At 41.0% G+C, this 111,118-nt stretch overlaps 6 protein-coding genes across 14 annotated transcripts; 3 read left to right on the forward strand and 3 right to left on the reverse strand.

Annotated features, from left to right (window-relative positions):
• Positions 1–13,798: 13,798 nt before the first annotated feature.
• On the reverse strand, positions 13,799–27,255 carry LOC124275304 (squalene monooxygenase-like). 2 transcript variants are annotated; one of them, XM_046710791.1, is made up of 8 exons: positions 26,724–27,255; positions 24,362–24,587; positions 22,252–22,432; positions 19,931–20,027; positions 19,190–19,475; positions 18,265–18,600; positions 15,334–15,421; positions 13,799–14,411 (listed from the first exon to the last, which is right to left on the reverse strand). In XM_046710791.1, the coding sequence occupies exons 1-8, from the start codon at positions 26,853–26,855 to the stop codon at positions 14,222–14,224; spliced, it is 1,536 nt and encodes a 511-aa protein (XP_046566747.1). In that variant the 5' UTR covers positions 26,856–27,255; the 3' UTR covers positions 13,799–14,221. The 2 variants fall into 2 exon arrangements, with proteins under 2 accessions (XP_046566747.1, XP_046566748.1); XM_046710792.1 differs by lacking the exon at positions 13,799–14,411 and adding an exon at positions 14,423–14,914 and having other exon boundaries at positions 15,285–15,421.
• A 158-nt stretch (positions 27,256–27,413) lies between these two features.
• On the forward strand, positions 27,414–56,627 carry LOC124275303 (uridine-cytidine kinase-like 1). Of its 2 annotated transcripts, none has more exons than XM_046710789.1 (14): positions 27,414–27,543; positions 29,835–30,079; positions 37,927–38,033; positions 38,283–38,453; positions 38,660–38,731; positions 40,179–40,368; positions 41,261–41,322; positions 42,051–42,169; positions 42,590–42,683; positions 43,167–43,229; positions 43,698–43,820; positions 44,400–44,565; positions 51,742–51,840; positions 52,210–56,627. In XM_046710789.1, exons 1-14 carry the CDS (start codon positions 27,467–27,469, stop codon positions 52,269–52,271), a joined length of 1,650 nt encoding a protein of 549 aa, XP_046566745.1. In that variant the 5' UTR covers positions 27,414–27,466; the 3' UTR covers positions 52,272–56,627. The 2 variants fall into 2 exon arrangements, with proteins under 2 accessions (XP_046566745.1, XP_046566746.1); XM_046710790.1 differs by having other exon boundaries at positions 27,474–27,543; positions 29,829–30,079.
• Positions 56,628–57,956: 1,329 nt separating this feature from the next.
• Positions 57,957–73,424, reverse strand: LOC124275305 (xylose isomerase-like). Its single transcript, XM_046710794.1, has 15 exons — positions 73,213–73,424; positions 68,489–68,565; positions 67,970–68,042; positions 67,406–67,547; positions 66,348–66,485; positions 65,653–65,762; positions 65,055–65,150; positions 64,622–64,705; positions 63,936–63,991; positions 63,267–63,337; positions 61,636–61,741; positions 60,200–60,302; positions 59,405–59,484; positions 58,907–58,981; positions 57,957–58,726 (listed from the first exon to the last, which is right to left on the reverse strand). The coding sequence occupies exons 1-15, from the start codon at positions 73,301–73,303 to the stop codon at positions 58,643–58,645; spliced, it is 1,386 nt and encodes a 461-aa protein (XP_046566750.1). The 5' UTR covers positions 73,304–73,424; the 3' UTR covers positions 57,957–58,642.
• A 3,018-nt stretch (positions 73,425–76,442) lies between these two features.
• LOC124275306 lies at positions 76,443–85,178 on the reverse strand. Of its 6 annotated transcripts, none has more exons than XM_046710799.1 (5): positions 84,771–85,177; positions 83,190–83,255; positions 82,539–82,719; positions 81,778–81,878; positions 76,443–79,682 (listed from the first exon to the last, which is right to left on the reverse strand). In XM_046710799.1, exons 1-5 carry the CDS (start codon positions 85,053–85,055, stop codon positions 79,677–79,679), a joined length of 639 nt encoding a protein of 212 aa, XP_046566755.1. In that variant the 5' UTR covers positions 85,056–85,177; the 3' UTR covers positions 76,443–79,676. The 6 variants fall into 6 exon arrangements, with proteins under 6 accessions (XP_046566755.1, XP_046566753.1, XP_046566751.1 ...); XM_046710797.1 differs by having other exon boundaries at positions 84,771–85,176; XM_046710795.1 differs by having other exon boundaries at positions 84,771–85,175.
• Positions 85,179–85,355: 177 nt separating this feature from the next.
• LOC124275307 lies at positions 85,356–91,473 on the forward strand. Of its 2 annotated transcripts, XM_046710801.1 has the most exons (3): positions 85,356–85,675; positions 87,453–87,552; positions 88,280–91,473. In XM_046710801.1, exons 1-3 carry the CDS (start codon positions 85,495–85,497, stop codon positions 89,862–89,864), a joined length of 1,866 nt encoding a protein of 621 aa, XP_046566757.1. In that variant the 5' UTR covers positions 85,356–85,494; the 3' UTR covers positions 89,865–91,473. The 2 variants fall into 2 exon arrangements, with proteins under 2 accessions (XP_046566757.1, XP_046566758.1); XM_046710802.1 differs by lacking the exon at positions 85,356–85,675 and having other exon boundaries at positions 87,474–87,552; positions 88,522–91,473.
• Positions 91,474–94,908: 3,435 nt separating this feature from the next.
• On the forward strand, positions 94,909–107,282 carry LOC124275309 (leucine-rich repeat-containing protein 40-like). The gene is given in 16 exon segments (XM_046710803.1): positions 94,909–95,184; positions 96,096–96,220; positions 96,223–96,279; positions 96,952–97,025; positions 97,542–97,671; positions 98,010–98,133; positions 98,901–99,043; positions 99,448–99,620; positions 100,595–100,659; positions 100,662–100,684; positions 101,351–101,520; positions 102,075–102,182; positions 102,445–102,555; positions 102,925–103,002; positions 103,243–103,428; positions 106,093–107,282. Coding segments are annotated over 16 exon segments (1,794 nt in total). The 5' UTR covers positions 94,909–95,063; the 3' UTR covers positions 106,199–107,282.
• Positions 107,283–111,118: the final 3,836 nt, after the last annotated feature.

Consider the following 111,118-nt stretch of genomic DNA (forward strand, 5'->3'; position numbering starts at 1 on the left):
GGTCAAAAGTCAAACAAATCGGTGAAATAACTAACGGCAAGGTTGCCTTTGTCGATAATTCAATGTAGACGATACCTTCTCCATAGTAAATAAAATATCATATGCGTAAATACAAGTATCGTCAACGCAGATGACAGTATTTCCTGCGTAGATGAAAGTACCTTAATACCACGTAGATGTAAGTATAGTAAAGTCTACGTAAAGTCTTTGAATGGCACTAAAACGTCATGCACCTGAAGGGGGTAATTTATGGATGTCAACTGCTTTGATATGAGGAACACGACATATCGTTATATCGTTACTCCTTCCCCAGGGCATGACGAAGGAGTAAGGTAATACCTCATTTACGTACAGGAGAATTTTAATCAGAGTGGCAATAATATGATTCCATAGATAGATCTTATAGATCTTATTCATGCACAAATATCACCACGAGTTGTGCCAACGAGTGTTGATATATTGGATACTTGTATGAATGACGTCATAGCATTGTCAGGGCATTGTACAAAATCTAATGCCATTGAATATGATAAACTGCAATGCCATTCGTTAAAGAGTAGTTTTCCTAAATAGAATAAAGGAGTAAGACAATACCTCATCTTCGTACATGATATCAGTTTATTTAGACTGTGTCAATAATACGCTTCCATGGACCAACACCAGTGTAAAATGTATGCCGGTGCCGGTGGGTAATTGCATGAATACATAATGCCATGGAATAAGTGAAGTTAGTTAAATAGAATACTCAGGACTAAGCACTCAAGGTTCCAACAACTTACTGATATACATTGTGTTGATTGAATTATTATTATTATGACTTATATTTCTACTAATGAAACTTTTAGTATTGAGCATATTACTTTTATGGTTGTATTGGGGTCGTATTTCTTCTTGGGCACTGTAATCTTGTAAGGTGTGGGGGAGACCTGAGCCTCAGTGCCGTGTCCAGAGGGGAACATGTCCCCACAGGACATGATAGGGGCTCCTCCTGGGTAGCAGGACGCTGGGGGACAGGCGAGGAATGTCCACAGGAAGACGCCGGACACGACAGTACTGACCAGGCCACGAGACCGACTCTGAAGAAGTAAGCAAACAACGATGTGTGATGGAACTGGTGTGTTGAAACAAGATCTGGAGAACAATGGTTAAGTCGGGGAAGTTGGTGGACTGAAAAAAAGTTGGAAATTATAACAAACATTGATTCTTTTATAGCTATTTAGATATCGAGACCTTTGTGTGATCAACCGATAAGGGAAGAGCCCGTGAGGTCAGCCTTGCTCAGATGAGTTGTGCACACTGGCTGAACATACAGGCGTGATTCTGTTACAACTAGAGCTAACAATACACATATTAGGATTGGAATGAGAAGCTATTTCACGTTGTCTACCGAAAAATAGGAATTATTATTTCTTTGATTCTGCAAAATACATTGACAACTGAAATTGGAGATGTTGTTTTAAAAAGGAGACTAGAGCATATTGACAGACGATTTAGTTCCAAATGTAACTGTGACATATTTAATATCATCTTTTCTACAAGAAAGCATTAACAATGCATATGTTGCAATGTTTTGTGTATGTATATGCAATTCTTCTATCATATCAGTAGTCCACGATATATACGTAGGTATGCATGTATGCACGTGAAAAGGTTGCAGGTGCCCCCTCGCGATTGATGCGTGGTCGTGTATAAAAGAATTCCTATATATACCTGTGTATAGACATGAATAAATGAAATTGTCACATACTACAGCATGCAAACTCCTTTATGCAATATTGATGTATAATGAGCCGCTGTCGTGCTTCTAAATGTCTGCCCATGCTCAATATCTCCTGGTATAGGTTTACCTACATGATAGCACTGTTTGTGATCCAAACATGAACTGAAGGTGTATCAGAGAAGGTACTCTTACATGTAATACTAGACTAACAACTAGTCTCTGAAATGAACATATTTTACTGAAAAAGTTCATAGTAAAAAAAATATAATATAATGAAAAGGAGCCCTGAGACTTTCTTCATTTTCAGAAGCTGAGGAAATTTAGACTTGCCACATTTTCTAGACTTGCGTGGGCTTTCTTGGATATATTTGCTTCAGGGTCTGTACGACAGACTAATGTAATACTGACAGACTTTATGGATAACAACTTCGTTTATTTCGTGAGTGCGACGGTTCGATATACAGATTCTTGTACCGTTGTCAGATAATTTCTTTCATTTCGCAAAATAAAAGAAGTTATCCATAAAGTTTGTCAATATTGAACTTCCCAACTTCCCAACTCAAAGAAGGTATTCGCATAAATGTTACGTGATGTAGATGGAGATATAGATGCCATGCCACGCAATGACACACGTTAACGGTTGACAACGATGTCGCAGTGCCATCGACTATAAATTCCGTTGTTTGTTTACCATTTACGAAAAAATGCACTTTGATTAACGAGCCACACGAGCGTCAGTTCAAGAACAATACTGAAGTAAAGTGAACATTACAAAATAAATGAATAAATATTTGACGTTTCTTTTATCACAGCATCTTAAGTAATCTAGGGCTTGGTGGATGTGTTTGACTTCACCGCCTTGTGGAAATATGCAAGGAAGTGTACATTGTAGGACGACTGGTGATACTATTGCAAGTGGTATCTGTATTATGATACCATCACAACAGTGAGTGAGTGAATGTGATTTTACGCCGCTTTTAGCAATATTCCAGCAATATCACGGCGGGGGACACCATAAATGGGCTTCACACATTGTACTCGTGTGGGGAATCGAACCTGGGTCTTCGGCGTGACGAGTTGACCATTAATCATAAGACTACTCACCGCCCGGCATCGCAAGAGGGTTTTAGCTATGTCAAAATTATTGCAATAGTAAAATGGCCCCGATATTCATCCGTATTATGTTATACACAAGGGACAAAAGGTGTACTGAGGGTATTCCAACAGAAAACAGCCTAGTCCAAGTGAGCACGTTTCGTCATTTGTTTGCCACGTAACTTTTCAGCTCAAATGTCGTAACACCACTACGCACAGTGAAAATATTGGGTTTCTTTTTCTTAACAATACCCCTCTGTTAACTTTAAACTCTGTTGCAATTGTTTTATCGGCAAAAACGCATTTCTGAGCATTGACCCAAAAATTCTGCGGTGAAGTGCCAAAGGATGATGGCATGCGGCTTTATGGCAGCAGCCATTTTGGCAAAGGTGAAAAGTTTCATGAACAGATTTGGCACAAATGCTTCAGTTAAATTGATTAATTTCCTGCTTATTTTCATGAGACGAATGGACATATTTCCAAACTGAGGCTTAACTTCAATCCAAGGAGGACTACGTCATTTGTGCCCTTAATCACGTGACATTTAGTCCACTTCAAAATCACACGTGACTAATCCCGCTGTAAAGCCCCTCTAAGCGGAGAATGTACAGAGAAATGATCGTGGTACCCTATGTCTAACACGTCAAATCTCTCTCGACTTCACGGAACAAACAAAGACTTTCCTTATCGATTGTGCTTTTCGACTTGCTGCGAAAAGGCATCTTCATCTCCAAAGTTAAAAGAAACTAGATGATGTATACTTACATAGAAGAACTTGCCCAGAGTCATTTACATCATATACATCATTTCCTATACGACTGTTTCAATAATCAAAGTTATGACATGAAGATAATGGTCATAGGTCTCCCCGATTTGATATAATTTTAATAATATTCATATGCCTGAAACCTATGTCAAAGCGAAATATTAATAAATGACTGACGTTAAATCTATATATGGTCATAAAAGTAGTAGTTATGTCAGGGACTCTAGTCTGATTAATCTAGTAAAATAATATAGTAACTTTGATCGTATTCTGGTGAATAATTCATCATATTATTCAGTTTTAGGAGCACAATACTCATAATTTGAACGTATACTGACGAATAAGTGGGCTGAATACAGACCGCATAGGCTCCCGAAAGACTGCTTTGTTAATTTGATTACTTCCTGGAATATATTCTACAAGACAAAATCCTGGTGACATATCTAGTTATTCAACGTAACAAATGAATACTTCAAAGAGCATTTAATAAATGTGATATTCTCCTTGACCTCTAAGCCTATTATCTATTTATTAAGAAGGCATCGGGTTGTCATGGTCCGTCTCCACAAGTTTCAGGTCTACAGGAAAACCCCGTTGATCCTCAAGGTACTGTTTCTTATGTAACATATAGTTATGACTAACAAATGTCCGGATTATTGAATCTTGTGTACTCAACAACGGTACTTTGAGTATATTCAGGTGATCGTAACACCAAATCTCCTCCTAGCGGCATTTCCGGGCTGCATCGTTCAGCATTAGGAAGTTTCCATTGTTACAATCATTCACTCATACGTAAAGCTACAGTGTACATTATTTTGATATGTCTAATTTTCTGTGTTGGCAGATTGTTACGATCTCATGTATTTTTGTGTTTTAGTATTTCATCGCGAAAAACATTTCTTAAGCATTTCAAAGACGCAGTGCCCGTTTACAAGGGAAATGGTTACCATTGCATTCAGGCGCAACATGTGCACTTTCCTAATGCAGAGGTAAATGTTGGAATAGAGATATAAAAACGTTATTTAAATACCTAAAACATATAGCCCAGTGTCAGTTTTTATTTCTTGAACCTTACTCGTTAAATACAAAACAAATGTAAATATGCTTTTTAAATAACAATCCCATTGTGCACATTAACAGTTCGTTGTGCCTTACATTCAGGCCCTGTTTGACACTTTACATGAACTTGGGTTTTTAACAGATAGTCCTTATATGCGCTGTGGGTTTCTCAAGACGAAATGGTGCACAGGTTGTAATATAATGCACCAGAGGAAATGGTAGGCACCAAAATAGCACCCTATGTTTATATTCTAAAACTCGTTTGTGTACGTTAACATAACGGTGTCAGCGGCTTACCCATACAGAACTACACTGGTCGGAAACGATGGAATATCTTACAACTGTCCAATAGCAGTAGGTACAGGGTGAGGAGGTGGAATGGTTAAATAGGCTGGGTGGGTAGGGGGACGTCGGGCTCAAGAATATTCTACCTTGGGGGACGTTCATGCACGCACGTGCTCATGTTGCTGCTTGTATCGTGCTAGCCCATCAATTAGTGAATAAGTGAGTTAAAACTTATATGGTAGCCCATGAAGATACCTTGCTACAGTTTTATCATGGATGCCTCACTCTGAACTGACTAGTCCATGTTTTATTCCCTTAAGCAAGGGTAATAACAAGCACCACCTTCTATCGTCTTTCGGTATGTCGCGGCGAAGGGATGGAACCACCGACATTTCACCGACGCTCTATCCACTACACCACTGTAACGATCCCAAAACAACAGGTTTTAATCGGTTCGTAGTTTTCTTTGCGTTAGAAGTGAGTGAGTGAGTTTAGTTGTACGCCGCTTTAGCAATATTCCAGCAATATTACGGCGGGGGACACCAGAAATGGGCTTCACACGTTGTACCCATTTGGGGAATCGAACCCGGATCTTCGGTGTGACGAGCGAACGCCTTAACCACTAGGCTACCCCACCGCCCCTTTTGCGTTAGAAGACAAGACCAAGCACAAGCGACTTTCTGGAAGAACATTGGATATTGCCACCTTTCAGAAGATATCAGTGGTTACAAAATGAGATCAATGACACATACAGGTATTTCAAAATAATACATGGATGTTCTGAATATATGGAATTATTGACGGTGTGGTGTTTACCTGTTTTTCTAAAAATATATATGTACGTATGTAAATTATTTTGAATCTGAAATAGACAATAGAAGATGAATGGGGAGAATTAAGTACTATATTGATAATTAAATTAAATATAGTTTCCTGACCATCATAACGCGTCACGCCAATACCTCATACAGATCTGGATGTAAATAATATTTGAAAAACTTATCATATTACATGATGTTTTCAATGGCAGAATATCTCACAAGTCAGTGTCAAGATATATTATATTTTGCCTTGCAGATACAGGACATTGTAAAATATTTAAGAGTTCATGTCCAATGGAGGTTTAAAAGCACTTCACAAGAGAAAATTGAGTTGCTTACCATTTCAGTCGTTGAAGAAAGGCCCAGTGCATTACAATCCAGTGGTATAAGAGTTTATGATAGTCCTATGTGACTTAGTTCATTGTTCCTGCGAGGTAGACGTCACTGACGCCGAGCTCAGATTGCACACGACACGGCGAGTTGATTGGTCCTTTAACTTAACAATTCCATCAAATATTTGAGATGACAGTTAGCACCGACACGTGTTCGTGTTGACAGTGAACGGTACACTCCCAAATACGTTTCAAACTGCTGCCATTTTAACAGCATTCGATGAACACCGAATCCACCTTTATCACTTGCCCGAGTTCTGCATCAAGACTCGCATGAAACACCTCCCTTCACATTCATATCACAGGGTTCCGAACAGCCCCCGAATTTTCTGATGGATGATCATTTGAAGCATGTTTAGGTTTCGGAATATTGTTAGTGTCTACAAAGGTTAACCGGGCCAAGGGATGGTTGTTTGGTTGTCGTGGGGACAAAGACATTTCTGACCTCAAGAAAAACAAAGGCCATTTTTTGTTTGTTTGTTGGTGAGAATCCAGCAACTCGAGACACGAACGTTGCAAACGTAGAATGGCGGCGACAGCTGAAATGAAATACACACAATCTTTACACCTAAGTCAACTTGCCTGCCCGTAAACCACTCCACTGAAAACATAGTGGAGAAAGGCTGTTGGAGACACACTCGGGCCTAAGACAGGCCAGGGAAACAATTCACTATGTTAAATAATCTAAATACGGAATTATGATACAGCTGCTAAAGATCGTCTTATAGCAATCCCTGGCCAAACTCGGCCAATGGTAGAGGCTTGCGAAAATACTCTTTTTCTACCGAAATCCCTATCAAATTTATGTTGTCGGATATCTTCTTAGAGTTTCAATGTTTGCCTTCTCCTTAGGGGTCAAACGTCATATTTCTCGAGTGTGTGTTTTGAGATTTAATTGTCATTTGTTCACAGGGATCAATAAAATTGTTTTCTTTTTTATCCCTTACATTAACAGATGGACGGTTTGTACTTGGTATGCTTGTATTTCCGAAACAACGTTCCATAGTGGTAACTGTCTATCAAAGGGGTGGGGTGTGTTATGGGGGTCACACCAGTGGAGATGGACACGCTAAACTGTCAGTTCTGGTGTCCCCGCCGTGATATTGCTGGAATATTGCTAAAAGCGGCGTAAAACTAAACTCAGTCAGTCGGTCAGTCAGTTAGTTATCCATGAACATATATACGTGATATTGTCATATCTGTATACAACTAGCTGTGATTTTAGCAGACATTCCCCATGAGTATGGAAAGAGTTTTGTTAATTTTCCTGAATATCACGTGTATTTTAACTTGATACGTTGGAGATCCGGGGTATTTTTGTTGTTGTTGTTTTGTTTTTTTTAGACGCAGACATACTAGTACATGTATTTGATTGGGATTTCTAAAACATGTTGTAACATGCAATTGCTACAGTATCCATTAGTTGAGGACGTGAATGAATGTTGGTTGACGCCGCAAAGTCAATCTTTGTCACGGCGGTCTGTCAATAAATATTTCTGGACCATGTACACCAGTCACTGAACCTATGAGCAACGAACCCGGCCAGCCAGGTCAAGGAGCAAGACCATCCGATCACCAATTCAGATGGGTTTGTGCCAGCATGAACAAATGGAGACCTGTTTTGACCGGAATGCTATAGGACTTAATAAGAAACGCCCACGCTTTATAATTACTACTCTCAATTATTAGGCGTAAATGGCAAAATAGTGGCGAAATCACTGAAAAAACAGTGATGACAACAGGTGTTCGCGGAGATAATGGTAAAATATGTTAATGGATACATTACTTTGGATCAACGACGTTAAACAAAATAAGGGCCTGTTCGATTATTGCGAAACTGGTTTTGATTTCAGAAACTGGTTTCTCCTGTTATAAACGAGTGTCTAGTTTCGGATATATGGTTTCAAAGTGAAACTAGTTTCTAGTTTTATAAACGAGTGGATGGTTTCACCATCCGGTTTCAAAATCGATACAAACAAAATGTCTCAGCTATTATATACTGAGCAGCAAAAGAAACGTCCATTTGGAATTTTCCTTTGCAGAAACGGATAACTGTAAACTCATTTAATGTTTTGATTGTATATTTTTGACAATATCTCCAACTTTACCTGAGCAAAGACATTCCTTCCCAAACTCAGAATGGAACCCAGGAAACGGTCTAAAAAACGCAACCTGATCTCGGAGATGGTACGGTGTTCTCCATGTTTTTCATGCAACTCATGCTGCACGTGCTGTGCACAAGGACCAGCCCTATAAAATGCACCCCTAAACCTGGTTGAAACATGCACATTACAACGTCAGCAGGATGCCCCTTCTCACGATAGCTCAGAGGAACCAGGCGCTAGGAAGACTTGAAGATGGCCACACTGCACAAGCCGTTGCCAATCACTTCCAGGTCAATGTTCGGACCATCTACAGGCTGCAGCAACGTTTCCGGGCCACCAACACCACAAATGATCGCCCCCATACTGGCAGACCAAGGGTAACCAAACGACGACAAGACCACCATGTTGTGCGGCAGCATGTACAGAATCCCTTCATGCAGGCATCCGAAACAACACGCCAGACAGTGGGAACACATGGAAGGCCAGTCAGTACTGATACAGTACGCCGACGTCTTAACAGCGGGAACCTCCATTGCCGTAGAGCTTACCCGGGACCTATCCTCACCCCTCGTCATCGGCGTGAACGTCTACTGTTTGCCCTACAACACCAATACAGGCAATGGAGAACTGTTCTGTGGATGAGAGTCGGTACGCGTATCAACTGCAGATGGCAGAACAAGAATATGGCGACGACGTGGCCAGCGTTACTCAGACCAATGTCTTATGGAAACAGACTCATGGGGAGGTGCAAGCATCATGGTAAGGGGTGGAATAGGCCTGAACAAGTGAGTGGGTCCTGTGGTGTTCCGGAACCTTGGTCCAGGGAGAGGGGGTGGCATCACAGCAGTGCGCTACATCGACCAAGCTCTCAGACCCAACGTCACACTACATTTCGCACGTCACCGGAACAAGATTTTCCAGCATGATAACGCCCGGGCCCATACTGCCAGAGCTACACGGGACTTCCTACAGCAGAACGGTGTCAACATTATGTAGTGGCCAGCCCTTAGTCCTGATTTAAACCCAGTTGAACATCTTTGGGATGAAATTTAGAGGAGACTGAATCATGTCATACCAAGGCCGAACACAGCCGATTTATTGCGCCAGGCCTTTCTCAGTGTGGTCCCAGGTGCCAATGGCCTTCATCAATCAATTGGTGCACTCCATGCATAGACGCTGTGCTGCAGTTATTGCCGCTCGTGGTAGTCACACTAGATACTGAAGTCAAGTGTCTGAATGAACTGCAAACGTTCACGTAATGTCTTGAAAGAGTTATTCATTGATGTGTCAAGATATTGTACACAAAATGTTTTTGATCCGCTTATTATGTCCATTTCTGTAATGATTTGATTACAGTGCCTATCTAATTTTGAATTCGTACTGACGTTTTATTTTGCTGCTGAGTATATATGAGGAACGAATTGAATGACAGCATTGCAGAAGGTAATATTTTTTGGTCATTTTATCAGGGAATTAACAAATAATAAAGAGAAGAGATGCTTTTGGAAGTAAATATTTGCGTATATGTAATTATACTGTTACAAGTAATTATATGTATACAAGTTACATAAAATAGTCATGTTCAATAGACTGGGGTTTTAAATAATATTTTCCTAGTTCTCAGTTGATTTTTATCATTATTTTGGTTACAGAAACTGCTGCTCTATTTTGCCACCAAGATCTTTTCCGCCATGTTTATTGTGAGAGAACGCGAAACCGAAACCGCGAAACCTGCCTCGGAGATGGTTTCGAAGTTTCAGAACCCAGTTTTAGGTTTCGACATAAACGAGAGCATGGTTTTCGAGAAACCAAAACCGGTTTAGCATAATCGAATAGGCCCTAAATGTTGAAATCTGTCCCCGTTTTAGCGTAAAATGATAGTTATGTTTAAATAAACATATACTGACAGAGTGTCTTTGAGCGTCCAACTCCTCAGTAGCGAGTGTGTCCACCTCTTGCAGCGATACATGCTGCCACGACGTCGTGCAGAGTGCACAAGACGTCTGATCACGTGATCTGGGATGCGACGCCATTCTTCCTGTAGAGAGCTTGAGCCAAAGCAACAACGTGCTGTGCGTTCGTTCCGACGTCTGTAGACTCGTACCCGACCATCAGCTTTGTTCAACTGGAAGCGGCTGTCGTCACTGAAGAGTACCCGGCGCCAGTTCCGCGGCTGCCACTGCCGAACTCTACGTGCCCAAAGCCAAGCGACGACGTCGATGTTCACGCGTTAACGTCACGCCCGGAATGGTCTGTAGGCTCTGATACCGAATCGGCGGAGTCGTCTGGATATGGTCCTTCTACTGGAGGGTAAGGCTGGTTGTTGCTGATGACGTCACAGTCAGGAATCTGTTGCGCAAGTGAAGCACCCGTAAATGGCGGTCTTCCTGGTGGTTACGGGTGGTCTCCTTGTCCTAGGCCTGTCTGCAGTCCGACCTGTTGTTCTGAAGCGTGTCATCAGTCTGGTGATGGTTTTCTTGCTGCAACCCATGAGGTGTGTTTCCTGCATATAGTTTGAAAGTGTATTCCTCTCAGATGTATATTTCAGACATTAAAAGCCTTGACTGTACATTTGACTGACTACACACATCGACCGCCTCCGTGGTGTAGTGGTTAGAGCTTCCGCCCGGAGAGCGGAAGGTCGCGGGTTCGATCCCCGACTGCGTCATACCAAAAGACGTTAAAATACGGTACCTGTTGGTCCCTGCCTGGCGCTCGGCATTAATGGATACAACAAGGACTGGTCGGCTCGGAGTCAGTATAATGTTGTGAGTGGGGTATTCATGCTTCACTGCGGCATGGCATCTCAGTGGGCCAACATTATTAAACCAGCTTAAGTCTGGGCTAGTACAAGCAGCCGCACATACACATACACACGCATGCACGTCGTCATATGAGCGAAATATTCTCAAGCACGACGTAAAACCCAATTTCACCTCACCTCAGCTGTATGCTATAGTTCACACACGGGTGATAGGCTCGTTCACCTGGTTGACACATGTCATCGTAAACCAGTTGCGTAGATCGATGCTCATACTGTTGATCACTGGATTGTCTGGTCCAGACTCAATTACGTACAAAGCGCCACCAAATAGGTGGAATACTGCGGAGTGTGGCGTGAAATAAGCAAACAAGCAAACCAACACACGGGTGGTCGGTCAAACATCGTGACCCGTGCTTGTCGTGAAAGGCGACAGTGGGGATCGGGTGGTCTGACTCGGTGACTTGGGCGATGCAAACACACAAAAGCAGTTCGACTGATATTTTAATAAGATATTTTAAGAGTTGTTCCTTCTTCTGTAAAGTATGTTCATTTCAGAGACACATACATGACATCAACCGTATACTACAATTAACATACAGGACTGAGGTCATCCATAACATTATATACAACCGTACACCATGTGTGACCCGTTAAATACTTTTGGCAAATTGCCAGAATGAGAGTATTGAGATCTCACTGATGCTGTTTTTCTTCTTCTTTGTTGTCGGTTTCTATTATGGTAGAAATTTAGTAGGCACACCCTGAAGTATGTAATAAGCATATTACACATAACACATAATATAACACATCGCCGTTGTGTAGACAAGGCTCCCTGCGTGAAGTCCAGGCGGTTTCAAAGTAGCATACATTTGGAGACGGATTCGAGAGGCTTCCTCTGTGTATTACAGGATAACTTAGGGTCAAGATCAAGAATCTTACCGTGAAACTCCGTCAATAACGGACTCTTTCAGTAACGAAACTTCACGTTTCGGAAAATAAATGCTATTATTGACATTAAGCTCTAAACATACAAAATGAAAACGATATTGGTTTTCACTTTTGAACTTTGTCAAGTTTTCAAGTTCTCAGCGCCGTTATATATATCCGCCATTCGAAATGCACTGTTCTCTTCTCCATCATAATCGGTAGTATTTAATCCAATTTCACTATCATCAGCACAGATGATGCTCAAACACATGCACGCACGTCGCAATGTATACTGAGACACTTTGAGTGAGTGAGTATGGCTTAACGCCGCTTTCAGCAATATCACGGCGGGGTACACCAGAAATGGGTTTCACACGTTGTACCCATGTGGAGAATCGAACCCGGGTATTCGTCGTGACGAGCCAACGCTTTAACTACTATGCTACCCCACTGAGAAACTTTGAAATTTAATGGTGGATGTTGACATTTGGTGATGTAACGAGACTGGAATTTTATGTCCAGGCACGTCAGCGTAAATGAACGAGTTACATTTAACACCTTGGGCCCGTTTCCAAAAGCGAACGTAGCGCTACGACTGTCGTCAGTTTATGCTAAAGTATGGGAGTTACCATCACCATAGCGCTATGGTCGCTTGGTGAAACGGGCCCTGATTGGCCATATTCCAGTTTTATCATGGCGTGGGCGTGTTGGATCAAAACCCGTGGTGATGTAGGTCTTACATAGACCTTTACAATTAAGAATGAGTATGGGCAAGGGGCTGACAAAGACAGTAGAGATTCAAACCCACGATTTCATCTTTACCAGAGGGCTAAACGCTGCACAGCTAATTGGGGCCCCTTAGACGACTGCATCACCTATTGATCCCACTACATGGATGAGGACTCTAACTAGGACAACAGTACTGCAATGTTGTAGGTGCTACCACTTACCATTTTCTTGGTTTTTAGGCAGTTCAACCACATATATTTTCCAAAATGTTCATTGTCAATACAAATGACTTCACTTGAACCTTTCGTTAAAATTCTCCCAATACCTTTATATCCACAAGAAATTTTGCCAGGGAGGTTGTGGTATATAAACAAATACTGATAAAATTCAACTGTTTCTTTGAATTTCTACCTAGGAATTGATCATGACAAATACATCATTCAATTTCATTTCTACTTGTATTGTTTCCTCCACCGCAAAAAGTGCGGCAATGTTTCATAAAGATATGCAAATTTTCCTAGTAATGTGTTTATGTCGTACACTATTATTGCTCAAGTGTTCATGATAATCCAATTCTTTAAAAGGGTTTTCACACTGTAACATCACATAACCACCACGATTTAACAAATATATTTCCTGTTGAGGCTATGGTGACTTTCTGATATTATATATACATTCTGATATGTATAGAGATTTAAGCTGTGTGATCTGAGTGGTTTTGAGTAACATGTTGAAGGAAATTTGCAACTGAATGTAAGACATACAAAGACACTAATCTGTTTAGGGTAACAGTCCCATAAAGCATAATTATTAACTGCTCCTAGTTACAACTCAACTGTTTAGCAGAATGGTGATCTAAAATAGTAAAAGAGAAAAAAGAAACAACACATTATAGCTGACATGTTTATTTTGACAGCATTCTCCAAACACATTGGTCATATAAGTATTTACACAATCTCTCTCTCTCTCTCTCACACACACACATGCATGCACACACACTCACACACACACTTATGTAAACTGTTATCAACATTCATAAATTATGATGATGATGATGACTTTATTTAGAATTGAAGGCCATGTGGCCAAGAGTACAACAGGTAATACAACATTGTCATGGTGTGTAGAGTTGAAATATAATTCATAATACAATAAATTATGTAAAACATTGTAACACCAATATCACTCTGCTGCAACATACAAAATTTCTGTGAAACATTCTCACACAATATCACTCTGCAATATACACAAATTATGTATAACATTATTTTAAACCAGCATGTCCAGCATAATAATGATAATCATACATTAATTTAAATATATTAAATTCCAATAGACTAGATGAACACTTCAGTCTATGTCCTACTGGTATTTGGCCTCATTAGTACCAGAAATATACACTGACGGACTGACTGTCATCTTCAATAGAACAATATCCTATTGAAAAATTAATAAAATCCTGAAAAGGTGGCATTTATCCCTAGCAAAATCACTACAATATACATTTCATTTCCTGTAGGTAGAGTTTCATATATTCAACACACCTTTAGACAGTGTATCAAAACAGACACTTCATTTCCCTGTATATTAAAGGAAAGATAACTCCACATGCCTTGTAAAATATCATGGTTGATCTGAAGACAACTCTGTGCATTGCCCACCATGGTTCAGTCTTAAACACAACAAATACGGCAAATAGTGCCACAGCAAAGAAATGTCCAACCAGCAGGAATGGATTTGGAGTGAGCCTGAAAAAGGACAAAACTAGTAAATACTCAGATAACCAAATAAAGTACAGACTTTTTAATTGCACTTAATCAGGTCAAACAATTATGCAATTCATTCTCGGGAAACTGATCTTAAAGAGTGAATACTGCACACTGGCTATCTTATTCTTTGCAAAGAAAAAGAGCAAAGGGTTTCTTTCTCACATTGCAAATCATGTTTCACTTGGTCTTTCCAATGTTATCTGGTAAGTGTCACTTCAACTCCATCATTCTCCATGGTCTTAATCCCCTCAATCATGTGATGCTGGCATGATTGTGTGTTGTTTAACACCATGCTCAGCAATAGTCCAGCTATGACAGAGTAAATAATCATGTCCAGACCAGACAACCGGGTGATTGACATCAGGAGCATTGATCTATGAAACTGGGACATGATAACATGCATCAACCAAACCAGTGCATATGACCACTTACAGGGATTGACCAACAAGCAGGGATTGCTGAACACCAAGTCTAATCCTGATCTTCATCAAGTGATAGACCGCCTCCGTGGTGTAGTGGTTAGAGCGTCCGCCCGGAGAGCGGAAGGTTGTGGGTTCGATCCCGACCGCGTCATACCAAAAGACGTTAAAATATGGTACTTGTTGGTCCCTGCCTGGCGCTCGGCATTAATGGGTACAACAAGGACTGGTCGGCTCGAGTCAGTATAATGTGTCTGAGTGGGGTATTCATGCTTCACTGCGGCATGGTGTCTCAGTGAGCTAGCACTTTAAAACCAGCTTCAGTCTGGGCTAGTACAAGCAGCCGCACATACACATACACACGCATGCACGTCATCATATGAGCGAAATATTCTCAAGCACGACGTTAAACCCAATTTCACCTCACCTTCACCTTCATCAAGTGATACTGGAATGTATTGGTCGGAAGTTGATCTACTTACACTGACAACAGTCCTACAGGTCCGTCCACACACTGTCCTCCCATTTTGAAATACTTAAAGCATGCTCTCTTCAGACTCTGGAGATGTGCTAGAACAAGACGTATAGGTTGTGGTTACCAGAATCACATGCAACAAAATAAACAAAATCAGAAATAATGCATGCAGACTGGAATGAAAAGAACAATAAGTAATAAGCAGCTCACAAGACTTTCTCTTTGACTCTACTAAACTTTATTTACATGTTAGATAATAGTTTTGCCATGTACTGATTACAGTAATAATTTATGGAAACATTATTTTTTTGTGTTTTCCGTGAAAACCTGAAATACAACTGAACTTGACTGTCTCATGTTGCACACAATGAAGTGGACATAGATGAAGAATGTCACTGACTCATGTTGCACACAATAAAGTGGACGTTGGTGAAGAATGTTACTGACTCATGTTGCACACAATGAAGTGGACATAGATGAAGAATGTCACTGACTCATGTTGCACACAATAAAGTGGACGTTGGTGAAGATTGTTACTGACTCATGTTGCACACAATAAAGTGGACGTTGGTGAAGATTGTTACTGACTCATGTTGCACACAATAAAGTGGACGTTGGTGAAGATTGTTACTGACTCATGTTGCACACAATAAAGTGGACGTTGGTGAAGAATGTTACTGACTCATGTTGCACACAATAAAGTGGACGTTGGTGAAGAATGTTACTGACTCATGTTGCACACAATAAAGTGGACGTTGGTGAAGAATGTTACTGACTCATGTTGCATACAATAAAGTGGACGTTGGTGAAGATTGTTACTGACTCATGTTGCACACAATAAAGTGGACGTTGGTGAAGAATGTTACTGACTCATGTTGCATACAATAAAGTGGACGTTGGTGAAGATTGTTACTGACTCATGTTGCACACATTTAAAGGTCACATGCAACCAAAAAATCAAACATAATTAAAACACAATTATCACTTCTTCATGACATATAATATGCATTGCTGATTATGAAAAAACAAATAAACAAAATTATAAGCGTATAATCGCAAATCAAAAGTGCAATATTTTGTGCTTGGGTTTACCTCCCTCGAAACGAAGCAGCCGGGATACCGAACCCAGTCAGAGCGGGTGGGTGTGCACTCAAGTGTAACGGCTGGTTCATTAGCAGATGCCGCTCATTGTGTGTGTATATATAGAAAGTTGGGTTTTGTAAATACATGCTCATTTTTGTGTATAACATTTTGCAATCAACAGACATCATAACATGTCATGTGTTCAAGTATCACACCTGCCTGTCTGTGTAATTACATAATGTGACAGAGACCGAACTTCGGGCCATAAATCAATGCGTTTTGTTTATGGTGTATAGCCTGATTGGTGTTAAGTTCAAATTGCATGTGGTCAGTGATAGCAGTTATGTATTGAATATTGTCATTAGCAGACAGGCAGGCAGACACACAGGTGTCAATAAAACAAGACATTGAGTTTTGTCTGTGACAGCGACATATCTATATCACAGTTAGAAATTGTGTCAACTCTAAATAATGACATTGCTTTTAAGTATCGAACTGAAAAGTGACTTCGGTAAGAAGAGCGTTTGGTGAAATAGACAAATGAAATTATATAAACAGTTTATTTACTGTCATAACATACAAAAGCTTCGCGCCTGTGAGATATCAACAAAACATTATGAAAATAGCTCACACCAAAGCCTTCACGGTATTCACCAGACAGCCGGCTTCAAAGTTCGCGAACCTATTTCACTGCGCCGCGTGCTATGGCGCAGCCCAGCTGTTGAAACCCGTATTCCCCAGAAAAGTCTGGGGAAAATTAGTGAAACGTTTGAACTCCGATTTTGCGCGTTTTTTTTCATCGCGTTATTTTTCAACTTTATAAGTTGAATTTGCATTTTTGACGATTTGTTTCGGTAAGTCCATACCGAAAGGTATCAGAATCTGCAAAGTTGTGTTTTACGTTGCATGTGACCTTTAAAATTTAAAATAGCAAAAGGCACATCAATGGGTAATGATTAACATGTGTGTGAAGTTTGGTGAACCTAGCATGTAAACTTTAAGAGATATGCTCCGGACAAAGTTTCGGGACGGAAGGACGGACGGACAGACGGACGGACAGAATGAACGCTATATATACCCCCATTACTTCATAGAGGGGGTATAATAAATTCCACTAGCAAGCAACTAAGAATCCTTATTTTTAGGCCAAGTGCTTTTTGTAGTAGGTGAGGTGAGGTGAAATTGGGTTTAACGTCGTTCTTGAGAATATTTCGCTCATATGACGACGTGCATGCGTGTGTATGTGTATGTGCAGCTTCTTGTACTAGCCCAGACTAAAACTGGTTTTATAGTGCTAGCCCACTAAGATACCATGCCGCAGTGAAGCATGAATACCCCACTCAGACACATTATACTGACTCTGAGCCGACCAGTCCTTGTTGTACCCATTAATGCCGAGCGCCAGGCAGGGACCAACAAGTACCATATTTTAATGTCTTTTGGTATGACGCGGTCGGGTATCGAACCCGCGACCTTCCGCTCTCCGTGCGGACGCTCTAACCACTACACCACGGAGGCGGTCTTTTTGTAGTAGAATAGTGAGAGTGAGTGAGTGAATATGGCCTTATGCCACGCTTAGCAATATTCCTGCAATATCATGGCGGGGGCACCAGAATCGGCTTCACACATTGTACCCATGTGGGAATTGAACCAGGACCTTCAGTGTAACAAGCGAACGCTTTAACCACTAGGCTACCTCACCGTCTCTGCAGTAAAGTGCAAAAAGCAAAATAATTTTCTGTACTGTAATGAAACATTTCAGGCAAAATCTAGCCATCCCCTGAAGACAGCAATTATATGCAGTGAAAAGAATTTTTTTTGGTCAAGTTTAAACAAATAATGAAAGATAACTTACTGTCTTTAGCTGCAAAGAGTTCATACAGAGCTTGTGCAAGAATATTGACAACAAAGGAATGATTTCCCTTTCTCCTCAAATGGAACAGCCTCGTGGCCTTGATAACGGCTTCATAGTCAGTGAGAGAGGGTAGTGACTTCATCAGGTCCCTCCAAATGATGGCATCACTCAATGCGACACTCATGCCCCCTCCAGTCAGGGGATGACGCATGTTGAGGGCGTCGCCCAGCACAAACACACCAGGCCTCTCCATCGGCTCTGGGGGAAGGTAACTGTTGGGCATGCTTTTCACTTGACCATTTACTACACTGTCTTCAAAGGGTCCTTGCAGGTGCTCTAGAAAATGACATTAGAAAAGTTATTTAACTCACTATATAAATAAACTGTTGTATCAGTCTAATCTTGACTTAGCTGGCACCAAGATTTAGTTCAGGTTAGTTCAGTGGTCCAGAGAGTTGCATGCTTTGATGTCAAGATAAGAACCCAAAAGACTGAATACAATATTTAATCATAGCAGCTCCCTATATTGATGTTGTTCACAGAATTATTGAAAGAGTATATCTTCATGATATAAAATACTACTACTATTATCCTGTAATAGCAATGATGTCAGAATGCCATCATAATTACAACATTCACAAAACAAGTGAGTGAGTGAGTGAATGAGTGAGAACGCCGCTTTTAGCAATAGTCCAACAATATCATGTTTGGGGACACCAGAAATGAGCTTCACACATTGTACCCATGTGGGGAATTGAACCCGGGCACAAAACAGTTAATCATTTCAATCCTCTGTCAAAAATTTTACAACTGTTTCTGAAAAAACAAACAAACAAACCCATTACACTGCTGTGTTGATCTGCAATTTTGTATATTTTAGACTACAAACCTGACCAATATGGCGAACGTGTGAATCAAGTATTACCAGGTAACTGAGGTGCAATATGTTCCAGCATGTATTCCTTCAGGTTTTTGGGCATGCCTCCACGAATATCAACTAGCACTCGTGTGTGATTCGATGAGATCTGGTAAACCAATACTGGACTCGGGTCAGCCAGCACGAGTTCTGCATGGTTAGGTTGAGCCTGAGGACAGTCATTCATTACAGTCCCCACAAAGTGAGAATACACTTTGACAGTTTCAGTAACTAGTTGTTTGCGGAACTTGGAGAAGCATCCATCTACAACTATTGTCAGAGGGGCATATATTTCCTGAAAAGTGAACAAATATTGCACAATAAATACAAGTTGGATAAAGATATGTATTACCTCATTTTTTAAACAATCAAATACAGATTTTAACTGAAAGAAGATTTTGCTTACAATATCTCCTGTTGAATCATGTTTGGGATAACAAAACAAAACTTTTATTTTTCATTAATATAGACAAGACTAATATGCATTCACAAATACAGCTTTGGCCTAAACCTAATGTATCCTTTTGGATAACTATCATCAGATGTACGTTTTTTTGGCATTTTGAAGAGACAAAAGTACCTTTTGGCCAGCAACACCAAGCTCATTTCTCCAAGCATATCTAAAGAGGAAGTTAAAAATGTCACAAGGGACAATACTGAGATGATATGTTCCTGCCACAACCGAAGATCAGTTTATCCACTTGTCCACATGATCTCGTATTAACAAACCAGCATGTATTCAGAATATACCTCTATTTTATCTGAGCCTTTTTTCTTGTACTCAACACCGACAACGAAGCCTTGGTCATCAATGAGTTTTGTTGCAGTTCCCTCTATATATGATACACTGAAAGACAAATTGCACAATAAACATCTAAAACTGCAACTGGTTGTACTTGTGAGCAGAAACATGTTTGCTTACAACTGATTGAGAGTTACCAGTGTTTCTGTTTACCAGTAACTGCCAGAAGTTAACTGGTAAAATAGGCCATTTACCTGTAAATGTAACTATTGGTCAAATGTACTAGAATATTTAAGTGCTGCTGGTCTAGTGAATTGGTAAATTTATAACAGAACGGAAACACTGCAATTTGACTTTACCATATGAATGGATTCACTTGTCAAACTGATCATTTACTGGCTACTTTATTATGACATTAAGTAATAAATTAATTAGATATTTTCAAGAAGATATCACTGTCAAAATACATGTTTGTATGAAACATAATACATTCAGCAGCAAAGCAAAGAAATGTGTGAGGTTAGACTAAAAACTAGTCTCATATAAGAAAATATTTTACAGAAAAAAGGTTCACAGAAAAAAAAAGAATACAATGAAAATGAGCCCTGAGACTTTCTTTATATTCAGAAGCTGTGGAAATCTAGACTTGCCACATTTTCTAGACTTGCGTGGGCTTTCTTGGATATATACTCAGCAGCAAAACAAACGTCAGTACGAATTCAAAATTAGATAGGCACTGTAATTAAATCATTACAGAAATGGACATAATAAGCGGATCAAACACATTTTTTTGTGTACAATATCTTTGCACATCATTGAATAACTAAGCACAATTCCAAGACATTACGTGAACGTTTGCAGTCCAGTCAGACCCTTGACTTCAGTATCTAGTGTGACCACCACGAGCGGCAATAACTGCAACACAGCGTCTATGCATGGAGTGCACCAATTGATTGATGAAGGCCATTGGCACCTGGAACCACACTCTGAGAAAGGCCTGGCGCAATAAATCGGCTGTGTTGGGCCTTGGTATGACATTATTCAGTCTCCTCTGAATTTCATCCCAAAGATGTTCAATTGGGTTTAAATCAGGACTAAGGGCTGGCCACTGCATAATGTTGACACCGTTCTGCTGTAGGAAGTCCCGTGTAGCTCTGGCAGTATGGGCCCGGGAATATCATGCTGGAAAATGTTGTTCCGGTGACGTGTGAAATGTGGTATGACGTGGGGTCTGAAAGCTTGGTCGATGTAGCGCACTGCTGTGATGCCGCCTCCTCTCCCTGGACCAAGGTTCTGGAACACCACAGGACCCACTCTCTGGTTCAGGCCTATTCCACCCCATACCATGATGCTTGCACCTCCCCATGAATCTCTTTCCATAAGACATTGGTCTGAGTAACGCTGGCCACGTCGTCGCTATATTCATGTTCTGCCATCAGCAGTTTATAAGTTGTACCGACTCTCATCTGTGAACAGAACAGTTCTCCATTGCCTGTATCACCAGTTTTGGTGTTGTAGGGCAAACTGTAGACGTTCACGCCGATGACGAGGGGTAGGATAGGTCCACGGTAAGGTCTACGGCAATGGAGGTTCCCGCTGTTGAGACGTCGGCGTACTGTATCAGTACTGATTGGTCTTCTGTGTGTTCCCACTGTCTGGCGTGCTGTTTCGGATGCCTGCATGAAGGGATTCTGTACATGCTGTCGCACAACATGGCAGTCTTGTCATCTTGTGGTCACCCTTGGTCTGCCAGTACGGGGGCGATCATTTGTGGTGTTGGTGGCCCGGAAACGTTGCTGCAGCCTGTAGATGGTCTGAACGTTGACCTGGAAGTGATTGGCAACGGCTTGTGCAGTGTGGCCAGCTTCAAGTCTTCCTAGCGCCTGGTTCCTCTGAGCTGTCGTGAGTCGCGGCATCCTGCTGACGTTGTTATGTGAATGTTTCAACCAGGTTTGGGATGCATTTTATAGGGCTGGTCATTGTGAACAGCACGTGCAGCATGAGTTGCATGAAAAACATGGAGAACACCATACCATCTCTGAGATCAGGTTGCGTTTTTTAGACCGTTTCCTGGGTTCCATTCTGAGTTTGGGAAGGAATGTCTTTGCTCAGGTAAAGTTGGAGATGTTGTCAAAAATATACAATCAAAACATTAAATGAGTTTACAGTTATCCATTTCTGCAAAGGAAAATTCCAAACTGACATTTCTTTTGCTGCTTAGTATATTTGCTTCAGGGTCTGTATGACAGACTAGTGTGAGGTCTGCTCACTTTAGTGAGTACACCAATGATTTGGGGAAAAAAGTATTTAAAAAAGAAGAGACACCTACTTTTTTTCACTCTGAGCCTTTCTTCTCAACGCCATGACAAACTTCCCATGATGAAAGGCTCTTCCTGATATAATGGCATTGTCCTCACTGCTTGGATATGGGATCTGAACTTTAGCCTTGGTCTCAAGGTCATGAATGACATAGCCTTTCACTTCATGAGCATCAAATCCTTCGACACAATCTACAAAAACATGTCACAGTAATGATGTAATTACTAAAGTACTGTCGGAAATAGAAAAAAACTGATTTTAGGTTGTTACTCTGTACCCCTAAAATTTACACAACTGCAAGTAGCATATGTTGAAATAACCCACATCGGCCTAACTGGGTGTTCAGTGGGATGTGTAATAGGGTATCCAGAAGTGCATGTTTACTCGTAAAATACAGCTAGCTGCTGAAAACAATAGATCAGACTATAGATGGCAATTGATCGCTCAGCCAGGTATGACGACGGACTGTCGACTCATCTGGCATGAAATGCATGTGCTGCCTACAGGCACAAGGGGTCATCACAAAGATATTTTATGCTTTTTTGATGTGTATTGAATATGTCTCATCTATTGATTATCATCTTACGTGTCTTTCATAACGTGTATGTTGAGATATGTAAAAGAATGTGATACCCATAGAAAAGCTTAAATCAACTATCGTATTAAATGTCTCAAAATATATAGGTGGCAAGACCACCCAAAGATCGACAGGACTGGATATTATTTGCTAATTGTTAAGACATGCCGTTTACTTTCCCCAGTTTAATTCCCCTAAAGGATTATCTTATTGTAGCTGATATCTCTATCCCCCAGTATGACCCCAACCACTGTCTGCGACACCCGTCCTGGTTTTTCTTTTCAGACGACCCTCCTACCTGTTTCTTTTTAAAGTGATAGTGAGGCTCCATGGTAGCTACATCCTTCATAGTTTCAGTATTAAAGTTAATATTTTTATGTCAGCTATCGCAGCTTTATAATGAAGCTAAGTCTAGTTTCAAAATAGGCATTTAAAAAGTGTCCTTTGAAATACAATATCATCGCACACTAATTTGCATAAAGCCATGGTCTGTTCTAAATAAGTTGCTTTGGACTTAGAAAAAACCTGCATTGCTCATTTCTGCACTAATCTCTCCTCAGTAAAGTCATATTTTTACGTTTCCTATTGCCCTACCACTGAGACTGTAGTTAGGCCGAACTTAGTTTCACAGATATTTCACACTTTCACATTTAAACTTCATAAATTGTAGATATATATGTGAAAAAACAGGTGTTTTTTATCTATTTCCGACAGTACTTTAGTGGTGCAACAACATGGCAATACAGTATTGTACTTCAATACAAGACTTTCAATACATTGATTTACAACTCCTTTGTCATAATACATAAATACAGGTCGGACTAATGTAAAACATGTAAAAATAACAGAAGCTCTTCAAGAACCAGTTTGTGCAGATTCTCCAGTATTTGATAATTGCCTACATATAGCAGAATCTGCACATTGCGCCAATGCCCCAAAGTTTTATGCTTCTCCCCATAACATCTCATTTATGCTTCCAAATTTTAGTAAAAATGATTCAGGGTTGCAATTCATGTGCAGCAAAGGGGCCCATTTGGTCACCACTTACACGTAGGATTTTAACACAGGGCTTGGGTTACCAGTTATCATAATTGTGGGCAACTGAAAATGCCAATAAATTCATTTAATGAGAACAAGACGAAAAACTGAAGAGGACAGGAGTACAACATGCTTTCATTGTGTGTGTGATTGCGTGCATGCGTGAATTCGAGGCATGCGTGTGTGGACGATAATGTGTGTGTTTCTAGGTCAGGTTTACATTGTTCTTACCGTTATTACTACAATATTATACCAGAAAAGGGCTACACACATTGCAACCACATTAAAAATGAAACCTAATCTACACCAGTGAGGAGAATTCTATGGATATACAACTTCTTTAATATAATATGAGCGACCGTTTCGGAGTAGCTACTAACACCGTTATCAAGCATATGATTTACTAATCTACTCCATTGCCACTCTGGAGATATAATTATGAATTTGCTTAGAAACTGCTGTCCTGAACTTTGTTCTTCTACAATGAGATGCTATTTTTACTTACCTCCTAACCCAAGTTTCTTGAGCGCTCCCAGTCCCCCAGGTTGCAATAGTTCCCCTACTATTCTGTCTGGTTCCTTCAGATCCCTTTCAATGACCGTGACCTTGCGTCCATCCCTGGCCAGTACAGTAGCCAATACCGATCCCAAGACACCAGAACCAATAACAATGACCTCTTGGTCTTTTGGGATTGACTCAAATTCATGGCTTGGTTTTCCAACCACAGACACCTGAAATAAAAACAAATTTACATGAAAAACGTCCATCCAATTTCTTGGACAGATTGGTGAGACTGTGTCATATTTTGCATCACCACCTAAGAAGGATTACTCCCACAAAATGATCAAATTTATCATTTGGGGGGCAAAAAAGCTCCATCCAATCGTCAATGTTTCATGCCCAGGGACCAGTTCCTCAAAGCAATCGTAGCACTAAGATGATCGTAACTCCCATACTTTAACATAGACTTACGACTCCGTAACTCCCATACTTTAACATAGACTTACGACTGTCATAGCGCTACGATCGGTTTGTGGAATGGGGCCCTGATCCACATCCTTTAGATGTGATAAATTTTTACTCAACCCTCTCAGTAAAATGCCTGGCCCCCTCTTCCCAATCAATTTTGTTTAATACCTGACTAACTCCCCTTCCCCCTAATATAAGATCAGTCCCTTAGCTAAGATGGGTATGGACAGCTGCAAGATTGTGGTTGTCTCAAATGAGAGGATAAAACTTTTCCACATTTACAACAGCTTGAAAATCAACCTCCCATCAATACCTGGTGTTACCTAAAAATTGGTGAGGTGAAATTGGGTTTTACGTCGTGCTTGAGAATATTTTGCTCAAATGACGATGTGCATGCGTGTGTATGTGTATATGCGGCTGCTTGTACTAGCCCAGACTTAAGCTGGTTTTATAGTGCTAGCCCACTGAGATACCATGCCGCAGTGAAGCATGAATACCCCACTCAGACACATTATACTGACTCCGAGCCGACCAATCCATGTTGCACCCATTAATGCCGAGCGCCAGGCAGGGACCAACAAGTACCATATTTTAACGTCTTTTGGTATGACGCGGTCGAGGATCGAACCCACGACCTTCCGCTCTCCGGACGGACGCTCTAACCACTACACCACGGAGGCGGTCCTAAAAATAGGACCTCAGTTGATGTGTAAAAATAAGTCACTGAGTGTAGGTGGCAAATCTAGTTATCAGAGTGCAAAAAAAAGACTGCCCCAAAGACCACTGAAAACATTCCAAGTCAACCATTAGTAAGGGCTTGTACCTTTATCATGTACAACCTGTTATAATAACCAACAGGTCCTTCCTGAATGGAATTCCACTTGTCTAGTATCATCTGATGGCCTCCAGTGTGTTATCAGTTATCAGGTCAGTGTTGGAGCCAATCAGTAAAATTCCTATCTCTGATGTATGTGTACCTGACATTTCTCATGCCCATCTCCACATGAAGTCACAGCAAAGGGTCAGTAAGCGTCACTGGCTAGAACACAGTGTTTCAAATAAACACGAACACTTCTTATTAGTCATGACGGCTAGTACTATATTTTAATTTTTTTAAACTTTAAGTTTTCTTATTCATGGAGGCTGTTAAGTATGTGAACTTAACAGTTTAGTTATTGAACTTTCTAAATGTATGACAAAACACAGTTACTTTACTACAGAAATAACGAAAGGATGAAACAAAAAAATAAAAACTTGAATCATCTTGGACATTTTCTAAGACTGAAACTGAAAAACTCACAAATCCTGTGAAATCCAACCGGGAATCCACATTCCTCTTTTCACAACATTAAATTAACCCATGGTGGGGTTGTGGTACCCATTTCCAGTCAAACTGACTTAGATCCATGAGGAGAGGCTCATTTAGCACTGAACAAAAATGAACCAATTCTGTCGGGTATGAGTGAGTGAGTGAGTGAGTGAGTTTGGTTTTACTCCACTTTTAGCAATATTCTAGCATATCACGGCGGGTGACAACAGAAATGAGCTTCACACAATGTACCCATGTGAAGAATCGAACCCGGGTGAGCGTGACGTGCGGAACACACAATAACCACAATACCCCACCGCCCTTGTATGAGTCTGAAAACAAAGTAGAACTTGTAGAAGATTTATCTGCATGATAGTTGTGCAACTCATTTGACGATACTTATATACATAGGTCAAGAGTCCCATGTACACGTCAACCTATCACAGAACTAAATTCATTAACACAAACATGATAATTTGCAACGGCGTGTAAAACCCCCAGAGCCTTGCCTAGGAGCATGACTCGTACGCAGAAGTAGGCACGTCAGTGTTTATAACTTATTTATACGTCTTGTTATTGATCAGCTTACCTTGGATCTTTTTCTGTAGAAGAATAAAGCTGACAATACAACCACCAGGAAGGTGACTGCGTACACTGACACTGGGGACAGTCCAATATCTCGAGTGAAATCACTTCCAAATCTCAAAAGCTGGTTCAACATTGTTGGTCTATTTCTCTTTGCTGGTCAACAATTATGTTTTCCTTCTATGACCACTTGATATTTATACACCTGCAAAAACGGTTCATTCAAAATACTCCAGCTGTCACTTCGCATCCAACTGTGCAACAGTAAAAGTTCTATCAACAGTTTTAGACCTACTCTGCTTCTGTCCAGGTATCACCAGCTGATCACATCAATATGTTGATGACAGTTTCTGAAACTAGGCACATTCTAAACAATGACTGGTTTTCACTGAAATATGTTTCATGTATGCCTGGCAGAAAACGACTGACTGACACAAAATCTGAGTGAACGTGCGATTTATTAAGCATAGAGTTGGCCAAAGCATTATCACGCCATTCAGTAGATACGAGTACCCAACATAGTGCGAGTTGTCTTCTGACAGAAATGGACCAATGACTGGCAAGAAATGCCGAGAGCCCATGTGTTTCAACATGCAAGATAAAATCCTCTGATTTTGTTTAGTACTATATCTGAAATTTGAAGAAAGGTTTGATTATTTTCTTGCCCAAAAGACTGTTCTACAAATTTCGGTCATGAGTATGTATTTATATCATCCAATCGCGCGTCTGTATTGAAGAGTGTCCTGAATGACAAAACAAAGAGCAATGTCGGACGCAGGTTTTAAATTTGATCCTCCAAGTTCGGCGAGTTCAGCATCTGACAGGTTTGAATTTTTGTGACCTCTTATACTGATTTGGAAACATGGCTTGTTCGAATTTCTGCCAAGTATTACCTGTCAAAATCGTTATGATTATCGGAATAACGCTAAATCAGATGCCACGTGATATCCATGCTGAGATATTTGGCACTTTGCCCTGCACATAATATGCGTTGTTTGCGCAGTCGACCAAGACTATTACTTAAGTTCCTACATGTGAAAGGGGGCGTTGTGCTGATGTAAAGTAAATGATGATATTCTGTGTGCGGGCGAGTTTAATCACATCTGTCAAATCTTCGCGCTGCGCTGTCATTGTCGTTCTGACGAACTCTCTCATTCAATCTGTTTGGCTTCCATCAGTGGCAACACATCAGTTCATAAGTGACAGGATGCAGAATAAATAAGTGTCTCACCCACCTCCAGACTGACAGTTCTTCGTTAATTAAATAACAACAGCGATGAATAGTCTGTATGCAATTATATTTTTTCTAGTGCGTGTGTATCTTTTCATTTTAAAATTCTCATTTTGTTAATCTTGCTGAATATTCAAAAAGGAAGACATGCTTTTCTAGTTTTTGTAATGAATTGGGTAATACACATCAACATGAGTAAAAAAGTAAGAAGTACCTTGATTTCGACACAGCTCAATGCAGTTTTGCATATTTAGTTGAGTTTGTGACGTGTGAACATCATACAAGGTGTATGTTAATGATCTATGTGTTTTGGGAACCAATGACATGTGGGTCAACCAAATCAGCGAGTCTGACCACCCGATCCCGTTAGTCGCCTCTTACGAAAAGCATGGGTTACTGAAGATCAATATTCTGACCCGGACCTTCACAGGTCGGAGTTACCCTCTTTGGTCATGTGGGCAAGGCGTCTGACTTTGGACCAGAAGATCCGTGGTTCGAATTCCAGCACAGGACTCAGAAATTTTAAGGTTGCTGCATAAACATGAATTAATTAATATTGGTGCCAAATTCAGTGCTTCTCAATGTTACAAATATATCCACTTTCTCATAGGCATCATCATTATCATAGGTCTTGTTTATGTTATTGCATATTTCCTTAATCATGTCAATGTAACTATTGAGTGAAGAACTTGGTATATTCTACTGTTTGTACATATTGTTTAAATAGGTAAAAATTGAATGTCAGGTGCGAAAGAAAACTCTTTCCTAAACAATCTGGTTACAAAACCACCAAAGTGATACATGAACTTATAACCAAAACATTATGTAATAATACAATAGATACAAAATTGATAATGGGTATTACACTAGTTATCCCTGTTACGAGATAACATCTAGTCTCTGAAATGAACGTGTTTTACAGAAAAAAACTGTTCATAAAAAATAATCATGAAATAAAAAAATGAAAAGGAGCCCAGAGACATTCTTCATTTTCAGAAATGAAACTGGAAATCTACACTATCTAGACTTGCATGGGCTTTCTTGGATATATATGTTTCAGGGTCTGTATGACAGACTACCCTATGACCTGCTTGGCGAGTTAGGAAGAGTTGCCAGAAAAATGTAACATATGATGATGGCACAAACATGTCCCACATGTGCGAGTAAAATCCAAAGTAGTGCAGGTCCTAAGCATTTCTTCAGTGGTCAAGAGTGTGTGTGCAACAATGGTGAAGCATATACACGTCGGTATTGTGATGACAGACTAAGGTTCATTTTCTGACTTCTCATCATTCGAAACCATGATAACTGGATACTGGCATGACTAAGGGACAGAATTCCTCTCCAGAGAATTAAGGCACCTTGGGTCTAACAGGGTTGTGTACTGTACACTTGGGCTTGTGACAACACTGAAAGAGTCTGCACACAAAGTTGACTCTAAGGGTTTTACACCCGGTCACAGGTGGGCTCGATCCTAGCACCTAATGTTCACTGGATGACTACCCTGGCGCCTTAGCCAGCTCGCCCATCACGCTCCCTTAATGTATGCATTACGTCATGGGTAACTGATATTGGCCCATCATGGTGTGACTGATGAGAACTTGCTTTTAAAGTTGATGTTATCAAACGCAAAAGGTTCATTCTTCTCATAGAATGGTTACTGATAGTATGGCAAATGCAATACATGAATTGGAGAACTACTCTGATAATTGTAACATACTACACAGCATAAACTGTAGTATTATTTCTGAATTGCATTAACATGATGAATGTGAGCCTGTTATTCATGCTTGCAATTGGTTGATGATTTTAACAAGTATATAATTTGTATTGCAAGCTATTAACATGGTCATCAGGATAATTCATGTTGTTCTTCTGTGGTAGTGGTGAGGATGCATTTCGTCCAGATAGCCCTGAAGATGGCAAAAATGTGCCTGCACCTCGATCGCCAACAAAAGTACCTAAAAGTCCCTCCAAACTTACCCCAGGAAAGAAGAAGGGTAGAGCACCAAGCAGCAGTAATAAGTCCAGTAACAGAGTAGTGCACACTGCTGGTCGTACATTGTACACATCAGGAAGACCGCCATGGTACAACTTTCAGGGTCAGCTCAAAGAGCCTTTTGTAATAGGTGAGTGAGAGTTAATATTAATATATGTAGTTAGTGACAGCAGCAATGTGGTTAACATCTGTCATTATCATCATGGGCGGTTTCAGACTTAACAGATCAATGTGGTATTCAAGATAAATGTTACAGAACCGTAACCTAAATTTGTATGTAACCTTGATTCGTGCATCGCGGTAATTATCATGCTATCTTGTAAATTAAGTCTTGTATGACGTCACAAAGTGGTACATTTGATGTACATAGATACAGTGCCACACCTAAGCAGACGCTTCAGACAGTTCAAGTCACAAGATGGATGTTCTGACTGAACAGTTGAGTCAGGCATCAGTTACCTCCCATTCATGACTCGCTTCCCCTGTCACTTCTACGCGGTACGGTTCTCGCAGTTTCGAAGAAAGTAAACATGTTTCAACACAATGACAAATAGGTGTGCGTTTGTGTGCCCCAAAAGCTGCATATATATTTTGAATCTATGATGAATGAGCTTTCAGAAAATACCAAATGTAAGTTTCTGAAAAATATGCACTTAGGTGAAATTTGCTGTTAAATATCGTTAAATATTGCACATTTTTGTCAAAATTTGACTATTTATTATTTTCTTTTTACATTTTCATTCATGTCAATCAATAACTTGAACAATGATCGATGACTGTAGCAAATGTTGTGTAATTATTTTGATAAATAACACTTTTAGGCTCATTTTTGTGTGACATGCAGAATCTCCCTGTCTGTGATCAGGCAGTCACGCGAATGAGTGACCCCCTCTCAGGGATTCACTTGTATGCGTAATGGGGGACCGTCTCACGTACACGTTACGTCCTCTACTGCTAAGTGACAAAAATGTTCTGAAACTGTGCATTACACGTACATACACTTATCCAATGTGTCCAGCTCTGAGATAAATAGCCCAAAATCACTAATGCCGCCAATACCAAATTATATTGTTACTAAATGTCAAGTAAAAAAGATACAGTTAGCACCAACCTTCTCACATGTCGTCGTCTGCTTTCCAAGGTGTCCATACTTAGTGATATATAGTAACCGATTATGTAATCCACGAAACAAGGTGATGTCTCAGTTTGTAGGCACACAAATGTGTGATGATTTCACATGGCTTCAGTAAACAAACATTTCATTCACAAGTGGAATATTTCAATTTGCTGAATCAATGAATAAAATAATCAGTGAGTATACAAAATGAAACTGTGCATTTAAAATATGATTTTTGCCGCACTTCCCTTATATCCACGAATCAAGGTTAAGCGAGTGTATAATTGGGCATATACGTCAATAGTTTGTATTAATTTTCCCTTATCCTGACTCATGCTTATTTGCTTGTCTCCTTCCTCTTGCGAATGTTAGTGGAACACTTGTATCTCCTATTGAAGCTCCCTTCAATAAAAAAGAGACGTAAAATCACCACTCACCAAGAGTTATCTGTCTGGCCGTTTTGGTGTGAAAGCGGCGCCACCGTACTCCCATGTTTCACTCTCTCCTTCTTGGCCCTAGTGGGCGGTTGGGGGAGCGCCTGTGTCTCCTATACGGCACTATATCCTTTTATTGATTAGTTATTACCCTCTATTTTACTTTTATAGAGGTTTAGGAAGTTTCTTACAACAATATGGGTTAAAAATTATTCGTATTTTGCACTGTTTATGCACGGTTTGTCCGTGTTTGTTCAGTTGTTTACATTTCATGAAAACCTATTTTCGTTGTAGGTTTAGGTTCGCCGCTGCAAACCCGCATTGACTGTGCCCTAGCTGCACAACAACATGTACTTCCAGCTATAGATGTAATCTTTATCAGCATTTAACAGAAATTCAATTTAATAAATAATTTTTCTCTGTACTTAGATGTACTACCGACAATCCAGGTGACTTTACAAGTCATGGATAAACTGGCTGAGTCCCTCACGAGCTGTCTACTGCTGTCAGACGACTTACTACCATCCAGTGACCTGCCGGAGGTGTCCTCGGAGGATGGGCGTGGGATGTTGTCCACCATTACTTCGAAGATGTTGGCTTCTACATCGGACAACCCCTCAACGCAGACGTAGAAGAAGAAGCCATCCTCTATGCAGAATGAAGCCTCACACCCCTAAGACGCCTAGCAGCTCTACGGGGACTTCTGCGCAGACTACAGGGACCTTTTGGCAGACATTGTCCTGATGGAAGTGAGATGACTTCATGATGAGCCGCTGCTGATCATCCCAGAGATACAAACATGCAGTCCGAGGGCGGCAGATGTCTACGCAGTCCGAGGTATCTACACTGACGGCAGATGAGCGATCCCTGGGCCATATCGCTACCAACGCAGAGAGGGCAGCTCATCTCTCACCGCAGACATTCAACCCGGGGGACTTCATGCAGCAGTTCTCACAGCAGACCCTGGAGATGATGGAGAGGCGCTTCACACTGGAAAGGGCATCGCATGATCAACAACCAGCCTGCAGAACGGACCCGGACCTTCGCGAAGGTTCCAACGCAGATGATGCTTCAGAGAGGCCCTCCAGCTACGTGACGACCGGGAACCGATCTACGCTTCAGGACGTCAACCAGCCTGCGCGAAGGACGACACGCCTATCCCCAGATGCCGAATCAGATGATCAGCATTCGCGAAGGCACTCGCGAAGGACGACACGCCTATCCCCAGATGTCGAATCAGATGATCAGCATTCGCGAAGGCACTCGCGAAGGACGACACGCCTATCCCCAGATGTCGAATCAGATGATCAGCATTCGCGAAGGCACTCGTGAAGGACTTTGGACACAGCCTCAAAGACATCTTCAACATCACATAGATCGTCGAGGGATTCACCGAGGCATTCGCGAACCAAGAGACGCTCACCTCCGCGCAGGTCTCCCCGCAGGTCGCCTTACAGACGCAGTTCACCGGGCTCCTCTCCACGCCGATCTACACGCCGATCTACACGCAGGTCTCCACGCAGGTCTCCACGCAGACCCCCAGCGAAGCAGAGACATCGCAGTACTTAGTCTCTCAACTGAACCCTACATGCCGTCAACGAGACTGCGCGAAGACATTCGCGCAGGCCATCTACAACGCAGAGACGTCGCAGTACTTACACTCTCAACAGAACGCTACATGCCGTCAACGAGACTGCGCACAGGACGGCGCAATCTTCAGAGACTGTCAACAGATGATGAGCCTAATAAAGGACCTTCACGCCGACTACCTACCTCAAGGGCATCAACAACTCCTCGCAGATCATCACGGGAATCCCCATTTAGGAATACATTGCCAGGAAGTCAATCCCGGACTACAAGACGATCACCTACACACAGGGCGTCATACAGACGCACCACGCACGACCGCCATGCAGATCGCTATGCAGATCTCCAAGGATATTCAACCAAGACACGATGGCGGACTGGACCTAGCGTCACCCTAGAAGGGAAGGATCTTCGTCGGCACAAAGACTGAGGGACAAGTAATGAAGTTCAAGAGGGGTACTCTTGTCCGAATTCATCACCGGCACGGACCTTCGGACTGAATCCACGACGGGATTCACATAGATTGATATATCTACATCAGAAGACTCATGGCCATATACAGATCTTCACTTCCGTACAGATCTGCAGATATTCACACTGGCGTGGTTCAGCAGCAGCCTTGCTAAGTCTAGGAAACTACGAAATCGTCAACGACTCTGGGTAGAATTTACAACAAAAGTTCAGCATCAACTCTACAATTACGACGCTTCATTGAGATAAAAGCGATGTATGCAGTCTACAATAGCAGCACTGAGGACGTGAAGATTTCAGCTGATCATCTGTATAAAAGGGCGACTGCATTATCTTCAGGACTGAAGTAACAGTCCCAGCAGCCAGGAAAACAGCCTACCTACATCGGTATTACGCGGCGAAATATTTCGCGCGTTTACCATTCAACCCTCGATACACGTGGTCACTCGTGTAACTCAGGAAGACTACGGCCAAGACCGAGTGGTGATAAGATATCAACAGCGGCACTAGATTCTACAAGGACCTTTTTCCTGCTACACCGGTGACGTCACATCGCGGCAAGCCAAAGGAATCAAAATGCTTTATTTTGATTGGACCATGAGAGACAACGCCCTGCACAGAGGTCGGACATAGTTCACATGTCAGGAAATGGGTTACAAGTGACAACAACCTGTCAACGAGAGAGGAAGGCCTCAATTACAGTCTAGTTAGACGGGACCTACGTGATTTGGCTGCCTTCACGGGGTTAGATACCTTCCCTGTCAACATTGAAGACGATGCATCAGACGAATTGCAGCAACATACGTTGGACGGACTTTGGGTGACGGCAGCCAGACTACCTTATATCGACTTCACAAAGATGGCAGTCACAGAGTCGGACAAGCACTACTCTCTCCGTTATTACTACGAAGTGGCAGAGTCTGTTGGGTCTTCTCACGTCAGCACAGGACATGACACGCAGAGGGAGTCTACAACTACGCCTACTACAGGTCTTCGTGAATATACAACTGTACGATCCGGACCCCTTCGGACTCCCGAACAGACTAAAACCATATCTAATATGGTGGACTCAGAGATCGGATGGTCGCAGACGCACCTATTTAGCAGAGCCGGAGTGCCAGACGCATCTCTATGTGGACGCATCTCTCCAAGGTTGGGAGCACACCTCGACAACGAAGTATCAGCTGGGTTATGGACCATAGAAGAGAAAGATCTGCACACCAACATGCTGGAAATGAAAGCAGTGATAAACGCCATACTCTACAGGACCAGCATTTTGAAGAATGCTCATCTGACGGTACATACAGTCAACTCCACAGTGGCGTTCTACATACACAGAAGGGTCAACAAGGTCTGCGAACCTTCTGGACCTCTGCTTTCAACTGGCCAGCATAGCAGACAACCTGAACATCCACATAAGAGCATGCCACATTCCAGGAGCCAAGAATGTGATAGCAGATGCACTATCCCGTCCAACGCAGCCATCCTCAACAGAATGGATGCTACATCCAGAGATCTTCAAGCAGATCATAACAGAGGTGTGAGCACCACTAATAGACCTCTTCGCCACAAGGGTCAACTGATAACATTCATCTCACCAATACCAGATCCACGAGCATGGGCAACGGACGCTCTAAGCATCTCCTGGCAAGGACTAAACGCTTACGCGTTTCCACCACCAGCTCTAATACCGAGGGTGTTGCAGTAAATCAGTCAGACGAAGGACCAACAACTGATTTTGGTCGCGGCCTTACTGGCCAGCGAGATTATGATTCCCTATTCTCAAACAAGACCTAGGACTGTCTCAACTGCAACTACCAGAGTGGACGAATCTACTAGTACATCCTCACACAAAGCAGGCGCACGGCAACCCAGAGGTGTTCCGGTTACACGTGTGGACTGTATCAAGGCATGCTTGAACAAGAGAGGATATTCCGCCAGGGCAGCGAAAGCAGTCACACTAGCTCTACGCAAGTCTACACGCAACTTGTATGACGACAAGTGGCGACGCTTCGAGACATACGCTTCGAGGACCAGCTTCACAGCCATAAAAGCGTCACATCCTCAAGTGGCGGACTACTTTTGTCATCTAGACAAACGAAGTAGTTAAAAGGGTCAACACTCTCAACATACCTAGCGGCATTGAGCTCAGTTATCGCCATGAGGACGAGTGCAACTGACGAAAGTACCAGAGTTACTGGCCTTACTACGCTCTTATAAATTGGAGGACCAACAACAGAGATTTAAAGCTCCGGTGTGGGACCTCAACGTAGTTCTACGACATCTCACCAGTGACATCTACGAACCATTAGAGAGGACATCCTTCGAGTTCTTGATAGTTCCTGATCGCCTTAGCAACAGCAGCAAGGATGTCGGAAATACCTACTCTGGACTTCGAGAGAACATGATTTGATGAAGATCAAAACATCGTGCATATGGGACTGAGATGGGACTTCATAGCAAAGAATCAACTGCCAGGTCATCCAGACAGACAGTTCCACGTCCCAACACTATCATCAGTCCTTGGACCACAGGATACGCAGGACCTATCCTTGTGCCCAGTGAGAACATTGCAAGTCTACCTACAAGATCCAGGTCCAAGAGGCGGAAATTCAAGCGTCTTTTTGTCCCGATATCGACAGCAACACAGACGGAGGTCTGCTGCACTAAGATATCAATCTGGATCAGAACTGTCATACTACGGGCCTACAAAGCAGCAGGACTTGATCCTCCAAGAGCCTCCAACCCACATGAAGTTAGAGCTCTGGCGTCAACACTCGCTCTACATGGGAATTGCTCTATCAGGACGATAATGGAGGGCTGCTTCTGGAAATGGGACATGGTGTTTGCCAACCACTACCTGAGGGACATCGCCGGCGAGGACGTCTCTGGCATTTCGGCCCACTTGTTGTAGCACAACAATTGACAGTCCCACAAAGGCGCTGAGACGGAGTCTCGCCCTTTTATCACATGACTTGCAAAAGCCAACACTCAGGAGAGTTCAGCTTTTGCGTCGATATGCACGTCTAGGACAGACTAGCATAAGTGATATGACCCAGTACTTGTGAGGACATAATCGTACAGGAAAGGGTCGCTTCTCCACTTGATGCTCGCAAATCCACATAAAATGTTAACAGAAGCAAGGACCAAAAGTTAACAATTGTGGTCCCCCCATCAGAGAAAGCTGGAAGTGAAGGGTTACAGCAGCAGCAGAGCCTAACAGTAAAAGAAGTGCTACCAGGAAGTTCCCATAGGGGGTATGCAGAGGCCCAGATAAGCTGCGTATCCGGGTAAAATACGCATAGAAAATTTCCAATTACGCATTGAAAAATAATTGTTGCGTACCAATTACGCATTTAAAATGTTAGATACGCAAAAAGTTTAAAACAAAAGCGTACGGATTATATTTATAAAAATCGCTTGCATAATGAAAAAGACATCGATTGCTATCAAGTTGTACTGTTAGTATAGGACAAGTGTTGTACTGTCAGTATAGGATGAGTGATTTTTTTATGAAATCATTTCCATTATATTTAAGTTGGTTGATTTTTTTTATGAAATCATTTCCATTATATTTAAGTTGGTTTTGATTCGGTATGACATAAAGCAAGACATTCATGTTAGTAAACTTACTCAATGACATAATACTTAAGTGAGTAAAATGACTGAAATACGCACATATTTGAAAGCAGTGGGTAACGGAAAATGAAATACCCACTCAACATTCATAATACCCACTCCAAGAAATTACAGTGGGTACAGTACCCACATTAGCTAAGTCTTATCTGGAGCTCTGGGTATGTAAGACGTAAATCACTACATGGAATCCAGAAGTGGCTTGACCCACCACCAAATCCGACGGATTCTACAAGCAAATAAGCATGAGTCAGGATAAGGGAAAATATGTAATTTTCTGAATAAAATTGATATTTTATACTTATCCTGACTCATGAGGTAAGCCCTCCCAACCTCCCCGCTAGACACTTTGGATTTCCCTGTAAATTCAAGTGTCAGGCTCATAATTCGGAGAGAGTGAAGCATTGGAGTACGGTGGCGCCGCTTTCCCGCCAAAACGGCCGGACAGATAACTCTTGGTGAGTGGTGATTTTATGTCTCTTTTTTATTGAAGGGAGCTTCAATAGGAGATACAAGTGTTCCACTAACGTTCGCAAGAGGAAGGAGACAAGCAAATAAGCATGAGTCAGGATAAGTATAAAATATCAATTTTATTCAGAAAATCACATGTTCAACACCAAGAATATGTAAATCACATGGAAAGCATCTAACCAGTCTATGACTGGATCATAGACACTATGTTGAACATCCTTTGCCTGTATGTGTTTATGAACTGGTTACTTCTCATGTCAGGTATTTGTGGTGGTAGTGCCTCTGGTAAAACTACAGTTGCCAGGAAGATAATCGAAGCCCTAGATGTTCCCTGGGTCAGTTTACTCAGCATGGACTCTTTCTACAAGGTAAACAGCATCAACTGTGATTGTTCTGTTAGTTTACAGTAATACAAGATTGATGAAAGTATTCATCAGAATCCTGATCTGACAATCTTGCCATCAAGGGAATCTATGAAGCATCTCCCATTAGAAGTTAAACAATGTGGCAATATCCCTCCTCAAACTTGTTTGTTTAGTGAAATCTTTATGTAGTATATTCTATTTGTAAGAGTTTTTATGTGCAGAAGCATGCCTACAAATTGACAATTGTTGTAGGTGCTAAACAAAGATGAACATGAAAAAGCTGCAATGAATGAGTACAATTTTGATCACCCTGATGCCTTCGACTTTGAACTGCTTATTGAAACCTTGCGGAGACTGAAGGATGGGAAAAATGTTGAAGTTCCCATCTATAACTTCAATACTCACGGTCGGGAAACACACATGGTTAGTAATTGTATGTTTGAAGACACAACTATGAACAAGGTTCCAATGAAAGTTTCTTCGCTGTGCTTTCTATACAGAGCCAAGGGCGTCAGTCCTTTTTATTAGTTTTAACAATTATTAAAATGCATGACCCATTACTGCCATAATTTCTGTTATGACTATATCAGTGTCTGAAACTGAAATTATTCTCCATGTGTTCTTTTCAGAAAACAATTTATGGTGCTAATGTGGTGATTTTTGAAGGCATCATGAGCTTTGTCAGCAAAGAGCTTCTTAAGGTAATGTTATTCATCATGTTTATATCTGCTTAACAGCCTAATACACCCTGGTTTCTTGAACACTTAGCTTTTCCATGATCTTTCTCATTAAACATATCTTTATCTAATGGCAGTGTGAAGAATAAGATGTTTTTAGAGATGACAGCTCTTATCTTAACGTAGTCAAAGCAATAATTTCAGATGTAGGGTTGAGGAATTTTAGTGGTAATGTCTTTGAGATAGTCTGACTTATAAACAGGATACAGTCGTGCCCCGTTTATCCGAACACTTGTGTTTTTCTTGAAATTGTTCGGATAAACGAATTTTCGGATATCTGAACCGAGGACCATATGGAAAAAGACAGACAAACAAACGAACATAATAAGCCTCAGATGTATTCTTTATTGATTGATTGATCAACAAATAACAAATACTGTAAAACGTATTGTATTTCGCGCAGGTTTTATTTTCGCGCTTTTGAAGACAGAAATCTACGGGAATCTTAAAATGACGACTGATAGTAGCATAAAGAATCATACTTAACTGTCGCTGTAATGGATTTCCCAAAACATAATTAAATAATGAGCCAAATCCCATCGCCGAATTAGCGAAAACAGCAATGTGTGTTGTGTCTGCAATGGAAATTGGTCACATGACGGATGGTTTGATACAAAACAGATTACCATGAAACGACTCGGAAAGAAATAATACAGCAGTATTTTATTTATTCATTAAGATTTTATTTACCAGTACATCATGAAGCGAATAGTCACTTAACACTCAATCATCTCATTCACAACAACCCGGCTTGTTTGAAATCACAAAGAGCTTCATATACAGTAGAAGTTAATTCATCAGATCGTCAGAATTCGGAACATAAGACTGATGTGTTTTTCATCTCTTCCGTGAGTAAACAACGGGGACGTCTAGCCTTGCCAATAACAATTGACAGGCCTCAAGATTAACTCAGTGTCACCTTGCTAATTAAGGGCAGTTAATCCTCTCACCCTTCAAAGAATGCCGGCTTGTAACCCTTGTTTTATGTTAGGGCACGCAAGGCCACTCGGTAAAATGCGTGTGTAAACATACTGACAGGTGCTCAACCATCCAGATATACGAGAAAAAAACGCATATGATTTAGCATTTGGTATGTGAAAATGACCATCCGGTTACGGAAACCGGATTTCCGGTTAAGTGAGTAGTTTTACAACGTTGTGAATTCGTTTTAATGAATTTTCGTTCGGGAAGGCGAGTTTTCCGGATATCTGAGGTTTGGATAAACGGAGCACGACTGTATAAGGTATTGTTAATCCATGCCATAGCTGGGATATTATTGCACTATACAAGACAAATATGATACTGAAAGAAAAATGAGGATGCTCAAATCTGCAGGATAGTGTTGCAGTGAGACAAGATATTCTTTGATTCTTTCTGTTCATGTCTAAAAATTGCTTTGTGTCTGCTTCAGTTGATGGACATGAAGGTCTTTGTGGACACAGATTCAGACATCCGTCTTGCTAGGCGACTCAAACGAGACATCACTGATCGTGGTCGTGACTTGGAAGGGGTGTTGCACCAGTATAATAAGTTTGTCAAACCGGCATTTGAGCACTACATTGAACCTACAATGAGTTCTGCTGACATCATAGTTCCAAGAGGTATATTGCTTATTTGGGCAACTTAGTAACAAGATGTTTCTTTTAATGTTATGTATATTTTATAACAATATATCTGAGAGGAGTCCTCAGTATTCCAAAGCACATATGAGAGGTCATGTTTTCTAATGTTCAGTTTGATCCCCTAGCTACATCACACCAAAAGACTTTTATAGATGGTACTTGATGGTTCCCTTTGTGGCATTATTGGGACTGGTCAGCTCAAAGACAGGATACAGGGATTTATCTAGACCTGATTAGAGGCTGATATTAGGCATCAAGCTCACATCATGTGTCAGTAAATATCCCAAATAGTAATTATGGCATTCCCAATTCATGTGGTTATGTTCATAGTAAAGTTATGGCTTTGATGAGGTAACTTCAATTTCCTGATAAAGAGGAAGAAGCTATAAATTCTAAGTCTCTTGATGTTGAAAAGTATGAATTTTAAAACCCTGCTCCGAAAAAACCCCAACAGTTTTAATGCCAATTGAAATTAGTTGAAATTCTGGAAAAATCCCTTTAATAGAGTCTCAGTAGGGTGTCTGTTATGCTGAAGCAAGTTATCTCAGTGGGAAGGTAATATGAAGGTGAAATTAGTCTGTCTACTATAAGCAGCCACACAGTAAGTCATGCGTGCATGTAGCTATAAATAAAACTTTAAACAGTGTTGAACAAGTTAAAGCCCATTTCACCTTGCTTCACTAACATTATGACGACAGTGTGACATCAGTATATTGCGTTTGTTACAGTCTCCTCGTTTCCTCCCTTCCTGACATAGTTGGGAACATTTTGATGAAGGTTTATGCCATCAACTAGATGTCAGTACATCATTCAAGTGAAATATTTGTGAAATAAAAGTCATCTATCGTAACATTGTTTGATCTCGTCACAGGTGGTGAAAATGATGTCGCTATCAATCTTATTGTGTTGCACATACACACCCAACTTCTTAATGTAAGTATTGTCAATGCTTAAATATGACTGCATTAGTTAAGATAAGATTTCCAGGAATCCCCTGAATGATTATTGAATCTCGCTGATAAATAAAAGATAACCATTGAAAGTTCTTTTGTTAAGCATTGACCCTCGGGATAAAGCCTGTGACTATCCCTCTGCATACACATATGATGTTTCTGTAACAAGAAGGATTCTATAATTCAGTTAAGCATCATCAACACTTCATGGGATTGCATACATAACATTCCTCCTGCACCCTTGAATACACATGACAGATTGGAGTATATTTGCTCAGTCTGGTTCTACTGATAGGAAAACCTTAAAGTGAGTCCTCAGACCAACTTGTGCTCATTATGTCAAACAGACATACATATTTCTTCTGCAACATGCTGCCATCTGCTCTAAACAAACATTGCTTCTCTATTTGGAGCAAATGTAGGGTTTGCTCAAAATTCATACATGGAGTGGGGGTAATTTAAATTCTGTGATTGATGAAAAGCCTTGTTTGATCAGTAGACTAAAACTACCAATATCACAGAAACACTGTACAATGCAAAGGGTTTCAATTCATTGGTGATGGAGGAATAAGTGGGTATAAATCCTGTGAAGTATTCTTTGTCTGGATGATATAAATATTCAGTGTAACATAGTACTTGATGCCGTGACTGTGAAAGTTTACAGTTGCTAACTGTATTTGCATTGAGTGTGCTATTCTCTGTCCTCAGAGAGGCTTCAAACTGCGGTCAAAGCTGGCATCGTCAGCCACCAATGGACTACCGATGCCCAGTACTCTGTTTGTCCTAGATAAGACCCCACAAGTCCATGGTCTTCACACATTTATAAGGTAGACATTTGCAATCAACATGGTTAGTATCATGTTAAGATGTTCTCAGTTTTGAATATGAAATTGAGTTATCTCCCTTCAACCAGTGTTTTAGATTCCTTGCCTTGTGTATAAACCTTCATCAGTGCTTGTCAGATCTGGTGACCCATTTGATGTACATGATGTATGTCTTTGTGTCTCAAATGCCTAGACAGATGCTTATGATGTCTTTGGCATGTCTCTACCTTCATTGATTTACAGACTGACATTATATAGTTAAAATAATTAGAATAAATAATGTTGAGAAGAGCATTAAACAACAAACGTACAGTTGAAATCGAGATACAGACTGCATGCTGAGGTTCTGTTGTAGTTAGTATGTACTGATAGACCATGTTTAGTACCTTTTGATTATAATTCTTGGTCTTGTGCTTATTTCAGGAACAAGGAGACACCCCGTGATGAGTTTATTTTTTATTCCAAGAGGCTAATGCGACTGCTGTTTGAGTTTGCCATGTCCATGTTACCATTCAAAGTAAGTTTTCTTTGTGTGACCGTCATCGAACTTCCAATATTCTTATGTAGTATAAAACAGGGCTCCAGATAATTTTTCATGATCAGGAGTACGTACTCCTTATTTTTTTCAATATACGAGTACTGGAAAACAATAAGAGTACATTTAGAGTACTGAATGGAATTTAATGGCGTATCAGTAATCTTGTGTTTCGTTTCATATATGCATGACAACATTGCTACTCTTGTGTAAACAGGTCAGTAAACAATAAAACGATTCTTTTTCAGATAAATACGTCTGTAAATGATTCTGAAACCGTACACCATTGCTGTGGTCCGTGTCTGCTAGGTGTTTCCTACCGTATTGTGCTTATTTTATGTCCATACATACGCCGATACGGCCCTTATCTGGAGCCCTGAGTATAAAATTATGATGACCTGCAGTGTTATTAACATAATAAATTTTGTTCTGATATTAAGTGTGATCTTTGTTTTGTAATTGTAGACTGTGAAAGTTGAAACAAGTCAAGGAGGAGTGTATGAAGGGAAGAGACTGAGTGCGGTCAAGGCAAGTGATTAACCATCTCTCAGTTTATGAATCTAGCATGATCGTATTTAATGCAAATAATTTGTAATATTTGTAAGGTTGAAATTGGGCTAATGTTTTTCAAACATCTTTTCTGTTCAGGATATAGAGTATGTGAAGCCAGTGTTAGTCAGTGTTTAAATTTCATAGTGATATGAATGCAATAACATGTTACTCAAACCTATTCATAAGTTCACATATATGTGCGCAATAGCTGTTTAGTTTTCAAAGTTAATCTCAGTGCCAGCATGGACAGATTCTACTGGCTGACATAATCTACAAATGAGAACCAGACAATATTCATGTTGAAGACAGCTTTTTGTTTATGAAGGAATGAATAGTAGAAGTTGAATCCATTTGCAGCAACCATAGCAGTGTAGTTTGAGTATTTTGGCAAGGAAAGACAACTCTCAGGTTATGAAAGTATTTAATGATTTCTATGACCGACAGGTGTCTGGTGTGTCCATCCTGAGAGCTGGTGAAACAATGGAGCCAGCCCTGTGTGAAGTGTGCAAGGAGATCAACATAGGGAAGATACTCATTCAGACGAACATGGACACAGGGGAACCAGAGGTAAGCAGCTGGTGCCGTGTCAATTATACATCATCAAACCTTCACAGCGTGGTCATTACTCACAACACCAATCACTGATTTGTCTGGTAGGGATATAAAGTTGGAATATTGCTGAGTACATCATTGAATAACAAAGGTATCAGTACATGTTTTAAGATGGTAGTTGTTACCTTGCCTGATGCTCCGTCAGTGATAAAGATGCAGTGGACGGCGCAGAGTCTGTATGTGCATGGATTGTGGTCGGTTTGAAATTATATGCCCAATGCAGGCAAAATTGGGAAAGAATTGTAAATTTGTTGAAAATTGGGATTCTTAAATTTGCGTTTTCCCCCCCCTTAAATTCAGAGGAAGGCTTGTTTCAACATTCTAGTTGCTTTCATTGCAATGATGTACGCATTACAACCCTTTTCATTGGCCTTTCACCACCAATTAATAATTCCAATGGTATGAACTTGATGAAAAGTATGATCATTAGAAAACTAATCATGCGCAGCCATTTGGGCCAGTAATATTATTTGAGCTTGAATAATGTTTATTTTCCTTAATTACTGATAGCATTCTTTGTCTCTGGTGTTCTAGTTACATTACCTGCGACTGCCCAAGGACATCAAGAACCATTACATCATGTTAATGGATGCCACTGTTGCCACAGGCGCAGCAGCCATGATGGCTATTCGGGTATTACTTGACCATGATGTGAAAGAAGACAACATTACTCTTTGCTCCCTACTAATGGCCCAGTCAGGTGAGAATAGGATAATACTTCCCAGGCAGCTGAGAATGGAAATTGAGAGCATACTAATCCATTAACTTTAGAAATATTATTTTTCCTTATCCTGACTCATGCTCTTTTTGCTTGTCCCCTTCCTCTTGCGAACATAGTGGAACACTTGTATCTCCTTAATTGAAGCTCCCTTCAATGTAAAATCACTAATTGGTACTCACCCAAGAGTTGCCTCCCCTGCCGTGGCGCGGGAACAGGTGTCGCCACCCTCTGGCCTCATGCTTCACTCTCTCCTTCTTCGCCCAGTGAGCAGGATGTGAGAGCGCCTGTGTCTCCTTACACACTATATCCTTTGGTTTTCTTAGTTAGTTACCTCTTATAGTTTACTATAAAGGTATAGCTAGTATCCTTCATTAATTTGCATTGATAATTAATCGTATTTCTACTGTTTATTCACGTGAGTTCGTGATTGTTCAGCTACTATTACATTGATGAAAAACTGTACTATTTGTAGATTACGTTTGTCCGCTGTTGATCCGCATGTAGTATGCCCTAGTTGTACTACGCCTTGTGCGTTTGATTCACGTTGCAGTTACTGCATTAATTTAACCAATTCTGCCTTTAATAAATACCATCTTTGGCGCCTTGAGACGTGTTGCAGATAGGTCACGCAAACTAGGTGTAGACATGGCCGATACATCGGATTTCCATCCAGTCAGCTGCTGTCGAGCGACCCCCTCCCGTCTGGTGTTCTGCTTGAGACCCCATCGGAAGAGGGACGTGGGATGCAGTCCGTCACCTCTAAGAAGCGACCGGCCTCCCCAGACGTCCCGTCATCGCAGATAAAGTCCAAGAGGGCCTCAGCGTCTTCTCAACGCAGACTTCGTACCCCAAGGGCAGCATCATCCTCCAAAGGGAAATCTACGAAGTCGTCGAGAACTTTCTCAGCCGAGATCGTTCCAGCAGGAGAAATGGGCCTCTACGATGACCAGCCAATCATCATACCCGACATACGCCACAAGAAGCTACCAGTAACAGCGACAGTGACTTCAGCAGAGATCACCATGCAGCCTGATGCCTCTACACTGATGTCAGACGAGATCGCTGAGGGCCCCACCGCTATCAGCGCAGAGAAGGCACCATCTACTTCGTCGCAGATCATCCCAGACGATCTAATGAAGCAGATCATGATCATGATCATGATGGAAGGCCACTACAGACTGGAGAAGCAGCCATCCCAGGGTCCGAGCCTTCGCGAAGGCTCCAACGTAGACAGCACCCCAGAGGCACCCCCCGTCAACGTAGCAGCCACGACGATGCCGCCTTCGCGAAGGAAGTCACAGACCACCTCGACGAAGGACCCAGATGTACAGCCTTCGCGAAGGCGGGAAAGATCATCACCTTCTTCGGCGTCATACTCAGATACGGAATCTGATCATCAGACCTCACGGAAGCCTTCGCGAAGGTCATATCACCGTTCCCCAGGACCGGACGCAGAGGAAGCTTCGCAAAGGCGTTCGCGAAGGACACCTGAACCCAGATCGTCATCATCTAAAAGGACATCGAGGGACTACACAAGAGCTTCGCGAAGCTACCAACGGTCCCCTCACAGGTCTCCAAGAAGATCAACCTATCGATGTAGATCACCAAGTCGATCACCTCGCCGATCTCCACGTACATTACTGTCACACCTCACAGGTCTGCTAGCCTACAACTAGATCTCCACAAGCGTCAAACGATATAGAGATAGAGCCACACAGTCCTACATCAGAAGAGCAACAACCTCTCATTAATGATGATGGAATGGAAGATGATGGAGGAATTATTTTCTCAGATGCAGAGATAAGATATTGGATGGTCAATAATCTAGATCTCTCATCACCTTCCAAGAGTGGCAACACGGCGCAGACATACCTGATGAAAGAAGACGATGCAGATGCTATCACACTACCCCCAATCGACCCGGACATGCGGTACCACAGAACCTAGATACAGCATTCCACAAAGCCACAAAGGTTCAGACACCACATCTGCCAAACTTTCACGCCAAGAAGTTCTCCACGCATAATATGGACCCCTTCTTCAAGGCGCAAGACATCGATGAGAACTACAAGCTGATCTCCGATGCCAAGAACAAGTTCTACAAGATTGATGATCGGAAATTGGTTCAGATAGAAACCATGACGAGACGTATGTTCTTTGGTCTAAATAGATCTAGAACAATAAATGAGACACTTATCACCAGATTTCGTAACCACGACTTCTGAAGATGATAGAATGATTTACTCGGGCCCTACTGATGCAAAAGAAGGACCAGCAGTTCTTAACAGATCATCTCACGCCTGTCTCAGCAGCACTGACCTTAGCTCGTCGTCAAGGCCTCCTCGCTTCCTGTAACTGGGGTGAGAACTTTACAGCTCCACTATATACAGCCCGTGGTCTTCCCCATCCATCTTTGACGGAGGAATAGACAAAGTCTCCAAGGAAGTCACCAAGGATTCCAGAGAAGTCCTGATGATTAAATCGATGGACACGCTTAGCCAGTGTCATTCGACAGACTTCACAAAGATACTCAGGGAGATCTAAATTCACGGGCCTACAAAGAGCAAGAGACAGGAAGATAGCCAGTTCCAGGGGAAGAGATTCTTTTCGTGGCCCATATGGCAACGATAGAGGAGGGTCAGGAAGAGGCAGGACACCCAGAGGTTCCCGCAACTATAAACGCTGAAAGACAGGTTCGGAACGACTGGAGTCTTCCACCCCAGCCGCTCCAGTACAACCGTCACAAGTGGGTGGACGTCTCCAACTACACTGGGAAAACTGGGGAATGCTTCAAGACACCTATGTCTCCAACATTCTTCAACACAGATTTCGTATCCCACTACAGGCCAAGCCTCCGCTAACAGTCAACCCTCACAAGTTCGACGTACAGGCACAGCAACTACCAAAGTTAAGAGAGGCTGTTACATTACTCCTAACCAAGCAGGCCATAGAAGTAATAGATCAAGGAAACATCGAACCAGGTTTCTACTCCCCAGTTTTCCTAGTACCCAAGAAAAACTCCAAGGAGAAATACAGACTCATTTACAACATGAGCTTCTTCAACAAGACTTATCTACACGAGACCACCGAGGTTCCGCATGATACATCTACCGCGAAAGTTACGGCACATGATTCGCCCCATGGACTACATGGGCAGTATAGATCTACAAGATGCTTATCTGCACATCCCTATACATCCCGAATCCAGGAAATACCTACGGTTTACACTAGACGGGTTACATTACCAGTGGAAAGTACTCCCATTCGGAATATCATCAGCCCCATGGTTATTCACGAGGATAACGAAACCGATTGTTACCTATCTACATCGTCAAGGCTACGCAGTGCGTTCTTCCTCGACGACGGGAAACAAGTAGATCAAGATCCACAGCATCTCAAACTACAGTTAAACTACATCATAAAGCTACTAACACAGCTGGGATGGTTAGTAAACTTACTCAAGTCGGACCTAGTACCATCGCAAGATCTGCAATTCCTAGGCATTCGATTTATCACCAATCTCAACCGTATAGTCGTACCAGAAGACCGTTGGCTCAAGATCCAACAGATCATTCCACCAGCCCTACTCTCTCCGCTACCACTTTGACAATGGCAGAGCTTACTAGGTCTTCTAACATCAGCCCAAGACTTGACAGTCAGAGGCAGATTACAGTTACGTCCCTTACAGGTCTTCATCAACACACATCTCGACGACCTACAACCATTCAGTCTACCGAAACATCTCAGACCTCATCTACTATGGTGGACCAAGGAATCGAATGTCTGCGAAGGGATTTGTTTAGCAGAGCAGGAATTCAAAACCCATCTATATGTAGACGCGTCGCTCCAAGGTTGGGGAGCTCATCTCACCAACCGGACGGCATCAGGGTTATGGAATCAGCTAGAAAGCAAGCTCCACATAAACTCATTAGAGATGAAAGCTGTAATCAACGCCATAAGACATTGGAGCAACATTCTACAGAATGCGCACCTAATGATACATACCGACAACTTCGACAGTGGCGTTCTATGTGAACAGGCAAGGCTCAACGAGATCGCCGAACCTTTTGACTTTAACCTTTCAACTGTTCAATTAATCCAAGATCTAAATCTACATGTCAAAGCATGCCACATTCCCGAGCCAGAAATATACTAGCAGACGCTCTCTCTCGGCCACATCTACCGTCACGCCGACAGAATGGATGCTCAATACAGAGATATTTGCACAGATAATCAAGCAAATAGGAGCTCGCCTAGTAGATCTATTCGCCACAAGATTCAACAATCAACTACCGACATTCGTGTCACCAGTTCCAGACCCACAAGCATGGGCAACGGATTTAAGCTCTAAGCATATCATGGGAAGGCCTCAATGCGTCGCTTCCGCTTCCAGCAATAATACCTCAAGTATTACAGAAAATCAGTCAAACACAGAGCCTACAACTCATTTTGGTCGCGCCCTACTGGCCGGCCAGAATGTGGTTTCCCATTCTAATACAAGGAATCGGTCAACCGGCACTAGAGCTACCCAAGCGCTCAAAGCTGTTAATACATCCACACACCAAACAGGTGCACAGAAACCCAGAAGTATTCAAACTTCACGTATGGACTGTATTAAAATGTGTTTAAACAAGAGAGGATATTCTACCAGGGCGGCAAAAGCGGTCACGCTTGCCTTACGATACTCAACTCGTAACTTGTACGACGACAAGTGGCACAGTTTCGAAAATTACGCAGCAAACAAGGGTTTTACAGCGAGAGATGCTACGCATCCTCAAGTGGCAGACTTTTTGTGTTACTTACGGCAAAACAAACATTTAAAAGGCTCGACATTGTCCACATATCTTGCCGCGCTTAGTTCTGTGATTTCTATGAGAACGGGTGTTAAATTGACAAAAACACCAGAGTTACTGGCCTTACTACGTGCTTTCCGATTGGAGGACCAAAAGCGGAAGTTCCACGCCCCAGCTTGGGATCTGAATGTAGTACTACAACACCTCACAAGTGAGGATTATGAACCATTGGAATCGACAACCTTTGAATTTCTCTCACAGAAAACAATTTTCCTGTTATCGCTAGCCACGGCAGCCAGAATATCTGAAATTCACGCTCTAGATTATGAGAGGATACAGTTTGATGACAATCAAAACACAGCGCACCTGGGATTAAGATGGGATTTCATCGCCAAAAATCAACTACCAGGCCAACCAGACAGGTTATTTCACATCCCTGCACTATCCTCGATTCTCGGATCTCAAGATACATTGGACTTATCGCTATGCCCAGTACGAGCTCTCAAAATCTATTTACGCCGTTTCCAAAACAAGGCTTAAGATCGCTCAGAAGATTGTTCATCCCGTTATCGCCTACTAATCAGACAGAAGTCTCTCGTACCACCATATCTATATGGATAAGGACTGTCATTCTACGCGCCTACAAGGCAGCAGGACTGGACCCTCCAACAGCATCAAATCCCCATGAAATCAGGGCATTGGCTTCCACCCTCGCCCTTCACGGTAACTGTTCATTGAATACAATTATGGAAGGATGCTTCTGGAAATCTAACATGGTGTTTGCTAATCACTATCTGAGAGATATCACCACCGAGGACGCTCTGGCATTCACCATTTCGGTCCTTTGGTCCTCGCCAGCAACTGACAGTCCCTCGTGAGGCGTTAATATTCACCCCCACGAGATTATTATGTATATTATACATACATTATTTAGCTTATAACTCCAATGGAGTTCTAGGGCTATGTATATATTTCGCTTAGGTTATTCAACCTTAAGCTCATACTGAGTTTTATGTTCAGTTGTACAGCTTCTCTATCAGAGTCGCTTTTATATCTATTTATATAATTTGGTATATCAGTATATGAGTAATGTAATACCCCAGTTATGGTAATATATAACCTATGGCTTATTATAGAGGAAATATCCTAAGTCAATGCCTTTATGAAGTTCCCGCAGGGGTTATTACAGTATAAGTTATTTAAATCACTAATTATAAATCCAAAGTATTCTGTTTATGCCCACCTCCATTCCGGAGGATTCTACAAGCAAAAGAGCATGAGTCAGGATAAGGAAAAATATGTAATTTTTTGAGTAAAATTGATATTTTATACTTATCCTGACTCATGAGGTTAGCCCTCCCATCCTCCCCACATAACACTTTGGATTTCCCTGTAAATTCAAGTGTTGGGCTCGCTAAATCAGGAGAGAGTGAAGCATGAGGCCAGAGGGTGGCGACACCTGTTCCCGCGCTTACGGCAGGGGAGGCAACTCTTGGGTGAGTACCAATTAGTGATTTTACATTGAAGGGAGCTTCAATTAAGGAGATACAAGTGTTCCACTATGTTCGCAAGAGGAAGGGGACAAGCAAAAGAGCATGAGTCAGGATAAGTATAAAATATCAATTTTACTCAAAAATTACATGTTTGTGATTTGTGCGTTCTTTGGAACACATTCACACATTCTGAATAACAATTGTGAATATAGTCTTGTGAATATTTGGATTAATAATGAATAATACCTTGTTCAGACAAAATGTTTTGGACAGTCAAAGATATAGTATTAGGCTCCGTCCATCCGTTTGTACGAAGTGGAATATCTTAAGAACCATTGACTGGATTCTTTTCACACTTGGTACCTAGGTTCATCACAGTATAAGAAAGGTCCCACTCAGGTTTGGTGACCTTGACCTTCATTTCAAGGTCACAAGGGGAGTTGAACTTTTACCCTTGTCAGCGAGATATCTCAAGAACCGTTCTCTGGATATTCTTCATATTTGACACCAAGCTTCATATAGGGAAGGCACAGGGCCCAGTCGATTTTGATGACCTTCCCATAATTTTCAAGGTCACGACGACACTTTGAAGATTTCAGCATGTGAGCCTGCATGTTAAGCTTGTCAGCGAGATATCTATATAACCGTTCACTGGATTTTCTTCATATTTGACACAAGGGCTTAGTGATTTGGTTGATTGTATAGCATCACAGTCAAGTGGGATGGGATATTGATCATGTCAATCACTTGATTGTTTGGTCAGTTTCAAAGTGTTGTCCTCACCTGGAATATTTCTGGCTGGGGTGAAATGCAAGAAACAACAACAAAAAAAGACAAGACATCTATATGTTAACAATGTGTTTTTATAGGTGTGCATTCCGTTGCCTATGCATTCCCCAAAGTGAAGATAGTGACAACAGCTGTTGACAAGGAAGTGAATGAAAAGTTCCATATTTTGCCAGGCATTGGTGAGTTCCAAGTCCAAATCAAGACACAAAAGTTGTTTTCTGTAAGTCATTTAAAGGAGACATTGATATAGTTGCTGGTGTTATCACATTTGGTTATTCGATACTGGCATTGCAGAAGTAATAATATGAAACCAGACTGCAACTTCGGGTGAGTGTCTTGCCTAATCTTGTAATATGTTTACGTCAGTGTGCACAGCTAATTGTAGTCCATATATGTACCTGAATGATAATACCCGAAAAACTGTGTGCCATTTGGCAGTGGCTGTGATACACAGCAGTTAGTGTCCTTCAATACGACATATTTTGACTCTTCATTTGTTTCTGATCCCAAGTAGCAGCTGTGTATTATCATTGTTTTCTTGTTTGCAGGAAACTTTGGGGACCGTTACTTTGGTACAGACTTTATGTTTAGCACAGAACAATACAACTGACCAATTACTTGACAAAACTGATTCAGTTGGTGAACTAGCCTCATGAACACTAGCCAGTCAGAGTAACAAGAGGTTTCCTGCACAGAAGACAGCGGAGTCCTTCTTGACGAGTTAAACAAATCCTATCTATCACCTTGCACTGGATAATCATGCGACAAGATGGTTGAAGCGGTGTGACCATGGCAGAGGTAAATGTTGGTATACAAGGGATGGTAGTGTGGCTGTAAACACTGTGTGTCAAACTGCCTTGAACATGAATTAAACTTAGAATTAGAATAAGAATAAAAATATTAAAGCTCTTGTTATTAAGTTTGAAAATTTCAAACAATAGCAATCTTACCTGTCTTATTGCTCGTGCAATCACAATTTGTAAATTACATATATTTTTTACACAATTTTATGAACATTTTCTTTTGGAATTAGTTGTGTTTAAATGATTAAATGCAAATTCCACCCTTTTTTTCCGAAACTTAAATTTTGTTAATATTTTTGTCACATTTACTCTTTTCATGCTGATATGTTATCACTTAATCTTCCAATGTTTTAATTAATTGCAAACAGCAATGCTACTGCTGCTGGTTCTTAGAATTTCATATTGGAATCAAATTTTTTTCTCTATATATATTGTTTGTAGAGAATGTATCCATGCTTTCCATACTTGCGAAGCCGGTTCCTATATAGACCGGAAATCGTTGCTCAATCTTCTTAATCTTTCCGCTTTGTTTCAATTGTATCCTCTTGAATTTAAGTGATTGAAAGCAATTCGTTTTCACATTTACTTAAGTTCTTTTTCTTGAAAATTGCATACTGCTGTCATGTTTTGTGTTTCCTAACAATTACAGGAATTTAACTGAATCTTGGCAATCCACTTCAATCTACTCTAACTGGCTTTGAGAACATACCTGTATCATACGTGTCTCATGACATTCATGGAAAAGATTTCACTGACAAAGTGTCAATGCTACTGTGCAAAAATCATAGTTATGTCAATCAGTGTTTTTCACTATTTGCATCCATGCTGTATGATATCAATTAACTCTGTTGCGATAAGTTTTTTTTTATGTGCTTATTGTTATCTGTTGCTACGTTTTAATATGTACTTTTGTGCATGTGGAGTGGATGCAAATGTTGTTTTATGTTGCAATGGTTAAATGAAGGATGTTTGCTTTGTGAGTTTTGTATGGTTGAAAGATATATATGTGAAATGAGACACAAGACTTGTAAATATGCTGGAAGTAAGGGGGGTAGTTTTTAGCGTTGTAAGTAAAATCATGGGTTTTTCCACAATCACATACTAGTATCAGATTTGAAGCTGGAATCAATTTCATGACAAGGATTTCACTAAAAGGATGTTCTTTCACTTTTGTGTATGTTAGTAGCTGAAGAATTTCTGATGTGAGATAAGGCAATATTCATTCAAGCCATCTTTCAGTTTTGAAAACTGAAACCTCATAACTTCATGTATTCATAACCGTTATTTATTGCGGAAAAGATGTGAGTAGTTGTTTGCTTTCGCAGTTTTCTTCATTGAAATAATTAATGATCATTGAGAGTAAAGATTGTAGAATTAGTCATTCTGTTTGATACTCTAAAGCTCTGTCCTTGTAAGATGTTGTACGTCATGATCTTCGTAATGATGACCTGAGTCATTCACAGAAAGGATCCCAAGTAAATACCCTCAAAATAACAAACCCTTCTGTAATGATGCTAGTTTGTAGGAATATCGTAACATACGGTAGAATATTGTTCACTGTCATTTGTTATCATTCATTTGTTGCACTTTTTCCATCATGTCATTATGTACTCAGGATGTTTTGAATGGATCAAAAGGTTTTCAATATTCCATGCCACAGTGCAACAATTTTATCTTCTTTTCATACAACTCGCTTGAAATGAAATACATGATTGACTGAATGACACATGACTGAATATGTGTATTATCCAATTCAGTTTCAATCTGATTAACCTACCCGATTTATCTTACAATGTTTCAGGTTTGTATTTGTGATTGACAGTTCACAAAGTAAGACAGCCTCTTGTATAATCAAAAATCACTGAAACTGTCACTTCCCGTTATATTTGTAGATGTCATAGTAATACAGGGCTCGATATTCACACTATCCCACTGACCTGGGTCTAGTAAAATGTTGACAGGACCAGTGCAACTTTGATAAGTGCTATCCCGACGGTCTAGCAGATATTTAAGGCTGTCACTAAGAGTCCCTTAGCAGGACCAGTATGAATCTGTAAGGACCAGTGATTTTTAAAAGTTACTGGTCCTGTGGTCTTGTTTGGGAATTTGGGTGAATGTCAAATCCTGGTAATATTGACTTCGTCATTTTCCAAATATTCATTATGTACATGATTGTAGTATGCCAGCTAGTCCTCACCAGGTCATATATACATACATATGATACTGGCATTACCATTCTAGATATTCACATTGATTTCTCTCACTTATTCAAATTATGATGCAGGTTTGTTTGCTTGGATCAAGAGCCTCTCATATAAATCAGCTTCATTGAACAGATTTACTATGTACAAGATGTACTCATCATTTACTGTTTTATTGATTGTGTTGATTGCAACATTAAGGTTGTTCTGTGCTTTCATTGTTACGATGTAAACAATGGTGTCTACAGAACACAATCCCAGTGATGACTAGATGCACATGTCTCTAATGATACTCTATTTGTTCTTTGTAAGAAAAAGCACCAGTAAAATGCCTGGTTTTCAGTATTTAAGCTGACATGTTAATGTTCACCGGTAATAATTCCTGTGCAATCTCATCTTTGAAATTTTATCACAGTGTCTGTACACTATTTTTCAAACATACACTGCAGTATTTTACTGGCTAGTAAAGTCCATTGTTTTCCTGATTTCTATCCATTTTTGAAGAAGATGTGTGGCGGGCAGGAAGATGACTGTTCCCATTACTGTTTTCTTTCTCTGTTATATACAGGTATTGGACATTGACTGATATATGTCTTGGAGTGTACTTTAAGGGCTGTTTGTCTCCTCACTAAGTAGAAATACAGCATACCTTTGACTTGTAACCAAGCACTAACACTTTCAGTACCCATGTTTCAGTAAGCCTGGTTATAAGAATGGATCATGCAATACAATTACGGATGCGTAATGGAAGGGAAGTCACATCAGTGATTTCCTGTCTTAATATGAACATTTATGAGACAGATGTAGTATCGCCTTTGTTGCTTTGCCATAGTTTCACTGAGCTAATTACTTCTCAATGCTTGACAGTTTTCTGCCCATCACTCATGAGAGGTGTTGTGTCTACTCTTAATGTTTTCTATTGAATCTCAAGATACATCAGTGCAATTTCACATTTTAATGGTACAATTAAACCTTATTTTGGACTGGTTTAGTATGTTATGTTTAAATAATGATTTGTTAGCACTATTGCATTTGTTAGAAAAATCCATCTTTAACTTCCTTTTAGTGTCACTAAAATCCATCTTTAACTCAGTCAACCATCTTTATGAGATTTGGACTCACTAGTGATGTGGAGGTATTTTGGGGCATTATGAGGATTATTGTGAGGTGGTGATAATTTGTAATAACTGATGTTGGAGTCCTCAGACTGATAAACCTATTATCTTTGCATTTATAAACATCCCAACATTTACGAGGAATATATAATTTTACTGTGGACTTGATAAGGAACTGGCTTTCAGAATGTACAACGTAGCATTAATACAGTGTTAAACGACACCAAACAAAATGTTCATCCATGTTGAGGGGAGGTAAAAAGATGATCTCACAAATATATTGTTTTGGGGTTTTTCATTTACAATTTCAACCTCTTCATCAGCAAGATGTCCCAGTGAGTTTAATGTATTGATGGATGTGATGTGTGTATAATTTCTTTAGATTATAGATGTAACTGACTCGCAAGACTTTCCATGAAAGTTTAATATGATAGTCAATCATTATGTAAACCTGACCAATGAACATGGCAAACATGGCTCCTTAAATATAGGCATTTCTAGTTTCAGAGACATTTATTTGTATGGTGAGTAACTAGAAATAGTGTTGGATGAAATGAGGTTATCTTTCCTTTACAAAGTGATCTGAGCACTAGTAAGATTATTTTATGTCACAGTTCTAGTATGAGTGCCAAAAAACTCTTTCAATTACTGTTGCTTGGTGTAAGTGGATTCGGTGATAACACATGTTCAATATGTACTTGGACCCTTCACCAAACTTGTTGAAAGCTTATTGATAAATTACACAGCTGGAATTTATCTATGTAGTATGTATGTTTAATGAATTGGTTTATGAGATCATTTTCTTGATTGCATGTTGTCATTTTGAGGGTCATGGATGATGGTATAGTAAAAACGAATATGAAGACAGCCTTTGGCTGTGAAAATATATCATGTGTATTGGTAGATGTTAACTGATAAAAGATAACATATTTGAACATGTACACAGCTTAGTGTGTGTAAACATAAACTTTGTATTGCCTTGTGTGTTTGCTTTATCACTTTGACATGAAATACTTTGACACTATCAAGCTTTGACATCTTCCAGGATAGCCCCTGTTTGTGGACTCATTGTAAGAACATTGAAGAATGATCTCCTTTGAATGTATTTCATCAACGTAGGTAAGTGTCGTAGTATCTCATGTTAAATCATGAGTGGCATTCAGCTGAAATTGTAAAATGGCAGTCACATTACCTCAACAAACAACACGTGTTTTGACAAATCCAAAGTGTTCTTCCAGCCCTTGAACTGAGTGCGATAGTCAATCTCCGTGTCCAACTCAACACAGCCTTAATTATGACATGCAGGTGCAATTGTACAGCTGTTAATAGGTTAGACTAGTATAAGTGATGTTGTTGGAATATTATACAGGGAGAATCTATTCATCTCAACATATAGATCCTCATTTCTGCAGTAAATCTCCTCCAGTTCATTGATAACATTTTCTGAACAAGATATCCAAAGCTGTATGTTTTGGGTAGGGTCTCCAACAGTCTGTTATGTAATGGAACGAGGATGATTGACAAGACTTTCTCAGTATATGAACAACATATGCTGAAATGTTTTACACCTCTTGAAACTAATATTTACAGTACTTAATCAGCAGGTGACAGAAATAGTCCACCCATTGGACAAGAGTATACTCATGGAAAAGAATAAGGGAACACATGAAAATACAAGTGTTCCTTTATTCTTTTCCAGGTTTCTTCACAAGGTATGTATTGAACAGTGGGTGAAATTCTGGAAATAAAGGAAAGTGTACTTTCATGTGTTCCTTATTTGTTTCCATGAGTATATGTTCCTGTGCTCTAAAGGGGATATACAAGGAGGTTTCTTGTTTCTATATGTATTGTAGTTATTGCCACATTTGTATGTTCATGGCACATGTTGGTAGGACTGACTTGAAGTCTTCATGTTGCGATGAATAGAACTCGCTTTTGTTTCGTGTCGATGTGGTAGTCATGGATGAGGTGGTCGCATTGCCAGTTAGCTATCCAACATCCCATGTTGTATGTACAGGTAGTATATCATGCAGGAGCTGATCACTGATTTTGAGACATTTGTTTGTATGGCCATATCATGTATTTAGTTGATGGAATGTATCAATATGAAACTGAATATTGTCTTTTGTGTCTGTTTCACTGTCAACTTCTCAGAAAGGAGACAAAAGCAGAAACAGACCTTGTATATTGTATTTTATTCTTACACTGATGAATGAAAGGGAATAAAGTCTATTATTACAAACACGGTGTTTGTTTAATGAAGGTTCTGGATTACATTTTGCAAAAACATCTGATTCATAATATCATGTTCAAATGGTTTTTTTACATGTAAACAACGAAAAACAAATTTTGTTTGAAAAAACTATAGGAATGTTTCCCTGTGAAACATATATAAAATCTTAGCACTGTACATTCATAATGAAACAATTTAAGCAAGCAATATACATTGTGGAATGCTGGACAACATTAACATGGTATTTAAGTCAAAACACAGACATGGCGAAAGCTCCACAGACACCCCTCTGAAGGACAGTTGACAGTGCTACTTGGTAATGGCCAGCAGCAGTGGTCAATCAAGGACTTCTACTATTAAAGTCGTTTCTCTAGGCACCAGTTACCTGCTAGCACAAGTTCCTTAAATCTAGTCATTTGTGAAACAAAAGATGATTTTGTAATCAATACATAATTATTCTTTAGAGTTCACATAATGTGCAGGAGAATGTTTCAGGTATACTGTGTCTGAATTAGTTTCATCATCATCTGGCCAGATCTTCTTTTCATCAACAAAATCTACCAATGTTAAAGGCTTCGCATCCATTGCCTGTATGTTCTTGAAAGATGCCAGGTGCCAGGACCTATTGTCTACATGAAGTAATTCAGCATGCTTTCGTAATGTTCTTGTTCGCCAGATATACGCTGTGGTTCACCCTTCTCAACGATGTATTTCTGTAAAGAAGATAGAATTCAAACTAGTGACACCATATATTTTGGATACTGAAATCTCCCCAGAAAGGCTCAAAGCAGGCTCGTACGCAGATACACATAAATAACAGATAATAATGACTACTGCAAACGCACATTAGTCTGAATGTTTAATAAGGATGTAAAGGGACAACAAATAAATACCTCCAGTTCCTCAAAGTTTGTTTCTCCACTTTCGATCCTGGCACCGATTCCAGTACTATAGCTGCTGTATCTTTCCTGAAACCAAGAAATGATGTTTGAAACGTAATACATTTCACACTTGTTCCAGTATGTTTGTAAAGTGTGCAAAATTCAGAAAGTGCTTAAATAACATTTTAGCCAGATCCTATCGGTGTGGAAACATTTTCGGGAAATGCTTGGTTTCTGTCAAGGCCACAACAAACTGGTGCATCAGAGTATCATTTGGCCTTCCTAGAAAACTAGACAATCGTCACAGCATAGCTGAAATATTGCCGACGTTAAACATTAACTCACTCACTCACTCTTAAAATGCACTTGGTGAAGCAAAATGTATTTATTTGGCTTGTGCATTCTGTTAGTGTAAAGGAACTAATATGTATATACATTTTATAAACCTTAACTTGGATTCCCAGGTGGATATGTTCCAAACAGTGGATATTACTGTAACGTTGGCCTCACCTGAACAGCTTTTGGGATGGTACCGTCACTGGCCACTCGGGCTGCAATCTTCAAGCCGCGGGCAAAGGCGTCCATTGCCCCTGAAAGCATAAATCATTGTTGTAGATACTTATTTGTCCAATGTCAGTAGTTGACTAGTTGTACATGTAGGGCTGTCTAACGAACTTAAACGACTATATTCTTACGGTGCAAATACAAGTACCATGACAGAGTAAGTGATAAGAAGTGGAAATTGATGTGTCATCCCAGTCTTTATTGATACAGAATTCAGAGCTTCTACAATGCCACTTGCAGTATAACAGCTGTCTCGCGGCGACCGGTAAATGGATTCTAGTGACATGTCCCATGTCGTACCATGGTGCACTATGTACCAAGTCACCGAGCCTGACGTTTCCAATGCAGTTAATGTGATCAATACTTAAGCCAAGTATACCTTTTTGTACAATATTCGTAAATAAATTGTAACTGTGAAATGTGACTAACAAATTGCCTGCTTTTAAATTTGGTGCTATGGCTTTTTCTGCTTTTAAATGACAATGTAATGAATATATGTTTTTGAAATAAAACAAACTTGTTCTCGTCACTATATGGCTGGAATAATGCCGATGTGACGCAAAACCCAACTCAACTCAACTCAACGTAAATCAAACCCAGACTTACTAGTGAAAAGCGAATGCTTGGACCACTAGGCTACCGCCCATAAACCAAGATTAATGCAGTCGTACAATGACAACCTGTAAACTAAACTCAAACCGTACAACGTCGTCAGTCCGGGCCATGTATTGGTTGCCCTACCTATGTGAGCGCTGAACATGTCCCGCAATTCTGTAGATTCACGGCGGACCTTGCAATCAAAGTTGAGTCCACCCGGCTGGATGCCTCCCTGATCCAATACCACCTGAACAGAACAGTAACTTATTCAATATTGTACAGACGACAGATAGGTAAATGCATCCAATTTTTTTTTAACCCTGAGGTTAATATTCAAGGTGGACGCAAACGATTTAAGTCCAGCTAAGATTTATGTAAAAGCCTCTTGAGCAAGATGTCTTTTACCGAAACCCACAATGGAACTTTATACAACATGTTTATGTCTAACCCAAACGTGAAAGTAGGATGACTGAACCCCTTGACTTAATGTCAAAAGTGTACCATGTATCACCAACCCATTGCATCAGCTGATTACCAAAGGTTTAACCGAACGCCATCTGAGCATGACATAAGTATAGTTCCTTTGCGAAAGAATACAGCCAAAACCCATGTGACATGCCAAAGTGTCATGTCTAACCATGTTGCCAGACCCTACTGATTATTCAGTTTTCTAAGTCCTATACAAAAGTATTGTGTGCATTCTAGACGCAATATATTCGTGTCGAGCTCATATTAATTAGCCTACTGCTCAAGGTTTGTACCTCAGCCCGACACCAGAGGTTAATGTCCACGTTTGGCACAAAGGTTTACGTCAAATCCATATGTTAATGGTTATTGCCAACGCTCATTTCTCCATGCTTTTTTAACCTGGATGTAAAAAAACACAGTGCCAAGTTCCGTATCTAAAGAGTTTTGTTTATTTACTGTTTTAACGCCGCACTCGAACAATATTCGAGCTGTATGGCGATGGTCCGAATCTTGACCACACAATCCAGTGATCAACATCACGAGCATCGATCTACGCAATTGGGATACGATGACGTGTCAACCAAGTCCCAAGACCACCGATCCCGTTAGTCGCATCTTACGACAAGCATGGGTTGCTGAAGACAAATTCTAACCCGGATCTTCACGGGTGTGTATCTAAATAAAAGAGGTCAGATGGTAGAGAACAACCAGTCTCGTTTTTTACCAAAACAGATTCCATTTTGCCTTATAGTGACAGATGTGAATTGGTCACGAAAAATCAGTGTTGACACCAGGGTATCGCGAGTGCGGTTAGCAGATCCTGCTGGGTCCCGATCCACAAAGCGTTCGTAGCACTATACATTCGTAAGTCTAGGGCAAACTGTAGAGTTACGACAGGTCGTAACGTTACGTTTGCTTTGTGGGTCGTGACCCTGCACCATCGGGGACACCTGCTATTCGCACAATTTGCATTAACACATAAGTGTCTGATAGTAAGCCTGGCGACAAGGAGTATCTCCAGAAAGTGACAAAGATGAGGTTATCTACGACGTGTTAATGAGAATCCAACAGGTACAGGACCGCACGCGGGTAGTGCTCATTGTTCAGGTTACCTTCATCACTAGAGAAGTATTCTTGAAGTCCATTGGGAACTGGTCTGTGTCCCAGCCCAGATCGGGGGAGCCTGTGTTGGAGTCGATTGAGCCAAGCATACCCATCCTGTCAGAACAGACGTATACACTAGACAGTTGGATGACAGGGTATAATAAGTTATTCAATAATGTTCAGTTATTGCAGTATCCCATCAACAAATGACTGACTCGCGCTACATACACGTGGAGTCTAGACATGGGCACAGTGGTACGCATGGAACAGAAATGTTATTGATCTCGACAATAAGCGGCTTTGAGACGAACACACTTTGATGGTGCTGGGGAGATCGTTCTAAGGAAACAATTTTTTGTTCAGGAGAAACATTTATGGCCGATAGTTTTCAAACGTATTGCTTGTAAAAATGAACATTTTCGCTGGCACGTCTGATAACCTACCAGCCAAAGGTGGCATGTTTGTGTGAAGTCAGTTCAAGGAATAACAATAACAAAAACATGCAACCCATAGAGAAAGACGACCGGAGAACTTGCTTCAAAGATGAACCTGTTTGGTCATTTACCAGCTGCGTTTAGTTGATCACTGTTGATCGCAATGAAGGCGACTTGATTATGTTTTGGTTTCGAGACTGACAATTTCATGAGGAAGAGGAATAGGTTTTGCTTGGTTGTGATTCCGTTCCCAGGGGCGTAGGGTTTTCCTACGTTCCTGGTTCCAGTGTCGTGAACAATGCAAATATCACCATGGCGATCCAGTTGAGCTCTATCGCGGACATTTAATAGTGTCCGCGCCGAAACGAGGTATTTCCTCCTAGTACCCTTAACATTACTACCTATAACCAGCAGTTATTTTGTTCATGTGTTATTTATAAAATATATCGTCACGATGCCATCAAGGTCCACATAATTTAGCAGCTACACTCTCTAGGGTTGAAACGGTATGCTCTTACCACGGTACATACCTATTGCGGTACAGGCCTTCGGTTCGGTCCATTCCGGTTGGGTATATGAGATATGATCATAATGCAGAAAATTGACAACAAGAGTCCATCCTAGAAATATTTTGACAAAATGATTCGATTTCTAGACATTTTAGAAAAGGTTTAAAAGGTTAATATGATAACGGTACGAAAATACCGAATTTTTTGATTGCATTAAAGTATACCGAACCGAAGGCAAAATACCGTTTCACCCCTATCACTCTGACTAATCCTAAATACCCTTACTTAAAAAGCGGCAGCTTATTGTGACAAATAAACCGCCCTTGTTATTGTTATCTCTTTATCTTATCTTGTATATATACTGGTGTACCCCTTCAATCCCCCATATGCTTGAAAACGGTATAAGAATCTATACCGAAACGTCGCCATTGTTAAAATAAAGAAGTTGAACATCCATAAAGTCTTGTCATCTCTATACCACCAACTTCTAGAATGCCACTGAAACAAATAAACCGATAGGTAAATATACTGCTTGTCACAAGGACCCATACAAAGTTGAACCAATGGGCCCGACATGACATCCTCCTGAATCAGGCCAACGAGCAGGTGCATATTTCGCACACTGTCTGGGTTCCTTATTTTAGTAGATGCCGGGTAACTGCCCCGCCCCCCTCATGAGAAACAGAAGGTACGTACGCCGAGGCGACGACACAGTCGTGTTCGTAGGAATGGCCGGCCAGAGTTGTATGGTTAGGTTCGATGTTCAGCTGAAACAGACACGGACAAGTGTGAACGAATTCAAAACGCCAGAGAATAATAAGTCCCGTTGATGCACTGAAACAGATTCCATAGGACGTAAAAGGGAAAATAGTGACTGTGTTAGTAATGAAAATTAGTGATGACATCGGGTGTTGTCGAAACTAACGTGGGGCACGCTTCGAGGGGCTGACTGAAACATTTTTTCATGTTTCATACACTTTCGGTCCATAAAATTTTGAAAATATTTTTCAACAAATGAACAAAAAAACACAACAGTACGTGATAGTGAGGCCTAAAGGCATGCGACATACCAATGTTTAGTGTTGTCTGAGTTTGAATTCTCTTTCACGTTGATACATGTCCACACATAAGCCCTCAGTGTCTCGTTATTTATCAAGAGTCAAAATCTACCATGCGTTTTCAAAGTGCCCCAGCATATAATATATATCACAGCTATATGAAAATATACGAAAATGAATTGCTTTATACTAGTTTCTGGTGGTATGTTCAAGTTACCTTGCCACTAATTTTCCATCACTGTTTACAAACAAATAACAGATTGCCTGATGCTTGGTCAACTAGTAGTGGCTATATCCGGCAACTCACCTTGAACTCCTTGTCCAGATCAAAGCTCTTCAGGAAACCGATGACTGTCATGGCATCTACAAACACAGGGTAGACACGTGCAGACCCGTGCAGACCCGTTGAATATACAGCGAATCTCCCACCAGTGTCATTGGATAATAAATGTTTAAAGTCTATAATAGTTCTTAACTCCGAGGCTTGCCGGGAAGTTCTCAAACTGTTCTCAACTAGTGTTGATATATTTGATATAAAAAGAAACAAAGGTGAGATTCTGTTTATAATTCGCAAATCATTCTTCCGGCACTTTTGAAATTGCTTTTGAGAAGCATTGTGATTCAGTGTCATTGCTCATCCAAGGGAGACCGATTGCTCTCTTAAACGTCAATTTTGAAAGGACAATAATGTTTTTGGTAGAACATGTATTTGTATTCTTGAAATGTTACATAAATTCAGTTGCGTATTTTGAATATTACGTAATTTGATTAACATTTACACTGGTTAATCTAAATCTAAATTACCTTTGTTACAAAACTACTATTTTCGAAACTACTATGTCTGGCTAAATCTTTTGTATAACCAATAACTTCACAAAACATTAACAGGGCAATTCCTCACAAGCTAATACTTACACTGTGTATACAACAGTGATGTACTGGTGATATATTGGATTTAATTTATGTACCAACAAGTTTCCATGGAAACCATACCGTAATCATACTGGTGCTTGGTTGGTTCTTTTGGCTTGGGCTCAATCAGGAAGGTGCCCGTGAAGCCGATCTTCTTCTTGTAATCTGCAGCATATATATACAGTTCACGTGAGTGAAGGTGCGTGCGTGAGTACCAGTAGATTCTATAATTGCCAGCTGAGTCATTATATAACAAATGAGAATAGTTGTCAGCTGGTTGTTTAGCAATATCACAGCGGCCTGTAACTGGTCGAATGTGGGCCAGCCAAACCAGTCATTGGTATCATGAGAAAGACACAGCAACATTCAGTATAAGCCTCGGGCTGGGCTGGGACTCTAGGAACCAGTTGTAACCCAGGACCCTGTTTCTGTTAATATGAGATGACGGCTACCCATCCTATTGGTGCTACATGGCTGTGACATTATTCTCCCTAACTATGAACATGTACCATACCTGAAGCCATTCTGAAGAATTTTGCCATGTGGGTGACCTCGGTCTTGACATTGGTGTTGAGGATGCTGTGGTAGCCCTCTCGTCCTCCCCAGAACACTGACACAGAAGCAAACCTTTCACACGCTGATCAACCCCGCACAGAGTGCAATCCAAGATATCGATGTACAGAGTTACATTGAACATATTTACTAAGCGTAAAACCCGGGACACAAATAGGCAGCACCTGGAATGCTGACAAGTTGACTTACAATGCATCATATGTAAATCAGAAGGTGACGATATACTTCTAACATTCTTGCTAAACCTCACGTGGATTTGGAACTGCTCGTCAAAAGGGTTATAGTGCATCGTTTGTTACTAAGGCGACAATCAAATACAAGTTTACTTACTGAACCCAATACATGGAATTAGAACTGCTGAACAAAACAGGTACAGTCCTCGTGTAACGGGGGCATCAAATACACGTTTACTTGTTGAATCCAACACACAGATTGAGAACTGCTAGAGAAAGGTGTCAGAGTGTATGGAATGTAACGAGGGCGACAATCTAATACAAGTGTGCTTGCTGAACACTTGGAAACAGTATGATCATGCCTACCGAAGTTTTCTGCCCCGAGTCTCTTTGCGACCTCCAAGCCTTTCTTCACTTGGGCTGCCGCGAACGCGAACACGTGGGCGTCTGGGTTGGTGCTGGCGCCGTTCATGTACCTGGTGACGGAGATGCGATGGTGACGGAGATGCGATGGTGACGGAGATGCGATGGTGACATGTGTAGCGTAAATGGATGTTATCAGACGGAGGAGGACACAGGTTGTCATCTTTGATGTATTGTGTAATTTTGTAATATTGTGGTTATTGAAATTGATGTTTCTTTCTTGGGGTACTGTCCATAACTATATACACATTTGTAACGATGGCATATAACCGTGCGTGCCCACCTACTAGTGTAGTTGGAACAAAACACACATCTTGTCTTGAGCAAATACAGTGTCACAAAGTATGTTAGAGAAAGGGACGAGACTATATTGACTTCATCCACTTGGTGAATCTATATCAGCTCTAGCTAGGGAGCACACCCAGTATTACCTGGGATGGGCGAACATGATGCATGCTGACATGACAGTTACCTATAGGATGGGCGAACGTGTTGCAGATTGTCATGACAATTACCTGGGACGGGCGAACATGTTTCAAGTTGTTATGCCAATTACCTGGGACGGGCGAACGTGTTGCAGATTGCCATTACAACTACCTTAAATGGGCGAACAGGTTGCAGGTTGCCATGGCAATTACCTGGGATGGGCAAACAGGTTGCAGGTTGCCCACAACAGCTTAACGCCAGTCTTCTTCTGAAGCTCCTCGGCCAGGTCCACGATCTCGTCCAGGTACTTGTTGGACTCCTCCAGAGTGTTTCCCTCGGGGGCGATGTCCCTGGAAGTGGGCAGTGTATGATCTAGTCATGATGCTGGGAGTCAGGATGCTGGGAGTGGGCAGTGTATGATCTAGTCATGATGCTGGGAGTCAGGATGCTGGGAGTGGGCAGTGTATGATCTAGTCATGATGCTGGGAGTCAGGATGCTGGGAGTGGGCAGTGTATGATCTAGTCAGGATGCTGGGAGTGGGCAGTGTATGATGTAGTCAGGATGCTGGGAGTGGGCAGTGTATGATCTAGTCAGGATGCTGGGAGTGGGCAGTGTATGATCTAGTCAGGATGCTGGGAGCGGGCAGTGTATGATCTAGTCAGGATGCTGGGAGTCAGGATGCTGGGAGTGGGCAGAGTATGATCTAGTCATGATGCTGGGAGTGGGCAGTGTATGATCTAGTCATGATGCTGGGAGTCAGGATGCTGGGAGTGGGCAGTGTATGATCTAGTCATGATGCTGGGAGTCAGGATGCTGGGAGTCAGGATGCTGGGATGCTGGGAGTGGGCAGTGAGCAGAGTATGATCTAGTCAGGATGCTGGGAGTGTGGTTTGTGCACATGTGAACAGTATTACAGATCAGTCGGCCATTTGTGTCGGCGGAAAAACAAGAAGAGTTGCAATGAGCATGGTGTGAACTTTTGCGGTGCAGAAATGACTGTGTGTATGAGAACATAATTGTTTTTCTTTTCTTAAAAATATATAGAAAAGGTGCAGCAAGTATCAAATGATGTGACAACACAAATGGGTTACACGCAGTGTCCATGTTGGGAATGAAACTGTGGTATTTAGTTGGATGGCCCGAATAACCAGTAAGCTACATATCACCCGCTGTGGCTTTATAAGCTTGGTATCAATCAGGCTTCCGTAAATCGTAATTCAAGAAATATTTCAATAGAAAGTATTAGCTGCAGTGTATGTTTGTGTTTACCTGTCATGGAAAGTCCAGTATCTGACGCCAAGTTTCGAGAAGAACTCGAATCCTGCCCTCAGCCTCCTCTTGGCGTTGGCGATGGTGTTACTGCCGTCGTCCCATGGTCGGTTCAAGGTCGGGAAACCAAAGGGGTCAGCACCTTGATGTCAACGGTTAATCAGGATTTAACCCAGCTTAAAATTGTCACTCCATGCAAGTTCTTGCCGCGGGTTTCGCCGCTTTAATCTTTTGCCAAGGCTCGGGGTTTAATTTACTTAATCAGTTTCGGATATCTAATCCCTAATTCTAGGAGTACCTACATTATTCTTCAATACTGTCGAGCTAACAGCAAAGTGACGTGCTCCGTGTGGAATGTAATTAGAATGTTTTCCACAAAAAAGACAACGTAAATATTTTGAATAGTGTCTTCATTGTACCTTACAAGTCACAAACATTGTGTACGTGTTGCCAAAGCACCACAGATATCCTTAACAGTGTTGTGCCTGGGACATCTCAAAGCGCCTGGAGTGTACTTTCTTTTGAACGTCAGTGTAGTAAGCTCAGTCTGAAACAGTTCATTACCTGTCCCTCTGAATGTATGCCAGAAACACACTGAGAACCTCAGCCACTCCTCCATCGTCCTCCCCTGCACCGTCTGTAGAAACAACACATCAGTTGAAGCTTTCACCCCAGTGACGAGGTGTTATATACTTTTAACGATCAGTGGTGATATATTTGATATGAAAAGAAACGAGTGTGAGATTCTATTATCATCCAAAATTATTTTTTCAGCTTTTTCAGTTTGTAAACGACAAGAAGCACCGTCCTGACCCTAACAAATACAGCTTACAGTTTAATATTGATAGCGATTCGTAACGTTGTTTGATTGTGACATCGTGGTAACCGATGGCGTCACATTGATCTGCAATTTAGCTATAAATAAAGTGCTATATATCACTATTCAGGATAGTGGGGCAGTGATTATGATGTTAATGCATAGCTTCGTGTCCCTGCAACGAATCAAATTCAGATGGATTCATCAACATGGACCGAGAGCCTAAACCCTGCCTTTATGAGATGTAGCTATGAGGATATACCTACCTCGGATGGATTATACTGTTTATACACCAGGGTGTCAGCTGGCCCGCCATCAGGCTTGAACTCTATCTTCCCAATACCTTAAGGAAGAATGTGACCTTATAAATTTCAAGCATACAAATACGACTATGATTGAGACTTGTTAAAACTGAGTGAAGAGATTCGTGATTAGAAGAATCTATATCTGTTGGGATTGTCTCATTTAAACTGACTGTTTTGCATGATTCCAGATCCCGTATAGGTCATTGTGGGTGAGGTGAGGTGAGGTGAAATTGGGTTTAACGTTGTACTTGAGAATATTTCACTCATATGACGACGTGCATGCGTGTGTATGTGTATGTGCGGCTGCTTGTACTAGCCCAGACTTAAGCTGGTTTTATAGTGCTAGCCCACTGAGATACCATGCCGCAGTGAAGCATGAATACCCCACTCAGACACATTATACTGACTCCGAGCCGACCAGTCCTTGTTGTACCCATTAATGCCGAGCGCCAGGGAGGGACCAACAAGTACCATATTTTAACGTCTTTTGGTATGACGCGGTCGGGGATCGAACCCGCGACCTTCCGCTCTCCGGACGGACGCTCTAACCACTACACCACGGAGGCGGTATCATTGTGGGCTGTAATGTGGCGTGGTTTTGTCCTACCGAGCAAATGACCTCAATGTTCTCGCTACATCACAACGGGGACACCAAGAAGGAGCTTCATACATAGTAACCATGATGAGATTCGAACGTGGTTGTTTCGTGTGTGAAGGGGCCACCATTTCGTCCCTAGATAGACTGTAGTGTGTAATCATGGAGAGATAGATTAGCTATCCTAAGTGACAGCACACTCCAAGAATAACAACTGTCACAGTCCATTATCGTGAGATATCTCAACGTCAAGGGCCTTCCTCTAGGACCCCGCGTCATCACGGATAGATTCCAGGTTAATGAGAGTTTGTTTTGTAATGTGAGTCGTTGTGATAAGACTACACCGAGGCGCTGGGCTGAGCATAACAGCTTCATATATTTCAATTTCCTCTTTTTCATTCTATAATGATTCATGGGCAAAATAGGTCCTAATTTGTCAAAAATTCGAAAGAGATATTTGACAATAAAATGTATTGGTAGGTGTCGTTCAACTGACAGGTATTTCAGTTACATCGCATCATCGATTATTCAGTGTATAGTACATTTCTAATAAAGTACAAATATGGTACAATGGCTATATTTGGACACCTCCATCTCTTACACATAGCTTCCATATTATATCGTCGTTTAGTTTGAATTGGCGGCTGTTTTAGCTGGTTTAACAATATTCCAGTAATATGACGACTGCCTGTAGATAATCTGGACCAGAAAAGTGGATTATAGATGGATGACCAGAAATCTAATATTCAGTTGCAATCAGCATGGGTTGCACGTGTTCCGACCAGGAATACCCGCGACGTTTCGTTTTAAATGACGGTGCCTACATTATACAAACAATGGGCAGTGTGTCTTAAAGACACTTGTGCAAATATACGTAGTTAAGGTGAAAACAAATCGAACACCTCTCCCTTAATCAGCCATATAGTTCACTGGTATGGACACGTGTATACTAGTAATTATCCAAAGGGTATAGGTTAGCGAAGAAGGGCCGGGTTCGCTTCCCCTCTTGGTACATACAATGTGTGTGATCTCATTTTCACCGACTTCCTCTTGGCTGCATATTACTGATTAGAGCGGTGTAAAATCGATCAGTCATTAACCAGGCCACAGGATTCCGTGCTTATCTGTAAATGTCCTTGAAGGGTGATGACGGGGGACTCGTCTTTAATGTCGGTCTATAGTCTGTTTGCAGTGAAAACGTACCGGTGAATTGCACTTTAAACAAAAATGTAAATCGAATAAAGTGAAATTAAGATTGCGAATCCTCATAATTCTACCTAGCCAATTGAGCATTTGAATCTTAGATTTTTATTCAACTTATGAAAAAAGTTGTTTAACAAACGATCATAGTTTCAAATCGCTATTATTGGTTTGTATTACAAGGGGGTAAGCCAAGTAGTTGGACAGTGAAACAAATGCACGTGCGGTACGTGATGAGCGTTAACTTAGACCAACCCTACTTGATCGCGGTGTTTCATTTTATGTGCATACCCCCTTGTAATACAAACCAATAATAGCGATTTGAAACTATGATCGTTTGTTAAACAACTTTCATCCCAAGTAAAATAGAATTCTGAGATTTAAATTTTCAAATGGCAAGGTAAAATTATGAGGATTCGCAATCTTAATTTCACTTTATTTGATTTACTTCTTTGTTTAAAGTGAAATTCATCGGTACGTTCTCACCGCAAACAGACTATAGACCGACATTAAAGACGAGTCCCCCGTCATCACCCTTCAAGGACATTTACAGATAAGCATGGAATCCCTTATCTGTGGCCTGGTTAATGACTGCAATGGCAGAGCCACCCCACCCGAAAATTTCTGGACCCGCCCATGCAATACCAGCATGTTGGTTGTCTTTACGCAATATTACAGCAATATCACTGCAGGGACACCAGAAATGGACGTCACACATTGTACCCATGTGGGGAATCGAACCAAGAGCGATCACGTTACCCACTGAGCTACCCCTACACCCCCAGTACCAGCAGAACCTTGTAATGGGAGGCTGTTTCCTGTCACAATCATTATCAGAATGACCTGCCACTATAGAAGTGTAGTTAATTGTTCAGCGTTATCGCTAGGATGGCCCTGATCAAGTTCCATATCAGCACATTCTCCCTGACAACGTCGATATGGGGACAGCGTCGATGTCATCAAGCCTCAACATGCCCCGCTGGCATACATTCCTCAATGTGTGTATTCCTGTGTTGTGGACACCCAGCTGCAAGCCATGGAATGGAGTGCTGAGTGAGTGGTGCACCACATGACACTGTAGTGAGTGTGAGTGAGTTTAGTTTTACGCCGCACTCAGCAATATTCCAGCTATGTGGCGGCGGTCTGTAAATAATCGAGTCTGGACCAGACAATCCAGTGATCAACAGCATGAGCATCGATCTGCGCAATTGGGAGCCGATGACATGTGTCAACCAAGTCCGCGAGCCTGACCATCCGATCCCGTTAGTCGCCTCTTACTAAGCATGGGTTACTGAAGGCCAATATTCTAACCCGGACCTTCACAGGTCCATGATACTGTAACTGACAACTGCAGCAACAGCTTGGGGCATGCATGTAATGGCGTCGTCGTGGGACAGATATGGCGAAAGAGTGAATGAATTCGGCTTTACGCTGCTTTTTGCAATATTCCAGCAACCAGAAATGGTCTTTACACAATGTACCCAAGTGGGGAATCGAACCCGCGCCTTCGGTGTGACGAGTGAGAGCTTTAACCACACGACTACACCACCACCCCACTTTTCGGGGGAAATCTTGCAACAAAATTTCGCAAATTAGGTTCTGCCGGGTTTTTGTGATGTCTTTGTAAACATTTCTGAAGATGCACTGTACATTTTATTCATGTCAACTTTTAAAGTGTTTGAAGTTTTAACGTAAAATTAGATTACTCTGGGGATCTCATCGATTTGTACATATACACATATAACAATGAAATAGTGTATTCATAACTTTGCTTGGCCTAGTTTATGGCGGGAATCCCCATGGTTCAATCATATGGTGCTTTGAAAGGTTTGAAATGGCAAGTAATACATGAAAGACTCCCGTGTAAGCAAGATGTGAGTAGTTGTCCCTTATGACTGGATTTCGTTCGCCAGATATCAGAACTATTGTCCTATTTCATAACAGTATTTTGGTATTGTCGTTTCGTATGTGGGACCTCCTGTTGGTATTCCACATGTATCACACTACGTTGGGGTAGAGCATGTATTAAAGTCCGTCGACAATGTTGTAGAGTTTGGTCGATGTTACACTGCCACACAAACATATATCACCGAAATTAGTTCTCTACTTATAAATAAGTTATCATAGATTCCCAACGTGTCACCTGCTATACTTGATTTAAAGAGCTGACCGTTTGCGTACGCCCCACAGCCTCGGTCTTGTCTTATCAAGAGATCGAATCTGGACCAGACAAACCTTTGGTTGCCAGCCTCGAACCACGCAGTACGATGACAGGCGGTCAAACTGGGGCCTGTTCCCCCCAAAATTACATCTTAGTATCATTGCACGTACTGGGAGTCTTAATGCTTAGATCGCCTTGTGGCTAGCCCAATATACAACAACGTGACCACACACGGCACATTTTCTTAGCCTTCCGTGACAATCATTGTTCATCACTATCGGTCTTCCCGGAATCTGCCCGTGAGAATATTTAGATAACGAAATCATTATGAAAGGTTGAATGTCACCCAATAAAATGGGATCATATATACACCTTATGACGAGAAGTGATAGTATTGTCAATTCATATCATGAATCCTTACTCCGACTCCCCTTTGTTTCTCCTGCTAGATAAGCTTGTTCACATCTGCAGGCGTCTTTCGTCGCCGCCCACCGTATATCGGGTTACTCAGGCCGCATTACAACACGACAACGCTAGCCTCCACTCCACTATCCCCATTCTACTCAGCTAAAGCGTGTTTACGTGGCGAGGACATTCGTCCTTCATAAATATACTTCAATACTCATGTCAATGTACTTCTTTTCTGAAAGGATAAGTTTGACATCTCTGACATTTAGTCATGCTGTCGACAAATGCGGCGTTAAATTTACAAACTCTGATTTAACATACCTGGGAAAAATTCGGCATCAGGTCCATCATACTTTTCATACTGTGCAACCGCAGGACCAGAGTCAGATGATGTAGGAGCAAACGACGACATTCTGGACGGAGGCAGTGAGAGTCGAATGTTACTACTCGTGGGTCTGTGCCTGAATGAGTGTTCAGTCAGCAGACTGTTACAAATGTCAAGGACGTTTTCAAGATACACACTTCTCAACACGATAACTGGGGACTGTCACACGCGCTGAGAAAGTGCGTGACTGAATTACCTATATTCGCTACGCATCCGCATCGTGTTGTAGATACGATGTTATCTGACCGAAAGACACGTGCTATATTCTTTAATAAACTGCTAAGACTGACAGACCATTTAATGAAATACACGTTATACATATATAATGGTTGGACTTCTAAACTGAGCGAGCACAATTCAGCGCCGTGGTAGCAATTACCAGAATTCAACCATACATGGAGTCAGTGAGTGTGAGTGAGTTTGGTTTTACGCCGCTTCAGCAATATTACGGCGGGGAACCACACCAGAAATGGGCTTCAAACATTGTACTCATGTGAGGAATCAAACCCGGGTCTTCGGCGTGACGAGCGAACGCTTTAACCACTAGGCTATCCCACCGCCCCTCCATACATGGACGCTTGCACAAATATTGCATACAGTGTATACAGTGTATAATAATCGAGGTAGCTGCAGTTTCAGAAATTGGTTGTACGAGTGTGTCCAACAGACATCGGGTTCTACGGCGTTGTCTCAGTTGTTTCTTGTGCGAGAAATGTTCAGTCGATATCTACTGACGATGACGACTCCCACTGAAACGCGTTTAAGTCACGTGTGATTTAACGTTTTCCAGCCAAGTAGCATTGCAAAGTATTCATATGGGTTTGAATGTGATAATCGCGTTATACTATAAGGCAAGAAGATATATTCAGTCACACATGTAATGAGGTAGGACACCGGGTAGTGTCCTGCTCTGTGTCTGTGTTCAGATCAATGGTTGTGTTTAAGAACAGTCGGAATGTTGGCCCGGTGTCGATATAACTACAGTGATTCGTTCTCCAGCACGTCCTGACTCCACTGAAACAACCGGGGCTGTATACAAGTATACGTGTTGAACGGGTAAAGTATTGATGACGAGATTTCCGGATATGGGATGTTTCACTACATATGAGTGAGTTTAGTTTTACGCCGTTCTAGCAATATTTCCAGCAATATCACGGCGAGGGACATCAGATATAGGCTTCACACATTGTACCCATGTGAAGAATCGACTCCGGTCTTCGGCGTGACGAGCGAACGCTTTAACCACTGGGCTTCACCACCGCCCCTTCACTATATGAATAGACAATGCCATTTAGGTCAAATGTAACACGTTATATTTGATGTTACTCTTTCTCAGTGAAGCACTGATTCTAGTACAGCGGAAGCTGCGGTGGCTGGATGGGTCAGGCGGCTGACTTAGTGTGCTGGCGATTTGGTGCCAGACTCTGAGGGCGTGGATTCGTATCCCGGATGGGACTCTACAAGAATTCTTGTAAGAACATTTTTAGCTAAGATTTGTTCTTAGTTTGGGTTAAGATAGAAACTAAGAATTTTTCTTAAACTTAAGAATTCTTAAGGAAACTTAAGTACTGACTGACTGAGTTTGGTTTTACGCCGCTTTTAGCAATATTCCAGCAACATCACGGCGGGAAACTTAAGTTAAAAACTAAGACAATTCTTAGAAGCTTTATGATTACCGCCCCTGTACTTTACTGAGAAAGTGTAATCCGTAAAGATTATAGATCTTCAGCAACCTGTTCGTCGTCAGAACGAACAAAATGGATAAGGTCAGGCTCGGGACTGTCTGCTATAGCACGTCGTATGTATCCTGGACGGATGCTCATGTCAATCGTTTGTATCGTTTGGTCCAGATCACGATCGACCTCAGTTAGCTGTCATATCGTTGAGTGTGGCGTTTAGAAAAACATATAACATGACCTGGAATATAATTGTCTGTGACGTAATGCACCAAACAAGTATAAACACCGCCTCTGTGAAAATGATATGTTCAGCCGTTCAAATCCTCGTCCTTAACCAAGAGATAGAATACATCCTACATAACGTCCAAGGCCATTTCACAAAACCATTCAAGTCGTTTACACAATACAAGATATCGTTCTGCTTAAATATTTTTATGTTTTTTTATGACGTGCATGTAGACATTAAACCTGTTCTACAAGGCTGAATTTTGTGGTGTCGTAAAACCAACGCTGCGACGTGTCTTTGTATACGACATCATGGATAGAAGGAACGTGAGCTGAGACTATTTCACGTTTGTTGTTCGCGGGCTGCTTGGCTGATAATTTCCCATTTAGCAATAGCACATCTTTACATAGATAGTTCTTGCCATTGTCCTTTTTCTGGTAACTTCCGGACGCGATCACGTGATACGGCTCTAATGTCATAAACCCCAAGAGATTACGTCTTATTACATGTTTAGCAATACCACAAATGTTACTGGGCTGAAGATGCTCTCTGAGCGGGTCAAGCATAATATTAATAATGGTGGGAGTTGTTTATCACTGCTTGCGAGGGGCATGTGTGTTAGACAGATAGCGGGATTCGACCTTGAATCCTACAGCGCCCCAGAGGTCCCTAACCCAATCATTTACTGGAGTGCGAGTATGATCGACAAACCAGTGATTGATAATATGGGTAGGTCCCACTTAAAACTAGTATATTGAAACAAAAATCAAATAAGTCATCCCCGACCACCTGATTGAAAGAGTGAGTGAGTGAGTGAGTGAATGGGGCCCAGCAGGGGTAAAGGTTAATGCAGACCTTCCACTCTGGACAGAACCTCCATCCAATAGACCACAGGGGCAGTCCTAAAATTGTAATTACCACAGTTTACTACAGTCTAATGACAGATAAAAGTGTAAACCCAGCTTGAAATTTTAGCTCAGACCAGTAAATCACAGAGTAAAAGTGGCCTTCCCTATCTGCACAATAATTTTATCATCATCATGATTATTCAGAAAACTACAAAATACTACTGGGAGTAGAAAATGGAACATTTGTTTGTAGAGCAAGATGGAATCAAGATGTATGGTGTATCAGAGTAATAGACCAGACAGACTATATCCCCCTCAGCTGAAAAAAGCACACTTCACATCAAGATATTCTAAACATGTACTCTAAACATGTTGTCTTTAGTGACCATCCAACACAATTAAATGATACAATGTTTTGAAATCTGGAGCCATTTATTTGTTTTTTGTTTAAGGCAATACTCAAGCTACATGAACGCAGCTATCATGGGTATGTTGGTGAAAACAAGGATCATTACCTGGAGGGTGGGGACTCAAAACCCATGATCAGTGGATCATAGCTGACAATGGACAAAGCTACAAATTGAACAAGCCTTATGGATAACAATTTCTTTATTACAAGAGTGTGGCGTTTCGAGATATACAGATTCTTGTACCATTGACAACAGTACACATCTGTTGCACTCTCGTAATAATGAAGTTGTTATCCGTAAAGTTTGTCTATTTTGTACTTCCCAGCTTCTAACATGCCACTGAAAGAAGTTAATGGACAAAGCTCTTTAATGCTGCTTGTCTCAAGATCAAACAGTGACAAGCCATCGTTGTAAAACAACCAGAGATACAAGTCTCATTTTTCAGTCCATGCAGTCACTTCATCATCTGCAATAATGGTGCAGACCTTCTTGAAGTCGAGCAATGTTGCCCTCTCCCGCGAGGGTGTTGTCCCAACCTGCACTTCCTCAACGGGAGGCCCTATCATGATTCCCCTACCCTTGGTTATCACCCTCACTGATGTCATTATCTTACAACCATTCTCCTTCCCCAGACCATCAAGTTGGACATCTCTAAATATATCAACTTCCTTCTGAGCTGCATATTTACTTCTCTCAGTGGAGTCTTGTTGAAGGCTTTCTTGGTCAACGGCCTTCTCCTGATCAAGTTCCCTGTCGATATCATCACTCACTCTCTGCGGAATGTCTTCGATGGATTTTGACACATTTCCGTTTTGTGTTTGAGCACAAACGACATGCTCTTCAATATCGTTTGTTTTACCTGAAATAGTTTCTTCATCCATTTGTTTGTCTTGACTTTCTGTACACTTTGGTTTATTCGAGTTGATATTGTCTTCATTTGTCGCAGAATCATGTGTTTCTTTGGATTTTTCCATTGTACTATAGCCTCCTACAATAGCAACCGGTTTTGTCTGTTCAATGAAAAAAGGTGATGTTTCTGGCAGAATTGGAACATATTTAGTCACTGTTTTTCCAGAACAATAAAACTGTTGAGAACATCACAGATCTTGATAATTTCATCCACATTTTGCTCCATCAGCCAGTCGTCCTTCATGCTGTCAATACCATCATAAGCCATAAGAAGGTAATACCTAAGTTTCAGCAGTCTCCATCTTTGGTTTCTATATTCTATTCTTTCAGGTTCTGATTCAGGCCACATGATCAATGGGGAAAGAGTGTTGAAGAAGATGGAGATCCACTTGTTCAAAATTCGTGGGACATTGGTGGGATCGATTTGAAATCGAAAAGCCAGGTCATAATTGTGGAGACCAAGTCTTAGTTTCATAAGAGTCAAAATGAATTCCTGGGAGTCTGAGATGTCATCGAGAGGAGGTGTTTCCAAGCATACTGAAACATACTGATACAGCTCTACAAGGGAGGCAGACGTGTAACAGCCTGTGTGGTGCAACACATTCCCCTTAGTCACCTTCGATCCTTTGTCCAAGAAATCATAGGTGAGGCTTTTCAGTTTCGTTCTGTGTTGCATAAGTTCTCTGTTTAATCGCACACACTGCATATTGAGGTCATGAAGAACTGGTTTATCTGTAATTGACTGAACACCAGTATTTACCATGGTTCTCCCCTTTCTCTGAAATGATCGACACCTTCCACGTGTGTCCACTTTCTCCTTGAGCAGGCTTTTCATTTCTGATGACGTTAACTGGATTTTCATTTGCTCCAGTATTTTTTCAAAAGTATATTCCTTGGATATACTTTTTTCTGTCTGGCACATTTTGGAATTTGGATCCTCGGACACTGGAGGTACTGATGCTGAATCTGATGAGGTGAATGTGTCGCCTACAAGAGGGTCAGGATTTGCCTCTAAGTGTGCTGGTGTTCCACATGTCAAACTGGCTTGAGGGCCATCAACAGAACCATGTCCTGCGGCTGAGGCGTTGTCCTCTTGTTCTTGTGCCAACGTATTTACTTCAGGGCCTGGACCTTCTTGTTTTCTCTGTGATTCTCCCACATCCTCAGTTTTCTTCAACATATCAGCAGTATTACCATCAGAAATATGTGACATCTTGTCAACTCCTGAATTTGAACATCTTTGTCTCTGATCCAGACCAACACTCAAACCTTCAAAATTACAACCATTCTTATCTATCCCTTTGTGTCATTCCCTTTGTCATTTTTAACCAAAGTTTCAGATTCCTGCAACTTTTCTTGACATGACCTGAAGTTTGATCACTAAGAAGTGTGATGTTATTTTCTCTTGGAACCTCAAAAGTTGTTTTGTTTGAGTCATCAGATCTGGGCGTCCCAGGGTTAAGTGCCACAAATGGAACACTTAATACCTTACCTCTATCATTCCATATATCATCAACTTGCTTGAAACTGTTCACATTTGGTTCAAAAACACTGCTGCTATTATCACTGTTGGTAATACATTCAAAGTCAGTAGAAGCAGTTTCCAGATTTCGACGGCTTTCCTTTGGACCACCAAAATGAACACACAGCATCTCATCGCAGAGGTCTTGGCTGGTTTTGTTGACCGCTGGTGCCATTGCCTCCTCATACTCATTGTCTCCAGGTTCTGTCTTGATTCCCTTCTCTGACATCATGACTTTCCCATCTGTCCTCACCACAGTGAAGGGACAAGGGCCATTTTTAGAAAAAGAACCCTGTCCTGCATGTTCTTTAGAACAGAAGTCTTCTTCCACTTGTCCCTTGGAACATGAGGACTCCATATCCTCCTCTTCTCGAGGACATAATGAACCTGAATCAGACCAAGATAACCCATTCTGGTTGTCCTCTGTTTTAATGTCAACACTGCTTTCTGACATTGGTTCTTGTTTGACAACAGAAAAATCAAAGTCATCACAGTCTTCCTGGCATTCCTCTGTCCTTTCATTCTCGATCACAAATTCCTCATCCCTCTGTTCAAATTCTGAATCTTGTTCTTGTTTGATTTCTTGCAATCCATGGCCTACATTAAACTTATTTCCATATTTTCTTTTTAATCTGGCTTCTTTTAATATCTGTAGTTCTTGGCATTTTGTATGTTCCTGCGCACGTTTGACAGCTTTCACCCTTTTCATGCCGAGTTGCAGATCTACGTTGGTGAAACCACATTCAAACCAGTGTCGTTTCAAAGACATGCAGTTGTTCTTCATTGTTTTCTCAGTACTGCCACTTTCAAATCTGGAAAGGAAAGACTGATAAATAAAAATGAAGAACATAAATGCAGATATGATATTCATGTGAGTTTGTTGTGTTAATTGCTGTTTTGTAACAGTAAATCAGTTATATCCTAGTGTGTCACCGTGATGTGGGAGGAAACCTATGACAATACAGGTCTGATATCGTCGCCCCTTGGTGAAACCTACGGGCATGAGTGAGTGAGTGAGTTTAGTTTTACGCTGCACTCAGCAATATTCCAGCTATATGCTCGAGTCTGGACCAGACAATCCAGTGATCAACAGCATCAGCAATATTCAATGCTATATGGCAGCGGTCTTTTTGTAAGCATGGGTCGAAGACCTCTGGACCAGACAATCCAGTGATCAACAGCATGAGCTTATCAGGTCAGTGACATGCACAATTGGGATACAATGACATGTGTCAACCAAGTCAGCGAGCCTGACCACCCGATCCGTTAGTTAACAAAGCCTCTTCACATCACAAAGCATAATTTCGCCTTTTGTGGCAAGCATGGGTTGCTGAAGACATTATTCTACCCCAACTCACATGACAAATCCCTTTCTTTCTACTAGCTGGGAATAATATCTAAAAACTTTCACTTTGTGTGATGGTGTGTGAGCAAGGGCTGAACGTCAGAAAAGGTTTCAGATTAAAGGGTCTGTATGATAAGAAACACCATTTCTATATTTATTCTGTCAGGGAGAGGTTATCCCACGAAGGTGGAAGTAGTTCATCAGTGTTTATGTCATTTCAATACTCAAGTCAAGGTAAAATTTATATATTTATGAACATTACAACGCAGTTTCAAAGTCATCTGACCAACAACTAGTGAACTTCACATTTAAAATACATATCACAGTGTACCATCTTTAATTACAGATTACTATATGTGCATCTCTGTTTTTACATATTTCATAGCTAATTAGATATCTTGAAACTAATACGCCTCCAAATTAATGCAGCTGATTGCCCACAGTAAAAAATGCAACTCAGCATTAATTCAGGTATGATATTCATGTGGGTTTGTTGTGTTAAATGCTGTTTTCTAACAGTATATCTGTTACATCATTGTTCACCGATTGATATGCGGAGACAGTGTCAACTAACTTGACGGCAGACAACAAATCTGTAGATCTAAGGATAAGTGTCATAACGCCTATCCATGCATGCTATGTCGTCATGGCCTTTGAACAAAGAAATTATGTTGCATGTGTAGCGTCTGTCTGGACTCCTCAGTGAGACACGAGCCAGTTGAGCTGTGGGCAGCAGCAATGATAATGTTAACTCTCTGCATGTCCGTTATGCATTTTTAGTGTTTGAAGGATGTATTGTTACCTTTACATACTTGTTAAACTGCTGCTAAATAAACGATGATTTGAAATTGAGACTTGTTTGTTTATATACTAATCTTGGTGTTTCCATTTTCCAAAATATGCCATTATCGTAACAGTCATTTCAAAATGAATGCTGTGAAGTTTATTAGGGACCATTCATAATTTATGGCTAGGAGGGGTGATGATGATTTTTATGGAGAAGAATGTACAATATGAATGACCCCCCCTAAAATGTATGTACAAAATAAGTGACCCCCTGCATGTCATGTACAAAATCAATGACCCCCTCCTTCCCATATATTTATGTACAAAATTGCTGACCCCCTTAGTATGTGTGTACAAAATTGATGAAACCCCCCCCACACACACACACCTCCCCAGAACAAAATGGGTGACACCTCTCCCCCTTAAAATCATCATCCCCCTAGCCATGAATTATGAACGATCCGTAATTAATGCGAGCAAAGACGACACACATTTAAGCATTTAAATCAAATTAATTTCAAGCTTCATAGTAATATTGATTCTGTAAATGACTTCAGAAATGTGGATGCAAAATATTTCATTCACATGATGACTTAAAAAAATGAATACCTAAAGCTTGGTGTCAACGTTGGGTCAAATCTGAGCACTGACAAAAAGTGTTTTGAACACCCAAGCAACCAAGCTACCTGTGCCTCTCTGTGCAACACATAAAACACAAGGCATCTACTCTGATATGGAATATACATTGGAGAAATATGACAGGATTGTTGACTTACTCTCGTGAGAGTATTTCTCAGTGCCTTTATATCATGGACAGATGATGATGGAAGAATAGATGGTATATAGTCTGGGTGTGCAGGGAAGTTGGACTTGAAGCCTGGAAAACAATTACATCAGGTGAGAATGATAGATGTTGACTAAAGAGTAGTGAGTTAATAATTGACTGACATTATTTCATCCATATGGGGATAAGATCAAGTTTTGATCACTACAAGTATGTCATAAATACATCAAAGGTATATTCAAATGCAATGTTGTCAAACATATGTCAGCATGACAAGCTGTGTAAATACTTTTTAAAACACTGACTATAAGAAACCAAAGCAAGGATGCTTTGTCAGGGTGAAAAGAAACCCCACTATAAACCAAGAGACCTAGCCTGACCATCTGAGTGAGTGAGTATGGTTTAACGCCACTTTTAGCAATATTCCAGCAATATCAGGGCGGGGAAACACCAGAAATGGGCTTCACACATTGTAACCATGTGGGGAATCGAACCCGGGACTTTGGCGTGTCGAGCGAACACTTTAACCACTGGGCTACCCCACTGCCACCTGACCATCTGACAAGCACTTACAGACAAACTGTAGTGTCGACCTTATGGTTGTCTCCAAGTAAAACCTAGGTCCTTTAGTATTCTTCTTTTATTCATTCATTTTTCGGTTGTGTTGAACCTTGAATAACTTTACGAATTGCAAAGGTCCCTTCAACTTCAACACAACAGTGTTTGACTGCAGTTGTATCTGGGTCCCCTCACCTGATATGAAGTGCTTGCTGCAGACATACAGATCATCTGCACAGGAACCTGTCCCCAGTCTCAGGGCATCTCTCCACCGCTGCTGGAGCTGGTCGTCATCTTGGGGGATGGGGTAGAAGGTGGTCAACCTGTCTCGGCGAGACACAGATCCACAGTGATTCACACAGCAAACCTTAGCATTCTGGAAAAGATTAATGGGTAAGTTGGGTTTAACGCCCCTTTTGAAAGTGTGTGTTTGCATAACGTGGAAGGATGATTCCTACAGTCACAGTCAGAGACCTTTTCCACCTTGGCATCAATTACATGAGAATATCAATGTATGGCAACATGACAGCAGCAAAACCTTGCCAGGATATATTTTCAAACAAGTTATAAACCTATAAATCCCTGTAGCTTAGACAGTATCCATGATGATTAAGATTATTGGACAAACTAAAAGTGTTGCTATCAATTGTAAACAACACAAGTTATTTTGAGGTTAACATATTTTTCACAAGTTGCAATTCTCAACGAACTGGACATGCACCAAAAAACAAAAGGTGACAGAAAGGTTCACTGACCATTAAAGCTTGAAGCGTGAGCTTGGTAGTGTCATGTTCTAAATCAAAATACACAAGGAGGATTATCAATCCTAACTTCAGTCTGCTTTACCTTGTCCGTGGGCCCTGGGTCAGCCTGGTCCTCATCCATACAGTCTTCTTCATTGCTGTCAGTGTCCTTGCATTAAGAAAGTTATCTGTTAGTAAGTTGCCAAATGATAATTGATCACAATGATCAATATTCATTTTCAACCATGTTATTTCTTTGATTGGCATTCTGGAAGTTGAGGAGATGAAGAATGAGGAATTTTATGGATATACAACTTCTTTATTCTGTATAGGCAACGTTTCAACATAGGCTCTTGCTTGACAACAACATTAGAACCTATGTAAAAACGTCGCCTAAACAGAATAAAGAATTTGAACATCCATAAAAATTGTCCTCATTCTTAATCAGGTTATTGTCGGATAAAGAGCCAGTTGGATTATACTGACTGACTGACTGAGTTTGGTTTTACACCGCTTTTAGCAATATTCCAGCAACATCACGGCAGGGGACACCAGAAATGGGCTTCACCAGTTGGAATACAATCTGACGAGTGAGTTGGCTTTTTTATATCATTTTTAGCAATATTACAGCTGTATCATGGGACCCCTGAAATGGTCTTCACAAAATGGACTCATGTGCTGAATCAATGTCAGGTCTTCTGTGTCACAAACAAATGCATTATTCACCAGGTCAACCCACTGCCTTTACAAACTGATACAAAAGAATTTCCACTGGCAGATACCATCATTTTCTTTTTAATGTAAATTATCTCCTCAATAAATCAATCTCAATGAAATCGGATGCTTTACCACTCATACACTTTATATATTGTATAGGTGCGTCTCTATTCTCGAGGAAACCGCCTTCTGCGAATCGCCGATCTTGTGGTTAGCAGTTGTTTACACCCGACTGGTAACTAGGAAGTGGCCCAAGTCTGTGATCCTCAAAATCTTGCAGTGTCACAAATATTGGGGAGTTTATACCAACTTTGACATATCACTACTTTTACCCGCCCTTTCCGGCAGGATTGCTCTTACATACACTCAATAACGTTAATTCCTGGTAATACCGCGAGAATGGGAGAAGCCTCGTTTCGTCAATGGCGGATGGCATTGTTTATCTCACGGGCTCACGAGTGGTAATTCACCTGATGGATCTGGCAGCTGATAAATGTAGATGTTAGAGGAAAAGGCCCTTCATTTAAAAACAACATTCATTAATACGATAAGAATTGTCTGTGTTATTTTTTTCAGCCGATATCCGTAAGTACCACGAGAATAGGAAACGCCTTCCTAAGTTCTATGGGAGATTATCTGAGTGAGAATTAAGGGTCTAATGCTGCTTTAAACAGTATGCTGAATCATGTCTTGACTGTATAAGGACCACTTTGCATCTCTCAGCTAGTGTTGAGTTAGCTAAGATACATAGCGTTCACTGACATGAATGCTGTTCATGTCAGTGAACGCTATGTATCTTAGCTAGTGTTGAGTGTTCTTTGCCTAAATGGTTCTACCTGTACTGAAACAGTTGTGGTACCACCCCCCATCAATATTATTTCAGCACTTCTTTTGTTGCACTTAAAATAATTATTGGTTCTCATTTTTACAAAATTGCCGATATTTGCTCTGTATTATGCATGTTTACCTCTGATGGTTCTTCTATTTGAAAACATATGGGGTCTGGACGTAGCTTGGTCGGGCCATCACCCCCAACAAAATGGCTAGCGCACAGGTAGCACTTGTTATAATTTTTCTCCACAAAACTGACAGTGATGTCGTGTCTTCCACATGCATCCAACCATTTCTGTACTCGTTTGCGGATTCTTTGAGTCAAAGGTTTCGGAAATCGTACAAACGAAATATCGTCAACAGCTGCAGTCTTATCAGTATATTTGCAATTGCCATATAGGCAATGTATTGGTGGTTTCATTGTAGGCTGTAGCTAGTACGCTTCAATTATAAATCCATTGCACATGTCATGTCAACATGCTTGGCTCTCTGATGAGCGAGTCAGGACTTACCGTCAGGATTGGAGATTTCGTTTCTAAATATAGACTATATATAAACTCTCAACATCACCATGTCCTGTAGACTAATATGAATCTCAGGGAGAGGCGACTGCAGGCGACTCGTTGAAGCGGCGTACGGAGTATTTGAACTCCATGCTGCAACGTAGGATGTGTGTGCCTTTGCAAACAGCGTTAGAAGACAATGTGCGGAGTTTGGAAGAAATATGCTATACTGACGAATGACGCACCGTTCAGTTCCAAACGCATGCGCATGTACTGGTTGGCACTAAAGTGCAGCGAGGACGTGGGCAATATCACTTTGTTAAGTATCAGTTTCAAATGCGAATCTAACGCTTGACAATGGTAACAACTTGCTGTGTTCCGAGATGTAAGAACAGATTCACTAAGCAGTCAAGCCTAGAATTTTACAGGATCCCATGCGATTGTGAAGCAAGAACAAAATGGACACTGGCAATATTCAAAGATGCGAATGCCACACCAAGCAAATGCAGCCGTATATGTGGGGATCATTTCATCTCAGGTACATGTATAAAAAATAAGTTGTTTTAGCTGACGCAAGATGGGGTATTCACAATTAATAGTATCGTAGCCATCTTGATATTTAATACCACTCTATTCCTTGTGACTGCCTCCGTGGTGTAGTGGTTAGAGCGTCCGCCTGGAGAGTGGAAGGTCGCGGGTTCGATTCCCGACCGCCTCATACCAAAAGACGTTAAAATATGGTACTTGTTGGTCCTTCCCTGGCGTTCAGCATTAATGGGTACAACAAGGACTGGTCGGCTCGGAGTCAGAATAATGTGTCTGAGTGGGGTGCTTCACTGCGGCATGGTATCTCAGTGGGCTAGCACTATAAAACCAGCCTCTGTCTGGGCTAGTACAAGCAGCTGCACATACACATGCACACCCATGCACATCGTCATATGAGCGAAATATTCTCAAGCACGACGTTAAACCCAATTTCACCTCACCTCCCCTATTCTTTGTAGTAAGTGGCAGGGTGTTTTTAAGAGAGCTGAGATTTTTAGTCACAACATAAATCATGGAGTCCAAAGGTTAGGGGGAGGGAATGCTGCTCAGGGAATTTTTTTTTTTTTGGGTGTGTGTGTGTGGTGTGTGTGTGTGTGTGTGTGTGTGTTGTCAACCCCGGGACTTGCCTGATATGGCCTCTTGAAATGGTTGGCTGGTTGTTTGGGTTATTTGTTTGAACCCATTGGCAAATGGCATTATATCCAGTTTGACATTATAACCAGGGTATTATAAGGGCAGGATATCGGTCCTTGAAAAAACATGGCATGTTTACAGGCATTCGTGGATGTTGGGAGATAACTAACTTCTTTGATGTTGGATTTATGAAATGATGCTAAAGATCAAACCATAATGGTGATTCATTGTATGAAGTGGTGTGGTCTGGTTGTTTAAGTGTGTGAGTGAGTGAGTTTAGTTTTACGCCGCACTCACCAATATTCCAGATTTATGGCGGCGGTCTGTAAATAATTGAGTCTGGACCAGACAATCCAGTGATCAACAGCATGAGCATCGTACTGCACAGTTGGGATATGATGACATGTGTCAACCAAGTCAGTGCGCCTGACGACCCGATCCTGTTAGTCACCTCTTACGACAAGCATGGGTTACTGAAGCCAATATTCTAACCCGGACCTTCAGGGGTTGGTGGTTCAAGTTTTTGCTCATCATGCTAAAGACTGAGGTTTTATTCCCAACCAGGTACAACACGAAGCCTGATTCTTACATTACCTGCCATGATATTGCTGTAATATCATGAAAAGCAGCATAAAACCTTACTCTCTCACCCATTCACAAGGATTCATAAATTGAAAAGGTTATTATAAATCTCAATATGGTACATGTATATGGAAAAGATGGAGGCAAATACTGTAAGTTAGAAGTGCTTATTATCAAGCTCATAGTGAGTCCCCATGAAGATCTGGGTTAGAATTGGTTCTCAGGAACCCATGCTTGTTGTAAGCAACTAGTATGATTGGGTGGTAAGGCTCGCTGTCTTGGTTCACACTTGTCATCGAGTCCCAGTTGTGTAGAACGATTCTCATGCTGTTGATCACTGGATTGCCTGGTCTAGACTTGATTATTCACAGATCTCTGCCATGTTGCTGGAATATTGCTGAGTGCAGCGTTAAGCAACAAACAAACAATAGTTCATTGTGAAAGGACATTAGCCAAGTTTTGGCAATGGGTAAAAAGTAGCCATCTTGTTGGCATTTTCAGGATTGCCTTTTGTCACGAATCATTTCTATCATTTATTTTTCAATAATTTTCAGGGATGAGGAGCCTCGATCCCAACCATCCAGACTATGTTCCATCTCTGTTTCCATCAACAACTCCTCAAGAACATCAAGTACTCAGGGACAAATATGCCTTGTAAGTCTTCATGGTGGAAATATCACAAATAGTGAATGGTGAAGCTGTATAGTCTCCTTTAAATGTTATGTTTGATATCAATAGGATTCCTCTCAATGTCAAGATAAACTAAATGGCCAGTAAAGCCTTCTAATGTCTCTATAGAAGCATATAGTATGAAGCATATCTGATTTGTGTCTTGAAAATGTACATGAATGGGCAGTTGCAAATGGTAATTAAAATTAATTAATTAATTATTATTCTGTCCATGAGATATATTTTATATACACTCAATGTCCAAAGTAAACACTATGAAGGGATGTTTGTTTTCTGTGTAGGCTGCAACTTAAGTGGTAAAGACATGAAGCAGAATTGATTTTGAAAGTTGACATCTGTTGGCACAAGCATCCTTTAGACTTCACCTTTCTAATTATACTGACTCTTGATATATTATGGGGCAGTGGGGTAGCCTAGTGGTTAAAGCGTTCGCTCGTCACACCGAAGACCTTGGTTCGCTTCCCACCATGGGTACAATGTGTGAAGCCCATTTCTGGTGTTCCCCGCCATGATATTGCTGGAATATTGCTGAAATCGGCGTAAAACTAAACACACTCATTTGATATTTTATAATCTTTGAAATAAGGTACTGCATTATTCTTTTTTTGTTTATGATTTATGATGTTTCCATAGTTCAGTATCACTGTAATATACAAATTTCTAACCAATAATCACATGTTCACATTTCTAGATTTCGGAAAAAGCAAGAAAAGTCTCTGTCGGCAACTTACAATAATCTTAATGCAGTGAATCAACTGTGGCTGGAAAAAGGATGGAATCAAGACTCCATTAACAAATTGTTCTCTGGTGATATAAGTTGCAGATCACAGAACCTTTTCCAAACATACACACCAAACCCTTTGACAAGTACTCTTACAAAACCACAGCCATCAAAAGACTACAGTACGATGAATGTTATGCATTCGCCTACAGGCCAGAAGGCACAAGAAGAGTTTCTTGTTCTTCAAGTGGTTGGTCAGAGGAAAATGGTGGTTCGTCTGGCTCTACCTGTCAAACATGGGTCTTCTTCTCACCTGTCTCAAGAAGGGCAGGCCAACAGAAGCTGTATGAAGGATGGCATGCACGAGTATGTCAATTCACTTGATGAAACAACTAAGACTCCTAAACTGGAAGTGCCTGATATACCAGTGAAGGAAGATAAGTCTATTCAATTTGATGCGTACAGAGATGCTCCTGAAAAGAATACTAGTAGTCCAGAGGAGGAATCTTCTTGTAGACTTGTAGAAGGTATACAAGGTTTGGCAACAGTTCAGGAAGGGTCTTCACAGTTAGAAGGTAGGGCTCGATATGAAAACTGTGTGAGACAAGAAGCTGAGGATGAGGCATCATCTGTGGACAAATCTTTCTCTGTAGTGGCAAATTCAACTGAAGCTAAACATGGTGACATGGGTGGGCCAGAAATGAGTTCAAATAGTTTTCAGAGTGACAATGAACTTCCCTTTAATGGAATGGAAAACAGTTTTGAGAGATGTGCACCAAAAGATAATGATAATGTTGACCCAAGAGAAGAGGTAATGGACACGTCAGCATGTCCTGAACAAGAAAGTGGGAAAATACTGACAGAGCAGGAGATAGGACCAGACTGTGATCATATTCAGTACACTTCAGCAAGAGATCATTCATACCATCATAATGGTATTAACAGACCCATAGAGATTCATATCTCAAAGTCTTATACCGTACCATCAAATGCAATCTTGTGTGCCAATCAGACATGCATTGACACTTCTTCAAGCCCATCTTATAAATATGAATTTCAGGTTGTTTTGGGAAAAAATGTTGTCAAAAGGAAAAAGTGTTTAAAAGCTGCTTCTTCCCAGACTGACATCAGTGGTTGCAAAGATCAGGTGATAATGGAAGCTGAAAGACTAACTTTGGTTGAGGAAATGCTCCAACTCCATGACAAGGTTGTGGCAAGGTCATACACAGTGGCTTCCTTTCATAAGAACCTGGAAAAGGTGCAGTTTTACTCTGGGTTTCCTAATTTTGAGACTTTGAAGGAACTTTATGACTTTTTATTTCCCCACATGAGTCACCTCCCCCATCTCGGTCCCACCCGCTTTGAGTTGTTCATTTTCACTTTGATCAAACTCAGACTAGGGATCAAGGTAAAGGACATTGCTTACCAACTTGGAGTCCCAACTGCTAAACTGTGCTCAGCGATTACACAAATGTTTGATGTAATGTATTGCTGTCTTTCACCCTTGATTGACCTTCCTGAACCAAAGTACCAGACAGTTATTTTTTTTAAATAAAATTGACTGCCTTAAATCAAGGTACTTCATCCTTCAGCATGTTCAGAGCAACCTGAAGAGCTCTGACTCTTGGTTGAAGTCAAAGGGAGTGAAGGATGTGGTGTTGGTGTGTGATGTCCTCAGCCAGTTTTATGTTCCTGCTGAGGGTGAGGGTGCAGATGTGGATATGACAAACATTTGTGATCCATTCCAACTTCCTGAACCCTCAAGTGAGGACGAGTCCTCAGATACAGAATCATCATCAGACACAGAATCTGATTCAGCAGCAGACCCAGAATCGAACACAGATGCAGATGCCAAAAGAGACATGGGAGGAGAGGCACAAACAGATAACATCAGCAACTCAAACACAACAGACGTGCTTAGCAACATTGGGGATAGGCAAAAAGGATGTTCAATACATTTGGATATGCCAATTAGAGATTCCTTTTGTGATGTCCCTGTTGATAGTGCTGTAATCAGCCAGATGGGTTTGGAGAGTGTCTCTACAGAGGATTCCGTCAACTTTAGTCAGTCCATTCTGCTGCCTACAATGGAGACTCTGCGATGCACTGAACCTTATCAGGATGTGATGGCTGTGGACACTCCTTCAGAACCATGTGATAATCAGTGGACTTTACCCCAGGTTGGTGTTAATACTCTGGGTAATGGATGCAATACTGGCAAGGATGTTGACATGGAAGGTGACATAGATAGCCATTCAGCAGAGGATTCTTCTGAAAAGAAGATTGAACCAACCATTTCACCAGAAAATATTTCATCTGAAGAGAAGCGTGGTAAGAAACCACCGTTTGTCCTCGGTGATCATTCTCACTTTCAATATGAAACTCCCGTAAGTGTGTACACGAATGACAATGTTCTCGTGTATCGTATTCGAGAAAATGATCAGGAACCTGACTATCTGGAGAAACGTATAGAAATTATGGAGATGTTGATGAATGATCATACATATCATGGTCCAGACAAAACTGCAGAAAGAAGGAAAGAACTGAAAAATGGACCATCAAGAAGTCTTTATTATGATCATTATGATCATGCATATTCCTACAGAGACAAAAGAAAAGTGGAAAGAACACCACAAAGTGTGAAAAATTTGCAACCTCATGGTCATTGTGACGTTTTGAACACCCTGAGAAGTGACCATGCTTACTCTGTGGACAAGAGAGTGGACAAAATGGAAGAAACAGGTCAAAATCAATAGAAACGTTCTCACACAAGTGTTTGGTGGCTAGCTGGCCTGACTGGGGGATGTGGCAATGACTTGGCCCTAATTGTTTTTACAATAATTTGTAGTTATATGTCACTGACAAGGCATTTGTCTCTGTGTGGTCCTTTTCTCTCAAATATTGCTGGTCAGAGTTATATCCCTTAGATGTGTAAGGATCTGACCCTCAAGATATTCAATTATGAATATGATCATCAGTTTGTTAGTACCATATCCATAATCATACACCTTTGGCTTTAACGGGTTCAGAATTAACATAAGACCAGCAATCCGAGACTGGTAAAATACAGGAAGGATGTGTACATGTGAAGAATTTACGGCAGTGCATCTGTGACAGTGTTTTTTTAATTTGGCCTTGCAGCAACAGTAAAATGGTTTTCAACACCAATCTGTTACTGGAAAGTTTGTGTTACCTCATATTATGCTTGAAGTTTTGTTGGTAAATGCTTAGTATCAGAGAACTGTATTATCTGGACATTCCAAACATAAATAAATAAAAGCACATCTTACAATGATGCGATCTTACAAACAGGAAAACATGTTGCCGACATTGGCAGCAAAAACAAGAGAATGTCAAAACTTGGCTGCAGGCATTGGTAACATGAACCAGAGAAGGTGTTGCAGACAATGCTAACACAAACCAGAGAACGTTTTCCAAACGTTGGTCACACAAACCAGATATTGTGTAGCCGACATTGGTCACAGAAACAAGACAATGTTTTGCAGACACTGGTCACACAAACCAGATGTGTTGCAGACACTGGTCACACAAACCAGAGAACATTGGTCACAAACCAGTCCATGTGGAGCAGACACTGTTCTATGAAAGAAAGAAGGTTTTGCAGACATTAGTCAACAAGAGAAGTCACACAACCAGAGAATGTGTCACACCAGATATCGTGTTGCAGACACTGGTCACACAAACCAGAGAACGTGTTGCAGACACTGGTCACACAAACAAGATAACGTGTTGCAGACACTAGTCACACAAACAAGAGAACGTGTTGCAGACACTGGTCACACAAACCAGAGAACGTGTTGCAGACACTGGTCACACAAACAAGAGAGACACTGTTGCAGACACTGGTCACACAAACCAGAGAACGTGTTGCAGACACTGGTCACACAAACAAGAGAACGTGTTGCAGACACTGGTCACACAAACAAGAGAACGTGTTGCAGACACTGGTCACACAAACAAGAGAACGTGTTGCAGACACTGGTCACACAAACAAGAGAACGTGTTGCAGACACTGGTCACACAAACAAGAGAACGTGTTGCAGACACTGGTCACACAAACAGAACGTGTTGCAGACACTGGTCACACAGACACTGGTCAGAGAGAGAACGTGTTGCAGACACTGGTCACACAAAACAAGAGAACGTGTTGCAGACACTGGTCACACAAACAAGAAGAACGTGTTGCAGACACTGGTTACAAAAATGAGAGAATGTGTTGCAGACACTGGTCACAAACCAGAACGTGTTGCAGACACTGGTCACACAAACAAGAGAACGTGTTGCAGACACTGGTCACACAAACAAGAGAACGTGTTGCAGACACTGGTCACACAAAACAAGAGAACGTGTTGCAGACACTGGTCACACAAACAAGAGAACATGTTGCAGACACTGGTCACAAACAAGAGAACGTGTTGCAGACACTGGTCACACAAACGAGAACGTGTTGCAGACACTGGTCACACAAACAAGAGAACGTGTTGCAGACACTGGTCACAAAACAAGAGAACGTGTTGCAGACACTGGTCACACAAACAAGAGAACGATGTTGCAGACACTGGTCACAAAAATGAGAGACACAAATAAAGTGTTGCAGACACTGGTCACACAAAACAGAGACATGAACGTGTTGCAGACACTGGTCACACAAACAAGAGAACGTGTTGCAGACACTGGTCACACAAATGAGAGAACGTGTTGCAGACACTGGTCACACAAATGAGAACGTGTTGCAGACACTGGTCACACGAACAAGAGAACGTGTTGCAGACACTGGTCACACAAACAAGGGAACGTGTTGCAGACACTGGTCACACAAACAAGAGAACGTGTTGCAGACACTGGTCACACAAACAAGAGAACGTGTTGCAGACACTGGTCACACAAACAAGAGAACGTGTTGCAGACACTGAACAAGTTGTTGACATTTGGCACTCAAAGCAGGCAGTGTGCTGCAGACATGGAGCAAGTTGTTGACATTTGGCACTCAAAGCAGGCAGTGTGCTGCAGACATGGAGCAAGTTGTTGACATTTGGCACTCAAAGCAGGCAGTGTGCTGCAGACAGGGAGCAAGTGTTGACATTTGCACTCAGTGTAAGCACAAGGAGCAAGTGTGCTTTCATTTGGCAGACGCTAAGAGACAGAAGTTGTTGACATTTGGCACTCAAAGCAGGCAAGGCAGTGTTGCTGCATTTGGCACTCAAAGCAGGCAGTGTGCTGCAGACAGCAAGTTGTTGACATTTTGCACTCAAAGCAGGCAGTGTGCTGCAGACATAGATCACACAAACAATGGGCGTCGGTCAAATGGTGGACTCGACAGCTTTCACTGGAAAGGATCCAGTGCACAGTGGCGAGCATCCTCGATACCCCATTTCACTGAAGTTTTACGCCGCACTCAGAAATATTCCAGCAATATGGCGGCGGTCTGTAAATAATCGAGTCTGGGCTAGACAATCCAGTGATCAACAGCATGAGCATCGATCTACGCAATTGGTAAACCGATGACATATGTCAACCAAGTCAGCGAGCCTGACCACCCGATCCCGTTAGTCGCCTCTTACGACAAGCATAGGTTACTGAAGATCAATTCTAACCCGGATCTTCACGGGTGCACTGACTGTAGAAAACAGAGTGCCCAATAAACTTAACGTTGCACCGTCATTATTCCTGTCACATATTACGATAGAACACAGAGAGACATATGTTGTTTGGTGAGAGACTATATTCTCGGCATTCACATACCGTGATTACCCACTGCACTATTATACTCCCTTGCTGTATGCAATTACACTCACTCTAAAGTCAGTGCGAATTGGGTTTAACGCCGCTTTAACTATGAATACATAATGTCATTTAGAAAGTCGTGAAATGTAACATATGTTATATTTAGCATTACACTTTCTCAGTATAGTACAGATTCTACTACTTTCGTGAGGCTGTGAGCCGGGATTCGAACCCTCAGTCCCAGAGTCCGGCACTTACTCGCCAGCTCACAAGTCAGCAATCTAACCCACCATAGGCGGGTCCCGAGTGGGGTGCAGGGGTGGTCCTGAAAGTTTAATAAATGACCATTGAAACTCTCGTGGAAACGGGTGAAGGTGAACTGTGCAAACTCTGCACAGAGATCGCGGCAATTAACGCTAGGCAAAGTCGTCACTCAAACCCGAAAAAGGAGTCTGAGGAGGTACGAAGGTTTTAGTGAAAACCAAAGCGTCGTTGGTGGAAGACTTTTATTATTTTTGCTTCCAAGCATACCAACCACAATCAATCTAATTAAATCATATCTTAATGTAGTGCTCACTACGGCAACACACATTGCTCAGTGCTCTGAACCTGTCAAGTGTATATTGCTAAAGGTCGAATCAGCAATTTTGCAGCCATTCGCGGCATTAAACATAGTGTGCGGTGAATTTGACAAATTATTTGTTCATTGGCAATATACATGACCGACACGCAGGATTTAAAAGCAACATACATTGTTTAGACATTCTCTGGATATCAAACTGTCACTAAGTATTTTACGGGTGCTTGGAAGAATAGACAACTCAGATTCACTGAAGGTCACATAATGAGAGTTACTTCCCTTTGATCATTCTCAAAATGTTCTTGGGATCAGTCAGTTGCCAAAATTAACCAAATTTGAAAGGAAATGAATGACTGAACAGGTGCTTCTTGTAGGACTCTTCAGTGAAAATGGCAACTAGAGGAAGGGGCAAAAAGAGTTCCATTTGACATGAAAGCTGGATTTCGTAATCAGCAAGCGAATGAGTCACGCGATGGTGTTCATGCCCAACTTTTGAAACAGGCGCGGCAAAGTGGACAGCTCAATCTCTCAGGCAGAGGCCTTGAAACAGGTGTGACATTTATCACCGTGGATTTCAATACAAAATTAGAGTTAAGTAACTTGTGTTTATATCGAAACACCAAACAAACTCAGTTAATGCAAGATATAGGCTTTCATGGGTTTCCAAATAATTTGGTCTCTGCAGTACACAATATTGCAGTTCAAAGCGTTTCATCCCAAATTGTAGTTGTGGTAACCATAATAATGTTTCAGACCTGTGCCAATCAAGTTCATATTAGTAAACTAATAACATCTTTCTGTAAATCTTACTAAATTTCTTTAACATGTGTTTTGAATGTATGTGAAACACAAAGAAAGTAACTCTGTATCATATAGAAAGTCTTATATGGCCTTTAATTAATAGTTTCAAATGAAATATCTTGAAAAATTGAAACAGACTTGTCCTTAGACTGTACTGCTTTTATCTAGCATGTCTGATAAAGGATAGTCACTATATCTTGGAGCAAATACTATTAGTCTCTACAATCTATATTGTCACATGGCCCTGTCAGTTGTGAACTTACATTGTATATGTTTGCTGGAATGCATGTACAATTATGAAGAATGGATCAAGATCTGAGAACAAAATGTATGTTTGTGACTAAATATTTCTGTTATGTTTTATTTCTTTGAGCTACATTTTAGAAGTTAGTAGTCATAGAACAAGTATATATGGATATATTTATGCACGCTTCGATACAGGTTCTTATTGTTTTCAAGAAACGTCATGCTCTAGAATTAAAGATGTTTGATTTGTTTGAATGTATATACATATATATATGTATATATAACATGGCACCTCTTTTGTCAGTCTGTTTGGGTTGTATTGCTTGTTGCAGTGAGCCATGTCCACTTATGTAATAATCTACGTGATCAATGCATATTTAAACCTCCTAACCAAATATTTCACTTCGTTTCCAGTCCCAGACAAAGTTTGGAGACTGAACCTGGATGTTCCAGAGGAAGCTAAGAATGTGTCTCTGGACAACTCGGAGGACCGATGGTGGGAGCAGGTGGACCTCACCAAGCTCCTCCTGGTATCCAATCTACCTGGCCGGGACTCTCGGAGGACATCATCAACTTCCCTGCTCTCACTGTGCTTGATGTAAGGAATGGCAGACACAGGCTTCATATAACAGACTCTATAAATACAGGAGAGTGTGTCTGTGTATGCTTGCATGTGTCTGTGTGTGTCGCTGTGTCTGTGGCTGTGTCTCTCTCTTTGTGTCTCTGTGTGATTTTGCTTGATTTGCATCATATAAGGTCATGTCAGATGAATCCTGAGTGAACTCTGACCGCCCAATCTAACTAAAGGATGTGTGGATTCTTGAGCCAGTCAGATTGGGCTCCATTTCTTTTGCATTTTGTAATTACAAAAATGACCCACACAAACTGCAATTATTTCTCTAGTGGTTCCTTCTTAGAGGGTATCTAACATATTCAAATCAATATGGTTGCCTGGCCTTTTTCATTTGCAGAAATTTTTGGAACAGCATGATTAACTTATATTTTGAGATTCTGAAATCAGAAATGTTCATCGGAATGTCTTTTTCATTTGACCAAGAATTGAGAAGTCTAAACCTAGATTAGAAAGCTCACCTAATGTGGCTTTCTATCCAGGTGTGTTCATAAATCAAGTAGAGAAGTAAAAGATCTTAACTCTTAAAATTGTTATGCATATTTTTACCTTGTTTGTTTATGTTACACCACACACAGCCGTGTTTTGTTGATGAAACTGGTGCTGAATCTAATGAGGATGGATGTCCTGTATTTTCAGGTGCATGACAACAAATTGGAGTCTTTACCACAGGCTTTGGGACAACTGGAGTGCCTCACCAAGCTAGACGTCAGGTACGTAAGAGGGAGAATAGCTGAAATTTAGACTTAATTGAACAGACAAAGGTTATAATGTTGAAATTGATACTGCCTCAACCCAGAGAGCAGGTCAGTGGTTTGATCCCTTGGTTGTGTCATACCAAAAGATGTTAATAGATGGCACGTGCTGTTACCCAGCCTGAACAAAATGAAGGTCAACTCAGTCAGTATAATGTGTTGCTGTGGGGTATCTGTGTCAAACTACAGCATGGTATTAAAGTAGGCTACCACTGAAAGACCAGCTGGCTTTTTGTGCGTGTTCCGTCATACAGCTGGAATAATTATGTGAGAGAGATACACAACAAACTAAGCTTGTTGTGCATCAAAAGTTTATTCATTTGTTACACCTTTGTTTCAAAATATTTGCCCATTTCATCAATTTTGCTGAAACACATAGCTCTCGGACATTTTCAGGATTTTGTCAGCTTTTGAGAAGACCTTGAGTAAGCCAGTGTCCTAGAAACTGTAGAGATATACGTCCGTGTATTTCAGTCGTAACAAGCTGAAGACTCTGCCGCTGTGCGTGTGTCAGTTGAAGAGTCTGGTCAGCTTCCACATAGAGCACAACGAAGTCACAGAGCTTTGTGATGAAATCAAATATCTACACAAACTAGAGGATTTGGTAAGTGTTCAAACTGTGGATCAGTAATCTACTCACTACTTCATTCTTGTCTCCAGAGAAATGGTGTTTGATTTGGTTTGCTGTGTGAGTAAAGTACAGATTCAAGTACTTGCGGGACTCTGAGGGGTTGGGTTTCAATCCCGCATGGTTTTCTGTAAAACATCTGTAATGTACATATTCATGCGGGATTCGAACCCACGCCCTCAGAGTCCGGCACCTAATCGCCAGCACACATAATCATCCGCCTAACCCGCTCAGTCACCGCGACTTCCACTGGAACTTACTGGCATTGTGTAATCCTCACATTTAATTATAAAAGTCCCTATATGTATTTGCAGGATGTGTCCAACAATCAGCTGACATCACTGCCGCATTCAATCGGCCATCTTAGTCATCTTCTTCGTCTGAATGTGTCACACAACAAGTTGACAAACCTCCCCCCAGATATCGGCTGTATGGATGGTAAGTTGCCACTGATTGGTCTTAAAGTATTGCTCCTGAAAACTTCTTGATCACTTTGCAAGTAAGCCCCTCCTACAAACACTGTCAAACTGTATTACCTTGTGTATGTTACAGATTTTTTACAGAAAACCTAAGGGGGATGTAACTGTATAGTAACTCTTATAAAATTATTTCAGTTTCAAAGACATATGAACCAAGTTTGTCCACTACCAATCTATTATTTATGACAAATGCAACTTTTGTGTTGTGTTTATAAGTGCCTCAAGTCATTGTTTGTAAGTACCTTGGGTACTTGGTTTTGCAAATACAGCAGTAATAAAACATTTAGATTTGTGGAAATTAACCAAGAGTATCTCCTAGCTCGATTAGTGATGACACTTAGAGTGAGTGAGTGAGTGAGTTTAGTTTTACGCCGCTTTTAGCAATATACCAGCAATATCAAGGCAGGGGACACCTGAAATGGGCTTCACACATATTACCCATGTGGGGAATCGAACCCGGATCTTCGGCGTGACAAGCTGATGCTTTAACTACTAGGCTACCCCACCGACCCTGATGACACGTAGAAATATCCCTCCTTAAAATTTTGAAATTCTAGCTCTTAGGATACCTTTAACATTAACAGGACTAGTCCAGACTAGTGGGCGAGAGCTTATTTCCATACCTCTGTTCATATACCATAATAAACAGTTGCCGTTCAAACATGTGCAAGACCCTGTCATTTGTATTAGATTAAATTTATACTGAAGGAAAGAGATTTTTTTCAGGGCTGAAGTATTTTGAAGCCACACACAATCAGCTGGTTCGCCTCCCAGATGAATTCGGGAACCTGCGTCACCTGGAACAGCTGTATCTCCGTCACAACAAGCTTCCTTACCTCCCTGTGCTGGAGAACTGTGTCGACCTCAAGGTCAGCCCTTGTCCCATTACTTCTCAGGCACTGCAGTTTGCTGTTCAGTTGCCTCCCTTTAGTGCACCAGAAACCTATGATCATGAGTTCGAATCCCAGTTCAAAAGAATAAAGTTAATCATGTCTATTATTTTGTTTAATTGCTAACTGGATCTATATAACCGCATCAAAATGGGACTGGCATCTCTGTATTATCAGTTTCTCACTACTAAATCTGTTGTTTGGGTCGGTGGGGTAGCCTAGTGGTTAGAGCGTTCGATCGTCACACCGAAGACCCGGGTTCGATTCCCCACATGGGTACAATGTGTGAAGCCCGTTTCTGGTGTGACCCGCCGTGATATTGCTGGAATATAGGTAAAAAAAGGCGGTGTAAAACTAAACTCAGTCACTAAATCTGTTCTCAGGAGTTGCATTTGGGGAACAATGACATCAAGGGTTTGACAGCTGAACATCTACAGCATCTGACAGCCATCACCATTCTTGACCTCCGAGACAACAAGATTGCAGTGCTACCTGATGAGATCACACTACTCCAGGGCCTGCAGAGGCTTGACCTGACAAATAATGACTTGAGTGGGTACGGTGTTCATCTTGTGTTGTCTGCATTTATTGCATTTGGATTGTGTGGCTGTATTGTCATAGATGGGGTTTGTCATGTTTAAGATGATTTTTCTTACATAGTGATGTACATGTGAGTATTGTACCTGCAGGAACAGTGTTGTAGATACCTTGCCATAGCTTCACATGGATACCTGATTCAGACCAAGTCAACCAGCCCTCTCTTTAATCCAGAAAGTGCCAGGCACAGTTACAACTTGTACCATTCCCGTGAAGATCCAGGTTAGAATTGGTCTTCAGTAACCCATGCTTGTCGTAAGAGGCGACCAATGGGATGGTCAGGCTCACTGATATGTCGTTGTATCCCAATTGCGTATTTCGATGCTCATGCTGTTAATCACTGGATTGTCTGGTCCAGACTCGATTATTTACAGACCGCTGCCATATGGCTGGAATATTGCTAAGCTCGGCGTTAAACAGCCAACCAACCAACCAATTGTGTAGTATGATGCACACCGTTATTGAACGACTGACCTGCTTTCTCTGCAGATGATTTATCCATTAGACCACCGAAGTGGTCAAGGACAAAGCTGGGGTCAAAACCTTAGAATTATTGTCTGAATGTTCTGATAGCACTGTTTGATGAACATGCAAAGATATTGTCATCCCTTGATAGGCTGTGTTAATTTTACTTTAAGCATGAGTTGTGTCCATTTGTTGTGCCAGGATCTGCCTATTTTGAGTTTGAATCTGAGGTTTGCCCTTATTGTAACCCTTGGTCTGTCAGCACCATACCTATATTCACATGGGTTTCACCAACATGTTTAATGTATGCTAAATTACAATCTGTGTAACTCTGTGATGTCCTCCTAATTTAAGCGGTCATTGAAATAACTGATGGCAGTTTTAAAAGCTTACTCATCTTCCTCTGTCTGAATTTGTGTTTGTTGAGTACATCTGAGTCAACCCTGTGTATCTGTTTCTCTCACATAGTCTTCCCTATGGTCTGGGGACGATCAACCCACTGAAGTCAATTGTTCTGGATGGCAACCCAATGAAGGGATCCGGCGAGACATCATCATGGTGAGATTTCATTAACTTCATCACAAACCACATGTCTACACATGTCAGGAACTCCATAGGGAATCTTGGTTAGAACAGGGCCCCATGTCCCTCTCCTGGTCACAACCAAATCAGTGAGCTGACCAGGCTTGGTGACTTGGTTGTGTCATCGTGCCCTGACAGGATGGATTGTTATAACAGTCACAGGCTTGCCTGGTCCACACTCAATTATTTCAATTCATTTCCTTGTCATTTCCTTTAAACAAGAGTACCAGAGACCATATTCGCCTATGGTCTCTGGGAAACATTTAGTTGGAAGCGTGGGGTAGCCAGAAAGACTATAATCCCCACATGGGCACAATGTGTGAAGCCCATTTCTGGTGTCCCCTGGGAGTTGCTGGAATACTTACATTTAATTTGTGAGCAATATACATGTACTAACTTATCAAGCTGGAAACTGGGATTGGTAGAGATTGTTGTGCTGTGCACTGTGTTATGGCTGCCAAAACCTGTACCTTCTTGGTGATTAGACCCCAGTAAGTATATAGAAATCAGGAATACGGCGAACAGTTGATAATAATACTGCTTATAGAGAACAGATAGAGCTACCGCAGCTAACCTTATCGTTCAATACTGAGTGATGGACAGGTACAAGACGATTGACATGAGTGAGTTGTATTATAACAGAGGGGCACAATGCAGTTGAAGAAGTACCTGAGTAGTCGTATTGAGGAGGCGGAGCCGGTGAAGCAGAACGGCAGTTCCGGTCTGTCAACAGGGGGCGCTGGAGTGATGGGGGCAGGGGATGATGGCGTCAAGGCGCATGATCTGCAGCAGTTTAAGAATCTTGACTACAGGTTAGTTTATGTTGGGCTGTGAAGGTACCGGTATATAGGAGGAATTGCTCTGCATTGTGCAGTTTCATCTGTATTTTCACGCAGTTAAAGCGTTGGCTCGTCACGCCGAAGACCCAGGTTCACATGGGTACAGAGTGTGAAGCCCATTTCTGGTGTCCACTGCCATGATGTTTCTGGAATATTGCTAAAAGCAGTCAGTCACGCCCAATGTTTTTCAAATGCTGTAGACCTGACAACTAACAAAGACCATGTTGTTTTTCATTTGAATTATTTCAAGAAAGGGTTTGAATATTTGTGAATGAAGAATCTAAAATCTCACATGCTCACATGAAAAAGAAAACCAGCTCTATAATCCCAGCAATATATAATCTTCCTGTTGGCTGAGTTTGAAAGTGTCTTTAAAGGACCTGGTTTTGATGAAAAAGAAATGGACTCAGTATTTCTTTATTATGGCTAATCTGTCTGCATTGGAAACATGGTGTAAGAGCAATGAAATATCAAACAATTCACAGAAGCTGGGGTGATTAAAGATGTTTGTAAACTTGTTTTTGCAGCAACAAGAAAGTGAACGAGGTACCACTAGATGTGTGGGAAGCTGCTTCCAAGGCTGAAGTGAACTCAGTGAACCTGAGCAAGAATACGTTCACCCAGATACCCGACAAGTAAGATGAAATATGATAGGTTCCTGTGTGGCTCAGGATATCTGATGTACAATGATTGTTTGCGATGAACATGATCCTTATATACTTATAACAGGAATGTACTGCTGTTAAACAGATGTTGCTTGCTCATCACATTATTTGAAGTTTCGTATGTTTGAGAAACAAATATGTATAAACGAGACTAAATGGTTGACATGTGTCAGAAGCCAAAACATATCTTGTTCATGTGAACGCATGTAACTGTTTGGTGTGTCTGTTTCAGACTCATGCTGTTGTCCAACTCCCTCAAGGAACTCTCCATGGGCTTCAACAAACTGACTGTCCTTCACTCGGATATCAGCCTGTTTCTCAAGCTGACAACCCTTGACCTCAGGTAAGTGACTGGACCATCGATGTGTACGAAGGACATTACTCACCACCAGGCACCATACTGCATCGTTACAAGGGCAGGATGCATGTTGGTTATTGATGTTTTGAGGCTACTTGTAGTTCTATGACTTATTTAAGAAGTGTATCAGGAAAGCTATTTCTGCAAGTCACCCAAGGGGCATTATCTGAGTAGCATGGAAATTCCAAGGTTTTATATATTTGTACCATGCTGGGATGCTTAGCAGAAAGATACCAACCTGTATCAGATAAAACAATGCTTTTGATCGATGGGGTGGATGATAAGGAAAGCCTGCCAAGTAGTAATGGACCTGTGCTCCATCCATCATTCACTTAGCTATCTGTTTCCCTTCAGGTGCAATGCCCTGTCAGATTTGCCAGGAGAAATGACATCATTACAGAATATAAGGGAGATAACTCTGTCGAATAACAGGTAAGGAAGTTATTTGTCATATCTGAATTTCATAATCCTTAAAATAGATATGTATCCAGTCATAATTGCAGTGAATAGTACAACAGTCCAACTTCAGCCTAATCATTTTTATGAAATGTTCAAATAATGATGTAGGATCTCATATTGTTATATGTCAGATATAGAGGATCCCCCAGACGTGTTGTATGAAGATGTATGACTTTCTGGATTACTTTTTCATCTCTGTTTCACCCCTTCCAGATTTACCCTCATTCCTCCAGTGTTGTATGAGCTACCAAAGTTAGAGATATTGTTCGTCAGTGACAACAAGATTGAAACGATTGATGCTGCTGGTCTTATGAAACTGACTTCACTGGCAACTCTTGATCTTCAGAACAACAATTGTACCCAGTTTCCTCCTGAGCTGGGCAACTGTGTGTCAATCAAGTGAGTTACTTGTTCCTCATATAGTTTAAGATCAGAGATAAATACTATATTTTCCAGTGGCAAATTTTAGGAAATTGATGAGACCATGAGTCATGACTTGTGTCACCGACAAGCTATTTGTTTTTCCCATTCTCGACACCATTACCATAGTGTCTCGTCCTTGACACCATTACTGTTGTGACTCATCCTTGATACCATTACCGTTGTGTCTCGTCCTCGACACCATTACTGTTGTGTCTCATCCTCAACACCATTACCGTTGTGTCTCATCCTCAACACCATTACTGTTGTGTCTCATCCTCGACACCATTACTGTTGTGTCTCATCCTCAACACCATTACTGTTGTGTCTCATCCTCGACACCATTACCACCATTGTGTCGTCCTTGATCATTATTACTGTTGTGTCTCATCCTCGACACCATTACTGTTGTGTCTCATCCTCGACACCATTACTGTTGTGTCTCATCCTCGACACCATTACTGTTGTGTCTCATCCTCGACACCATTACTGTTGTGTCTCATCCTTGACACCATTACTGTTGTGTCTCATCCTTGACACCATTACTGTTGTGTCTCATCCTCAACACCATTACTGTTGTGTCTCATCCTCAACACCATTACTGTTGTGTCTCATCCTTGACACCATTACTGTTGTGTCTCATCCTCAACACCATTACTGTTGTGTCTCATCCTCGACACCATTACTGTTGTGTCTCATCCTTGACACCATTACTGTTGTGTCTCATCCTTGACACCATTACTGTTGTGTCTCATCCTCCGACACCATTACCGTTGTGTCTCATCCTACACCACTGTTGTGTCTCATCCTCAACACCATTACCATTGTGTGTCTCATCCTTGACACCATTACTGTTGTGTCTCATCCTCGACACCATTACCTTTGTGTCACATCATTGACACCATTACTGTTGTGTCTCATCCTCGACACCATTACTGTTGTGTCTCATCCTCAACACCATTACTGTTGTGTCTCATCCTCCGACACCATTACTGTTGTGTCTCATCCTCGACTTACTGTTGTGTCTCATCCTCAACACCATTACTGTTGTGTCTCATCCTCGACACCATTACATTGTTGTGTCATCCTCGTTGTGTCTCATCCTTGACACCATTACTGTTGTGTCTGACACCATTACTGTTGTGTCTCATCCTCGACACCATTACTGTTGTGTCTCATCCTCGACCATTATGTTGTTGTGTCTCATCCTGACACCATTACTGTTGTGTCTCATCCTTGACACCATTACTGTTGTGTGTCTCATCCTCGACACCATTACTGTTGTGTCTCATCCTTCGACACCACCACTGTTGTGTCTCATCCTCGACACCATTATTGTTGTGTGTGTCCCTTGATACCATTACTGTTGTGTCTCATCCTCGACACCATTACCGTTGTGTCTCATCCTTGACACCATTACTGTTGTGTCTCATCCTCGACACCATTACTGTTGTGTCTCATCCTCACACCATTACTGTTGTGTCTCATCCTCCATTATCCTTGACACCATTACTGTTGTGTCTCATCCTCGACACCATTACTGTTGTGTCTCATCCTCGACACCATTACTGTTGTGTCTCATCCTCGACACCATTACTGTTGTGTCTCATCCTCTGACACCATTACTGTTGTGTCTCATCCTCAACACCATTACTGTTGTGTCTCATCCTCACACCATTACTGTTGTGTCTCATCCTGACACTACCATTACTGTTGTGTCTCATCCTCGACACCATTACTGTTGTGTCTCATCCTCAACACCATTACTGTTGTGTCTCATCCCGACACCATTACTGTTGTGTCTCATCCTCGACACCATTACTGTTGTGTGTCTCATCCTCGACACCATTACTGTTGTGTCTCATCCTCGACACCATTACTGTTGTGTCTCATCCTCACACCATTACTGTTGTGTCTCATCCTCAACACCATTACTGTTGTGTCTCATCCTCGACACCATTACTGTTGTGTCTCATCCTTGACACCATTACTGTTGTGTCTCATCCTCGACACCATTACTGTTGTGTCTCATCCTTGACACCATTACTGTTGTGTCTCATCCTCGACACCATTACTGTTGTGTCTCATCCTCGACACCATTACTGTTGTGTCTCATCCTCAACACCATTACTGTTGTGTCTCATCCTTGACACCATTACTGTTGTGTCTCATCCTCAACACCATTACTGTTGTGTGTCTTCATCCTGACACCATTACTGTTGTGTCTCATCCTCAACACCATTACTGTTGTGTCTCATCCTCATACCACCATTGTTGTGTCTCATCCTCGACACCATTACTGTTGTGTCATCCTCGACACACCATTACTGTTGTGTCTCATCCTACCATTACTGTTGTGTCTCATCCTCGACACCATTACTGTTGTCTCTCATCCTCAACACCATTACTGTTGTCTCTCATCCTACACCACACCACTCATCCTGATACCATTACTCATCTCATCCTTGATACTATTACCATTGTGTCTCATCCTTGACACCATTACTGTTGTGTCTCATCCTCGACACCACTAGTGTTGTGTCTCATCCTTGATACCATTACCGTTGTGTCTCATCCTCGATACAATTACTGTTCACTTGTCGTATATTGCATACATAACATTCTAGTTATTGTTTATTTCAGATCACTGCAGCTAGCAGGTAACCCATGTCGCAATCCACGACCAGCAATACTTGCCAAAGGCACACCAGCTGTCATGGAATACCTTCGCAGTAGGATTGTCGCATGAGTTATCTCCCTTTTACAACAGGCAACTATATGGAATGACAGGTATAAGATGTGTTATTCCTTCTTTCAATGCAATATAAAACACATGAGAAAAAGGGACAAGATTCTTTGGCAGTCCTTTAATTTAAAATGAAGTTTGTTATTCTGGAAATTCTACTTATTGATTATATCACCAATGAAATGTACAAGGGTCATTTGTTTACACAGTAAGACATTGAATTGAGTGTGTTTATTTTGATTGGGGCCATAGTGATTGTATGTTTTCACCAGCTATACTTTTGTTCATGGTAAGTTTTTTCTAGATGTGCCATCACCACCTTCATTGGCCGATAATGCCTTATTTTGTATTGTGACTATAGTCATTACGTTTATGTCTGTAAGTAAAGAATATGCCATGTAAATTATGCAAATGATTGACCTGATTTAGTTCCTGTGATATTGAACAGTGCTACCAGATGTTATGTTCAGCCATATGCTGTTGGTGTTGGTGTTGATAAGAGTGTGACAAGAGGTAATGTTGAACACATTCATGCTTTACCATATATCTTTCAAACTGCCAGAAGTAATTTGTGTGTTAAAATCAGAAATTAGTCAAAGCTATATCTTGATATTTAAAGTTGACACTGTTAATGATGTCCCACATATTGAAATATGGGGGAAGTTTTATGATGCTCTGTGAGTTTGGATTTTAATCATGAGCAACTCTAGTAAAAATGGTTTTCTGTGATGAAATTATATTGCAAGAAACATATGTTCATAACAATAATCTTGATCAAGCCTTTTATTACCCTATGTACCTATAAAACTGTAGTTTGTCTCATTAATCTAGTTGCTCAAATGCTATATTGATGTTAAGGGTATTCTCTATCATTATTGGCTGGTGCTTGATTGCTGTTTGGGCAGAGTTCCATAAATGTTTAGTGCTGTTTATTTTGCCAAAATTTAAATGTCTCTTGATATATTTCTGATATTTTTTCACCATGGTGTTAGTGAAGTCTGCTCAGTTATGGCATTATCTAGGGATGCTACTTCAAATATATTTTCACATTTCTAATGTACCATCAGGAATAAACCTGTTACTTACCGATAGTTTTGTGTGTTTTGTACTACTCAACCATGACTTGGTGGCCCAGTGCCGAGTGCCGAGATTTGCTGGGCAGAGTTGCATTCCTTTGGCATGCAAGAAAACTATGGTTGTTGGTTCGGATGTGATTTCACTACAATGTTTTGGTTACCTTTGGGTTGTAAAGAACCTGTGATCTAAAGTTAAATGTTGAAGTCCCCTGTTCCACAATGTTATCATAGAGCTATGAATAACTCACATACTTTAACTACCCAAGAAGATCCGGGTTAGAATTGGTCTTCAGCAACCTATGCTTGTCGTAAAAGGCGACTAATGAGATCCGTTGGTCAGACTAGCTGACTTGGTTGAACATGTCATTGTATCCCAAATGTGTAGATGGATGCTTATGCTGTTGATCACTTGATTGTCTGGTCCAATCCGCAGACAGTTGTCATATAGCTAGAATATTGCTGAGTGCGGCATTAAACAAGAAACCAACAAAGTTGAACCAACCAACATACTTTAACATACTATTGGTGGTCACAGCACTACAATCAGCTTTTGGAATGTGGGTTCAGCATTGCTTTTAGCTTACCTGCTGACATTCTGCCATGTGACTGAAATATTGTCGACTTTCACTATGATTTTAAACATGATTTTCCTGGATCAAAGTAGAGAGTTGTATGTTATGTCATTGGTTCAAGTTCCACAATGAATCTGCAAATAACTGTGAAGAACCAGGGTGCTGTGTTTTTGACAAAGATATGTACGAGGCCTTTCACAGCACACACTGTGGGAAATATAGATATTTCTATTTGTAGTATGACTGACTGACTGAGTTTAGTTTTACGCCGCTTTTAGCAATATTCCAGCAATATCACGGCAGGGGACACCAGAAATGGGCTTCACACATTGTGCCCATGTGGGGAATCGAATCCGGGTCTTCGGCGTGACGAGCCAATGCTTTAACCACTAGGCTACCCCACCGACCCTGTAGTATGACAGATTCAGATTGGGGTGAATATGAAAGAGTTTCTCATTCATGATAAAGAACTTAACCATTTTCATTTATAAATATATTTTTATTTGTCATTTGGTAATAATTTGTTGAACTGACATCACTTTTGTTGTCAATACTTTCAAAATTTGATTAACAATCACACTTTGTAAAATTTGCACAATTTAAACTGGCCATTGACAATAATGTGGAATAATTCGTTTTGATAACAAACATCACAGTATACATCTGTACTTATATAAATACATGTACCACAACTTTCAATCAACTCATCATCAGCTGATACCAGGAATGCCATGTGACAAGTTGAGACTTAAACTGGTTTCCTCTGTTGAATTGTGCAGCAAGCTTATGTAGACAGGAGCCAAGTCTAGCTGACAACAAGAATGCAGTGAGTCAACAAATGTGACTAAACAGTAAACTATACTCTGTGCATGTGTGCAGTTTAGGCTCTAAAGGTGACATCATAACTTGCTGCAATGGACCTTACATTCTCAAGATGTAATCATACCCAGCGAGATCATACATCGGAGCTCATCATTCTGTTGTTGCTCACAAACGTTTTGTATACTCAGCTGTTACTTTGCTTGTCCATTTGGGTTAAGCTGACCAGTGAATGTTAAAAAATTGAATTCTTTCAACAAATACATTTTCTGGAATATCCTAAAAGCAAACCACTGCAACAGGTGCTTATAGTATCCATGGCAACCAGGTGATTGTACATACAGTTGTCATAACATAGTCATCATTAATGTTATCACTATTTGAAGATAAGACTATCTATAAATCATAACACCAGGATTTGAATTTTAATGTTTTACGATTTTCCAAATAATACTGCCAGTAATCACAGGATGCAAGTGCTGTACACGGATTCAACATCTGTCAAACAAAAACCAAAAGTGCTTTTTACTAAGGAACTGCAGCTCAAATTCTTAAGGAATATTAACGGGCTGCAATTAAAATATTTCAAAATCTATGCCTGTCTACAAACAGGTATCACAAGTAATGACCAACAAGAAGTGTGGGTGTGTGGCTACACCACCTTCACAATCCGCTATCATGATACAGTACATGGAATTCTCTTTGTTCCATGTAGACTGTCTAAAAACATATTGCTATTTACCAGTTTATGATGGCTTGCGTGGTGATTGGTTAATTTAGTTGAGCCTAAACTGATTAAGCATAAACTAACCAATCATGCAATCCAGCACAAATGGATGTTAACAGATACAACCTCTCCTCAAACAACACATCTACAACACATTGTCCAATAAGATAAAGTGGCTCTTGTTATAAATTCGATCGAGTTATTGAAAAATATTATTAATACTTTTTGAAATCTATAAAGAATCCAACTTGATGATGAAAACTGGATGATGGTACAGCTTGTTCAGTTTGACCTGATCAAGTGAATACTAATGCATTGAGTAACCGTGTCACAACTGGTTGAGTCTATTATTGTGAAGGGGTGCACCTTTGTCAGTTGATTGTCAACATGTCCGAACAGTTGAGACCAGGTCGCCGTTTAACATTCTCTGCTCCCCTATTTAATGACGTTAACTCGGCCTGCCGTATTGTGCCTATTGACCTCCTGGGTCATGCATATGTAGAGTAGCTCAGGTCAAGCTGAACAAGCTGTATTTTTTATGGGGTAGTGTGATGTTTCCTTAGATGTGGCTGGGCAATGCAACAGCCAAAATATTGTTTCAAGAAGTGGGTGAAGTTTGTCAACCAGTAGCAGGCAAAGAGGTACAGGTAAAAGGTTGGTGTTTGTGAGAATATTAATGAAAGACAAATCTTAATCCCCCATATTTTAAATGGACTTGTTTGATATTGCTGAGATCTAATTGTTTTCAGGGACTCCTCATTACTAGTATTTAAATACAGGTAAAATAATTTAAAGCACTAGTATAAAGCTTGTAAACATAACATTTTTAAAGAGTCTGTATATAATGTTATCTCAAAAAAGAAAGAAATGACTTGGTTGTACAACATGCAATAAAAACTACTGTGCCTGTTGTGGTGTTTTCTCCCCGAAGTGTTTTATGATACACAACTTCCCCTCTTCATTTCTTATGTAAACATAATCATGGTGAAACACAGACATCAAGAGACTAACAATGAAAACAGGTACAATAATTTGTATCACAACAAATATTTGGTCATCGCAATGGACTGTACTTACCGGTAACAAGTCAAACAGTAACATATATATGATAATCCTTATCATGGATAATGCAGACAGTCTACAAACACATTCACACAATCTAATATCACACTAAAGCTACACCAGTTGGTCTACCGGACTCTGGTTAAACATACATCTACAATCAGGTATAGATTGCATGTACATATATTGTGTCAAATGTGTATTTTAACATAGAAAAATATTTTGCATGTTTTGAATACATGTATTTAAAATGAATGAATAGCCACACTGATTGAGCAATTATCTTAAAATTTTGGTTGTATTGTATTCACTGTGCGGATATGTTTTTGGCTCATAGTAATAAACATATTTCATACAATTTGTACAGACAATTTGTACTCTGAAATATATATAATGTTTTGTACAGTGAAATATACTGTCCAGTGACACAAGCATCAGAGGTTACATCACTTCAGTTGTGAATTTGATGTTAAATATAATTTCATGTCAATACCTTGCTTATCATGAAACTACCGTTGCCTCAAACCTGCACAAAATTTTCAGATTTTATGAGCAGTTGTATGGAGTAATGAACTTTGTATAAAAGTATATGCAGTTATTGTCTGGATGATAGGGGGTCTAGATTAATGAGGTTTCACCGTCTTTATAATGCTACACACATAATGCT

This window comes from Haliotis rubra, unplaced genomic scaffold, assembly GCF_003918875.1.
Source record: "Haliotis rubra isolate DU_JTF1 unplaced genomic scaffold, ASM391887v1 Scf2, whole genome shotgun sequence".
NCBI classification, from domain to species: Eukaryota; Metazoa; Mollusca; class Gastropoda; order Lepetellida; family Haliotidae; genus Haliotis; species Haliotis rubra.

Coding starts and splice junctions, on each gene's coding strand:
- LOC124275304 (XM_046710791.1), bottom strand. CDS start 26,855: ATGTTGAACCAGCTTTTGAGATTTGGAAGTGATTTCACTCGAGATATT. Junction 20,028..22,251: donor AAGGCTCAGAGTGAAAAAAA/GTAGGTGTCTCT, acceptor TTTGTCTTTCAG/TGTATCATATATAGAGGGAA. Junction 18,601..19,189: donor TATTGCACCTCAGTTACCTG/GTAATACTTGAT, acceptor GTCATTTTCTAG/AGCACCTGCAAGGACCCTTT.
- LOC124275303 (XM_046710789.1), top strand. CDS start 27,467: ATGACAAAACAAAGAGCAATGTCGGACGCAGGTTTTAAATTTGATCCT. Junction 42,684..43,166: donor TGTCCATGTTACCATTCAAA/GTAAGTTTTCTT, acceptor TTGTAATTGTAG/ACTGTGAAAGTTGAAACAAG. Junction 44,566..51,741: donor CCTACTAATGGCCCAGTCAG/GTGAGAATAGGA, acceptor GTGTTTTTATAG/GTGTGCATTCCGTTGCCTAT.
- LOC124275305 (XM_046710794.1), bottom strand. CDS start 73,303: ATGTCGTCGTTTGCTCCTACATCATCTGACTCTGGTCCTGCGGTTGCA. Junction 66,486..67,405: donor TACTGGACTTTCCATGACAG/GTAAACACAAAC, acceptor GCCCACTTCCAG/GGACATCGCCCCCGAGGGAA. Junction 61,742..63,266: donor GACTGTGTCGTCGCCTCGGC/GTACGTACCTTC, acceptor CTGTTCTGACAG/GATGGGTATGCTTGGCTCAA.
- LOC124275306 (XM_046710796.1), bottom strand. CDS start 78,561: ATGTCACATATTTCTGATGGTAATACTGCTGATATGTTGAAGAAAACT.
- LOC124275307 (XM_046710801.1), top strand. CDS start 85,495: ATGGTAACAACTTGCTGTGTTCCGAGATGTAAGAACAGATTCACTAAG. Junction 85,676..87,452: donor TGGGGATCATTTCATCTCAG/GTACATGTATAA, acceptor AATAATTTTCAG/GGATGAGGAGCCTCGATCCC. Junction 87,553..88,279: donor CTCAGGGACAAATATGCCTT/GTAAGTCTTCAT, acceptor TCACATTTCTAG/ATTTCGGAAAAAGCAAGAAA.